A 140287-nucleotide genomic window follows, 5' to 3' on the forward strand; every position below is an offset into this window, starting at 1 on the left:
GGTGCAAGCGAGGCAACAATGGTATATAATTTGCATGCTAACCACGCGACCAGGTGGCAACTCTGAAGATAAAATCCGCACGTTGACACCACGTAAATTGTGGAATAAGGAAACAAATGATACGATGAAAGAGGTAAGAAAGCGTTTAGGGGCCATTGCGAAGCTAAAATGCTAGGTTTGAAAGCATGAAAAAACGTTCGCGTAGGAAAAGTACGGTGAGAAAAAAATGGTAGCAACCAAAGTAGTGCGAGAAGGATAATACTGCACACGTGAGCAGTTCGTGAAATTTTGCGAAAGGTTCACAGGCGCACCACGAAGATTTATTTCTTGTAGCAGTCTCAAGGTACTCACATCAACTACCCACTCAAATGCATTTAGGAAAAGAGCAATGCAGGATCATCTCCGAAGAAAACAACACAATGCGTTGCATGAACGTTGTTATTAGTGATAACTTGCGTGAAGAAAACAATGTTCAGCAGCTTCAGCAGACTGGTTAAACAGCGTTTGTTCTGGCATCTTTTGCTATTTGATTGCCTCACTTCACTCTATAGTAGTTTCAGCACCATGTGTAGTGTTGAACCAGTCTATGCGACGTGGCTTAATTTCGCGCGATGTCGCTTCACACTTCTTGACATTTCAAAGTCGTAACGCTTGGCAAAAGTTACAATGCTTGGCCCATGCTCGATTGGCCTGTTATAGACGACTTCATCACCATTAGTGGAACGGAGGTGAGTAGCCCAATTTCTGTGGCGCATAGCCGCTAGGAGTTGCGTTACACTCCCCATGGATTAGTCTCGAACTCAGACAACTCCGCTGTTAAAACGCGTACTTTCTACTCAACTAGCTCACGAATCAAAGACGACTGAGAGATCGTAAAGTAGCCGATTAAAATGTTAAACGAGAAGATAGCAGGGTTAGGCGCAGTAGAACGCACCTAATCAAGCGACTACGTCCAAACCGCAAAGCATAGTTAACTCGAGCCATATAGCAATTTCATAAATGAAGAGAACTCTCAGTTCATGGGGTGGAACCGTGAAAACAAGAACGATAATGTACGACAAGAGCAAGTAACGATGAGACCACTTTCTAGAGTTGTCCTATGCGAACTACAGGTATATTATGGGAACTGCTGAATCCATTCTCAATTGAGGCGAGAGAGTCGTTTATAGACGAATATCATTGCATGCACATACTGCACAGTAATTTCAGCAACTCACAACAGACCTTTGTGGCTGCAATATTAGATATCGAGAGAGCTTACGAGAAGGGGGACCGTGAATACCTTACAAAATTCAGTAAGTATCAGTTCCTGGAGTGCGATATTTGAAACTGCAAAACTCCGAAATGTAATACACATGACTAAACGCAAAATATAAGTTGTTTGGGAAGGCCTAAAACAAAACTATCCAGTTGAGATTCAATGAACTATGAGAGAAGAATGCCATTCTTGTTCACACATTTTGTTAAAGAGCACGAGGAGTACAGTAGGTTGACTCCCGGCTACACTCTTCTCACATGACTAATCGGTGAATGCTGAAACAAAGAATTCATGGACTGATGTATGAAGGACAAAAAGAAAAAAAATTGGCAGTTCCAACGTACCGTGGGAATCGATGTTATGCGAAGCATGCGTGGAATGGTGGCACATTGAGCGAAACGTTACGGAATGACGCTATAGAAATATGGAAGTGGTATACGCACACAAATATGTTGAAGAGTCGCATATCTATTATATAACCAGTTGTTTACAGTTGCGTAGCGATGACAACAGACACATGGGTGTTACCAACACCAGACGCGGTAAACTGATATGTAGCGCTTATATTCATCAATGCTGGATAGCGCGAATCCGAACAGGACAAAGAAGGAACACAGATGCACAGGACAGGTGTTACTCGCAACTAAGCTTCAGTCACGAAAGTTTCCCTAGTTATATACGCAGCCGAGTGGCACGCGCAGGCGCACTGTACGTACGTTACAGTCACAGTTACAGTTGTAATGCCTATACTTGACCGTTATGACGGAGAACCCATGCACGTTTCACGAACCAGTGTGTATGTGTAGAAGGGGTTCTTGACAGTTCTCGAACAAGGTCATCATCACCGTGATCAGCGAGCACAGCAGATCGACCGGACTTGATAATCGGATCCGTTCGTGATCGTGGTTACGAGGAGTCTAAGTGTAGTGAAGTGCGAGGTATAGTACAGCCGGTGGAGAACTTGGATGCCTCTTACGATGAAATAATCTATGATGCCTCCTGTCGTGGACGCGGCACCGAGGTCTTTTGATTCCCTCTCCACATCCAATCCATCTTTCACGCAATGTAAGGACCAAGCATTTTTGGGTCTTAATAAATCAATGTTCAAGACGCCGGTAATGATGAGAGGCCTGGTCCTCTCAGTAAACTTATTGTAGGAAGCAGTGACGCCGGTTTTTGCGTAATCCCAGTGGTCCACGTTACGGACCATGTGGACGAGTCGATGGTACTTGAGAGTCTTGCAGGGGTGTTCTGTCTTCAGTTTCCTCGCTTTCCTTGCGTTCGCCGCGGTGGTGTAGCGGTTAAGGTGCTCGGCTGCTGCCCCGAAGGTCGCGGGTTCGATCGCGGCCGCGGCGGTCGCGTTTAGATAGAGGCAAAATGCTAGATGCCCGTGTTCGGCGCGAACTCGGTACACGTTAAAGAATACCCAATGGTCGAAATTTCCGGAGCCATTCGCTAAGGCGTTCTCATATCATATCGTGGATTGCAGACATGAAACTCCAACAGTTAATATTATTATCACTTTTCGTGCGTGTCAATGTGTGTGTTCGCGGTTACTATGTTGGTTGAGACTCTGTGTCACCTATGGCACATACCCGCATAACATTACCTCTGGTTTACGGGTATGTGCCACACGTGACTGAGAGAAAGGGTTTCGTGACGTACGCCACAGGTATTTTGCGTTATTCATGTCATGACCAGTGAATCGTGTTCCTCATACACTGATCCCCTGCTAGGCCAATTTTCGTATACTACAAGTTATGGAGACGACCAGGATAGCGCCCAGACGTAGGAGGCTAGATAGATAGATAGATAGATAGATAGATAGATAGATAGATAGATAGATAGATAGATAGATAGATAGATAGATAGATAGATAGATAGATAGATAGATAGATAGATAGATAGATAGAAACGGCCAAAGTGCCTGAGGTTCGCTATGAAATGCTTCGGATTTAAAAAAGAAAACTCACAGCGTCCTTTACGCATTCGCCTTAGTAGACTCGAAGGCGAAAGCCTTCTTCTTCTTCTTCTCAGTGGAAGAATTGATCCTCCCCCTTCCCCCTCCGAAAGCTTTCTTCACCTAACATGGTGTTGCACTGTCTCCAGGATCGGAGGCGTTGCTAGGTTTCTGGAACTCGCCTGGTGCTCACTGCCTCCGTGATCGGCCAATCGTTGACCAAGCGACGTCGTCATACCAAGACGTCATCGTGCGAAATCACGTAGTGTGACATCATAGTGACATAATGTCGACACCACCAACACTGACATCCGGAACGTCTACATAATGTCGTACGGTGATGTCATTAGGTGAAGATATTTTTCCTCGCTCGCTCTGACACTGAGCGTCAGTTTTCGCACTTTATTAGGCATCCCATGCTTTCGGCTTAATATAGTTCTACCAACGGACAATGAAATGGACGCACAAGCACCGACATACTCGTTTTGTTTCCATAGCAAACGCCCGCTGACCAGCAGAAGGTGAAGAAGCGTCGGCAAGCATGAGAGCACTAAAGGGTGATTCTGGTTGCATTGCCACACGAGAATGGGAAGCTATACACAGCAGCTTGTGCACAGGGCACAAAATGGTACGGCTGGTTTTCGACGCATTCTCTACATTTTTATGTACTGCGTAGCGATAGTAGTGGAAGCGCATGCGTGACAGAGCCTTCGATTACCTTGCATGAGGAAGAATTGAATGCCTACGCAGTTATCTCAGGCTCCCAGGTGTGCATGACTGACAGGTGGCGCTACAATATCAGAGCAAGCAAAGATAAGCTCCTGTCTTTATAACAGCGCCTATGACCGTTTATTTATTAGTGGTCGTTTTTGATGTCTTTATATTTGACGTCTATGTTAATGCGCCTTCATTTAAACTTAGCTCTGATTATATGCAATGTTAATACCGGAAGGATAACTAAACAATGTGCTGTTTTTAAAGCTATGTGCAAATGGCGTGAAGTTTCAGCCAAGCGCTCATTGCAATGTCCCGGCTTATTTCTCACACATACAGCCGTGTTAGTACCGTCACTGAAAAGCTAGTGTGGGATATCGGCAACCTTCGTGGCGATTTATAACCAATTATTAAGGGCAAAGCCTCCGAAGATATCTTAGAGACGGACAGATGGATACTTGTTGTCAGTTTTTCTAGAGGCCGGGGTGTTGTACGAACCTGGACAAACCTCTCACTCCTGTCTACACTCCTACAAACGAATGAGCACTCGCACTTCAAGAGTACGTGGTCCATTTGTAATATCGCTAAATTACGTGGCACATTATGATAAATAGCTTAGGCGAACAGCGCCAACAAGAAGTGAGGTGGGCGGGGTAGTGGCTGGGCGTTGCGTGTTCTCAGTGCTGCTAAGAAAGTCTCACAAAGGGAAACGTGTTTCCACTTCAACAGCACACGATCGCATGGCTTGAACGGTCACATGACTCGAGGCGAAACTTGTAGTATGACTTCATAACACTTCTTTATAATTTAAATGAAAGCCAATGTTCCTGGAGGCACTGAATAACTATAGCTACTTTGCCAGTGTCAGCGGATGGTCCGCGTCCTTGGAGGGCCTGTATCTAGAGCCGTATTACTTCCTGGTGCTCAACATTTCGCCAGCATCACTATAGCCAGAGCCAAAGTCGAAAGCAACGTGATCATAAACCAATGGCGCCATACGTGACGTTTGCGCTCTGATGACGTGACCCTGAAATCTGAGGCGGAGATAAACTCTCCCCTCACTATTTATTCGCGTGTGAGCGTGCAATGGTATAAGATTCAATCGCTCATGGCGTCACAATGGTGTTCCGCCTCTGCTCCTGCGCTGCACAACTCTTATCGAGTGACTGCTATACATTCCACTTCGTCCATACTACTCGATAATATTTATCGTTCTCTAGCTCCCGTAGTAACACAAACTCAAGCGTAAAATACTCACCTTTCGTATTACAGAAATGCGTCGGTCAACGAGATATCGTCTTAAGTCTCGTCTTAACCAGCTACCGGTAAAATCTTCAGCATATCAGTGGTTACAGCAGAGCGTGAAGTATATCTTAAGGCGAAAGACTAATACGCCTCATCAAACGCGAAAATTAACAGGCATGCCGCGTCGGTATCTCCCGTCGGCGTGAGGGAACCCGATTGAGGCAAAAAAATCTTAATAACGTGATGACGTCACCATATTACGATAACATGACGCCACAGCCTGCCAGATGTTTTGACGTAACGTCACATAGTGACGCCATCACATGACATCGTAGCTTGGTATACGGTGGGCCGATCACGGATGCAGTGCAAAACCAGGCGTGGTGCCTCCGATCTTGGAGGCAATGCAAAACCACAGCAGGTGTAAAAAGCTTTCGTCTTCCAGCCGTCTTAGTTGAGTGCATAAGGGACCCTTTGAGTTTTTAAATAAAATGTTGCTGCTGCTTATTTCGGCTTGCACACTTTCGGCCTTTGGATTCATCTTCAGGTGCGCTTTCGCTTTCAGCTCCCCTTTAACATACAGACTATTTAAAGTGGACTTTTCAGACAAGTTTAAAATAATCTATATCCTTTTTCTGACTTCTATTACTCTCGAGATGAGAGCCAGCACCTAGCAGCAAGCGGAAGAAACGTAGTGTGGATGGCTCCTTGCGTCGTCTGGTAGCCACACCGTGTTCGCATCTGTGCGAACGCCATGCACGTCCTCAGAGGGAGGCTTACTCTGTTGTGTTAACACGGTACTATATGCTCGCATGCATTCTTACGCGATATACACAAGCGTTTCGCCTTCCGCGGCTTGTATGCACTCTAAAAGTGAGTGAATGCACGTACCGGTATGACGCTAGGTGTTATCTTCACTCGTCTATTTGCCAAAATCATTTCAATGTGGGCGCCACCTAGTCGTTCAAGCACATCACATAGTGCACTTGGCGTCGTCGTAAACGAAATAAGTACTAAATGTGGAGGTGCGAATGCAGCTTTTTTATTATTCTGTAGAATACGGAAATACGGGCTTTCTTTTTTGGTAGGCGATCGAGCAACAAGAAAACACTTAGCTTGGTCAGTCGCACAGCTGCATTTATATTGTTGTAAGGGCAGTATGGCCAGAACACGTGCTAAACACGTACAAATAAAACCAGTAATAAAATATCGAGCGCAGTGCAAGACACGACTGTCGCCGAAAGCCAGAACCCCACTGATTAGCAGGTTACGCTTGTATCCCACGTAATAGGAACGTTAGACCAGCTTCGTGAATTCATGCGGCAATGTAGTGCGTATATATTACCACTGGGCCGCAGTAAATGCGATTAATTCGCCGACAATCGGTTGATACGGCTCACAGCGAGGCGCCTCTGGGTACATTTGGAAATCTGCCGCCGATCGCCTAATCACACTGATGCGGTGACGGTGCTGCAACCTGCTGCCCGATCTCGCGAAGAATAGATATTTTACAAGATTTCAGAAAGATTCCGTTATTTACGGCGCATTTATTTACACCCTTGTTTCACACCCTGCTGAACCCAATTTGCCCCTTCTCGCAGCAATGGCTTACCTCTCTTTGCAGGAGATTTGCATCCGGGAAGTCCCTCCACTCAACGTGTTCATCCAGATAACGTTTGCCGTCAATAGGGCAGGTGAAGTCCGCGGTAGCCCAGAAACAGGAACGACACATGACGTGGCCACATGGTAGAATAGCGGTTTTCTTGCCCACGAGTCCACAAACACTGCACAGTCTGTTCTCTGGAAGAGGCGTAAGAAATTGAAGAGGCTTCCAGTCCAGGTTTTCCGTGAAGCCTACCAATGTATATTGCAGGGTGGCAGACGCCATCGTTCGGAGAAACGGTCTTCGCTGAAGGGTAGACTTCCACTGGGGCCGTTTGCTTGCTTGTTTGGTTGTTCCCGTCTGTTGGCTCTTACCCACTACGGGGGATCGGCCATGAAACCGGCGGTTAAGTTAAAAAATTTTTTATATATAACGAATGAGGTATAAATCAATTGCCGAAGGAATAAACAAAATTTTAAGAATGACTAGTCGATATAGAGTAAGGCGCAGAATAATACCAGAATATGAGAAACAATGAACGAATGATGACCCGTGCAAACTGGGAAAGCTTTTCTTCTTTTCTGTATGGTCCATCCCCGCTATGTGTGCACTATACTATATGCTGTGGTCATGTTTGCAGAAGGCGTGCTGTTTTATTGCACGTTCTGGACTCGGTAATACAGCGAAGAAGAAGAGGAAGAGCGCGAGAGTGCGAGCGGCGGCGACGCTCGGAAACAGGTACAGAGAAACGTCGGGCAGATCGGTTCCAAGCTGAACTGAATCAAAGCAATGTAACTATGGAATAGATTTATTAACAGTGGAGATGTTTAAGCCGTGCATTGGGCCGCGACGTGTGAACAGAAATGATCGCCATCATGAACCAGCACTCGCTGTCTTCATCCTCTTCTGCCTCTTCGTCTTCTTCTGCTTCGCTCCTACAGCACGTGCGCCAATATCTCCGGCATGGCCTGTAATAACTCTGATGGTTACGAGAACGAGTACAGAAAGAGAGAAAGCAAGAGAGAGGGAAACAGAGAAAGAGAGAAATTCTTGGCGAAAAAACTTCTTCACCAAGCGGCATTCGAGCGCGCGTACCCACGGCCAGCATCGTAACCACTAGGCTATCCAGGCACGCTAGTAGAACATAGCATGGCCTTTTATAGTACAGTATACCAAGGAGGTGGGAAAGGTGGAGCTAAAGCAATGACGTCAGCGGCGTTATGAAGAACCGCTGGCGTCGTGCCACGAGCTCTCCTCGTCATCGCCTTACTGTCGTCAACACCAGGCCAAAGAAGTTTCGTACTCGCGCCGGAGAAGCTGCATTTCAGGAACAACGTCGCCTGGCCAAGATATAACCTCGCAAAAAAAAATACCGAAAACCCTTTAAAACTTAGAAAAAGAGCAATAGCAAGGAGTATGCCTAGGTGCCCATCAGCTCCACTCTCTCTTGAGCATTGCGACCCAAGTGCAAACTACGCAGATTTTTTGTGGCGTTTTTTTAGGGGCGAAGCTCCTTATAGCATCACCTGGTCGGTCGTCGCTCCATCCGGAGTGCCCACGCCGTCGCGTCTCCCGTATCATTTAATAGATGGCGCTGTCCCATAGAGATGCATGCAAACTGCAGTTGGGTGATAATATACTAGATGGCGCTGTCCCATAGAGATGTGTGCAATATGGCGGTTGAGTGAATGCACGCTAGATGGCGTTATAGGTGCCGCTGCTCTCACATTTGCTGCTGCGCCCGTTAGCTCTCATTCTCCTTGACCGTCGCCGTGCGTGGAGGAGTGGGCTTGCCGGATCGTGCTGCTTGGCGGACCATGGACGACGAGGAGCGCCGGGTGCGGAAGGCCGCTGCGTCTCGTGCTCGTCGGCAGGATCCCGAGGTGGGAGCTCGAGAGGCTGACTCCATGCGAACGCAGCAGTAATCAAAGCGTCGTGTCGCTTTGATTACTGCTGGGCGAAACCAGTGAACATTTCACGGTGTAGCCATGGTTGCTCCAGGAGCTTCGCCCAAGCTCTTCATAATTCACCCGTGGATATGCTGTAACTTTTTTTCGAAAAGAGCCCAATCGAGGGAACAAAACTAGGCTAAATTTAATGGGAATGTAAAGCGCGCCTAAGTGTCTTTTATCTCTACACGTTTGTAAAAAAATGGGGCATTTGATGATTGTAACGTATACTAAAAAGAGTACTTTCGAGTCGAAAAGGAGCCAAATTTTGCACCCGTTTGAGACAATCGGGGTCAGATCCATCAAACCAGTGCTGCGTTAACAATCGTGACCACAAAAACGAACGTGGCCGCATCCAATATGTTTCATTTGTGACCTAGTTACTTTGTTATCATGATTTCCCTCCCCAATATCCAATGCATTTCATGGGAGAGTTGGTACTTAATAAGGGACAATATGTTCTTGGGCAAAACTCGATTGGACGGAGTAAGATGCCCACATTTCAGCTTCTGCCTGTCTGTCAGTGTGCTTTTTGAGTTGTTTTCCACAACAGTATCATAACCTTCTTTCACTCCAATAGTATATTTGAAATGGAAGGCAACGGCAATGAAGTTCTGAGGCGCCGATCTATTCCTTGAAGAAGACGAAGTAATCCTAAACAGCGTGGCTTAAAGCCAGCTAAAAAGCTGAGAAGAATAATAGGTGAAGCATTTTTGGAGGCCTTCAATAGATGTCAGGAGCAAGAAAACGCAGCCGACAGGCAAGGACTGTGCACCTATTTCCAGAAAGGAGCATTCGCTCTTCAAGTCTAGTCATCATCATTGCGCCCATGAAACCAAGGATGGCACCGATGAAAGCACAAAATGGTGTTAATTTTGCCGCAAAATATTGCTGTGTCGTTTGTTTGCTGAGCAAAGTGTCTATTAGGGCGATTTGGTCAAACATCATGGTAAAACAGCGCACACACACAAATACAAACGACGAAGGAGTAACTGACACTTCTTTTGTATTTCTGTGTGCGCGCTATTTTTCGAGGAGCTGTATTCGCTGCCCTTTATAAAACTTTTGCGTAGCCAATTCACTCTAAAATGAAGTGTACCGACCTATAAGAGCCAAATCTAAATTTTACCCCTGAATATCTACAATAGAGAGCTCTGTAGATTTTAGCCGCAATGTAGGGTTGAAAAATTTTGGTGACCGGAGCACACTGGCAAAATCTTGTTCGAGCATACCCGGCCATATTTTCAACTCTAGACTTCTGAGATTTTCTCAGTTGCGCTTGAAGTGGACTGGGCTCTTTTTAAAAAAAACCGACATTGACAAAGTGAGAAATGCTTATTGCAGGGCGAGAGAAAGAACATTCAGGCTCGCTCCTCTACTACCTCTTTTTGTTGGCTCCACCGCGCAGCGTGACTATTTTTCCGCAGGCAGACGAAACTCTCCAAGCGAGATATGTAGCCCGATGGTGGTAATGCTTCAGTCGGGCAGAGTGCACTGGTTGCATCCAACATGACCGCCGGTTGTTAGAGATCACTTGCACGACGATGACAGTGACGTCACTGAAACGTCGCAGAATGACGTATGGGCCGGTATATATATTACGTTCGTGTATAGTCTTCTCTTTTTTGCATACAGGCGTGTACAGCTAAACAATGTCCCCATGGGAAAGAAACGGGCATGTACAGTGCTGAATAACAAATTTTGGCAAAGACTTGCGAAGAAACAGCCATAAGGCGAGCCAGCCAACGAGCTTTTTTGGCCCGACAGAAAGTTCTGGCTATTTAGAAGTTTTTGTGTGACGAGCGTTCAGTTGTTTCGATAAAACTTTGGAGATGGCGAGCGTATAGCAGAAAGAAAGACCTGTATGTCGTGACTTTTTTCTTTGCCGTGTTGTATGTGTATGTAATCAGTGCGGATTTACAGTCTCAGCTTTCGCGTTCACAGGGCATATAAATGGTGGGCACATTGGTTATAAGGTGCGATTCATGCTCTCACGTAGGCTGTCTGTTTATGGCTGGTAAAATGAAGAATGCCGACGATCAGACCCGCGAAGGCGTATCAGTTTCCGGACAGCACCTGCTGTAAACTGCCGTCCACGGTCACTGATCACAACGCGTGGAGCACCTTGACGAAGTATGACAGGGTACATCAGGAAAGACGAGGCGTAAGAAGTTCTCGCCGGAAAGAGTACCTCCGTCTCAATATATCGCGTAAGATGGTTCATACAAACTAGAATTACTGTATATGCTGCCTTTAGATAGCAGAGTTGCGCGTCTGTCTTCCAAACGTCGCTAGCAACAATGCGTATCGGAGAAGCTGACCCTCGGGATAATTTTTATATTTCTCGACGCCGCAGCAGTAGCGAACTGGATGGACACTGTAGTGATCGAGAGTCAAGTTAATCGCCGGACTTCGACACGCCTAACATGTCGACCGGCGACACGGTAGGCATGTCGCCCGCAAAAACGAGGTGCGGCTTCACCGCATGGCTCTGGTCGTTAGCCAGACCAACGCGTAACTCTGCTACCTAAAGGTAGCATATACACTAACTTTCAGACACACAATGATCCAGTGACACCCAGTAGCGTGCTTAGGGAAGGGGCCGAGAATCATCTGAAGACATGTGCAAATTGTAAAATACGGCCTCAGCACAGCCGTCAGAAAAGTTCACAGCTTTACAGCTTAAGTTGTTATGGGCACGCAACAGGTGATCTTGATGGTGATATTGTCCGCCGCCGCTATCGCCACAGCAAAAAACAAAAAGAAAGAGAACGAAAAGAGCAGCGTTCGATTCAGGATCTAAAACGGGTGTTCCGCGTTGCGGTCAAGCATTCTGACCGCAGAGCCACGCCAGCGCTTGACCGCAGAGCCACGCCAGCGCTAAAAATTTCTTGAGAAAAAGACCTTGTAAAGGCGCCAAGTCGGGTGAGGAGACACGCTAACAGACGAAATATTGCGTCACAGAGGCGTGGAATCACGTAAGGCACCACAACACTTGCAATACGTAATGAGTGAGCGGTTTAAAAATAGGCGTTTGCAAATATTCGAAACTTCGAATATTCGATGAACTAGTTACGTATTCGAATGCACGTTTAGTATTCAAAATATTTGAACAGTAAAAATCTTCGTAAAGGTATTGAAAGCAGCGTAAATAATTTCATACCTGTGCTAAGCTTCGCAAACTTTGTCGCACAAATAAGCAATCAGTGTCAGTTGAATTAAGTACTCGGGCCTCGTAGGATTTGATGCGGAGATAAACAAATTAATGTTAGTTTTCGTATCCCCTCCCCAGCCCTCCAAGTGCGTTTCTGCAAACGTGCCAGTATTCAAGCAGCGGCCGGAGAATGGCATTGTATATGAGGCCCAGCCCTTTATAGTAAAAAAAAAAGAAAAAGAAAACATCGGAACAAATGAGTCTTCTTTCCAAAATTAGAAGAAACACCTAAAAGTGAAGAAACCCATCACTTGGGGATATTCAAGGATGAAGTACCTCAAATGAAGATCAATTCTCATAGCGGTTCCCATTAGAGAAAGCAAAGTTACAGGGTATGGATCAGCACTAGTGTATCTAGTGAGCGGCTGTTTTTGTTGTCTGGAGGAGTGGCGACATGCATAACAGTGTCGCTGCTTCCGGGACTTATCAAGCAGTCATCCATTCTTCATGACAAGAATAAATAAATGCATATATTGTAGTGTAAAGCAAAACTGTTGGACAATACATAAGTTCCCTGCATGTAATTTTCTTTACATCAAGCGTCTTTTTCATGGCTGCTCATAGAATCTTTTTTTTTTTCAAAAGTAAGCAGTTCTACTATTTCAATGTACTGATAAGCTAGTTGGTGAGCCATAGTATTGATGAAACAGCGCACAAAAGAACACAATGACGCACACATAAAAATGATGCAAACGCAAGCGCTGGGCACCAGCGTTGATATGTGCGTCATTTTTATGTGTGCGTGATTGGGTGCTTTGTGCGCTGCTTCATCGAACTACTATTCGTATCAGAAAATATTCAAAAATTTTCGACTCGCCCCTTCAAAATTATTAAAGCTCGCTTGGATGTAAAGCTCGCTTGGAGCACGGTCAGAAAACGCTGCCGATTGGTAGTCGAGGCTCTCAAGAAAACAGAGCCAAACATTATAGCTCAGCACACGGCCCGGAATTTACAATAAATTCGCAAAGTCAGATAAAAAGCGCTTTCTCTCCTCTCGACAAAAAATGATGCTTACGGCGTCACAGGCAGGTTCCACGCCATTGGCTGATTTGAAGATGGCGCGCTTGGTAGTCACTTTGGCCCTCGCAACAATACACCGTGCGAGTTTGCATGTATTCTGTTAATTCATGCTTTGACCTATCGTTCATTTTACTCCTCGTTCGTCAGTTCATCTTGTCTCTCTACTTATCTCCTTACGACTTCAGTCTTGTCTCCTGCGTTTATGCTGCTGTTTTCTCTCTCAAGTGAGCAGTGCATGTGGTTAGTACACCTTAATGACGTCAAGCCTTTGAAATACTAGAGATGCCTCGACACCCGTCCTGAACACTTTCTGTGTATTGAAAACTACTTTAGATGGCATCAAGGCTAGAATTTTCTGTAGTATTATAATACTGTTAAAACTCGATCTCTCTAACGAAACCTGATTTTACGTATTTCCAAATCTAAGGAAAAAAATTTGCATGCCACATCAGGTACACGTAGGGCTCAACGTTGTTGTCAACCCAAATTACCGTAAGTATCTTGGAACCAAAACTGATTTAACAATGTTTTTCTGAAGTAAGTTAGTCGAAAAGAGTGCGTATTTCTTTCTGTTTTTTACACAGATAGCTGTTTTCCTTGAAGTGAAGGCACTAACGCTATAGCGTTAAAGCGCCTTTCACACATAGTAACGAGCCTGGCTTTATTTTGAGAATGTTACATGCCACCCACATGCACGGAACAGTGGCCTCAAGAGTTGCGCTGTTATGTACCAGATGGTGCAAAGGGGGGCGGTGGTTTATTCCTGACAATGCACCCACAGGAACCACACTGTGTGCTTTCGTTATTTCATGATTTATGTGGTAGATGACACTGATCGTCTCCTTGCGACTTTCTTGCTCGTCCTGCTCACATAATCACTGCATTCGTTCTCGCTGTCTTTGTATTTTGGCTGCATGTCATATTTCACGTGACTGTCACCTGGTCTGCATAGCGTGGACCACATATGTAAGGCCAACGTTAGGTACACCTGAACAGAGTTTTCACACGAGCACGCGTGGGTTAGCGGCAAAACCAATGCCATGGTAGATTTTAGGTGTCTCTATGTTACAGTTTTAAGTTTCCAAGGACTGAAAGACCGCTTTCTCGATTTTACGAACTTCCCGATTTAACAAAATAGTTTGAGCAGGGTTATGGCTTCGTTAAATTGACTTTCAACAGTGTATGTATACATTTAGCCAGAATTTGAAACATTGTTATAATAAAAAAATCCTCGTTTGGATGCGGCTTTTTAGTCCTTAAAAAACACGTGACAGGGCCTTGAATAACTCTGAATTTTCTCCTTTGAACCTTGTACGAACCCTGATTTCTGTGGTTTAAATATTTCTTTGTTCGGTTCAGCGCTATCAACATTAAATGGTATATTTTGTAAATACCAGTGCATTCATTATTCAGTTGCAGGAACAAGCCATGCTTACTCCTTGCCTGGTGCGGAAGGACATATTGTCACGTCGTCGTGACGTCCACGAAGACAGCAGTCGGCGTGTTCAAGATGAAACTGTTTATTTGGCCGAACTTGTGGCCGGGAAATGAAATCACGAACTACAGCAACACACGCTGCACACTGATAGCGGCGAGCAGGTCGTCGGCCGTCGCTAAAACTGTTGATGGCTGGGACGCGCCGTCTTTTATACATCACGCATCGAACTTTCCAGTCTTATCACTAGTGGTCGCGCAAGCTCTGGAATAATCTAGACTATGCGCGTCCGGCGCGCAATCTTAACGAAACGATCTACTACAATCTCGAAACGAGTCGGCGTGGCCCGACATATCTCGCCTTTCCACAGGCGTACAAATCTGCGGGAAGCTACGGGGTTGCTTCAGGCGCTGTAAGAGCGACATATGTGTGGTGCTTTTTAACCTACACTTAAGGCTCTTTCCCGACGCGCGCGCGCGAGGACGTTGCATTTTTTTACGTCGAGCCGGCGACGCTACGCCAGGCGCATATCGGTGTCCGCTACAGTCGAGCCGGCTCCAACGCACCAGTGCGATAGCATCTCATAGATAGCATGCGCAGTAAAGCAATGAACGCGCTGCTCCACCTGTCGGGAACCGACGAAACAGCCCGCGAAGCAGGTTCCTGTACATGCGAGTCCGACGCGGCCGGCGCGAAATGCAGCAGGATTAATTCGGAGCCGAGCGACGCCCGAGCGCGCCAGCAGCCGTCGGCCGCGTCAGCGGTCAGCCGACGCTGGACTATAAAGGGCTCTTTTTTGCTGACGTAACGTCGCCATGACGCGCGCGCGCGCACGAGTCGACGTTACGTTACCACACAGTGCACGGGCCTCTAGCATTTCGCCTTCATCGAAAGGCAACCCACGCGATTGAACCCGCGCCTTTCGGATGAGGAGCCGAATGACCGACGACCTATCGGCAACACGCCCTGGCTGTCTGCCTGCATACCGTCAAAGCCCAAACGATAGGCCACCCAAGATCGACAGCAAATTGAGGGAATATATGAGGGATGTTTGCTTTCAGTGTGGAATAAATCAAAGATGAAAAGTGTATAGCAGACGAGGAATTGACGTGTTTGGTAGCACTGTTCAGTTATCGTCAGACCCATCGAATGAAAAGTCGATCTCACCCCAAAACAAAAGGCAGATAACCTCATTATGCACGGCTGATGACGCAGGTAGAAGGGGAGCGGAAGGAGTGACGGCTGAAGCAAACTGCAAATGAAGTTCTTCGTCTTCCAGTCTATCGAGGGTGGTTCATACGCTGCTCCTCGACGCTATAAGGAAAGAAAGAAAGACTATGTAGTACTTTGTTCGGTGAGTCCTTACTTGCCACGTATATGACTCTCTTTAAGGAGACACGTTAACTCTCTTTGGTTTCATCAGCTCTACGACAATGGTATAATCATCTGCAGAGAGAACGATGTACGTGGCAAATCAGCGCTCGCAAAAAAAATTGCAGTGGTTTAGCTCGGCTATGCCAGGATATACATAGCGATAGCAAAGGTTCAGCTGATAATTCTTAGCTTTCCAGATTGTCTAGGATCATGAGCCTTCTTCTGTTCATTCTTCGTACGCTGAACCGCTAATTGCCAGGCAACTACTTCGGGATCCGATGACATAAGCTTCTCGGCTCTTCTGCGCCGTCGAGCAGCATTTGCGCTCTCCTTCTCCATGGCGTTACCCACCTGCAAACGCCAGTCAGAGGCGCTATCAAGCGGCTCCAGCATAGTGTCAGACGGCGACTGCACAGCGAAGGAGAATGGCGGTGCGCGCGCTGGCACCAATACGTCTGCCAAGGCTACGACGTCACTCCTCTGGAAAGCGCAGACCGGCGTTGGCGGAGTCTGCGCGCGCGCCGGAGCCAGTTTGTCTGCCGCGGCTACGACGCCACTCCTCCCGAACGCGCAGACAAGCTGCGGCGAGCTGCGCGCGGCGGTGGCGAACAGCGCGTGAGATACCGGCTCCGGTGAGCCAGCTGTGTGACATCACTGATCCTCGCGCATGCGCAGCACGGCTCATGACGATCCACGCGAAATCGGCTCCGGTTAGGCAAGTGTAGCTAACACTACAAAAAGATGCAAGAAGCTTTTTTATAAGAGCGGAGCTGTGCAAGCGTTTCGTTTGTCCATTGACTATACAGCAGAAACGTGCGTTGCCTAGCAACCGCTTGGAACAGCTGTGACTCGCTTCGTACAGAAGGAGCACCGTATGATTGCGTTGTTATGACCGAGAGTACGAGAAAAAAAATATAGCGAGAGACAAGGAAGGAGAGAAAGAAACGCCGAGAAAGAGAGACAACGAAACAAAGAGAAAGAAATAGAGAGAGAAAAGAAGACAAAGATGAAAAGATAGCATACCACGGACTTGTATACATAGTGAAGCATAACGAGAAAGTGGGAAATGGAATTGGGGGTGAGGAAAAGGGAAAGGACGAGGGGAGAGGGGAAATTATTGCATAGGCATGTATAGTATCCTATAGCAAGGATGTGAGAAAGCGAAGTGAGGGTGCAGGGGAGTTATGTGAGGGTGAGGAGCAGGGAAAAAGGTGGGGAGAGTTGAAAGTATGGCATAGTCGTAACGGCCAGCGCAAACAAGACAAGAGACAGAAGAAAGTAATAAAAAAAATCACCGCCATCTCTACGAAGTGAATGATATTAGAGGAGCTTGCTTGGAGATGATCGGGTAGCCCGCGAATCCTCCGTACACATTCCTCTACCGTCATATATAGACGTGACGACGTTGTTATCGCTAAAAGATATTAATCAACTTGAAATGATTCAGTGCAAGGCCATTAGATTCATTTTTAATAAATATGAACGAACAGGTTCCCCTAGTGCACTCATGACCGAAAACAAAATATTTTCTTTACTTTCCAGAAGAAAGTTTCATCGCAATAAATTTCGTCATAACATAGTGGCTGGTAACATCAATGTAAATGATTTGCAATACCTTCGCCCTATTACAACGCGACAAACAAGACACACCAGACCTCATACATTGAAAGCAATTTTCGCTAAAACCAAGGCATTTAAAAATAGCTTCTTTCCCAAAACTATAGAGGACTAGAATAAACTTCTAGATTCAGTCGTTAAGTCACCACACTTCGTTCAGGCTCTGGAAGAGCATATTTTTTGTTAGACTAAATGTTTTCTAAGTGCTCATTTTGTTTCATTACTATATATGAGCGTTATTAAGTTTATCTGCCCATTGTCTTCTGTTCTCGAGCCTTTCTTGTTCGGTATTAGTTCTAGTTTGTACCATCACATGTATCACGCCGTCCTTGTATATTTCTTTTATGTGTATTGCCCCTCCTGCTTGGGCCAATTGGCCTGCGGTATTTTGAAATAAATAAATAAATAAATATATACATTAGCCCTCTTCGCTTCGGCCTCCTGGCCTCTCACCGCGGTGCCTTGGAGGCGAGCCGGAGATGATGCTGCGGTGCGAGCTCGCCGCGCTGCTGCCTTGGCTGGGGTGTTCATGCTGCGGAGCGGCAACGAAGAGTGTTCACTGAGTGAGTTCCCGGAGAAGAGAAAGGAAGTGCGCAAAACGAGAGGTGCGGCCCTCTGTTCACTGAGTGAGCTCTTGGCGAAGAGAAAGGAAGCGCGCCAAATGCGAGCGCCAAGCGAGAGGCGCGGCCCTCCGTTGGCTGAGTCAGCTCTTGGCGAAGAGAAAGGAAGTGCGCCAAACGAGAGGTGCGGCCCTCCGTTCACTGAGTGAGCTCGCGGCGAAGAGAAAGCAACTGCGCCAAACGAGAGGCGCGGCCCTCTGTTCACTGAGTGATCTCCCGGCGAAGAGAAAGGAAGCGTGCCAAAAGCGAGCACCAACCGAGAGGTGCGTAGCGGTCACCTATTTAACAAGCGCATGGGCCGAGCGTGGTGTGCGCCGCCTTGAGAGGCGGCGCGCCATTCTTCAAATCACCGGAGAGAGCGCAGCTGCGCCTCTAGTGGGAGCAATGACAACTATTGTACACGCAGACAACGGACAAGGCGTGAACTTAAGGAGCAAGCTCCTAAAAAACGTGCAGTATTTGAACAGAACCGGAGGCGCTGACAAAATCTTATCACTCCAGAAATAGCTTCAAATTCAGCATGTTGCAGACGTTGCAGACACGACGCCGCAGCATCGGTGAGAGCAAGTGATGGTTGGCTGACGCACTTGTCTTTTGATGCTATTGTTTTATTTGGTTCCGCACTTTCACGCGCGCGGTGGCCCTGGTGCCTCATCCGTACAGCGGCTTTGTTCAGCTCAGCTGCACAAACCGCACTGCCGGCAATGGACGCAAGTGTCGTCTTCCGTGCTGGCAAAAAGCTGGCAAGTGTGTGCGCAAGCGTTGAGAGAATGTTGCAGCATGGACGGGCCGCTGCCAGCGGTGAAATGTGCTCTAAAAATCCCTCTACGCAATTCTCACTAGCAAGCGGAGTGGTGTCGTGAGGTGGCACGTACCTCGGTCATACGGGATGACTGCGCGTCCGCCTAAGAGAACACGCTTGCTATCTGAGCAGTAAAACCTCTGCGTATCTTTGCCTCCGTTGCCTCCGATCTGTCCCTCCGATTTATCAAACATTTTGGCAGCTTCAAAACTAGTGGTGCCTGCCTGAAAGAAGGGCAGGGCTGGGTGGCCTTCCTTATTTCTCTTTACTTTTTTCTCTCTCTTCCTTCGTTTCTTCTATCTCTTTCTTTCTGTTTCTTGTATCTCTTTTTTGTATCTCTTTGTTGTTCTTACTTTCATTCTGTCTTTCTCGCTTCCTCTTTGTTTTTATCTGTTTCTCTTTCTGCCTACATATTTATCGCTCTTTGATTCTGTATCATTCTGTCCTCCTTTCTCTTTCTGTTTTTCTTCCCTCTCGTTGCCACTATTTCTCTCTTTCTGTTTCTTTCTATGCTATGTTCTAACATCTCCTCTCCTCTTTTCCCTTCTCCACACCCTCACATCTTTCCTCCTCAGCTTCACTTCCTTTTCCCGCCTTTTTGTATACTTTACTACAAAATGCTATGTCATGCTCTGTTACCGTGCCTGGATAGCGGAGTGGTTACTATGCTCGCCTTCGAACCGTGTGTCCATGGGTTAGAATCCCACCTCATGAAGTATTTTTTTCCTCGAATAATTTTTTTCTTTCCCTTTATTTCTCTCTCTTCCCTTCTTCTTCTTATTCTTTCTCTCTCCCTGTATCAAGCCCCGTCGGACGAATCGGCGCACGTGTTGTGGGAGCGAAGTCGAAGAAGACGAAGAGGACGGAGAGCGCGTGTCGGTTCATGATTATAATTATTTATGTTCACTCGTCGCGGACCAATGGTCGGTGTGAACAGCTTCGCTGCTAAAATTTCTGTGGAAGTAAAAATTAATTTAACGGCTCGAGCCGGAATAGAACAAACACATTCTGCACCTCAATAAAGTATTCTACCACAGAGCCGCGCCAGTGCTTCATACTGCTTTGCAAAAAGACCCCATAGAAGCGTCGTGTCGTGGCAATGCCAATTGCGGTTGCAGTGCCTCCTGTCCCCTTTAACTACGATGTTATAAGCATTACAAATATACTACTGTGACTCAGTAAGCTAGAGTCAAGCGTTGCTTGACTACACCGACAACCGCTAATTATTATATATACGGTTCATCACACTGCAGCGTGCACTTTTGTTGCGGTGAAAGTGATGTCATTGCTGTAACGTCCGTGGAAATGTTACGTCGGGCCATGAGCTACCCTTTCCATTTCAGTTTAGTCGACGTGGCTAGTAATGCCACGATATGCACAAAACTACTCAATTTCCTACAGGGCTTCTCGTTTTAACAAAGCACCACTGCAAGCAACATCATCACATAATTTCGGCTAGATAAAACAAAAAAAGAACAAAATTACAGTGATCACAACTAACTATACACACAGTTGAAGCCAAAGAGTATGCCACGTCAGTTTTTGCCTGGCAGATAAAAACAAAAATTCTAACATAAAAAAATAAAAGACAAGTGCAATATTGGAAAAATGGAAAGGAAACTGAAGTACATAGCCAAATCCTACCTACGAAGTAAGGTACAACGCAAAAAAAGTTAAGCAGATCTCACGAATGGGGGGAATCAATTTCGTGCGAAGCATTCAGCGAGTAGCAGCCTATGGTAGACGCTTTTTTTTTTTGCTTTGAGCCAAGCGTTACGTGGTAGAACGACATGTTTGAGTAAATTGAGCAGTTGTGCGCAAATCGTGCGTTTACCATAAATACTGATTACACTGGCGTGCAAAGGGTAGCGCACGGTGCGACCTAGCGTGAACACTCTCGTCGATAGAGTTTCCTACAATTGCCTAAAGGGAAATCTGGCGCTGCGATCGTTCAGCCACCATGGGAATGATGGGTAGTATACGGACTTGCCTAGTCGTCGTGCTTATGGCTTCTAACGCACTTGTGGCTTTGTTTATTGCTGTGTTTTGGCGTTCGTTTCGGATGAAAGAATTGCTCATTGTGAACTGCGTGACCAGATTTGAAGTGGTGAGCGCAAAAAAGTTAAAATTGTGAAGTAGAACTGCTGAGTTTTGCTGAACTTCGTGTTGCGGCATATGCCGGCAACGCAGAGCCAAACGGAGCCGAAAGAATGAAGTTTAGATAAATCAGCGTACTGCCCATCATTCCTATGCTGGCTGAAGCGCCATGCGCTGCAGCTCCCGTAGACACTAGCGCCAGAGTTCCCTCTAGTAAGTATTCTAGGAAACTCTATGCCCACGTTCGAGCAGAAGTCAGTTTTATCGCCACGAAGTGCAAACTACGGTGTGATGATATGCATATCATACGTAGATAGGGGTGGTAGGCGTATTCACCCAACGCTTGACAATAGCTTCCGGTGACATATGTGTACAATAATAATGTTTATATGTTAGTATAAAAGCGGATAGCCGATACTGCGGCCACAATTAGCGTTGCCCTGATATGGCGCTTGCATAGGGTCGTTTTTCGAATTAGTTTGAAGCACTGGCGTGGCGCTGTGGTATAATAGTTGAGTGACATGTAGAATTCCAGGGCATAATTACCGCTTGAGCCGTAATATTGATTTTGGCTTTTATAATGATAATTTCAGCAACACGGGCTCCCAGATCCTTTCACGTTAAGACATCCAAAGCCTTCATTGATATAACTTGTGAATAACCTGTAGCGTATACTCGAAACAACGAGCCGCAGTATCCGGGCATGTGCAACACATGACTGTGCAACACATGATAGGTATAGTCACGTGATTACCTGCGTGTCGCTTCGTCATACGCTCAAATCAACCTATATGCCAATTTTCGTACATGGCAGTTTAAAAGGACGGCCACGAGAAAGACTAGATTGATAGATCGATAAATAGAAACGGTCTAAGTGCCTTTGGGTCGCTAAAAAATGTTTCGCATTTAAAAGTAAAGTACACACATCTGGTTGTTATTTTTCAGCATTTATTATGTCACGAGTGGTTCCATATAATGCTTAAACAGTATATGGCATTTTTTTAGTGGAGAGTTACGCCTTCAGATGTTTAACAGCGCGGCGAAGGGTAAAAGCGATTGAAAGAAACACGAAGCTCTGTCGTTCACTGCAGTAGGTTCCTTATCAAACGCGGCATCTCATGCTGCCGACACTGGTGCTGAGGGAAGGCCATCTTTTCAAATGAGTCTTTTGCTAATGTGTCGGCGGCCGATACTGCTCAGAAAGGAACAAGATAAGCTGAATAGTTCGCACGAGTGAAACGGCTGCAGTTGGAGCCTATCCTTCAGCGCGGCAAGCTGCCTGGAACGATGGCGCCTGCGGCACAGCAGTACACACTGGTAGGCTTCACGGAAGATTTAGACTGGAAGCCTCTGCACTTTGTGAAGCCCCTGCCAAGGAATAGGCTGTGCAGTGTATGCGGACTCGTACGCAAGACAGCCGCTCATCTCTCATGTGGCCACGTAGCGTGTCACTTCTGTTACGAACAGTGCAGAACGGCGGATGGGTACACTTGTCCGATTGACTGTGAAAAGTGCCCGGACGAAGACGCTGACTGGAAGGACATCCCTGCTGAAAAGCTACTGTCACGAGAGGTAAGCGAGCGCTGCAGAAAGTCGTAAATTTGGTTCTTCAGTGTGTGAAATAACGCTACTTGGCTACGCGAAGGTGATATCGGGTAGACGGACGCTTTTCTGTGAGACGAATAGCTGTGTATCTCACTCGCGGGTGTGGGTTTGACCACGGGTGCTAGACAACGATGACTGCAGGAGTAATAAAACTGGAGTAAACAGAAAGAAGGGGTCTGTACAGTTCACTCATACTTCAATAATAATAAAAAAAAAACCGTACTAAGAGCAATTTCGAACATCCAAATCAACCTTGCCGCTCTGCAGCAGATCTCGGGATGCGTGGAAACCACTAGCAGCGCCCACGGTTCTCGAAACCGAAACTATAACACACTTTCCGGGGGCTGCACATGCCGTCAAGCGAGCTGATTCAGGTAATACATTCCGCGTCCACCGTTGTGAGGGCTTTGTCTTCCAGTCTGACCGACATCGGTCAGACTGGAAGGAGTTGTGTCCTCCTTTCGTACCACCTTACGCTAAGGAAGTAAGAAATGGTGGTGCCACAAGATGTCGGCCGTGAATACAGTTCAATGGTTTGTCCAATGTACATTTTGCCACAAAACTAATGGTAATTGATATATTGGACAAACCGGGAGATGTGTTAATGACCAGCTCAGGGAACATAATATTAATGTAAAAAAGAAAGAGGACGCACATCCTGCCATTCGCTGCACCGGTGAGCCCCAGTTTGACGATTGCCGCATAATCGGTGAATGCCCGGACACACTTAGCCGGGAAATAATCGCGACAACAGAAATTAACCGCTGGGATAACCAATGCTTAAGGGTGGCATCAGTTGCACCTACCAAGAAAGAGTTCAACTATCATAACAGAGCACATGTCGATAACGGTTAATGGCTTGAATTCATATTTTGCTGATATGTCGTGTGGGTTAACTTCCCAGCGCCGAAAAAAGGACAGACGGAAACGAAAAAAGAGCAGACACCACGAGCGCTGGTGCTGTCTGCCGTCTGTTCTTTTTTTTTTTTTTCGTCTGTCCTTGTTTTTTCGGCGCTGTGAAGTTATTCTATCATGTCAGACAAATTTGCCCAGGCTTCCGTGCTCCTAAAATAATATCGTGCGATTTCCTTTAGGAGCGGAGCTCTTTAGGGTTTTCTCTGCACCGGGTAGTGCGAACAGGAATTATCATCATGAACCGGTATGCGCCAGCTTCGTGCTTATCAACTTCTGCTTCGCTTCTACAAAACGTGTGCCGATTTCTTCGGCGTGGAATACAAACACTATGATGGGTGAGTCTGTAACGTGACTAAAAATAACTTAACACCACGTGACTCATATCGCGTAATATCACGTAAAGACTAGTCATGCGACTAAATACCACGAAACATCAAGTAATAACTTGTCGCTTGATTAAAGTAGCCTAACATCACGTAATCACTAGTGACGTGACTAAACATCACGCAACATCTGGTCACCTGGCTAAAAATCCCGCAACATCGCGTAATAGGTAGTCATGTGACATGTTCCCGTCATAGACCACGTAACTGATAGTCACGTGACATGTCTAGCCAAGTCTAGCCATACTTAGCATTACTAGCAAAAACTTGGCATTTCCAGGAAAAGCTAGGCATTACTAGCAAAACTTAGCTAGGTCGCTCCTCTGATAGTTCCAGCCTTGTGCCCTTAGGGCAAGCTACGCATTTTTTTTTCGTTTTCATGTTGTTTGCTTGTTCTTTGCCGCTTATATATGCGCCCATCTAAATATAATAAAGTCGGTATAATCCAGCGCCCTTGTCGTCCTTATCGTCCTCGTCTCGGTAGTCGCACTGTAGTTCACCGTGCATTGCGAACTCTGCCAAATTTTCAGGTTACTATAACATGCATATATCTAAACACCTTCACCCAGCCTAATTATTTCTTCACGAAGTCGCCGGTTCTCGTACAAAAAGCGCATACGCGAAATGAAGTGATTTATAAACGATTTCGGAAGTTTTACAGCTTCTGTATTTTGCAGCCTCGCTATAATAAACGAATGTTGACAAGTCAAAGCGAGCATTGCACTGATCGTGCAACTTATCAACGATGGCGACAACCATGTGAGACGGACTAAACACTTTCTGCGACCGTTCGACGCAATGTGTGAGGCGTGGCGCACAGTTCTCTATAAACTACAATCTAGTTCTGTTGCACGGGTACTGAACAGGCATAAGGGAAATTAATAATGTATTCACGTCATGAGACGTCAAAATAGTGGCTACGCTATCTGACGTGATCGACGTGGTGTCGTTACCAACCTGATTGAATGTATTCAGAGGTATGTGAGTCACGCCGACGTCGTAATGGATTTGTATTCTAAGCAGGACAAGCGGACAAAAAACTTGATTAAGCTCGAGCTTCTTCAAGTGTGCAACGCGATAGCGTGATCGTGCCCCGTTCGCATCATACATAGTACAATGGCGCAAGAAACACAGGAACACAGGCAAGACAGACGATACAGGGGCTCACTTTCAACTGACGTTTATTTTACAGCGGAAGCTGTTATGAGATCATAACAAGGGCCGTTTTTAGCGCCGTAGTTGTCCGCCGCCGCCGCCGCCGGTGTCTGTAACCACTATTGCTCAAAATAAAAAATAAACGAAATAAGCAAAATTTTTTAGGATGGCCAACGGTATAACGACGCCGGCAAAAATCTGTATTTCTAATAAACAGCATCTCTCTCTCTCTCTTTAGGATGGAACGAGGTTCTAACCTGGGCCCTCTGCGTGGGAGCCCAGTATTCTACCTTAGCGCCATGCCGGTGCTTGAAACTCCTTTGCAAAAACACCCTGTACTGGATTCATGTCGGGAAGGAACCACATTAACATATGTAACGTAGCGTGGTAGAAGAGTAAAATAACAACCAAGTGTCGCACAACGCGAATTCTATAACGAGGCGTCACACAATGCGAATTGCGCGACGAGTGAGTTGTTGAATGCCTCCAACCCATCACAAAGGGCTCTGCCATGATTGTTCATCGCTATTATCCACAGCACCAACAAAGTGCACATGATGCCTTGTAGGTGTTTAGCAGGTACCACGGTTCTGCGCAGAATGACGAAAAATTGCGTAGTAGCTGCTTCCCTACTTCACAAAAATTATGATTTATAGCGTAGTGGGTTCCTCGCAAGTGCATTTCTATTGGTTGCAAAGGAAGCCCATAAGGCTCCCATTACCCATTTCCTCCGGGTCTCAATAAAGTTAATTCCCTCTCTCTATCTCTTTCTCACGTTAGCGTATGTTATAAAGCGTGGTGGGAGAGTGAAATAACAAGCGGGCGTCACAGAATGCGAATTACGTAACTAGTGGGTCATTTAAAGCTTCCAACCCATTACAAAAGGCTCAGTCATAATTCTTCATCGTCATCAGCCGTCGCATCAAGAAACTGCACATAATGCCTTAGAGATGGTACCTCGCTTCTCCGCAGAATGACGAGTAATGTCGTGGTGGGTGCTTCCCAACTCCACAACAATTTTGATTTGTGGCGTAGTGGGTACGTTGCTAGTGTAGTTGTATTAGTAGCCACAAGAGAGTTTATAGCGGGCTCTAGAAATGCCGCTCTTCGAGCTTTCGCTGTGACTGTGCTGCGCTTTCCGCGCAGGCCTGGGGTTTTTTTCGGAAACACTCATATATACATACAAACAAACAATTGGTCATGCGCAATCACTCCGTCCAACAGCAAAACATGATAATAAAAATATTTTCTCACATTCCCAGTGACAGCCCTGAGAACAGCAGATCTATTTCTTTATCCGACAGAGATAAAGATGGGTGGCTTATGCACTTATCTTCCAACCATCCTATGAAAAAGACTTCGGCTGGAAGCACAGTTGGAAGATAAGTGCAAACGCTACCCATCTTTATCTCTGTCGGATAAAGAAATAGATATGCTGGTCGCAGGTCTGTGACTGGGAAAGTGAGTCTTTTTATTATTATTATATTTAAGGTCGGCACTGTTGCCTTTGGTCTCGTAAGGTATACTTGGAGTACATGAAAACGAGAATCAGCACCAGAACTATATCTAGCGGAAGGTCTTTGTTGAGGCTACCCGCCTTCATATGCAAGGTGATGTAGTACATCAATAAACCGCACAATGAGTTAAATATTAATTTCTTCAGGCACAAATTTAATGTGGTTGTTTGCGCTTTCTGTCTCTGGTTCAACTAGTGGTTTCCCCTACGTTCAGTAATACTGTCTCTCCGACATGCAATTTCTGACTCGTAAAACCGAAAAAAAATAAATCGCATAATTTGTTTCAAATGGCAGTACTAGTGACAACGGCTCTCTCTAGGATCCTGAGAACACACTGAGAACGCCCATTCAAAACTAGTTTGGAGGGACATCGTCCTGTTATGCGTTTCTACTGCATTCCATAAATCATGTCCAGAACTAACGGGCGTCAGTTTTCTCGAACAAGCCCTCCGGCTATCTGCCTCCGGTTATCCCACCCAGTTACTAGTTAGTGTCGCTTAAGGCATCCTAGAAAACAGGCCGTCAAAACAGTCTGACGCGTTGCAGAGTGTTACTGGCTCGCAGAAGCACGCTGTTATCCCGTACGTTCGTGGCTTGTCGCATCGACGTAAAACGCAAAGTGCAAATGTCAAAGTGGTTTTTTGAGCTCCTGACAAATTACGGAAACTGTGCAGAGTGACGAATCCCAGCCTCCCTCGTTATCCAGTGTGCAAGAAGAAGCATTAAGAGAATTTCGTCGATTGTGCGGAATCAGTCGTGTACAGTTCAGCCATTTGATGTGGCAAAACTCTTACAGGAAAAAGTGGGAGGTGTGTATACGCTCGCGTCAGGGAATATTGTAGAAATGTTAGGGAGAAGTGTGGCGGGTCCTAGATGCGCATTTCAGAAAGTGTGATTGCGTTGAAGATCGTGGTGTTAGTTACAATGCTGGCCGAAGATCACCGTGTAACATCACCGTGTAGATCACTGAAAGAAAGAAGTGGAAATTTCAAGGGCTCGTTTTTGTTAAAACGAGCCCTTAAAATTTTCACTTCTTTCTTTCATTCATAGCGAGGGTCTCGTTCTGGCAGACTTGATGCTTTCAGGTAGTATGCGAGGGATTAATGGTCAGCTGCCAGCTCGTAATAAGTTCGCGTGCTACGTGACGCCAACAGGCAGAAAAAGTTTTTGTTCCACACTCGCCGTCATGGCTACTGGCGGCGCTGACTGACACTCCCACGTTTAATGCACATACATACCCCATAAAGTGGACGCGGGGATTGCCGCCGCGGTAACTCAGTTGGTAGAGCATCGGACGCGTTATTCGAAGGTCGCAGGTTAGGTCCCTGCCCGGGGCAAGCTATCTTTTCATCCCCTTTTCTTTCTTCACATTTACCTTACATTTACTACTAATGCCATCCCCTATACTTTCCTTGGCATTATTGTCTGTTAGTGCTCATTAATATCATGTTGATCACTGTGTGACAAGAACTGCGTACCAGTCTTTAACAAATGTACCATTGCCATAAGAAGCAGACGCAAACTAACGTGAGCAATAGTTCAGGCGAAAAGCTTAGTTAGTTTAGATGATAAACGTTTGTCAATTGACCGATATCTCTATCTTCTAAATAATTGTTACCTGCTTTATCATTGATTGCGTCATAATTTGCCTCCTGCGCCGGCAACATGTGTGGTGACGAGTGCCCTATTATATTCAGCTTTGCGCGTCTCAATAAAGCGCTGAAAGTTAGCGCCAGTGTATCTTGCGTGTTCTTTTCTGTCCTCGTCTGGTTTTGTCCTCAGACTTTATAGCCAGAAAAGCTAATTCCCATTTGAAGCTCGCTGCGTGTTTCGGCTAGCTGGTTAACTGTAATTGGAGGTACGGTAGGTTTGCTTTCTTTTTTGGTAAGGATATTTTATTTTTTTAGGTCGATATACCTTGCTCTGCATATTGCTAGGCGCGCTTCTACTTCTGTTTCTCATGCAACCGGACCCGTTACAGGCGTAAGCACTGTCTTTGTCGAACCGATATCTGCGCCGATATCGTTGTACTTTGAGTTTGAGTTACACTCTTTTTATGGGCACAAGTTCGCACAAATAAAGACTTTGATCTTAGCCGGCTGTGAATGCTTTAATCAGCGTCACAACAACGTGATATTACTAAAGCGTCTGTTATATGTTGTGGGGTTCGCGGTCGTCCGCCCCAAAGAACGCCGTCGGAGACTGCTTGGCAACTAGAACAACATTTATTAATTAAATGAAACTTCAGCGGTTAGGCAAAGCAACAGCAAAACTTCCGGCCCCTAACCTTGGCGCCGGCGGGGCGCACGCCGCATGCACAAACGCTCTCCGCGACAGTCTGTCGGCCGCTCCCCCGTGGCTGTCCACGGTCGCTCTTTATATGTTCTTCCCGACGGGTGGAGCATGCGCACTGCCGTCGGATCATGGCTCGGGTCGTAGTCAATGGGGGAGAGGGGGTTTATCGGCGGCGATTCCAACATTTCCCCCCTCTCTGAAGAAACCGCTTCACCGTATTCCTTGACGTCGCCCGTGGTCCTCGTGGCCGCCAACGCGGCAGCTGCCGTCTTGCAGCTGCAGGGCGTCACCGGCCCCCCTCCCCGTGCACTCGACAGAGATCACCTTTCCGTGCCGTTCGCTGCAATGCAGGTGCTGGACGCGTTTGTTTTTTTCTTCGGCGGTGCTCGTAGTCAAGGAGGCGAAACAGCGTGCAGCTGGCGTGCTGGAGTTACCGACGGTGTTGGAGGACACCAACATGCCGCGTTTGCCGCTCACGCAGAGGTCGCGCGCAGGCTCCTTGTCCGCTGCTGGCTTCGGTGTCGTATTCGTTACCTCCTTCATGGCCGCAGCCCCTGCAGAAGCTTTTCTCGTGCCGCTTTTCTCTGTGCCGGCACCCACGGCAGGCGTCGGCGTTCCTTTCCTCGCCTTGTCCTTCGTTGCCGCGGCCTGGTCCTCCTTTCTGTCGGCGTCCACGTCATCGTCGCCGTTCAGGAGCTGCTCTACCTCGGCGTCGCCGCTGACCCCTTCACTGTCGCACTTGAGATCGGGTTCCCCGCGGCACCTTTCCGCGCCACCATCGTCGACCACTTCCTCCTCCTTGGTGACCTCTTCCTTGCCGCACTCAGGCTCGGGCTCTCGCGCCGGCGTGCATCCTTTCCAAACCGGGGCCTTCCGCTCCTCGTCTTCTGCTCCGTCGACAGTGTCGACCTCGAGCTCTCTGTTTGGTTGCGGCGGTGTGCTCAGCTGTCCAAACGGGGGCACCCGCCATTGTCCAATGCCGGCGGTCGGGATCGCCACGCCCCTCGCTGCCAGGTAGGCTGCCGACTCTGCGTGTCCCCTCGCCGCGCAGAATTTTGCTGAGGTGATGTCGAGGCGCTCCATAGTTTCCAGCAATTTCTTCAGTGCGGCCTCCATGCTTGCTGGCAGCGGACGACAATGCCCGTTGGGCGCCAGATGTGGGGTTCGTGGCCGTCCGCCCCAAGGAACACCGTCAGAGACTGCTTGGCAACTAGAACAACATTTATTAAATAAATGAAACTTCAGCGGTTAGGCAAAGCAACAGCAAAACTTCCGGCCCCTAACCTTGGCCCCGGCGGGGCGCACGCCGCATGCACAAACGCTCTCCGCGACAGTCTGTCGGCCGCTCCCCCATGGCTGTCCACGGTCGCTCTTTATATGTTCTTCCCGACGGGTGGAGCATGCGCACTGCCGTCGTATCATGGCTCGGGTCGTAGTCAATGGGGGAGAGGGGGTTTATCGGCGGCGATTCCCACAATGTACTACAGTGATGCACTGCATTTGTCGAGTGTTTTATGGTGGACTCTTATTTTCCTGTAATGCAGGTTAAATGCTGGAACCAAGGACATGGCTGCGCACTCACGATGGCTGCCTCGGAAGTCCACAAACACTTTCACCGAGAATGCGAATACCACTGCACATCCTGTCCAAGGTGCTCGGCGATTGTGTTATGCAGTGATATGTTCGAACATCTGAAAACTCCATGCGAAGCAGCTAGAGCACATGAGACAGGGTGCACGGCAAACTTAGGCAACGCTGTGGAGACAGAAATATTGAAAAGTGTCAGAACAGTAGTGCAAGAGCAGGCGGACGAAATGAAGGTACTTCTTGAGCGGGCGCTTAAAGATAGTCTCACACTTAATAACAGCCTGATTGAGGTCTGCCAAAGTGTGAACTCTCTTAAAGATTCAGTGAGGCAAGATGTGGCCCCTGTAGGACAAATATTTGACATGACGCATCGTGTATTGGATGACATCACTGCACTACATGGAGCACTAAACAGTGAAATGGCCGAGATAAAGAAGCAAACTACCGACGGGTTTCCTCGAGTTCTAGCTGCAATCGAAAGCGCGAAGGAAGATGCGGGAGCAAGTACGAAGAGGATCCTGGAGATGCACAAGAAAGCACTAGCGTACGCTGAAAAAAGTAAAACACGTTGCGACTTCTTCGTTCGAGGAATGGAGTCACTTGAAGCCAAGGCGATGAAAGACGGCTGCAGCGCGTTTGTCCATGGGCCGATTTACCTTCATGGCTACAACATATCGCCAGGTGTTCAACTATGGAGTCTGGGAGAACGTGTGCTATTTGGTTTGAGGCTTCAGGTGCACAAAGGTGACCACGATGACGTGATTGAGTGGCCATTCGATTACAAAATTAGGTGTACTCTTGTACACCCTGCCACGAACGAAGAAAAAGTAGTCATTTGCAAAACAAACCGTGATTTTGAAGATTATAAGAAGCCAGCAAACTTAAGTAACAAAGGTGTTTGCTTCCATAGTTACTTTGATTTAGGAGGTCTGAAAACTGACGGCTACGTACGTGATGACAAGGTGCGCGTCGTGGTGGAACTCCTCTAATAATCGCAGCATTTGTCGTCTATTGAATGTTCAACAAGTATACAGGGGTCAACGACGCACAGTTTATGTTGAAATTCGCGCGTTGGTTTACATTTATGCGGCTGAGCATATCGGAAGAAGGCAGCGGCGGAAACCTTTTTAAAGTGAAAGGGTTGTGAAATATTTGGTTCGCACAAATAAAGACTTTGATCACATTTATACTCCAGTTATTACACAGAACATCTCCTATAAATTCTCTGGCATTATTGTCTGTTAGTTCTCATTATTATTGTGTCTAAAAAAGAAAAACGAGCCCTTAAAACCCATATTCTTTCCTTCATTCACAGCAAGGGTCTCGTTCTGGGAGACTTGATGCCTTCAGGTAGTATGCGAGGGATTATTGGTCAGCTGCCAGCTCGTAAAAAGATCACGTGCTACGTGACGCCAAAAAGGCATAAAAAAGAGTGTTCCACACTCGCCGCCATGGCTGCGATCGGCGCTGGCTAAAAATCCTATATGTAAATGAACATATATACCTTATTAAGTGGACGGGGAGATGACCGCAACCGTAGCTCAGTGGTAGAGCATCGGTCGCGTTATTCGAAAGTTGCAGGCTCGCTGCCCTCCGGCGGCAAGTTATCTTTTCGTCCACTTTACTTTGTTCACATTTATACGCTAATTATTACAAATAACATCTCGTATACTTTCCTTGGCATTACTGTCTGTTTGTTCTCATTAATAGAAGTGTCACGTTATTTATCCGTATGCGCTTTCGTGGAATATTATGTATAAGCAGATCATCATCATCATCATCAGCCTGTCTACGCCCACTGCAGGGCAAAGGCCTCTCCCATGTTCCGCCAATCAACCCGGTCCTGTGCTTTCTGCTGCCACGTTATACCTGCAAACTTCTTAATCTCATTTACCCACCTAATTTTCTGTCTCCCCCTCACGCGTTTGCCATCTCTTGGAATCCAGTCAGTTACCCTTAATGACCACCGGTTATCCTGCGGACGTGCTACGTGACCGGCCCATATCCATTTCTTCTTCTTGATTTCAACTATGATGTCCTTAACCCCCGTTTGTTCCCTGACCCACTCTGCTCTCTTCCTGTCTCTTAAGGTTACACCTATCATTTTCCTTTCCATCGCTCGCTGCGTCGTCCTCAGTTTATGTTGAACCCTCTTTGTAAGTCTCCAGGTTTTTGCTCCGTAGGTAAGTACCGGTAAGATGCAGCTGTTATATACCTTCCTCTTGAGGGATAGTGGTAGAATACCATTCATGATTTGATAATGCTTGCCGAATGAGCCCCAACCCATCCTTATTCTTCTAGTTATTTCGCTCTCATGGTTCGGCTCCGCGGTTACTACCTGTCCTAAGTAGACGTACTCCTTTACAACTTCGAGTGTCTCGCCACCTATCGCAAAGCGCTGTTCTCTGCCAAGATTGTTCCACATTACTTTAGTTTTATGTATATTAATTTTCAGACCTACTCTTCTACTTTCCGTATCCAGTTCACTACCAAGGGACCAGTTCAACCAAGGTACCAGGCAGGATTTCATACAGCATTCTCAACAATAGACCATATCGATACTATCAATCAGGTGATAGAGAAATGCGCGGAATACAACCAACTCCTATACATAGCTTTCATAGATTACGAGAAGGCATTTGATTCGGTGGAGACATCAGCAGTCATGCAGGCACTGCGGAATCAAGGCATCGACGAAGCCTATATAAACAGAATGGAAGAAATCTACAGCGGATCCACAGCCACTATAGTCCTCCATAAAGAAAGCGACAGAATCCCAATAAAGAAGGGCGTACGGCAGGGAGACACGATCTCTCCAATGTTATTCACCGCGTGTTTACAGGAGGTTTTCAGGGCCCTAGATTGGGAAGAGTTAGGGATAAGAGTTAGTGGAGAGTATCTCAGTAACCTACGATTCGCTGATGACATTGCATTGATGAGTAACGCGGGAGATGAATTACAGCTCATGATAAGCAGATGATCATCTCTAAAATAAAATTTATGCACATAGTGACACATTAACATTACCCTATAGCAAGCGACACTCTGCTGCGCTCGTTCGCGAACCGACCTCAGTACTCGCCTGCATAAATAGGGACTAGATATTTACTGTTTAACTGCAGACGCCATTGATGCGTGTTTCAAAAGTACGCATGAACAGTTCTGGCTTTAATGAAGGTGCTCTTTTGGTACACAAAGATCAGAAGAAACGAAATCTTGGACATGTTACCCAAATAAACACTAATTCAGGAATGCCTTAAAAAAACCTCCGTAATATTACGTACAAAAATAACCGAGCAGATAATAAATAACCTAGAAATGTCAACACGATAACGCGTGGTATTTCGCTGTCTCAAAATACGTATTTCGCGGTATAGGTACTGAGTAGTATCACAGAGAAAATGCCTGGACTGCGTAAATTAGAGCGACGCATGCAGAAAGTTGCAGCCCACAGTAGGCGCGAACTCGAGAAACGCGGAATATTAGTTTTGAGGGGGTGCTATTACCCCCTCAAATCTACAGCCCAAAGTAACACTCAACTCGAGCGGAGAAAAACACTTCAAAGTAGTATTTCTTCAGGGATCTGGAAAAGTTCTGGCTATTCTTTTTATAATGCGGTATGCCATTCCAAATTTTCACTCCGGTATATTGTAGTTGACCTTTGCTATAGGCGTTTTTTGTGGTAGGTATTTTATAGTTGTTAAAAGGTTGCTTCCTAATTAAGCGTTTGGGGATACACAGTTATGAAATAGGGAATGGTTCGTTGTTCCTAACGACACTGTTATTACATGTAGCTAACCTACATTTATTAACAGTGTCGTTAATGAACGTCTCTAACACGTGCCCTTATTTCATTCACTTTAACACCCCAAATGTCTGCGCTAGAGTTGTTACAAGAGTTAGTGGGTTATGAAAAAGGTAACAATGTCTAATGGTTAACTTTCCTATCATAAGTTATAATAGGAAATTCGTTGTGAGAACTTCGGTAGGCCGATCATTGCAGTTTCGGGCTGTGCGCAGGAAAAACGATTGCTGAAAAGTAACGGTATAGGCTTGTAGGGGATATACTCCGTTAGAGTGGCTGTTGCGGGCAACGCGGCGGCTTCTACGGAGGTATGGGCTATGTAAAGGCAAATAATAGAAAAATTTATGACAGGGTTAAGGCGTGCGATTCTGCGGCACGAGGCTTGATCAGCTAAGCGAATATGTGCTAACATATTGGTAAATTATTAGATGCTTTACTTGTAGGAATAATCAGACCGAATAAATCGTGCCGCATGGTTCTGTTCCGACTCAAGGCTGTTTGTAGGGTTATTCTAGTGAGGGTCGAAAATTGCATTCGCATACTATAGTTTTCGCCTCACATAAGTTAGGAAAGCAACTTCAATAGAAGGAGGAGCGAGCGATAGATTATGGCGTAAATAACCTTGGGCACGATTAGCAGAATTTATCATGTGGTTAACATAACAGGCCCAAGTTTGGTCACGCGAGATGTATACACCAAGCTATTTAAAGGAGTCGACTAATGCAATCTCTTTGTTATTAATACTATCATTGGAAACAACGTGATTTTGACGACTGCGAATAGACATTAACACAGTTTTAGATACATTCAAGGACATGAGCCAAGTGTTACACCAGTTATGTAGGCGCAGTTACCCGCGCAGTAATTGCACGGTAAACAACATATTTATATCCGAGTGGTCGCATATGACAAGAAATATTAAAATGTAGATGATTATTGTATGTTAAGAAGAGGAGGCGGCCAAGCACGGTTCCTTGTGGTAAACCTGAAAGCACTGATATTCAGGATGAAGAGTGTGAGTTAGCATACACGAACTGCTGATGGTTGGTTGAAATCTCACCATTACAGTTTAAAACACCGGAGTGAATGTTAAGGCGGGAAAACTTCAACAAGTGACGAGAATGGAGAATAATATCGAACGTTTCTTCAATATCTAAAAATACTGCGTCGGGCGGAATTTCGTGGCCTAGGTTTATATGAAAGTGACGCTGAAAATGAGCAAGTTGAATATCACAGGAATGATTCTTGCGAAAACCATGCTCACTTAGGTAAAAATATTAACAGACGTTAGGAAGTTAGCAATGTGCGAGTATAAGATATGTTCCATTAGTTTACAAGAGACGCTAGTTATGGAAATGGGACGGTAGTTACGGGCGATGGTCGCTTTCCTTTCCTGAAGACGGGGATGGCCTTCGCCACCTGCCAGTCATGTGGAACTGAACCAAAGCGGAAAGATGCCTGGAACATAGAGTGTTAAAAACAGGCTACATGGACGTTCAGTATTATTGCTATAGCAATTATATAGACACTCTCGGTGGATTTTACTGTCGCTGTCGCCATCGTGTCCCGCATGTGTACGTATATATACATAAAAGCCACAAATAAAAATAAGTCAGAAGAAAAAACTTCCGAAGCGCGCGACCGGGAATTCAAACCTGCGACCTCTCGCTCCGCAGCGCGCGGCCCTAGAAAATTACGCCATGCGTCTATATATTTTTTCGCTTTATTGATTGTTTGCAGACATGATGTACATCAACAAGCACATAGAGGAAATGACAACAAATATTGTCAGTCCTCCTGGACAGACACCAATTTAAAAATTCCTTTAGCGCTGTCAAGGGTTCCACCCTGGACAGCCACTGTAGTACACACTCCTGTGCTTTCTGTAATTCAACAATTTTCGACGTGCACTCTCGAAAGTACATTCTTGCGGCTCTTGCGTCTGGATCATCATCATCATCCTCAGCCTGTCTACGCTCACTGCAGGGCAACGGCCTCTCCCATGTTCCGCCAATCAACCCGGTCCTGTGTTTTCTGCTGCCACGTTATACCGGCAAACTTCTTAATCTCATCTACCCACCTAATTTTCTGTCTCCCCCTCACGCGTTTGCCATCTCTTGGAATCCAGTCAGTTACCCTTAATGACCACCGGTTATCCTGCCGACGCGCTACGTGCCCGGCCCATATCCATTTCTTCTTCTTAATTTCAACTATGATGTCCTTAACCCCCGTTTGTTCCCTGACCCACTCTGCTCTCTTCCTGTCTCTTAAGGTTACACCTATCATTTTCCTTTCCATCGTTCGCTTCGTCGTCCTCAATTTAAGTTGAACCCTCTTTGTAAGTCTCCAGGTTTCTGCTCCGTAGGTAAGTACCGGATTCTCAACAATTCGTACAGGATTCTCAACAATAGACCATATTCATACTATCAATCAGGTGATAGAGAAATGCGCGGAATAGAACCAACCCCTATACATAGCCTTCATAGATTACGAGAAGGCATTTGATTCGGTGGAGACATCAGCAGTCATGCAGGCACTGCGGAATCAAGGCATCGACGAAGCCTATATAAACATTGAAGCAAGTCGAGAGGACTACACCTAGAAGAAAAAGAAGAAGTTCGATAGAACAAGATGGAGTCTCTTGTGTTCAGTTAATAAGTGAAGTTTTATTACATTATTTGGCGCAGTCGGCTTTGACGATCCATGATGTGGGTTACCTTCTTCGTTCAGCCAGCCACAGACAGCCTGGTCTTCACGAAGTACGCGCTCCCTGGAGATCCGCCAGTCGATCTTCCCGTCGACGTGACGACAGGTGAGCTCATCTCAATAGTTCTCGAGAAGGCGTCTATGTCGCTCGACGAACTCTTGGAAAAAGAGTCTGTGAAGATAAACCTTCAAGTCTCCCTTTTCAACCGCCTTGTGACATCGAAACTAGAGAAGCCAGCTGTATCGGAGCCAACTTCCCATGCAGACCTCTCCGTTGTTCTGCAGGCGATTCAAGCTCAGCAGAAACAAGTTGTCCAACAAAATGAAATGATTCAAACTCTTTTATCGGCGTTGAGCTTGAGAGACAGCCGTCCTACTGAGCTTGTGAAACCTGAACCGTTTGATAGTACGTCGGGCAATCCAGAGGCGTGGATTAGTTTCTTTGAATACGCCTGTAAACAGAACGGCTGGGACACCGACGGACAACGAGTGAAACATATGCTCCCGTTTTTAAGTGGCATCGCACGAAAATGGTACGAGTTGCGTATCATAGGTCATGAATGTGATGCATGGAGCACATGGAAGGAGAGCTTCATCTCATCATTCCGTGGGAGCCCGCTTGAGCGATGGGATCAAGCCATTTTCTACCGCTACCGGTCTGGACCAGTGATCCAGTATTTCTTTGAAAAGCGCCGGTTGCTCCTACTTGCAGAGCCGGACCTTCCACTGACTTCCGTTATAACGCTCGTCATACACGGCTTACCTCGGGAATTGCAACGACAGGTTCAGGCTAGAGCGCCGAAAACTTTGGAGACATTGCGACAGTCACTTCAAGATATGGCCTGTCATTGGACGGAGAGGACAGAAAAGTCGCATCGAGATGTTCAAGGGACAGGATGGTCAGGAAACAAGGAGTTTCGTGCGCAGCCACCAAAGTCTTCGCAAGCGGCAAGTCACCGCGAGTCGTTGCACACTACCGAGATGGAGTCTATAACGGAAGGACGTATTTCGCAATTAGAAAAAAACTAATAAATGAGGGTTCTCAGTCTGACCCTAAGACACAAAACGAGACTGTTTGTTTGACTTCTCCAAGCTTGTTGCATATAGACCTGGAGGTCAATGGACAACGCATACGCGCACTGATAGACAGTGGGGCGTCTGTATCTATCCTCAAGAAAAGCAATGCTAATAATGAAGATGTATTCCGAGGGAGATCTGTTCTTGTGCGTGGATACGATGGAAGCGAGAAAGAGTATTGTGAGTGGGTACGTCTGATAGTGACGTACCAGTCTAAAACTGCAGAAGTTGTTGCACTAGTTTTAGACGCAGTGGCGTACGACTTTCTCCTCTCTCGTCCAGATATGAAGCGGTTGAGATTGAATATTTATTGGAACGATGAAGTGTCTGTTGATAAAGAAGCTGACAAAACGGAGCCGGCACACAAAGAGGACCACCTACGGATACCGAACAAAGGCAGTGTAATTCCACAACTGTACCCCGAACTGGTTTGCTTGGGAGGGTATCCACCGGCGACTACAAATTTCGAGGTTCCCTTTCAGCTTTACGACAAAACAGTTGTGAAGAAAAAACCATATAACTTGACACGAGAGAAGAAAGCATGGCTAAAGGAAGAACTTCAAAAGATGTTAGATGCCAATGTAATTCGCCCGTCAGTGTCTCCATTTGCCTCGCCTATTACCATTGCTCCAAAGGAAGACGGTAGCTGGCGCCTGTGCACGGACTACAGAGCAGTAAATAGCCAGACACTGCTGATTCCTTTCCCAATGCCGAGGATCGACACCATCATCGATGAAACGGGAGGCTGTACCTGCTTTTCACGCATAGACCTGTGCAAGGGCTTCTGGCAGGTGCCTCTACAAGAAGACACCAAGCAATACACCGCATTTACAACTTCATTTGGCATATATGAATATAACCGCCTTCCTTTTGGATGGAAAAATTCACCGAGTTGGTTTCAGAAAATGATGAACGCAGTATTGGACCCCTACATTGGACGCTTTTGCAACGTCTATGTAGACGACATCATAATTTACTCTAAAAGTGAAAAGCTCCATGAAGAACACTTGGCTCATATACTGACAGCATTATCTGATGCTAGGTTAAAAGTTAATTTCAAAAAGAGTGAGTTCTTCAAAACCAAGGTCACCTTTCTGGGAAGAGTTTTAGATGGAACAACGAAGAACACAAAGGAAGAATCCGTGACTCGCATTACGAAACTAGCAAAGCCGTACGACGTACACTCTCTTCGTGTATTTCTAGGATTGGCGGGTCATTTTCGAGCCTTCATTCAAGATTATGCCCTGAAAAGTCGCTGCCTCACAAGACTGACGCAGAAGGATGTTCCCTTTTGTTGGACAGAAGAATGTGACGACGCCTACAGAGAATTGGTTCGCATAATTTCTTCTGATCCAGTGCTGTGCTTACCAGACTTTTCGCTGCCCTTCGAATTGAACACCGATGCGTCTCACTATGGAACAGGGGCCGTCTTGTATCAGCGAGATTCCTCACGACCACAAAACCAACAGCTTCGTGTAGTTGGATACTACAGCTACACATTCAACAAGACCGAATTAAACTACACGACAACAGAAAAAGAAGCTCTTGCCGTTTTAAAAGCCGTCCGCTACTTCCGTTCATATTTGGAAGGCGTGAAGTTCAAGCTTTATACAGACCACGAAGCCCTAACGTATATATTAAGGATGGCGGAATTGAAAGGAAAGGTTGCCCGTTGGGTGGGAGAACTTCAGCAATTTGACTTTGAGGTAACTCATCGCCCCGGAGCCTCCATGAAGGACGCGGATGCAATGTCGCGATTAGCGATTGTGCCCCCAGACGAAGAAGTTAATGCAGTGAAGATATGGGAAGGGACTGAGGTTTTGCAGCAAACTGAACATGGAAGAGTTGCCGTGCCAGCTTCTTTAGTTCCAAAAATACTAGAGTTGTATCATGACAGCCCCGAATCAGGCGGACACGATGGCTTTTGGAGAACCTACATGAAATTGACAAAGAGGTTCACATGGCCTCGCATGAAGCAAGACACAAAGACCTATGTATCATCCTGTCACAAATGCCAGATTAACAAAGTGAAATTCAAGCAACCAACGCAGAAAATGGCTATACCAACACATTCTAACACGCCATTTGAAGTAGTTCATCTGGACTTTGCGGAACTACGGAAAAAGTCTGAAGGAGTTCAGAGGACACAAGCTTTCCTCTTGTGCATTGATGAGTGCACCAGGATGATCGCAGCAAGACCGGGCAAAGAAGACGCTAACAGCGTGATTTCTTTTCTGAGCAGGAAGATGTTCGACAAGCGACAAAATACAGCATTGCCAGAACTCGAGGTCGGTGACTTAGTGCTGGTGAAAAGAGGACCGAGTCTCAACGCAGCCTACAAGGGCCCATTTCGCGTTATAAAGACGGCGAGTCAACAAGGACACTTGAAGACCATATGGTACATGGGTCCCAATGACACCGTGGAATCCGCTGCCATTGGAAATATATTCAAGTATCATCCCAGGAGGGATGTAAACCATGCTGGGGGGAATGAAGCAAGCCGAGAGGACTACACCTAGAAGAAAAAGAAGAAGTTCGATAGAACAAGATGGAGTCTCTTGTGTTCAGTTAATAAGTGAAGTTTTATTACAAACATAATGGAAGAAATCTACAGTGGATCCACAGCCACTATAGTCCTCCATAACGAAAGCGACAGAATCCCAATAAAGAAGGGCGTACGGCAGGGAGACACGATCTCTCCAATGTTATTCACCGCATGTTTACAGGAAGTCTTCAGGGCCCTAGATTGGGAAGAGTTAGGGACAGTATCTCAGTAACCTAGTTAATGGAGAGTATCTCAGTAACCTACGATTCGCTGATGACATTGCATTGATGAGTAACGCGGGAGACGAATTACAGCTTATGATTACTGAACTGGATATGAAAAGTAGAAGAGTAGGTCCGAAAATTAATATGCATAAAACTAAAGTAATGTGGAACAATCTTGGCAGAGAACAGCGCTTTGCGATAGGTGGCGAGACACTGGAAGTTGTAAAGGAGTACGTCTACTTAGGACAGGTAGTAACCGCGGAGCCAAACCATGAGAGTGAAATAACTAGAAGAATAAGGATGGGTTGGGGCTCATTCGGCAAGCATTATCATCTCATGAATGGTAATCTACCACTATCCCTCAAGAGGAAGGTATACAACAGCTGCGTCTGGATCGTGGTGAGTGAAATCCCGTCATACGGGCCCGCCATAGATAGTGGAGGCCGGTTAACACTATTAGGTCTAACGGCAATCCATCCTCATAATCTATTGGGAGAAACCTGATACCATCAGGACCTAACGGGAATTCCTTCTTGATTGTCCTCTGCAGTACAGCCCAAAAGTACACGCCCTTCCAGCATTATCAGGAAACGTGATCAATAGTCTCTGGCTTATTACATATGAGAAAGTCGAGCCCCAAGGTAAGAAAAAACTAAGCTCCTCAAGAAACAACTTGATATGAAATGTACCTGTGTGAAGCCTAAAAAAGAAGGACTTCGTGGCGGGAGCCACTTGAATTATTTTAACCTGTTTCAGCGCGTCCTGCCCTTGGCCTCCCCTATGCATGGTCCTGTACAGAGGAACAGGTAAAATTGCGTCAGAGACATCTTTGTACAGCTTTTTAAGGGTCACTGAAAACAGGTACTGATTAGAAAATCTAACAGACAAAAAGCGGATACTTAAGATCTTCTCCTTGAGATACCCGCAGAGTGCGCCATTTATGTGATCTGTACCAACTGCTTATCCAGGCGAAACCCTCATCAGCCTAAGTCGGCAAACCGGGCGAAGTAAAGGGTCACTCACATTACGGAAAAAGAAGAACCTGTTTATGATTTGCCGAATGAAAAGATGTGGTAGTCTCAGACCTCCTTTCTTTACTCGTCTAAACAGTTTTATTCGACTGCATCGTTATCAACTCGACGCCCACAAGAAAACTCCAAATATACGATGAAATTTCTGTACATTTGCCCGTGAACAATGCAATACCTGCATCACGTACCAGTTTCGAGACGAATAATTAATTGCGAACCGTATCTCTTGAGCACATTGATAGATGATTGCCCTTCGACCTATTCTCTTTCAACTGAATTTCTCTTTCCTGTTCTTGCGAATAGTTATCGTTGTATTTGTGTTAGTCTAGCGGTACACCTAGATAATTGACAGGTGTGGTCCCCCACTTAATAATGGCGAAATAGTCTGGTCTAGATGACCACACTCCGTGCCGATAACCCAAGCACTTTTCCCCGTTTACCAGACAACCGAAACTGCACTGCCGAAACTTTATACTACAGTGGTAACTTCTGTGCAACAAACTGCGGCATCATCCACGTATGCCAGAATTCTGACTTCTGATGGCTGTAACCTAAAGCAGTGAATGCTGCTGTTTTCACATATTACCAAGCACAGAGATTCTTAATAGATGCTGAACAATAGGGGGCTAAGCGGGCAGCCCTGATGGACGGAACGGTTTATGTTAATGGGGGCACCCAATGACTTAACTACTAAACGTGTCATGCAGTTGCGGTATGCCAAAGCTACCCCATCTCTGATTATATAATCGACATTTACGTGTTCTAGTAAGGCAAGTAACAACATCAGAAACGCAATCAACCGTCTTGTCGAGATCGAGCTGCAGAATCGTCACATCACCTGGACTGGCGTCGCAACACTCAAGCAACCAACGCAATGTGTGTATATTATTCACGATGAAATGTCCCTTAATGCCGCATGTTGTGTGCCCAACGAATTCTTTGATGACACCCTTCAGTCGCCGCGCTTGTACTTTCATGAAAATTCTGTATTCTTAGTTAAGTAATGATATATGCTTGTATGCCTAAACTAGTATGAAGCATGACGTAATTTTGTTTGCACAGATAGAGAAGTTCAAAGAATTACGTCATGCTTCATTTGTTCTCAGAGTTACTCACGGCAGAATACAAACGCACACGGCATTGGGTGAAACGCACGGGACGCCACACGTGGCGAAATAAAAATTATGCGAGACGCTGGCCATGCTGCATCGTTGCTTGCGCTGCCTTTGCGTCGTATCGTAGGCGACCCACGCTAGTATTCCATATAGGCACCGTGTAGTCGAGTTTTTTCGTGTGATTGCAGCGACAGAACGCAACGCCTAGCGGATAAAAAAAAGCAACGTTGAGACGGGGCCGGTCAAAATGGAAGGCGATGAGCGTGTCTCCCTCCCTGCATTAGTGGGCGGAATGTGGCCGGGCTACACGGGGGACGCTTTCGCGCTTCTGCTTTCTGTGTGCCCCGTAACGACGAATGTCAGAGAACTTGAGACGGGCCAGTGCGAGCAACGCAGCTCCATCTGGCCAGTGGCCGGTGCCTATTGGGGTTGTAGCGCCGTGCCACCCCTGACCATTCCACCAGGGAAAAAGAAGAGCGCCCCGTGGTTCGTGGTGGCGCGATCTAGTGGGAACGCTTTGGCTCTTGTAGGCTTATGCCACAGGAGAGAAGAAACGAGACGGCTGAACCAGAAATACAGTATATATCTCACACCGGGACCAAAATCCTAAGGCAAAAATTGCAGCGCAAACGCACGACACACCCACGAAGAAAAGAAACGTACGACACAAGCGCTGACTAACAACCTCTTTTTCTTTCATACGCCAATGTAAGTATAAGCCCAAGAAAACCTTATCGCGCATGGACGCACAACGATAGCTGTGAACCAAAACGTGTAACAAGGATGATAGTGTATTAGATAGTACGCATAGACATGAAATCATGTTGAGATGGGTGGAGCGACAAAGAAGAAAAGAAGTAAGAAGTACAAAGAAACGCGTTTTGCGCCGTAATTTCAGCCTCGGTGGTATGCACCAACTAGACCCAAAGGAAGTTTTAGTGACCAGAATCGACGTCAGCAGGAAACGCGAGCCGCGGCTTGACGTGCCACTGCCAGGCGCTGTCTTTATTTTCTTTTCTTGTGGTCGCGCGCTCTCCGGTTTTGTTCGCCGCCCAAAGGTGGACGGTACAAGGCCTTTGGACAACGCGAGAACAAGAGTGCGAGAGTGGCTTGCGTTCTGCGCATGGCCCTGGCAGCTCGCAAATTTCCTGGGTGTCAAATTCTAAAGCTCTCTGGTGTTTCGCCGAATTTTGGATGTGCGTCTCCGACACGTACGTTACTTTGATATACAGGCCATGATACACCGTGCACGGCGCCTACCTCATGAGGGGGAGTTTTGTACACCTTGTGCCTTCATACGTTGCGTGCTTTCACACGTTTGCGTTGAAGCTATAGACCGCACGAAGGTCACTTTGGTCACTGCAGCGGCCGCGTTTGCGAAAGGAGTGAGTTAGTAACTAGAAGAGTCAAAGTAGGGGCTAGTTGGAGTTACAACTGTGACAGTTCGCGCTCGTCCTGTGTATACCTGTGGGTTCTTTTCTTGCGTCCTTTTTTGTGTTTGTGTAGTGCGCTGCAAGTGTCGAGCTGTGACAGTTAGTTCGCACTCGCTTTGTGTGCTTTCTTTTTCTGCGTCCTTTGCGCTTGAGAAGCGCGCAGAAAGTTTCCAGCTGCTTGCCATTCTTCATGTGACATTCCACTTTCTTGCTATCGCAGTCGCCTCTTCACCCTTGAGGCGAAACTGTGACTTTTAGCACGTTAGCGTCGACTCCGTATGTTTCTTTTGATGACCAGTTATTCAGTGTACTTTGGTAATGTCGAATGGATCAAATCTGATGTTCAGCGTAAGCTGATACAAGGAATGTGGTGGATCGCGCAAGCTGTCACGTGGGTCATCAGTAAAAACAGAACTAAGTAACGTGTTAAGACAATCTGCAACCTCATTCTGAGAAATTGGAAGTCCAGACCCACTATTAAAGGGCCCCTAAACTACCCGGAGTTCGAAATTTAGTTGTGGTGTTGCAGTTGTATACGAGACTACAACGGACACGTAGGAGTGAGAATTTTTCTAAACCATGTCGAAAATAGTTCTGTTACGCGCGTTTGATGACACCAAAGCCTCCCTAACTCGTTTTCCACTTTCTTTCGATCTCCGGCTCGTCTCTCTTCCTGGCCGAGTGCTCCTCCTCGCCACGCGAGATGGAAGGGCAGCAAGCGCACGTACCTGCGAGCGGACAAACAGGTGTTGTAGATGACGAGCAGACGACATGTTGACGTCACGGCGAACCGTTGAGGGGGTGAGGAATGCCGAAAGGCACGAAGAAGAGGAGAAGGGATTGTTTGTTGGAATTTGTGGGGCGCCCGCGGCCCGTGGCGCTACCGCGTTTGACATTGTTGATTGTGATGGCATTTTGAACTCGATGCGCGCGTTTATTAGAAATTATTGGAGGTGGTTGATGGGCCCTTAAAGCGAAATCTCATTACACAGGACAGGATCAATTGTTTTCACAAATCACTTAGAATTAGTTTACAACATAGCTGATAGGGTGTTAGAAAATAAGCTTCTTCTTGTTTTCGGTAGTTCGCTTGTCATATCATTTCTCGACGGTGTTATGTATCTGTCATGTGGAAGCACAATTAGATCATTTGGCAGTTCGAAACATGCGTTTTTTTATTATTTAGTCCAGGAATCTGAGACTCACCTCAGCTAGCGGGCCGCAGTCGCAAAATTTAGTTCCATAAGCGCTGCGACCGTGAATAAGATAGAAGCAAAGAGGAGCGGAAGAGGGGGTTGAATAAGATGCCCCCCAACACTACCATTTCAGCAAACCCACTGGCCATATCTCATATATCCCTTACAAAAATGTATTTAGACAGCTGTGTAAAAATGGATTTAGACAGTCTATAGACGGTCTAAACACATTTTTGTTAGGAATAGATCATTTCTGAACGGGATTTGGCATCAGGATTCGATAATCATATCAATACTGATCTTCAGTATGACTCATATCCCGACGCTTATTCCCAAACTTAGAGATTGCGTTCCGCGGTTACGTTTCAACACATAGTTATCGCATGGGGGACTCGCGAAAAAAAAATGCTTGACACCAGTCCCGTCGCTGTAGCTACCCGAGCAAAGTGCTAATCATCCCAATAGGCGAATAAAAATTCGCCGCGTATCTGCGTGCTTCGCTGCAAATGTTGTCGGAAAACGATAGTCTTCTGCCGGCCGTCCTACATGAGCCCTGGTCAGACCCGTGGACACCCGTGATGTTGTTTCCAGGGCCACTGCCACGTGGCAGCACCATATCGTCGGTAGAGGGTTTTTTCGTGCATAGCGTCGCATTTTCAGCGCAGCCTAAGAATTACTAGGGTCTTTAAATGTACGTATCTATGTATTTTCAAGTAAAGGAACACACCACCAAATACTTAAGTACTGATGGTGCGCCTCAGATATGCGTAATATTTGCTTAGTGATCTTCAACGTTCACAAGTATGAACGCAGCAACCAGTACACGATGACTGGGCGTTCAGCAACTGCTTAAACTTTGGCCGCGTGGCGGAATCGTGTGACAGACAGACGGACAGAAGGAAAGAAGATGACTCTTAAGGGCTCGTTTTCTTTGTTAGATACAATATTAATGAGAACTAACAGAGAATAACGCCAAGGAAAGTATAGGGGGTGTTATCTGTAGTATTTAGAATATAAATGTGAAGAAAGTAAAGTGGACGAAAAGATAACTTGCCGCCGGCAGAGACCGAACCTGCGACGTTTGAATAACGCGTCCGATGCTCTACCGCTGAGCTACGGCGGCGGTCATCCTCCCGTCCACTTTACGGGGTATATCTGTGCATTTAAGCCTTGGAGTGTTAGTCAGCGCCATTCGCAGCCATGGCTGCGAGTGTGGAACACTCTTTTTCTGCCTTTCTGGCGTCATGTAGCACGTGATCTTTTTTACGAGCTGGCAGCTGTCCAGTAAGCCCTCGCATACTACCTGAAGGCATCAAGTCTGCCAGAACGAGACCCTTGCTATGAATGAAGGAAGGAAGATGACTCTTAAGGGCTCGTTTTCTTTGTTAGACACAATATTAATGAGAACTGACAGAGAATAACGCCAAGGAAAGTATAGGGAAAGTATAGTATAAGTAAGAAAACATAGTCAATAGTATAGGGCTTATTACAGATAAGGCAGTCTGAGCCCCAAGGTAAGAAAAAACCACGCTCCTCAAGAAATACCTTGACATGTAATGTGCCTGTGTGAACCTTAAAAAGGAAGGACTTTGTGGAAGAAGCCACTTGCATTCTTTTAACAATTTTTAGCATGTCCTACCTTTGGCCCCCACTGTGCATGGCTCTGTACAGAGGGGAAGGTAAAATTGCATCACACACTTCTTTGGACAGCTTTTTAGTAGGGGTGTGCGAATATCAAATTTTTCGAATACGAATCGAATACGAATATCAAAGGAAAAATGCCTCCACAGTAACAATATTTTATTTAACATGTAGCTATTTGAAAAAAAAAAAACATTAACAGCCTGACTGGCAATACAACATTCACTGCTATCTCCAGAGCACAACGTCCAGGCTAGCACAATGCACATCACAACACAAGCAAATATCACGGCACATTGAAAGTATTCACGACATGTTATCATGAAGAAATATGAGTTGCTCCACATGATCAGGCAGCAGGCGCTCCCTTGTAACACAGACAACCCCCCCCCCCCCCGCCACTGAAAAGGCACGCTCGCTTGGAACAGAAGTGGCTGGTATAGGGAGTTACATGGGGCAAAGCTTTGCCAGACTGGGGTATCTGAAGGTGCCTACAGTTCGCCACCAGTCAGATGGGTCACTGTCTTTCTTCAGAAGTGGTCCCGCATAGTGAACGAGTGGTAGTGCGGCACGTTACGGCCGCATAATATTGTAAATGTACGGTTAGATGATCGCCAACAGCGCTGCACGTCGGAGATGCACCAGCAATAAATCATACGTATTGGGGCGCTCGTCTCAGGCAGATATAGTGCCTCCGTGTACTTACAATGTTTATCGCTGCTATCGGCCACGTTTTTACCTATACGAACGCAGCAGAAATGTGGAAGACGAGTTATTTTATGCATGATAATCGAATCGCATATTCGAATTTTTCGAATAATCGAAGTTATCGAATATTGGAAACTTTTCGAATACACGATTTTCGAATCGAATACGAATATTTCGAATGTAATATTCGACGAATATTCGAAACTTTTGAATATTCGCACACCCCTACTTTTTACGTGTCACTGAGAACAGATACTCTATAGAAAATCTAACAGACAAAAAGCGAATACTTAGAATCACCTCCTTGAGATACCCGCAGACTGCGTCATTCATGTGATATATACCAACTACATATACAGGTAAAGCCTTTATCAGCCTCAGTTGGCACACCGTGCGCAGGAAAGGGTCACTCACATTACGGAAAAAGAAGAGCCTGTGTATGATTTGCCGAATGAAAAGATGTGGCAGTCTCAGACCTCCTTTCTTTTCTCGTCTGAACAGATTGCTTCGACTGCATCGTTCGCAACTCGTGGCCCACACGAAAACTGCGAAGGCACGATGAAATTTCTGTATATTTGCCCGTGAACAATGCAATACCTGCATCACGTACCACAGTTTCGACGCGAAGAATAAATTGCAAACCCTAGCTCTTGAGAACATTGATAGGTGATTACCCTTCGGCCTATTCGCTTTTAACTGAATTGCTCTTGCCTTTTCTTGCCAGAAGTTATCATTGTCTTTGTAGTATTCTAGCGGTACACCTAGATATTTGGCAGGTGTAGTCCCCCACGTAATATTGGCGAAAAATTCGGGTCTAGATGACCACATTCCGTGCCAAAAACCCAAGCATTTTCCCCAGTTTACCAGACTACCAGTTGCATTGCCGAAATTTTTACTACAGTAATAACCTCTGCAACACTTTCTTTGTCGGTGCAACAAACTGCGATATCGTCCGCGTATGCCACGATTTTGACTTCTTATGCCTGCAACTTAAAGCCGTGAATGCTGCTGTTTTCACGTATTGCCAAGCACGGAGGTTTTATACAGATGTTGAACATGTTATGTAGTGGAAGGAGTCTCCTTAATTGATATATTACTGCATGCCTGAAGCGTAAAATTGCGTCAGGCGCCAAAACATCTGCACTGCGCAACGAGTGTGTGTTTTAAAGGCTCAGCTATTACGAAGCGCTCAAACGTAATCTTTATCAGGTGCAAACAGATCCACAAAGTGAGCAGCTGCGTAGGTTCGCGTGTTGCCTTACGGACGCGTAGTTGGCGCTTGGCTGATTCGCGAAAGGAAAATGAAGAATTATGTCGTAGTGGGCACTTAACAACTGTAGTTGCAGTAGGCATTCTAAGATAGTTAGAAACGGCGAATGTTACGCGCACAGTCGTTCGTTTCATTACAGCATTCTTCAGGCATGCACTCAGAACCGAAAGCAGGCTAGCAGTTGAGAAGGCGATGCGCAAGGAGCCCAATTACGCTTTTCTGTTCTACATAGGAAGGCGAAGCTCAAGCGTCATCCAAGTTTTTTTTTACATTTCAATGACATTTTCTGCACTGAAGACGATAGACATTAAGGAAGTTTCTGTGGGGCAGTGCAGTGAAGCAAATCTTCTGCGTATTTTCAAAATAAAACATTTTGCTTGTACACCTTACGAAAAACCGCCTCTAAATAGTTTTTTTAGTTGTTTCAAGACATGTTCATTCACATAGGTAAATAAAGAAATCAGTATTTTTGTATCGTTTTTGGCGATAAAACTTGGTAGGGAAAGGGTTTAAGAACAGGGATTGTCGAAATTTCCGCAGCCCTCCACTACAGCGTCTCACATAATCATACCGCGGTTTTGTGACGAAAAACCCCACATATTACTAACTTCATGGAACGTCCAAACAATTATGATAAAGCACCAGGCTTTGCCACGCTCACTGCAGTCATTTTTCTTATCAAACGGGCCACTGCGTGTCGCCGACATTGGTAATAAGGCAGTGTCATCTTTTGATACTACGCCTTTGGCAACGTGTCTGTATGCGATACTGCTAAGATAGTGGCGATGGCTCGTCGAAAAAAAAAACAAGATGAAGAGGCAAAGTTCGCGCGAGTTAACCGCCCCCCATTTACAGCCTATCCTTCAGCGAAGACAGCTGCTTCGAACGATGGCATCTCAGAGCTCGCAATATACGGTCGTAGGTTTCTCTGAAGATTTAGACTGGAAGCCTTTGCATTTTGTGAAGCCCCTTCCTAAAAATAGGCTGTGCAGTCTATGCGGGCTCGTACGCAAGACAGCCGCTCTGCTCCCGTGCGGCCACAGTGCGTGTGGTCCCTGTTTCGAACGATGCGTTGTGGATGATGGGCACGCCTGTCCGATTGACGGTGAAAACTGGCCGGAAGAAGAAGTTGAATGGAGAGACTTCCCTGCAGAAAATCTGCTGAAAAGAGAGGTAAGCCAGTGCTATGCAAATTTGTATGTTTTAGCTCGATGAGAGTGAATTATGGCTGTTCTTACACACAGCAACTATTAGAATACCTTGCTCCGGTGGCGTACCCGATATACAGGAGGTGGCCCAATCATGTAGGTTTGCATGCATGGCATTGCGTCAAAAAGAAGTGCCGCAGCTCCAACGAGCCCTGTATGTTCTACACACAGCAAAGCTGCTTGGCGTATTCGTCAACTACGCAATGAGCAGATGGTTCCGATGAGACTTGTTTTTTCGGCCCTTCTGTAGTGCGTTGCGATGTTCACGATGTCGACTGTCTATTCTCACAGAACTGATCACAATTTCATTCGTTAAATAGGCTACAACGAGAAGTGAAGTGCAAATCGGAAGTGAATTGGAAGAATGTAAGCGAAAACCGGATATGACATATTAGTCCGAACGGGACCGTCAGACCGAAGTCCGTACTGGAAGTAACTTGTATTAGCAGCCAATCACTTGAAGATAGATTGTTATTCAGTAATATAGAACGCTATCTCACGCGCTGTTCCATTTGATGCGCTACGGATCTTGAAGGTAGTCCTTAACGTCACTGCTATGTACGCAACGTAGAGACTATTTGTGCATTATTTAGTGTTACTTCCTTTACAGCAATGTTACGGACTACACGAGTTGTTTCCGAGGCGGACAAAGCTGTTTTCGTAAGACGAATAGCTGTGTGGCTAACGCGAGTGTATATGAGGACTAAAAGATCCAGGTGACTTTTATCATGAGACGGTGACTACGTAACCAATGCGCCCGTTCGAAGTGGTGTGTAAGACATAAACAGTGGTTTTTCAGAGGTACAGTGCCGTACACTCTTAGCGTGAACACGGCTCAGCGTGGCTGCGCTCCGCGGAGCGTCATTGCACTCAGCGCGGCCGCGCATAAAGGCATAGCGGCGCATGCGCACAGGGACCCACGGGTTATACTTCGCGTCGTCTGCTATGCGCTGTGTCGCGCCGCTTCATAGGGACAGCCATGGCAGTGGCGCCGCTCTTGCTTGGCTGTAGTAAAGAAAGAGTGGAACGCACGTGTGCGCCTGCGCCACTGATTCGATGCGCTGCCGTGCAGGGTGCAGTGACGCTCCCGGGAGTGCGGCCACGCTGAGCCGTGTTCACCCTAAGAGTGAACGCCACTGTACTTGACGAGAATAAGCGAAATGCCTTCGTGACGGCAAAACAGCGCGAAAAGCGAAGACACGGAAAGAACCGACAGGACCAGTGCTCGGCCGTGTCTGTTCTATCTATGTCTTCGTTTTTCGCGCTGTCTTCCACTCATGAAGCCATACGAGCAAGCTTAGTTCACCCTTTTAAAGCGAAATGCCGTCTTGGCGTCACCAGCGGTTACGTGTTCGACTTGAACGCATACAAGAACACTTCTTAATGAAGTCAACACACCTGGTTCGTGTGGCCTCTTGGCGTGCCGACAAGAGGCTGTTCTCTTGTGTTACAACAAGGCGCTAAGAGAGACATTTTAGTGACACTGAAGTAAAAACCAGTCCTCTTCGTACACCATAAATATTTGCAACATTCTGGGAATAAAATCTTGTAGGAGAAGCTTAGCCTGGGAGGTTTTTAATTAATTTGTTTATTTTATTTTGTCACATGCTGCCGGCCTACATCAGAGGCCGTATGCACGAGTGGGGGCATAAATACACAACGCAAGCTCGAAGTATTGAATAGCGTTGTACATTAAAAGAAAAAAAATGAACCTGAGTAAGAATCCGGGAAGCAATGTCATTGGTAAAATATACTGAGAAAGGGAACAAATTCGAGGGCAGTAATACTTGCAACCGTAGTGCAGAAAGGCGGAAACTAAAAGTAGATGTCATTTATTTGAACAAAGCAAAGTGATAACCGATAGCGTGCGAGTACATGGCGCAAAATGCTTCAAGCGCAGTGGTGCCTACGGATATGTGCTTCTGATCGCCTGCAGAAACGAATCAATGTTGGAATGCTCTGCGGCATCAGTAGATACAGCATGCCACTCGGTGATTGTCAGAGGCAAGAAAGAGTACCTCAAAGTGTTTGTTCTGCACTTCAGCTCAGCCGCATTTTTTGTGTGAAGAAGCCGAGTAAAGCAGCGTATGGCAGGCGCTATGAAGCGGGTAGATCTACGCTTAATGTTTTGTCATAGAGCAAATAGATTTACCAATTTTTCAATAGGATGTTGCTGCCTGACATATTCACCGTTCAATGCCACCGCTATGCGAGCTTTTGTTGATTTTGCTCACAATAATTGCTTAAATATCCATAAGCATGTAAGTCTACCTTTACACTGGCACTGAAAAGGTGACAAGATTCGGGCGTTTTCTGTGTAGGATGAGCACGAGCGTACTGTATGCTACTTGACACTGCTGAGAGTATTCTTTTTACACTGTGCTTTTCTATTGAGGGTTCCGCTCCTGTGTCACCAGAAAGCGTTGCACTCATTGGCATAGCTGGGCAAGCTCACTGATGAGTCGACTCACTCAGACTGAGATCGAGCCGTGAGTCTGAGTCTAAGTGAGTCCGCCTGAGCAATATGTTGGTGAGATTGAGTCCGAGTGAGTCCGGTTGAGAAAACGTTTAGTGAATCTGAGTCCGAGTGAATGTGGTTGAGGAAAATTTCGGTGAGTGTGTCCGAGTGAGCTCTCAGAGCAAAACGTATTTGTTGAGTTAGTCAGAGTGAGTTCCAATATTTTTGCCGACCTATGGTCATTGGTTTGTTTCGGATGAGCGCGAAAGTATAACATGGTGTCATTCGTGTCGCTGTGTCGTCGTTAGACAAACATCTTACAATATGCCGTATCAGGATCAGCGTAGCGAAGCGCAAGAGCAGCCCCCGCGCTCCATCTTGCATTAATTCGGAGGTGGGGGATAAGCCGGAGATTTGAAGTGCCTAGTCTCTTAACGTGCGCTCTCTTTCCCCGCATCTTGTGGTGCAGACAGTGTTCTCTTCATTTTTCTCGTCTGGTCCGCCCTTCATCATCCCAACGTTGTGACCGCAAGCGTTTGTTTCAAAAGACGAACACGTGCTCATGTTCGCGCGTTTACGCGGAATGCCATGAAAATCTACGTAACTTCGCGAACTTGTCTTAAGCGTTGATATCCCTGTTATTGCATCAGTTATTTACATTGCGGCAATCTTATTCTAACGAACGCAGACCGCTATAAAAACTTCGCCTACGAAAGCGTATTCGAGCGCATATTCTGGTGGTCTGTTGCCAATCACGCCTTCTGCTAGTCGACTGTCGAGCGCATGCCACGCACTGTGGGAATCGATATTATGCGAAGCTGTCAGTGAGCACCTACTTTATATGTTAAGAAGCAGATCAAAGTCTTTTTTATAATCTGAGTGGTTGAGTGCATGAAACGTGCTTGCGAGGCACGTTTCACACTGTACGTGCTTGCGAGGCACGTACAGTGTGACCACTAAACGGCAGCTTATAGTCCGACGTACCGTCGGCAGGAACGTTCGATTGCAGACATATCTTGCATTGAGAAAGGTGGAAGCCAGAGAACGCTGACGTGCATAAGAATGATAAAGAGCGTTCGTTAGCAGGTCCTGGCCGGCTACAGCTATGTTACATTGGGAGTTGAAGGTATGCACAACCAACATTCATACATTGTTGCAAGGGTGGGCAGGCAACGTCAATTGCCTTTAGCCAACATTTTGCAGCACCATCATACACTCCATGACAGCCAGCGGAGTGCAGTGTTAGCCGACGCTTGCCGACAGTTAGCCAAAGTTAGGCAGCGCTAGCCGATATTAAATAGTAGTAGCCAACACTTACCGACCGCCAACGCTGGGCAGTACTAGCGAAACACCACACACAGTGCACGAACATTAACACTGTGGAGCATTACCTTACAGTTATTTAACGTTATGCTGTACTATAATCTACGTTAAGCACCAGTACACGACCGCTAGCCAAAACAACTACACACTAGCGAACACCAGCCAACAATTAGCCTCCAGCAATTAGGCTCCAGGCCAGTGTTACAAGCACTGGCCAACACTAGCGAGTAATCGGGTCACGTTATGCAGGCTTGTTGAGCAGTTCGCCGACACAAGCCACTATACACAACACTAACCAGAAGTGGCTCAAATGTTGCTGCTGGTTGTATAAAAGTAGATACGGTAGATGTCACGAAATACGGCCCATGTACGTCATGCAAATGTAGACGTCGCTACTAAATAGATGGCTTCAATATATCGACGTTTATGCAGGTTATGTCGTCCAATCAATGGGATACACGTCATGTCATTTCATGACATGTCATTCATTTTCACCTGTTCCTCATGCACGTATGCACATTCTGCTCTATATCGTACCATTGAAACAACCACGATGGCTTCAATACTTATGCATCATGTAAGCTGCGTCATTCTTGGGATAGTAGACATCACTTGTATTTCTTGAACCTTCATGTCAGGACCTGCCATTCATGCTTGTCGTACACGCACTTCGTGTGATGCACATTATTGTATATAACATAGTAATGAAACGACCGCTATGTCTTCATCATGGCACCTTGACATGTATTTCACGACATCCATAACATATAGTTATCTGTCAATAGTACTTGTCACACACGCACATGCGCTTTATTAAATGCGTAAACATTTCTGTGCTGACTCGACGAGAAAACTGCCCGTCCCTCCGCCTGTCACATAAGTCGACCTCAACGCTATAAAGAAAGAAATGAAAACTCACAGGGTCCTAGCATCTATATGCGCCTAAGACGACTCGAAAGCGAAAGCCTTCTTGGTTTTCTTCACACTCTATGTAGCGATCCTCCCCCGCTCCTCTCAGAAAGTTGCACTAAACGTGGTTTTGCAGTGCGTCCAGGATCTGAGGCATTGCAGGCTCCCTGCACCTCATCTGGCTTTGCACTGCCTGCGGTATCGGCCCACCTTTGACCAAGCGACGGTGTCACGTGATGGCGGCATGTTTTGGCGCCATGATACGTGACGTCCTGATGACGCCCCAGTTTGGCGATCTGTGACGTCATCGTCATCACGGGATGATGGTCTTTTGCATCTCTCGTTCTGACGCCGTTGCCGTGGGACACCGACGCCGAAAGTCGGTTTTCGCGTTTGATGAGGCATTTAAGGCTTCCACTTCAATAAACGAAAGTTATGTTTCACTGCAGTGCTTGGGCTTGAACTAAAGCACACATGCTTCGAAGGCATGTGTGTAACCCCTATTCTACGCTTCCAGCTTGCAAGATATGAACACGTATGACCTACATGGCTCTGTTGTACCTTCCGTGCAAAATAAGCGTAGCAAGAAATACTCTATGAAGGGTTCCTCGAATTTAGTGCAATAGGAATAAAAGGCTTCTGCACGACAAGATGTAAAGCCGAGAGGTTGGATATTACAAAGCAGGAAAATGGAAGCTGGGCGAAATTTTGACTCCTAGCACGCGTATCAGTGGTCGCGTGACGCATGTGTCTCAGACAGCGTGCAAGACACTGACGAGTGCTATACTCCGTTTCACACATCAGTGCAGCGATATGAAGGCTAACGATAGTTCTTGCAGTAGGTGGCTTCGCATTAAGAATTTTTGAATGCTTTTACCACCCACAATAGGCTTTGCTTTTCGTTTTTAGGCTGAGTGATAAAAGAAAATGCTTAGTGCTCATAAATAAACACGCCCTGTTACACGGCTGTTTTTATGCGGCTGCGTCGCTTAGCGTCTTGTTGCTTTCGCTTTTTAGTATTTGATTTGGAGCCCGTCGTTACGCGTCACGCGCAGGCGCGTGTTCCGCTCACGCGAGCGTTTATAAGGACAAAACCTGACCATGACACGAGCGGAGTTATACATTTTGCTGGCCGAACTTCTTGCATCGCTTCCACAGCGTTGCACCTGATGTCTGAAACGCAGTATGGAGAAATGAAAGACGTCATGCAGATGCCGCCCGAAAACAGCGTTCCAACATGGACGGCTCCTACCTGCAATAAAACTCCACGCGTACGTCCCAACCACACGTACGCGTTGGAACGCGTCAGCACGCAATGTTGTCCGTGAGCATCAGCCGAAGAGGTCGGATGGCGAGTTGATACGCGTCGAAGACGAGAGCTAGCGCTCTCACCTTTTTCGCGTCGTGCACCGGAAGCTCCTGCGGGCACAGCCGTATCTCCCGGGGGGCAACAAGGACGCCAGGCCCCCACCCCACCCCTTTTAACAGTGCTCACTGTCGGCTGCACACTGGGTAAACCAATAACTGAAGTGAACTTTTCCTTCCACAATGAAATGACGTAAATATATAATGGAATTTGTCCTATGCTTTTGCTGTGATTGTTTTCCTCCGTGACTCACGACCACGCACTGTAGGCTTTCTGTGGTGCAGCCCGCATATGCTTTGCATTCGCGCCTAGTGCTCTAGCATTGAAGAGGAGGAGGCTACCAGTGAGCAGGGGCTTTACAACGTTGAAAAAGTCTGTCATGCTTTGATTTCGATCTGCCTGGTCTGATGTTTGCATCATCGATGACACATATACGGGCGGAAACAAGTAAACGTTTTATGGGCCGACCAAGCTCTCCTGCTATTTCAGGAAATTCATTTTCTTCGTCGAAAAGGAATAACGTCGCCGATGCTCTATTTCCAAGCTACTGGAGTTGATGAGTATGCAGAAGTGTTGAGTGTTTAAGTCAGGCCAAATTGGACGAGCTCAAAAAATTTTTCCCTTTTGTATCCGATTAACCTGCTTGGCGTTGCTTATCATACGATAGCTTGCAGGGATCGCGCCGGCTTACAACAAATCAATGAATGAGGCAGTGGGCTCGAGCACATTGGGAAGACCAGCTGTCAAGGTTGCCCCACAACTTGGTGTACCGCACCAGAGAAATGGTCAAGGTCCACGATTTTTTTGGTCTAAGGAGACTGAATTTACAGCTGGGCTAGTTAATGTTGATTCATCTTATATTGTCTGTACAACGCAAAATACAACTGGGACGGCTAAGAAGCACACGCGCGCAGCGCTGTTTATTTTTCTCTCTCCCTCTTTCTCAGCGAGGACGAACAGTTCAACATCGTTATGCTTCAACAAAAACTATATATCATACTAATATGGTTATATTTCGCCAGCTGCTGTAAACAGTACAGCCGCCTATTTTTTTGAAATCTGAACTCGCGAGCGTCAATCGCCTAGTCAATAAGCGCCGTATGACGGAGCGCAGCGGCGAAATGAATGAGACGCGCATGCGCGCTCTGAACAGCTCGTTGGAGCTTTCGTCTGCCAGGCTACTATGCGAATCGGACCCAACCCCACCTGCCATTTTAAGTGCGAATGCACTTTATAAGCGACCCTGAATCCGCCGTCCCATAGCAACGGCGCGAGGAGCGGAGAGGAGCGTCTGTAGCAACGGCGCAGCGACGTCACGCCCCACGTGACTGCGCGCGCTTCGCCCTCCGCTCCGTGGCTGCGCGCGCCCCGCGCATTGCCTGTGGCGATGAAGGCCGCCCAGGCCGCCGGCGAGACGCCGAACGAAAGCGTGCGAAGCGAGCCGAGCACCCCGAAGCCGATCTGGCGCGGGGACGCGCGGGCCCTCGAATTCGATCGGCCGGACGCGCGCTTGAAGCGAGACTTCCTGGACCGCAGCTTCGGATATAGCTGCGCGGTGTGCGATCGACTGTGGTTCGACAACAACCTGAGCCCCATCTCGGCCGTGCGCAACGCCGCCAACAAGGTGAACGCGTTGCGGGTTCTTTGGAACGAGTTCGGAAGACAGATCATCATCATCAGTAAAAGTGCTTTGCACTTAAAAACGGCCAGACCTCCGTCCCTCCGTGGGTCGGCTGGCGCGTGCTCTCTCGCTGCCGTCTCCTTCGCTGGGCTCTGCAGTTTAGTCGCGCGCACCCCCTCATAGCATGACCCCGTGCTTCGCACTTCCTCATACTCCCCATCGGGGAAATGCGGGTTTTTTGTACTTGCTTTTTTTTGTCTTGTTGTAGGCTTGCAGTGAGATATCGTTTTTGCCTCGGGAATGTGTTGCGTGAACCGCAGGGGAAAAAATGTTGATACGCATGTGGATATAATCAGCGGGTGTATATCGCATCCCGTCCATCCCAAGGGCGACCACCTGACCTTTTTCATTATAACTTGATGGCAGCGTTCAGAAAATAAGAAAGGATGACGATAACTCTGCTCAAAAGAAGCGGCGGTCATATCCGGTTACCGGAACAACTTAGTACGCGAAAGCTGAACCGGACTGTTCTGTGCGCGCGGGCGCGTATTCTCGTTCACTTCGCAGCTGCGCTCCGTTATGCGACGCTTATCGACTCGACGGCCTACACTCGCGTGTTAAGGTTAAAAAAAGTGCGGCTGTACATTGAGAAAGAGACGCTGTCCGGCAATTCCGAAAAAGTTTCGGGCATTGTTCAGCATAGTATGCTGTTTACTGGTGTGCACAGGTGATGTTAACGCCGCGAGATTTCACAAATTTGTGACGTTGCGTATCAAGCAGGCGATTTTATGAGAAAGCGGAAATTTTTGACGAATGGCGAATAAGTAATGGCCAAAAATTCGCCATATAGAAACTAGTTTAATTTCTGATTTTTAATAGCGAGGCTGTTAAGGCGAGCAGTAATTTGTGCGAGCTACGGGCCTTGGACGTGCGGCCGACGCGAAAACAATTATCATCATAAACGGGTATGGGCCACACAAATTGGTCAAATCCCACTGCTCCCCACTGGTCCACTAAAAATGAAGAAAGCTATCGTCATCAATTTTATCAAACATTCAGGCGTATTCATCCACCCCCAAGCCCCAAATTCGACAGGGCTCATGCCGTATAATTGCAGGCGATTACAAATCTATACCTTCCCCAGCCCCGTTCATCTCAGGAGCATATACGCAGACATCTATTCAGACGATAACTGCAAATTATGCGGCTCGACTCAAACACATCTTAGGCACATTCTCTGGGAATGTGCGGTAATAGGCAAAGAAAATGGTCTCCCGAGATGAGGCTGCGGCGCGGCGAACGGCCGCGCTGCGCAGTTCAAACTTCAAAGATCAACTGTGAGCCAACCGCAAGCCCTTGAGGCGGCGGGGCGACAGGGGTCTCCGGTCCTCCTCGGGGGCGGCCTAGGCCCAGGCCACGAATTTGATGGAGTTGTTAATAAATTTGTTGCCACCAGCAAATTAGTATGTGGGTATGATCTTCATAAACGGGCATGTGCCACAGAAAGTGAGTAAATGCCACTGCTCGCCACTGGTCGACTAAAAATGAAAAACTATCCTGACCAGACGGGCATGCGGAAAGAAGCCAAGCCAAAGAGTGAACTCGACAAGCTGCCGTCCCGCTATACCGAGAACCTAGGTACAACTAGAATAAGCAGCCCGTAGATGTTGGATAGATGGGTTCCAGCGCGAGGTTCTCTCTGAAGTTTGGGCATCCACATTGTGTCTGTGAATGCAGTTTACTTCGAACTTCTGTGCGCTGAGAATCAATGTAGAAAGAACCTAGCATCACCTAAATAAAGCCTAGCAAAGACCAACAAGCATTCATTATAAAAACAGCAGAGCAACACGATAACAGAATGAAAGAAACAACGGGACATTGCTGCGCTGTTTTTATACTGAACCCCAAACCAACTTGCTCAAATTTCCGTTCTCTTAGACCAATAGGCAACCTAGAAACAAGCTGCATCACCTAGCTGAGGCCAAGAAACAACCTAGAAGCAACAAGATCAGTCTTCAGACTTCATCCAGCTGCGCTGTTTCAAGACTTGCTCGGCTTATTGCAAGCTTTACCATTCTTTTGCGTAATCGTGCATGAAGTGGTCATTACGCGATGGATCATTTTCATGCATCGCGTTAGGAGCAGGTGCTGTGTGCACGACGGAGAATATTTCAACCAATCAAAAAAGATAACGACCAATGCGGAGGAAACAATGCGGGGTAGGTTAGCGCCATAATCCTCGACATTTTTCCAAGTAACACTTGTGCTTACACCATTTGCACAGGCGCACTTACTGGAGGGGCAACAGGTCCTTCCAAGCAATGTTACAAATACAAATACGATAAGCATGAAGCATGTACTACGCCTCTAATACCACAAATTCTTACATTTTAAAAGATAACTTGTGGTTGACAAGTTAACAATAATAGTAATACAATGACAGCACTATAGCAATAATAATAATAATAATAATAATAATAATAATAATAATACCAACGCGCTAGAAACACTATTTCGACCGGGAGCTAACAACGCAAAATATTATATTCGCAAAATAATATGATCAACGCAACGCAAAATAATATGTTCAAGAAAGTGCAGTATTAATAACGGAAAAGAGCTGCAGTCATTGCTACCTCATTAAAATGCAGTTAATACTGAGCAGCTTTTAGACAATAACGAAATTTCATTGAAACATATCTGCACTACTGGGACGGCCCCAACCATGTAGTGGTATTCATGCATAATTTTTTTGGGTTAATGTGTAAAAAAGTGATGCTTGTAATATTTTTAAGTGCATAACACGCGTATGCATGGTTGTCCCAGTGTACGCTGCGTAAAACTGACTGTACTTCTTCTATATTGTTATTAAGTGCTAGGGAAATTGTCTCTGTGCATATGAAACCTCCGATCAAACTGAAATTGAATGAAGTTCTCTCTCTATATATATATATATATGTGTGTGTGTGTGTGACGATATGAATGGGAGACATGCTGTGGCTCAGACGCCATACTTTTATTCCATTGCACGCGCCACTTCATCCTCGGCTTCTCCTACCATGGCTTCATACGTCACATGACTCCCCCTCCCCCCGAAAGAAGGCGTGAGTTACAAAGAACGAGAAATGAACAAAGAGAGGCTTAGAAATGACAAATGTCAAAATAGACAAATCGTTCCATGTCCCAATGAAGTTCCGTAAACTCGCAAAAATTTCAGGGGAGTGTGCAGCACTCCGCTGATGTCGAGAAGAGCTCTGGTGGGCGAGGCTGGCTGTTGCGTTCTGGAAGACACAAGCATGTCTTGCACGTGGACACTGATGACAACACAGTTGTTAGACATGTCCCGGATGAATCGAATTGGAACACTTTGGAGGGCCGGCGGCTCGGATGTCGTGGGCGTCGGCTTGTCGTGACCGTTACACATGTGGTGCTTCTACTTATTCTATCCGTTGAATGAGGTTGATGGGGCGATGGCTGTGTTCTTACAGAAGAAAAGTGTTTGGTTTGGTGCCGGTTTTGTCGTTTGCTGTAGTGTTGCCTCAGATGGTTGATTCGTAGGCACAGTCTTGATACCTGACATTGATGGCGTCTCTGACGACGTTAGTTGTCTTGAATTTGTTGGCTTCTTTGTCTTTAGCGAGGCAACTTGAATTTGTCTTCGCTTCAGTTCGCTCGTTTTCAAACGTCTTTCCGATTGTGCTTCTGATATTTGTAGTTGTCCTTGCCGCAGTGCCTGTTGCTCTCGCTTATTTTAGTCGATTTGCTTGGGTAGGCCTTGCTGTTGTTGCTGCAGAAATTGCTGGGGCGGCAGCCCTTTTGGAGCATGACGCTGATTTTCTTGGCAACTTGATGTAGTGTGCACTTGGTAGCAGGTGCAATGCTTTTCAGGCCGTGAAGTTGGTGTGAGCTCTGAGACTACTGCAACGCCGTTAATTACAGACGCTTGTGGCAGACGTTGTTGTGGGAGTTGATGAGGTGTACTTACCTTGGCAACTTGAGTCTGAGTTTCTTTGCAATTTGATGTCGTGTCTAGTAGGTAGCTGGTGCATGATGTGCTGTTTTCTTGCTTGTCGGGCAGCGGAGGCTTGGCCAATTGCGGATTTGTGTCGCTTTGCGGAACCGCTGAGTTAAATCCTCCTGAATCATGGCCTCTTACGGAATGGCAGTGGCTTGGCAGGGTATTTTCCTGATATTCCACCTGGTCTGTAGCGTACGTAGCGATATCATGAGGCATGCGATGAGAGTTAGGAACACCAGTAGAGCTCCTGGACGCAAAACCAGGGGGTGGCCCACGAATGCAAGACGAGCAATCAAGCAATCTGGGTGGTTGCATATTGCCACGGGCGTTTCTTTATCACTTTTGCTGTATTCGGTTTTCGGCCACAAAGATTGTCAGCAACGCTCAGCGCGAACCGCGCCTTATTGTTTGAGAACCTTCGCGATCATTGTAGATCAATTTGTTAAGATTGCGCGCAAGACGCGCACACTCGAGCTTGTTCTAGAATTTGCAGGACAGCCAGCGATAACGCTGGAATATTCGACGGCACATGTTTAAATGCCGACGCGCTTCACCGCTTGTCAGTTCATCGACGGTCGACGCTCTGTTCGCCGCTATCAGTTTATTGTTGTAGCTTTCAGTTGCCCGGCCACCAGTTCGGCCTAATAAAGAGTTTAATCTCGGACGAGCTGACCGCTGCCTTCGTCGACGTCATGACCACGTGACATCTGGTGGAGGTGCTGCTGCTTCCATGATCCGGACGCCCCCGCGAAGCGCTGACCCAAGCCCAAGCAGCGAGGAGGACGACGGCAAAGAAAACCCGGATCGTCGAACACGGCGCAGGCAGAAGGGACTGCAGCCAGAGCACGGGCTCCTTCCCGAACAAGCCAGGCAGCCCCAGGTCCCAACACCGACCGCATCGACGATGACCGACCCCGTGCAGCCTGCGCCGATCTTACTCCAGCAGCCCAAGGAGCCGCCAACCTTCCGCGGGTCGTCATTCGAAGACCCGGAAACCTGGCTCGAGACTTTCGAAAGGGTTTCAACATTCAACACCTGGGACTCCGACGACAAGCTGCGCCACGTTTACTTTTACCTTGTAGATGCAGCAAGGACCTGGTTCGAGAATCGGGAGTCCACTCTTCGAAATTGGGACGCCTTTCGAAGCGCTTTCCTGCAGACGTTTCCAAGCGTCGTCAGAAAAGAAAGGGCCGCAGCCTTGCCAGAGACGCGGGTCCAACTTCCAAATGAAAGCGTTGCCATATTTGGAGAGGAAATGACCAGACTGTTCCGTCACGCTGACCCAGCCATGCCCGAGGACAAGAAAGTCAGGTTGCTCATGCGAGGGGTAAAGCAAGAGCTCTTCGCTGGGCTGATGCGGAACCCACCCTCGACAGTTCAAGAATTCATCTCTGAGGCGACGACGATTGAGAAGACGCTCGAAATGCGCAACCGCCAGTATAATCGCCGATCGATTAAACACAGCCCAGCTGTTCCTGCCGTTGGCTCCGACGACCTGCGTGAAGCGATCCGAGCGATCGTGCGGGAAAAACTGCGCATGCTATTACCATTACCACAGCCTGAAGTTGCCTCGATTGCTGACATCGTCCGAGAGGAAGTCCAGCAGTCTCTGGGCACCCCCGAGTCAGCGCAGCCGCAGCTGCAAGCAGTGAGCTATGCTGCTGCAGCCCGACGCACCGCCCCCCCTCCTCGCCCACGTCAAGACGCCGCGCCGCCCCTGCAGTTCCGCCGCCAGGCACCACCGCCGCAGCCACCGACGTCATACCGCCCGCCAGCCGGCGAGCGATACACGCCGAGGAAGACCGACGTTTGGCGCGCCCCTGACAACCGCCCGCTTTGCTACCACTGCGGGGAGGCCGGCCACACGTACCGCCGCTGTCAGTATCGACAGATGGGGCTTCGAGGATTCGAAGTCAACGCGCCGCGCCCGCAGCCAGGCGAGCGGCCTCGGGACATCGACGACTACCTCACCGGGACACACTGGCCATAACGACCACCTTCCCGCTCGCAGTCGCCCGGCCGCTACATGTCTCCGCACCGCCGGCAGTACACTGGCCCAAACGGGGGCCGGTCACCTAGCCCGTATCCGGAAAACTAAGGGCAGCAACCGATGGAGACGCGGTTGCTGTACGACGAAATACCGAAGATCCTCCGCCGCCGACGACAGCGCCGCAACGAAATCTAAAGAACACGCCGCAAGACGAACGAAGCACTGACGTCGAAACTTCACGGCCTGAGGAAGAACTGACGACGCCACGTCGAAGCAGCGGAACAAACCGACGCAGCCGTGACCCGACGCCGCGACCAACCGCAACGCAAGACGACAAACTAGCGACCTCGAAGTTCTCATTGACAGCCACAGCGTCACCGCTCTCGTCGACACTGGAGCCGACTATTGCGTCATCAGTGGGCCTTTCGCTGCGAAATTGAAGAAAGTTAGGACTGCCTAGGAAGTCCCCGAAATCCGTACCGCTGGAGGCCATCTAATAACGCCGTCTGGAATCTGCACAGCAAGAGTAACAATCAATAATCGCACGTATCCTGCGGATTTCGTAATCTTGCAACACTGCTCCAGGGACGTCATACTTGGCATGGATTTCTTAAACCATCATGGCGCCGTCATTAACATAAGAAACGAGTCGATAACCCTATCGTCGGACAACGACACCGCCGGATACGAAACCATGTCACCATGCCCTGAACGTGCTCGAGGATCAAGTCACCATACCGCCTCGTTCCAGCGTCATAATTCCCGTCAGCACCGAAAAAGCTGAAGACCTCGAAGGTGTCATCGAGAACGATCAGCGCTTGCTACTAGACCGCGACATTTGCCTTGCAAGGGTCATTGCTCGGTTGTATGAAGGAAAAGGAAGCGTGATGCTAACGAACTTCAGCCAAGAATAGACACCTGAGCAGGGGCACGACGATTGCATACATCGAAGAAATCTTGCCCGTCAGCGATGCGTTTGCCTTTTCAGATTACGACGAAGCTACGACGACTACCCCAACAGCTGAGCCACCCTTCGACGTAAACCCAAGTCTTCCCGCTCGCCAACAGCAACAGCTTCGATGCCTTCTGCAGAAAAAGGACTGTTTCTCGTCGTCATCGCGGGTCCGACAAACGCCCCTTGCTAAGCACCGCATTATAACAGAAGAAAATGCTCGACCACTCCGTCAGAGTCCCTACCGGGTTTCGACGCGGGAACGGGAGGCCGTGAAGAAACAGGTCGACGAAATGCTACGCGACGACATCATCCAGCCGTCGAAGAGCCCGTGGGCATCCCCCGTGGTGCTAGTGAAGAAGGATGGGACTCTCCGTTTTTGCGTCGATTATCGTCGCCTGAACAAAGTCACGAAGAACGACGTGTATCCCCTTCCCCGGATAGACGACACCCTGGATCGATTACACAACGCAAAGTACTTTTCATCGATGGACCTCAAGACCGGTTACTGGCAAATAAAAGTCGACGAGAGAGACCGAGAAAAGACTGCCTTCATAACGCCAGACGGCCTGTTTGTGTTCAAGGTCATGCCTTTTGGTCTTTGCTCGGCACCTGCGACTTTTCAACGGGTTATGGAAACAGTAATGGCCGGCTTGAAGTGGCAGACATGCCTCGTGTACTTGGACGACGTCGTTGTGTTTTCCTCAAACTTCGATGGACACCTTCGGCGCCTTGAAGCTGTACTTCAAGCAATCAAGACATCTGGACTCACTTTGAATCCTGAAAAGTGCCGCTTCGCGTACGAGGAGCTCTTGTTCTTGGGTCATGTGATCAGCAAGGATGGTGTTCGCCCGGACCCGCGGAAAACAGCTGCCATCGCTGACTTCCCGACGCCCACCCACAAGAAGGCCGTACGCCGTTTTCTCGGCTTGTGCGCCTATTACAGACGTTTCGTCAAGGAATTTTCACGGATCGCCGAGCCACTGACGCAACTCACGAAGGCCGACGTCGAATTCAGGTGGGAAACGTCGAAAGTTCAGGCATTTCAACAACTGAAACGACGCCTGCAGACGCATCCGATACTTGCGCATTTCGAGGAGCACGCCAATACGGAAATCCACACCGACGCAAGCAGCGTAGGACTCGGCGCCGTCCTTGTGCAGAAGACCGACGGATTGGAAAGGGTCATCAGTTATGCTAGCCGGTCGCTATCGAAGGCAGAAGTCAACTATTCCACAACAGAAAAGGAGTGCCTGGCCATCATCTGGGATACATCGAAGTTTCGCCCCTACATCTACGGCCAGCCCTTCAAAGTTGTGAGCGACCACCACGCCTTGTGTTGGCTAGCCAACTTGAAGGACCCTTCAGGTCGCCTCGCACGGTGGAGCCTAAGACTTCAAGAATTCGACATTACCGTCGTTTACAAGTCCGGAAGAAAACACTCCGACGCCGACTGCTTGTCTCGTGCCCCCGTCGACGCACCGCCGCAGGACGACCACGATGATGACTGCTTCTTGGGAACCATAAGTGCCGACGACTTCGCTGAAGGACAGCAAGCCGATGCCGAACTCATGGGCCTTGTGGAATACCTCAAGGGCAGGACCGCCGTTGTTCCAAAAGTATTCAGGCGGGGATTGGCGTCATTTCGCATGAAAAACGACGTCCTCGTAGAGAAGAACTTCTTTCCGGCCCGGGCCGACTACCTCATCGTTGTACCTTCGGCACTGCGACCAGAGGTTCTGCAGGCCCTGCACGACGACCCGACGGCTGGTCACCTCGGCTTTTCCCGCACGCCCGCGAGGATACAGGAAAAATACTACTGACCACGCCTTCCTGCCGACGTCGCCCACTACGTTAAGACTTGCCGAGATTGCCAGCGACGGAAGACACCGCCGACTAGTCCAGCGGGACTTCTGCAGCCAATCGAACCACCACACCGGCCGTTCCAGAAAATCGGGATGGACCTACTGGGGCCGTTCCCGACGTCGACTTCCGGCAACAAGTGGATCGTAGTAGCAACTGACTACCTCACCCGCTACGCCGAGACAAAGGCCTTGCCCAAAGGCAGTGCCGCCGAGGTAGCCAAGTTCTTCGTGGAGCATATCGTCTTGCGTCATGGCGCCCCAGACGTCCTCATAACAGACAGAGGTACCGCCTTTACTGCGGACCTAACTCAGGCGATCTTCAAATACAGCGAGACGAGCCACCGCCGCACCACCGCCTACCACCCACAGACCAATGGCCTCACAGAGCGTCTAAATAAGACCATCGCCGACATGCTGGCCATGTACGTCGACGTTGAGGACAAGACGTGGGACGCCGTCCTTCCGTACGTGACCTTCGCTTACAACACGGCCGTCCAAGAAACGACGCAGATGACGCCGTACAAGTTGGTCTACGGAAGAAGCCCGGCGACGACTCTCGACGCCATGTTACCAAACGTGACCGACGAGGAAAACATCGACGTGACCACCTACCTACAGCGCGCCGAAGAAGCGCGACAGCTCGCCAGCCTACGAATCAAGAACCAGCAGACGACTGAAAGCCGCCGCTACAACCTTCGACGACGCCACATGGAATACCATCCCGGTGACCGTGTATGGGTATGGACGCCAATACGCCGACGGGGACTCGGTGAGAAGCTTCTTCGACGATACTTCGGACCGTACAGGGTACTTCGACGCCTCGGCGCATTTGACTACGAGGTTGTCCCTGACGGCATTACGAACTCTCAGCGGCGCCGTGCACGACCTGAAGTCGTCCATGTCGTGCGCCTCAAACCATATTACGGACGTTAGCGAATCTGAGGACTGTCATTTTGCTTTATCATTGTGCTTTCTTTCTTGTGCTTATTGTTCATTGTACTTTGTTGCTTTATTCTTGTTATTTATTGTTGCATGCATTGGCCTGTTCTGTTTTAAGCATCGGGACGATGCTTTTTCAGAGGGAGGCATTGCCACGTGCGTTTCTTTATCACTTTTGCGGTATTCGGTTTTCGGCCACAAAGACTGTCAGCGACGCTCAGCGCGAACCGCGCCTCATTGTTCGAGAACCTTCGCGACCATTGTAGATCGTTTTAAGATTGCGCGCAAGACGCGAACACTCGAGCTTATTCTAGAATTTGCAGGACAGCCAGCGATAACGCTGGGATATTCGACGGCACATGTTTAAATGCCGACGCGCTTCACCGCTTGTCAGTTCATCGACGGTCGACGCTCTGTTCGCCGCTATCAGTTTATTGCTGTAGCTTTCAGTTGCCCGGCCACAAGTTCGGCCTATTAAAGAGTTTCATCTCGGACGAGCTCCCCGCAGGGGCGTCTGCGCAAGTAGGCGTTTGGTGTGTAGCGACACCACGGACCCGAGCTAACGGGGGGTTTCGACCCCTCCCACGCCTAGCCGTGCGTGGCTTTGCCGTGTCCGGGGAAAAGGGGATCCTGGGGGTTGAGCCGACGCTGGGTGATTGGACCTTTAAGGCCCCCCGGCAGAGGTAACACACCCCTTTGGCCCCGGCTTCACGTAGACGGCACCCCTGGGCTGACCCACCCAGGGGAAACCGGCAGTCGCCTTTTCCTGTCTCTCTCTCTCTCGCCTCATCTTCGTCTTTCTCTCTCACTTTTAAACTTTCCTGTCTACTTCTCCCTTCTCGTTACTTCCGATTTTTCCTGGCGGCAAGGGTTAACCGTGTGTGGCTCCCAACCTTGGGTAGACCATATTAGGTTATAGTGACGGCGTACTGCTGGCGTTGCGCAGACTTTTCGTATGTTCTGCCACGTCCCCCTGTTGGGCTCCGTGGTGGGTGGTAGGCGCCGTTGCCGAACAAGCGACTTTTTCCATGGGACCCTCGAACCCCTCTTCCACCGATCGTGCCCCAAAAAGGGTACGCACCCGATGCATCCCAATTCTTCTGGCCCAAAAACATGACCAATTTTCCGAAATACCACGTGGTTCACTGTGAACAAACATCTGAAAAAGCTAGAGCCATTTCACCTTTTCTTGTTGCTAAGTGCTTGAAAGACACCATAGGAACGGGATATAAGGCCACAAGGATGGCAAGCGGGGACCTACCTCCTCGAATTAAAAGACAAGGAACAGTACATTAATTGTCACATCTAGTCGCGTTTGGAAACATCCCCGTCTCTGTGAGCGCGCACAGGACCATGAACACTGTCAAAGGTGTAGTGTCCGATGAGGACCTCATTGGCCTCAGCGAGAAGAACTACTAGATGGATGGAAAGATTCAAATGTCACTCCTGTCCAAAGGATCAAGATAAGGCGCGACAACACCGAAATACTGACCAAGCATTTGATACTTACTTTTGCCTCAGCACACTACCCGAAAACATTGAAACCGGCTACGTCAAGCTTGCTGTACGACCTTTCATACCAAACCGCGGCGATGCTTTAAATGTCAAAGATTTGGTCACGCGTCTCAAAGCTGCCGAGGGCAGCTCACCTGTGCAAAATGCGGAACGACGGGTCATTCTGTTGATGACTGCGCTGGTGATGGGACTCCACTGCGCGAACTGTGAAGGTGATCACCCTGCGTACTCCAGGGCCTGCCCGGCCTGGAAGAAAGAGAAAGAAATACTCACGATAAAAGTAAAAGAAAACATAACGTTCCGAGAAGCACGACAGCGAGTTTCATCGTCATTTCCAGCAAGAACATTTTTGCCGAAGTGGTGCGACGGGGGGCAGCACCACAACGGCCCTATCGCGTTTGCCCGGACCACTCGCAGCGTGCCGAGGCAAACGCCACCCGCCCCCATGGTGGGAGCAGCGAAGGCTGCCCCGCCTACTCTGAATCTGACCACACCGGCGGCCCATACAAGCTCCGGCACCGTAGAGGCCAAGGAGAGCACATCGCCCTCCCGGCTCGGTGGCGTCAAGACTTCGTCCACACCAGGCGAAGTCCCCACCTGCCAAGCCAGAGATCCCGGCGACTCCAGGGTCGTCGGGTCTCACGACCACGCCTCGCCAGGCGAGGTCGGACAAACAAGCCAGTAGCCTCGCATACGCGGGCGTCCAGTGCCTCAAACGATGCAATGGACACAACTCCGGTGCCCTCTGGTACCGAAAGAGCGGCGTAGCTCCCTGGAGCGCGCTAAGAAAACCAAAAAGCCGATAATGGGGCCCGACGACGGCCCTGCTGCTGAGCTCTAAATTTCGACCTAAACAACACCACTTCCTTCTCGTACACACAGCACTACCTGACATCCAATATGGAAGCACAAATTATACAATGGAACGTGAGAGGACTGCTTAGAAATCTCGACGATGTCCAAGAACTCTTACACAACATACACCAAAGTGCTGTGTGTACAAGAAACACACTTAAAATCCAAACACACGGAACTTTCTACGCAGCTACATTATTTTCCGGAAGGACCGGGATGATGCCATCGCGCCATCCGGGGGTTGTAGCGGTTATAGTTAATCAAGGAGTAGCATGCACACATTTACCTCTTCGAACTTCCCTTGAGGCAGGGGCTGTTCGAGCGGTTCTTTTGAACAAACTCGTCACCATTTGCTCTCTATATATACTCACATTACCAGCTGCAAAAACATGAATTTCAGTCTTTAATAGATGAGCTCCCTGAACCTTACCTTGTACTTGGGGACTTAATGCGCATAGCTGTCTATGGGGTGACTCCCGCTGCGATGCCGCGAGGTCGTCTAATTGAACAGTTCCTTTTCTCTTCTGGCACGTGTCTCTTGAATAAAAAAGAGCCACATACTATAGTCTTGCGAACAATACCTACTCGTCCATAGACCTCAGCATCACATCTCCATCACTTGTACCTCTACTCAAATGGAAGTCGTTAATAACCCTTATGGAAGCGACCACTTTCCAATAGTTCTGAGCACACCGGATAGCGAATGAATGTCCTCCACAGGTTCCCAATGGCAAATCGACAAAGCAGATTGGGAACAGTTTCATAAAATGCTCTCTTAAGTTGGACCGACATGTGTGCTTTAAGCGTGGATGAAGCTGCAGAATACTTTACTGCTTTTTTGATTGATGTAGCAAATAAGTGCATCCCACAAACATCTGGAACTGCCCGGGAAAAGACGTGTGCCGTGGTGGAACACTGAGTGTAGAAATGCGCGCAAAAAGCAAAATAAAGCATGGAGGCCTGCTTCGGGAATCTCCCACAGCCGAGAATCTGGACAGTTTTAAGAATATAAAGTCCCAAGGCAGGAGAACGCGCCGACAGGCAAGAAGGGAAAGTTGGCAGAAGTTTTTATCGGGCATTAATTCATATACACAGGAGGCCAAAGTCTGGAACATGGTTAGCAGGGTAGCAGGCAGACAAGCACATTCACTTCCTCTAGTAAACACACAAGGCGACAGCTTGGAAGACCAGGCGAACTTCCTAGGTTCACACTTCGAACAGGTGTCGAGCTCGTCGCACTATAGTGGAAGCTTTCCAAAGATACAAAACAAGAATCGAAAAACAGAAACTAGAGCGCAAGTCTACAAAACACGAAGCATACAATGAACCTTTCTGCATTGCTGAGCTACAAGCATCGCTTAATTGCTGCAATAATTCAGCCCCAGGCTCCGACCGTGTTGTATATGAAATGTTGAAACACCTGCATCCGAAACACAAAAAACCCTCCTCTCCCTATTAATGCTGTTTGGTTTTTCCGGTGAGATCCCTCGGCCTGGAAAGAAGCCATTATTATTCCTATTTTAAAACCGGGCAAGGACCCATCCTCCGTTGCGAGCTACCGGCCCATTGCACTGACAAGCTGCCTGTGTAAACTTTTTGAAAAGATGATAACCGCCGACTGATACATTTCCTCGAAGCAAACAAATCACTTGACCCATACCAGTGCGGTTTTCGAGAGGGTAGATCTACCTCTGACCACCTTATCCGTATCGAGGCACAAATTCGCGACGCTTTTGTTCACAAGCAATTCTTTCTTTCGGTGTTCCTCGATATGGAAAAGGCCTACGACACCACATGGCGCTTTGGAATATTAAGAGACCTATCCCACTTAGGTGTCCGAGGAAAGATGTTGACTATAATCGAAAGCTATTTGTCCAATCGCACGTTCCGTGTTCGAGTGGGTAATGTCTTGTCCCGAATATTTGTCCAGGAAACTGGAGTGCCGCAAGGTGGTGTCCTGAGTTGCACACTGTTTATTATAAAAATGAATTCCCTACGTCTGTGTATTCCACGGAATATGTTTTTATTGCACATATGTCGACGACGTGCAGATCGGTTATAAATCTTGCAACCAGTCAATGTGCGAGCGGCAGGTGCAACTTGGTTTAAACAAGGTAACCAAATGGGCAGATGAGAAACGGGTTCAGCCTTAACCCGCAAAAAAGTATTTGCGTATTATTCTCAAGAAAGAGAGGCCTACATCCCGATCCAGACATTGATCTGCATGGTCAGCGGCTACCTGTGAAAACGGAGTATAAATTCCTCGGCGTAATTCTAGACACGAAACTAAACTTCATATCACACATAAAGTATATAAAGAACAAGTGCTTAAAAACTATGAATATTTTAAAGGTATTGTCACGCACTACGTGGGGTAGTGACAAGAAGGTCTGATGAATCTTTATAAAAGCCTCATACGCACGCGCCTAGATTATGGGGCGATAATATATCAGTCTGCGACACAAGCGCGCTGAAGATGCTTGACCCTGTCCACCACTCGGGTATTCGTCTTTCTACGGGTGCTTTTCGCACCAGCCTCCGTGGAAAGCCTCTACGTCGAATCGAACGAGTGGTCGCTCCACCTGCAGCGATCCTACATGTCGTTTCTATACTATCTCAAAGTGAACGCAGACAAGGAACACCCCTCACACCCTACAATAAATGATTTATCCAGTTCTGCCCTTTTCGACCAACGTCCCTCGGTGCGACAGCCCTACTCACTTCGTGTGAGGGCTTAGCTGAGGAAACGGGTGTGCCACTTTTCGAACACTGTCTATTGGCTCCCGCTGCACAAACCTACCGCCGTGGCGGTGGCAGCTTATAGACTGCGATCTTTCCTTCATGGAAGTAACGAAACACGCGCCTATTGCACATATCCGTACATACTTCCTTGAACTACAACACAAATACACTTGTGCAGAATTCTTTACAGACGCCTCAAAGTCCGATACATCTGTGTCTTACGCAGCCGTTGGGCCATCCTTTATGGATTCCGGTATTCTACACCCCTGAATCAAGTATCTTCACGGCAGAAGCTTACGCGATACTTGCGGCCGTTAAACACATTCATCAATTAAACTACAAAAGGCAGTTATTTACACAGATTCGCTAAGCGTGGTAAAAGCTTTAAAAACTCTGAAAAGACACAAAAACCCCATCTTGTCTCGCTGTATTCTCTTTTAAGCACGATCTACGCACTTGAACAACATGGTCGTAGTGTGCTGGGTGCCAGGGCACCGCGAGATTCAAGGCAACGTGTTAGCGGACCAGCTAGCAGCATCTGCCCACGAAAACAGTCACAATACATCCTTAGCTATTCCCCCCATTAGACCTAAAACACTTCCTGAAAAGAAAGCTCAGAGCCTTTTGGCAGACCACATGGGATACGCATACACGAAATAAGCTACACGTTGTCAAACCGCATCTGGGTAATTGGCCGCCAGTATCGAAATCACGCCACACAGAAGTTACACTCTGCAGACTTAGGATTGGTCACACATACAGTACACACACACACCTTCTGTCCGGTGGCGAGCCACCTTTGTGTGATAGATGTGGCCAGCCACTCACTGTCCTTCACATCCTTATCCAGTGCAAGGAACTCGACGGTATCAGAAAAAAGCACTTTTCATTTCCCTACCAACAGCAATTTCCACTTCATCCTTCAATGTTCATAGGTAGGGACCCGCTTTTTACATACCAGTCATTGTCTGCATTTTTAAACGATGTACATAGTTTTCATGTCATATATCAAGGTGATCCGTAGCACGGCCTCTAAACAGAGGTCGCTGCTGCGGTGAATACGTTAAAGATAGCACTTGCCTCGCGGCCCTTGGACTAAAGGGCATTGACGAGGCAGTGGTGCTGATGTCATATCTTCATAGTTTTATTCTTGCGACCACTTGTCATTAATTCCACTGCACATATTTCACGTCACTCTCATGATTTTAATATATATATATATATGTTTACCCGCCTTTAGCGCGAGGAATTTTAAGGCCCCTTTACAGCTACTTACCGCAACCATTGCTCACATCCTTTGTCTCATGAACTGGCGCTCTTTGGCCATCAATTGGCCCTTGCGCCATTAAACACCACATATCATCATCATCATCATCATCATCTCGGACGAGCTGACTGCTGCCTTCGTCGACGGCACGACCACGTGACAATATTGATGTTATTTTTGTAGTGCATTGAAGAGGTAGGCGATGGCGATCTTTGGGCACATGAGAAGCCTAGAGGAAGGTCCGGTCTCGTAGGAAAACTGCCGTGATGTCTTTCCATGAGCTGAGACTTTGCTTTGTCTCTTGGAAACTGTGCATTCATGCTCGTCGTTTGAATGCGCTCCGTATATTCGGAAGGTTCATGAGACGGGGCAATCATCGAGGGCTTTCAATTATGAGGCCACATTTGGCAAAGATGCCTGGGACGCGAAGACTGCTGCATACCGATATAACCGAGTTGAAATTTCTCCTCATAGGGCATTGTAGACGAGTCTTCATAGTATTCTTTAAAACGAATGGTCATTTCTTCTTTGATTTTTTTCGAAGATTCTTCGTTTTGAAAGATGTGTGTGAGGTAAAACTTGAAATTCTCACCGGTGACGTAGTCGTTAAAGTTGGCGACCATGTCCCGTTCCGTCCATGATGCAGCAGTAGCGTGGGGTTCGAAGAGGTTGATCCAGTCCTGTACGACTCCATCATCCGCTGATCCGGCGTACTGTGGGATGGCAAGGTCTGTCGGCGATGCTGCCTGGGTGATGGTCGTTGTGTGCAGCTAGGACCTGCTTCGTCAGTCCATGTGTGGTCAGGACGTCTTGTTACTGCTCGTCGATGATGTGCAGCTAACGACGTGGCTGCCAGGTCTTCATCCTGTCGACTTGTGTGACGCTATGAATGGGAGACATGCTGTGGCTCAGACGCCATACTTTTATTCCACTGCACGCGCCACTTCATCCTCGGCTTCTCCTACCATGGCTTCATACGCCACATGTATATATATAGATATATGCTGCAACGCATGGCGGTCCAGCCCAACGTTTGGTTGCAGGGGTGTAGGCAGAAATTTTTTTCGAGAGGTGTGGGGGTCACCTCCTTAATCTGAAGTGGGGGCCGGGTAGGCAGATGTGGTCGAGTGCCATTTTGTGCTCTGCATGTCATGTAAAAAAATCAGGGGACATGGGCCCGGTGTGATATATATATATATATATATATATATATATATATATATATATATATATATATACACACGCTTACGGTGTGGGTGTGTGGGGCGTCACAAGCGTCATTATACTAGGCGTAATATATTTCTCCGACGTGACAAAATACACGATAAACCTATGGACAGGAAGAGAGGGCGAGAAACAACCTTGTTGATGGTACAGCGAGGTCGTTGAATTCAGCTTGGCGGTGGTTCGAATGGTGGTGGCAAGTAGCTCGCCACGACCTTTTCGGCCCAGTTAATAACTTCTGTCTGAATACGTTGGTTATTTGATGACAGGAGTGACCTCCCCACCTCGAGGGAGGAAGCTGGCAGTATTGCTTTTGGAGGCGGGTTTCCCTCGCATTCCCAAAGAATGTGATTTCGAATAGCGTTCAGGCAGCCGTAATGTCGGCAGTGCAGTTCAATTGCTCCCGGGTAAATTTTAGACAGCGATGGGGACAGGAACAAGCAACGAAAATCATGTCAAATTGTGCACCGTGACTTCAAAAGAGTTGACTGTTGGGCGCGTTGGTGTTTTGACATAGGAACCATCGCAAGTAGAGCAGCTAGACAGGACACACAGTAATAACAGACGAGCACAAGCGCACCTGTGATCGTCTGTTCCTTGCTGTGTGTCCTGTCTAGTTGCGCTACTTAGGATGGTTTCTATGTGTGCCGTGGTTAACACTGTCAAGAAAAGGCAGTTCTTTTGTAGTCCAGGTAACCGACGGCTTGTTGACACAGCTACTCTTGGCAATAATGCGGGACTCAGTGATCACTCTCGTCTGATCATCCGCATGGTTTGACAAGACCGCAGTTGGGTCAAACGCAGGAGTACAGCCCCAATGGGCACAGTGCTGGGCACGGAAACCGTCAATTCTTCTTTTTGTACCTTCACACTGAGCAATTGTAACCTGAAGTTCAGGTATCGCCCCGTCTGGCCAACATATTTTAGCCCGCAGGAAAACGGAACACTGTACACACTATACACGACTTTCTCAGCACATTCAACGAAATAGTTTTTGTTTAACCTTACACTTGCGCGGTGCCTGCTTCACAAGCCATGTCCCAGCACAATGGTTCTCAGCCGTGCACGTTTCGGAGACCCCTCGCGGCACCGGCCGTCTCCGCGACGGCCGGTGTAGCTGTTCACATGCGAAATATGTTCGCATCTGAGCGGTAGGCGCTCACGTTCTTGTTAGTGGGTTTCCTACTGTGAGCCGCTTTCTGAACAGACACGCTTTAGACATCACCTGATTTAATTACCAATTATTTTATGTCAAGAACGAAGTGTAGCCAGTCCTTTTCGTGCCTTCCTGGGCGGTGATGCAGTTAAATGTCTTAGTTTCCGTTGCCAACATAACGCGCGGCAACTCATGAAACGTGTAGATGTGCGCCCTCTCCCTGCACAGGAACGCGACGCGACGCCAAGTGTTCCTGTGACTCGCTGACGCGTTATAAGGCCTACGTGTGGTGAGGGCTTTACGCATCACTTAGGCAAGGGCTGCCGAATATTTTATGCTTACGGCACAATTATACTTGGGCCAAAAGTATAGTAATAGTATTCCTATAGAAAAACGCTCGGCAACCTTTTGAGGAAGAGGGCCAAGTGACATAAGGCCGACACGGCGGGGGCCGCACGGCATATCGGGGGAAAGTGGGTGGGGGGGGGTCGCTTGTCAGGCAAAGAGAAAAATTCGGCGATTGACAATAATTATATAAAAAACTGGAATACAAATTGTTTATTTTAGCAGGCGTGTCGCAAGGTTGCGATTTATCGACATCGGTTAGAAGCAGATGAAGCTCCTTTCAACGGGACTGTTGGTGTTGAACATTCTCAGCCAACTCGCAAATCACTACATCAAGGTTGCTCAGCGGCACACGCAGAAAGTCGTGGCGGTGTTTATCGCTTAGTCGAGAGGTGTTCATCGGTGAGATTGGCGGGGAGGGGGGGGATTTGAGGCCGTGCCGGGGTCCGTATAATACAGCTTTAGTTGGGCGTCTGCAACAGCGCTGTGGACGCAGACTCCCAGCCATTCCTAATGAGAGACTGCGTCCGCTACAACTGTAATAGTGCTAATGCATTAAGCTGGGCTAGTTGGTATTGATTGTATGCTTCCATATTGCTAGCGAACACACACAAAGGACGACATAGAAGGAGACAGGACCACCGCTAGTCCTGCTGCTAGCGGTGGTCCTGTCTCCTTCTATGTCGTCCTTTGTGTGTGTTCGCTAGCAATATGGAAGTCTAATAGTGCCCTGCGGGCCGCAGGTTCCCGACCCCTGCTCTAGATTGACTGCTTGCTGGTGGATTCTTAGATATCGATGCAGTGCTCTATAGACAAGTTGGGAAACCTTGTAAGGTAGGTTTCCTTTACTACAAAGACTTACGCACAATGGCGGTGCGTCTCGTTTTTGCTACAATTGTTCCGTGCGGTGTAGCGTTTTGGACCAGCGCGGAGGCAGTTGTATGGCCATGACCGGGCTGGGAGGTAGACGCGACGCGCGCTCTCATTCGCGTGCGCAGCGCCTGCCCTGTATTCCGGATCAGAGCCGTATATCCAGAACCCTTCGGCTCTGTTCCTGATATGTCAACGTGAAAGGCTACACTGCGTGTGACAACTGTAGCTAGGATGGCCCACACCGCCATTGTACATGAATGTTTGCTGTGCAGGAAAGCTGCCTTGTAATTTTTGCAACTCGTCCATTAAAGCCTAAACATGCACCACTGGGCTATGTTGGAATGTCAGTGTTGTTGAGCGTGGATTGCCTGTAAATTCGGAAATAAACTAATTTTCGACAAACAGTAGGCATTGCGAGTCTTCGTGTGAGCACCTAATTGGATTCTTGTACAGTAGCATTCTTCAATATGGCCGAGAAAACACGTTAACATTGTAAAATATAGTAGTACACCACAAAAATAAAAATAAAGAAATCATGGCATAATAAATTTCCACAACTAAAAATATGTCATCGAACCAACATAGTGGAAGTATTGTCAGGAAACAAGCAGAGAACGTTCGGCGAAATTTGTTCTTCTATGTCGTTCATCGTCGAGTAGAAAGATGAACAACGCTTATGCGCTAAGCAGTTGATTTCCGGTGACTGAAAATATTTTAAGAAAATATGTTTATTTATACAGAATTATCATATACATATTTTCTTAATTGGAGGTGGATCTAGAGACATTCAGTCACAGTCGTGGTAGAATTATATACTATCGTTGCGGGTGATGAAGCGCCAAAATACATCACAATATTTGACATAGACTTTCTTACTCAACTGTTAACGCTTTAGCACGTGTACCGGTGTTTTTCGTCATGTTCCAATGCAGTCTGCGCAGATGCGTTTTTACATAGGCGAATTAGTATTTCACTGTACATCGAAATGTATTTGGTATCCTCTTGTGGCGAATACTTTATTCCTTCATGCAGGTTAGATGCTGGAACCACGGACGCGGCTGTGGACTTGTGATGGCCGCCTCAGACGTCTTCAAGCACTTCCACCGAGAATGCGAATACCACAGCACACCCTGCCGAAGATGCTCGGCGATGGTTCTATGCAGTGACATGTGTGGGCACCTAAGATCTTCATGTCGCTCCCTCACAGCAGCTCAAGTAACAGAGTGCGAAGAACACTCAAGCGACGCTCTTGAAACGGAAGAGCCGAAAGACATTAGCGTAGTGGTGCAAGAGCTGGCAGATGAAATGAAGGCACTTCTGGAGCGAACATTTACTGATAATCGCGCTCTTCATGACAGTGTATGCGAGATCTCCCAAAGTCTGAACTCTCTAAAAGAATCGATGACACAGGATGTTCCATCTATACGACAAATCACCAATCTAATACAGCCTATAGCGGACGGTATCAACACACTACACGGAGCGTTCAACAGAGAACAAATGGAAACCGTGGAAAGTCTTGAACGAGTTGAAGCTGCCATTGAAAGCGTGGAGGAAGGTGCGAAAGCGAGCAGCAAAAGGCTGTTGGAGAATGTGAAGAAAGTAATCCTACACGCTGAGAAAAATGTAACGCGTTGCGAGTTTTTCATTTCGCAAGTAAGGTCACTTGAAGCGAGGGCGAAGAAAGATGGCACAGCTCATTTTGTTCATGGGCCAGTCTACATACGGGGTTACAAAATGTCACCCGGTGTTCAACTAAACAGCAATGAAGGATCCGTGTCTCTTCACATACGGTTGCAGCTGCATAAAGGTGACCTTGACGGTGCCCTTGTATGGCCATTCGAACAAAACGTCCGGCTTTCTATTCTGCACCCGCTTTCGACAGAACCCTATATTCTGGAAAATAAGGCGCACCGCAGTCTAGACTCTTACAAGAAGCCAACTGCATCAAGTAACAACTTCGTTTGGTTTGAACACCCGTCTGTGGTATTGGAAACACTATATCAGCACGGCTACGTTTGTACCGACCGAATTCGTGTTTTGTGGGAGCTCCCGTAGTTTGGGCTCGAACCAACCATGTACGGAAAGCAAAAAAAAAAAATACTCCAACACGAGACATTATATCAATCTTAGTTTAGAAGCACGGCTGTTGCACAGGGTACTTACTGTGCTGCGTCGCCTGAACGCTCCGTCAAGAGGTTTCCTGAGTCTATCGGAAGCACAAGGGGCCGTGAAGGACTGTTACGTGCGCTATGGCTTCATATTTGAATACACATCTCTCTTCAATGCAAGACGATCGAAGGTTCTTGTGTGTTTGATACCAATTATAGGATTGTACGTTGGATCACGCAGAACCTTCGTGAAATCGCAATTGTTTTTTTTTTCGAGTCACGTGGCACCAACGAACGCATGTTTGTAATTTGGTCCTCGTTATGTTGTCTTCTAGGAAAAAAATACACAAATATGTTTCATATGACACTCAACTGCGGTTGGCTGTGCTAAGAATCATCTGCTCTGTAGCAACCTTGATGAAAATAAATGATAGAAACGAGATAGTTCGCATGCCTTCTAATTTTCTGCGGACGTGCCTTGAAGAACAATTCTGTCTCTAGTGAATGTTTTTATTGGGGTGCACTATTGTGTAGCATACACGGAAGCTTTCATCGCGCAGTACTGAAGTCGGGATGAAATTTTACTATTTTGGAGCACCATCCATAAGACGATATGGTGGTACAGTGGTCGCGGTGTCGGCTTTTCACCTGAACGGGATACCGGCCACGGCGGCCGTATTTTCGATGGAGGCGAGAATGCTTGAGGACCGTGGTTTTAGGTTTAGGCGCAGGTAGAACTCCGCACTGCAAACGCAAACTAATTGGGCGTGTATCTGGACTACATGTATCTGGACGGTACTCCCTTAGAGCGTAATGAGGTGGGTATAATAAGGTTCGGCGTCCTAAATTTTGCTTCATTACAAAATTATATGGGAGAATGGAACTAAATTCGCTATCTCATGCCATTCGTCAAATGGAGTTTACGAACCAAGATCTCCCATTTCAATTCCCCTGGCATGTTTTCGCTATTTTTTTATGCTTTCATAATGCCTTCAGTGCTAGTGGGCAAGTATGCAGCTGCGCGGGAGGGAAAAGTAGAAAGAAAGAAAGAAGGAAAGAAAAGAAATAAAAGGAAAAGCCTGCGAGCCCTCGATGTGGCCGATCGGCACCGCACGCACACTCAGTATACGCTTGTGTACAACAAATTGGCTAGAGGCGGCGCGCTTCAGCGCATTGAATAAAATCCCGTGCACAGATAGCCCAAAGCAAATGATATACGCGGCCCTCTTCGAACGGCCGCTCTGAACGGTTGCTGTGTGCGTTCGAGAAGGAGCGAGAGAGCGCTCCTCGACCTTGGCGACTGTGGCCCAGTGTGGCCCGCCAGCTCAAGATCAAGCCAGATGAGGCACTACCGAAGCGAAGCTTGGCGGCACGCGCGCGCGAAGAAAAAAAAATACAGGACAGAAAGAAACGCGAGTACAGAGTCGTTGAAGTTCCGAATTGCCCTCGGCGGCGTGACGCCGAAGCGTAGCCGTCGTGATATTCAGCATATTGTATCTTGGCCTTGTGAACGCCACTTCGCAACTGTTCAACTGTATCGACCGTGTGTACGAGTTTTGTGCCTGCAGCATCACTGTGTTCTCGCCGCTGGATGTGAAGTGCGTGGTTTGATGTCGCGACGGCCCGTCGACTCAAACGAGAGTGTCGCTGTGTATTACCAAGCAGATGATGGGCACCTTGCGTGCTCGGCACAGTCAGGAACAAAAATTGTGAGTAATTCTTATGTTCTCTCTGTTTGCGCGCCTTATCGTCGGTCAGGCACCTGTGGGTGTCATGCAACACATTTCGTCGCGTGAAAAGTAGTCAAAAGCAAAAATTTGGCAGATTCCATGCACTGAGCGAATCGATGTAATTAATGCGAAGCAGCCAGCAAAGAGCTCCAAACATCGCTTTGTTTGTCTTTGAGGCAAATGAAGTCTTTCAATTGCATACCAATTTACCAGTTGTGATATATATACAGTTAACAAAACAGCCGGAAGCGCACCACGACAGTGGCATGTAAATCATGCCCAACATGACATGCACCATGATTTTTGTGTTGCCACCTGTCATTTATGTTCGTGATACAGTCGCGTCACGCAATACCAGTTTTGGTGTATATCAATATAGCGAACCGGCCGTGAGTGCACAATGAGTGTGGCATGTAAATCATACCCTACTTGCCATGCATGTCATGATTGTCATGTTACCACCTGCCATTTATGTTCGTCGTGCAGTCATGTTATACCATACCAATTTTGATGTACAGTCAACCACAAATGTTTACAGACCACGCGAGCGCGTGGCCAAGAGGCTCTTCGTAACACTTCCGCTACGTCAACGGCAATCGACGGCAGCGCTACGCCCAAGACGCATCTCTCCCTTAATCGACGGCCTGGCTATTTTCTCGCTGGGCAAAAATATTTTCCACCTTTCACTTTTTAACGTGAACCGCTCTTCGGGAGCTGCGGCTACGCGCTTCTCTTTTACAACAAGCAGTTTTTCAGCATAACTGTTGTCAGCCGCAATCTGTCTCACAGAGTGATATCAACCAACGGCACACCGTTCGAGGCACGACGTGATAGCTTTGATTCTGCTATCCAAGTTGAAGTATGACGGTCATACTGCAGATAAGCGCTTTGCGTGAAAACAATGAACTAACGATGCGCGTCGTGCCAGTAGAAAATTGATATGCCAGTGAATAACAAGACCCATTTCCGGGCCAGCGCTCCGGTCGATGGCAGGTGGCGCACCGCTAGGTGGCGCGGACAGGCAGTTTGCCACGCGCTTGCGTGGTCCGTAAACTTTTGTGGTTGACTGTACATCCCATCATCGAAATGTCCAGGAGAGCGTTAAGTAGTAGGCGGCTAGGTGGATGGATGGATACGCTCAAAGTTGCCGAAGTTCTCTAAAAATGCTTCGCATCTGAAACATAGCAACCACACGGACTCGACACACTCCAGAGGAGGTGATCTGGCACTTGCAACTCGGGTTCCATTATTGTGAGTTCCAATGGAAATCTTATGTCTTTCCTACGCTCAAAGCTTACTAATCTAGGAAACTGGCATACCATCTTCTAAGTGTTGTTCGGAAATCTGATTTAATGCACACAAGGTGCAATAACTGACCACTTCATTTTGTTATGCTTCGTGTTCTTTGTTCACCGAGCACGATACCCCCATTGTATAGATACATTAAAAAGTTTTTTAGTATACTGAAGTCTTTTCTGCGATATGAATTTCGTACACTTCTTGCGGTGGGCCCTTTTTTTCTCCAATGCAGGTGAAATGCTGGAACGGCAGACATGGTTGCACAATTATCATGCCTGCTTCGGAAGTTCACAAGCACTTCCATCGAGAATGCGAATACCACTGCACACCCTGTCCAGGATGCTCGAAGATGGTTTTAATGCATGATATGAACGAACGTCTGAGAGCTTCAAGCCATGCCGTTACAGCACCTGGGGCAACTAATTGCGAGGAGAAGATTGGGGACAGTGTGCAGATGGACATGTTGGAAGGAAGGCGTGGGGAGACTATTGCAGGAGGCAGGTGAAATGAAGGCACTGCTGTAGCGGTCACTTACGGTCAATGGCGCACTTAATGACAGCGTCGTGGATGTTTGCCAAAGTGTTAACACTCTGAAGGAATCAGTAAAACAAGAAATTGCGGCTGTATTGGACGGCGTCAGCATACGGCATGGCGCGCTTAACCGTGAAACGGCTGACTGACATGGAGAAGCAATGTGAGGAACATGCTCGAGTTCGAGCTGCAATCGAAAGCAAGAACACGATTCTGGAGATTCAGCAAAAAGCACTCGGATACGCTGAAAAAAAATGAAACGCGTTGCGACTTTTTTGTTCCAGGGATACGCTCGCTTGAAGACGAGGCGTTGAAAGACGGTGAGAGTGCTTATGCCCAAGGGCCGGTGTATCTTCGTGGTTACAAGATATCACCTGGTATTAAACTAATAAGAAAAAGGAGGAAGTGTGTCGTTACAGTGGATGCTTCAGCTGCACAGCGGGGACCACGATGACCTGATTCAGTGGCCTTTTGAATATAAAATCAGGTTTGTTATTCTACACCCTCTCGAATACACAGAAAATAAATTTGTTCTTAAGACACACCGTCATCTTCAGAACTATAAGAAACCAACAAATTCAAGTAACATTCTTATTGGCTCCAAGGATCAGTTCAAATAAGGTGATCTGAAAAGTAGCGGCTACGTGTGCGACGACAAGCTTCGTGTCCTGGTGGAGATCCTCTAAACATCACAGCAATCGGCGTCTACTAGATGTACAACGTGCAAGCGGAGGCTGTAGAAGACTGCTCAAGCCTGTTAAAATTTATCTGCTCGTCTGGAGTTAGGAGGAAGAGCGCCTCAAGAAGACAATCTCTGAAATATTTTGAAGCTGGAAATATAAAATATTTTGCAGGACCGCGTTATTTTTCGGCATGCCTTTTCTATAAATATTATGTACAAGGAAATGGTCGTGCTTACGAGAAAAATTATGCAGCGCAACACACACTAACACTTCGCGGTTCATTGTCCAGCGCCCGACAACGCAACACGGCTGTAGCAGTTCGCTGCCGGGCTCGGCCCCACAAGGGTGTTCGTGGTTTAAATTTCGCTGTTTTCTCACTGCGAGTCGCGCGCATTTTTTGTATACATGAAGTGTCATCTCTTGAGGAATAAGTGAGCTTTGTTTGTTGAGGTTTACTTTTTTTACACTAGGGTGCAGCACTATGTTCAGTCCGGGGCCTAGAGCGTACCCGCTCGCGTGCGGTTCGCTGAGAAGCCATGGCCACGTTTTCACCGCGTGCGTTTTACGGTGGTCCTTTTAGCGAAAGCGAGGATGACTTTAGTGAGGAAGAGAATTACGTGCCTCCACCAGACAGTTACAACAGTGATTTGACAGAAGTGAGTGACGACGACGACAACCTGCAGTAACAACCCTGGCCTGCACCCAGGAGAATGCTTTGAGCGCTATAATACGCTGCCCAAATATCGCTAAAGGAGTTGCCTGCAGAATGCAGGAGCAAAAATAAATATCCTGTGAGTTTTTCTTCCACAGTTTGTGTTATTCTTCGCGGTGCCAGAAACTGGCAAAATAGTTTCGGACCGGTAGAGCCGGAAAGTGGGTAAAAGTTTTGGACCGCAAAGCGTTAACACTATTCTTTGTCACGTGACATTCGCAGTGGCGCAAATCCGCTGCGCACGTTCGCCGCTTGATACTTCCGCCTAAATAAAGAACACCTATGTACTTGTGAACTGTATACAAAATTTCTTAATTTTTTAAAAGTCCCATTCATTAAAATCTGGAGGTGTTAGCAGTGGTGCACGTTTCTTATAGACAGAACACCAAAAGAAGTCAAAACGCAAAGCTGACGAAAAAGCGGTGTACTGATGGGGACAGGCTCCATGTCGGCGATTGGGCAAATGGGACATATACACTTGCGTGTAAGATATACAACCCAAAATAAAATTTTTCAAGAGGTGCTGCAAAAAAGCCAGCTTAACCAATGACAGAAACATGATATAGCGCCAATGGACCAAATAAAGATGTTAAGATCACAACACAAGATATTTCGATCAAAACACAGCGGGCTTGTAGGTGATTAATAGCATCCAAAGGTACAGCTCATGCAAGTAGGGACGAAGCAAAAGTTAGCGCTGCGCATGTGCGTTTCGCTGTCCACCCCTACTTTGCAAATTGGAATGTGCTTGGTACTCTCGCTATCAGCGTGCACTGGAATAACAGCAGCGCGTTTCGCAATTTTGCCGATTCGGCCATCGCTCACTTGTGCTAATCTTTTTCCGTAAAAATCTGAATGGTGTTATGAATGAAAGGTAATGGTTCAACTGCTGAAAAAGATGGAAGTAAGCAATGCATTGTGCTCGAAATGGCATCGTACTTTGTGCTGACGAATTAACATGAGAAGTAATTTTATACATCAAGCATTACTGCACTCGCCATTCTGCAGAGCTTGCTCTGCTCCCCAAGTCAAGACTTCAACGAGCGCTTCGCTTAGGACGAAATAAGTGTCGCAAGGAGAATACGAAAAGCGTGGAATGTATTTCATATTCTCTCATCGACAACATCGTCATTGGCATATTTTACGTCCAATGTAGGACTATGTGCTCTTCCACTGATCTCTCATTAGCCCTCTAATGCGCGAGCTGATCTTACTTTACGCCTCCACATTTATTCATATTGTCGCTTCAGGTAACTCTTTGCCGTCTTTGGCCGAGCTTACCATCTATTGGCACCAATCCTGACGCTTTGCTGAACATTGGTTATCTGTTCCTCCGAAGACGAAACTTTCCTAGGTTCATTTTTCTCTCTTTATATCTACCAAAATATTGGCTACTACTTTTTCTATACTGATTCACTTTGCTGTATTGCTCATCTTGAGTTTAATAATTATACTGTAAGATTCTGCCCCGTTTGTCTTAACTGGCAACATCCAATGATTGTGCACTTTGCGCTTCAGTGAGAGCGATGGCCTAAAGGCAATGAGTTGAGAATGACTACCCTGTGCGCACCATCATATCGTTATTTTTCGGTGGAGTTTTATTGCGTAAGTATGTTGACCTTTATATATAATCTTTCTTTGATACACATAGCAGCCGAGAGGTTTGGGATGGTTGGAGGACTGGAATAGCTCGCGTATCTCTCGAGCAGTTACTTCAAAGACTCTAATCAACGAGAAATAAAACACGCCTAGCATACTGATAGCAGCGCTGTAATTGCGGGTCTTTGGCAGATTGGTTTTTCTGCAACGGGACATCGCTTGCTTCACGTGTAAGACCTAAGTATGTGCTATGTAAATAACACTTCTCTAAGATTTAAAGCACTGTGCGGGTGCTGATAGCAAGAAACGCCCCAACCGTTTTTAACGAGCATGACAAGACGGACGGGCTGGGGTGGGGGATGTCGCGAGAGCAGCAACTTTGAACTTTGATTATAAGGGCGCGGTCGCGATCGCTGGCGCGCGCGCTTTCTCGACAACCATCACAGCGGGCGGCTCGTATACCATTCTACATGCAGCGCTCTCAACGCGAAGTGACTATGCGGACAGGGCATCTCTCTCTGGAGCAGTCGTATTCTCTTACATCGGCGTTTTGTAGTTACGCCAGATCGGATACAAAACAGTTACCTGCCAGCCTCACTTCATTGCTTCGTCCTTGCGGTGAAGCGGTGACTTTTTTATGCGAAGCAGCCGTGCTCGACCAAACGTCACGTGTGAGCTGCCACCCACAATAGTTACCGCTCCTCCCGCTAGAGGCGCTTCTAAAGGAATTTCTCGAAGAATCCGCTACAAGGCGCTAGTCCGCGCGTCCTAACCCCAGGTTGCGCGCGGCAGTGCGCGCATTCCTTTAGTGACACTCAATGGGAGCTCATCGGTATGAGCGCTAAACAGCAGTCTGACTCATCCGCAGCTGCTACTCGGTGCGCTTGAGCCGCTTCCGCGAAACGGCAGCAGCGCCAAGCCGACCCTGAACTTCGGGCAGGAAAAGCTGAAGGTCGACAGAAACGCCGCCACGCCGCTTCTGAAGAGACGAAGGCTCGCGCGGCTGCAGCGCACCGTGAGCGCAGGACATCGGACGCGGAGTTCTGCGCTCGTGCGACTGCAGCGCAACGTGAACACTGACAAGCGGACCCGGAGCTTGTTGCCAGGGAAGCTGCAGCGCAACACAAACGCAGGGCGACGGATCCAGAAGAAGCACGTGCTTGCGGGGTACCAGCGAAAGTAAAGCTGCTTCGCATGCCCATCAGGGTTCCCTTACAGGGAGATGTGTGTAATTTCTTCATTCTTCACCCTTGCACCACACACAATATCCCTCATACTGCCCTTCTGAAGAGCGAAGGCCACAATGTATCCCTACAACCGGGAATGTTCTCAAAATATTGAGGCTGGCAACTCAAAACGTAACACGTGTGCAGTGAGCGCTCTCGAGCGTCGCAAGCTGCTGTCAGAAGACGCCGTGGTCTCTAAAATTTTGCCCATGGCTGTATATTACCTAATTCAGCTACCACAAGATCATGGGCATTAGCCTTCGTGATGGAGATGTGCCGCTCGGTGTCAAGGTGGGTGCATCCATGTCCAACAGCGCTATAGCTTCCAGATACCCACAGACATTGTGCAAGATGTCATGCGTCAATGCCCAATAGACAGTTAATTTCTAAAATGGAAGTATGAAACAAGTTTTTTAATGCCGCCATTAACCTCGGTGGCAGTAAAAAGACTTTCGGCGGCTTCAGTGCTCGGCTGCTGACCCGAAAGTCGCTGGTTCGACAACGACCATGGCGGTCGCGTTTCGATGGAGGCGAATGCTAGACACCCGTGTGTTGGATGATGTCAGTGCACGTTAATGAACACCAGAGAACATATATTTCCGGAACCCAACATTACGGCGTGCCTCATGATCATAACGTAGTTCAGCGCAAAAAACAGGCAACAGAAGAGTGAGAGGACAAGGACACAGCGCATTCTTCCAACTAAAGTTTATTGGATTGGGACGCATGTATATATACACACAGGGAAAGCAAGAAAAGAAAAAAGAAAAAAACCAGGAAGTAAAAACCGAAAGGTGAAAAGAAGAAAAGTGCCGATAAGTCACACACGTGTGCCAACACCGCCCCCCTTCCCATGTCTCGCCAAAAACAAAAGCTCTTTGTCAGAAAGATGCAAGGCGAGACATGGCGAGACATGGCGAGACATGGGAAGGGGGGCGGTGTTGGCACACGTGTGTGACTTATCGGCACTTTTCTTCTTTTCACCTTTCGGTTTTTACTTCCTGGTTTTTTGTTTTTTCTTTTCTTGCTTTCCCTGTGTGTATATATACATGCGTCCCAATCCAATAAACTTTAGTTGGAAGAATGCGCCGTGTCCTTGTCCTCTCACTCGTCTGTTGCCTGTTTTTTGCGCTGAACTACGTTATGACTGACTCGTTCCAACTCGCCCAACAAGCAACGTTGCCTCATGATCATATCGTCGTTTTGGCACCTAAAACCCCAAAAATTGTCATTATTAATAAAAAGACGCTAGAGCCATCCTGGACTGTATCATGGATGACTATTGTATCTTTTAATCACCAGCCAAACTAGAAACGCTCGAAAAGAAATGCCAACAGAGCCGTGCGTCAATGCCGCTTCGTTTCCGTATGTTTCCACTGCGATAGCATGGAGTTTGCCCTCGAAATATTCCACTGTCATCGTGGCGAAGGGTTCAACCGATTCAAAAAAAGCGTCATGCTGGATCGCGTTCAATGTACACAGTTGCTCATCACGCGTGCCACCGAATGTCGGCAATACTGGCCATGGAGGAAGTTAACCTTATCATAATAAGAATTTTTGTAAAGTTGGCTACACCTTATAGAGCTCAAATAGCGATGACGCCGTCGTCGAAAAAAGATGGGGCCAAAAAGTTCGCATAAGTGAGACGCCCCCAGTTCAACCCATCCCTCAGTGAAGGCAGTTGCCTCAAACGATGCCGCTTACAGCCCAGCAGTATACATTGGTAGGCTTTACGGAAGATCTAGACTGGAAGCCTCTTCGTTCGTCAAGCCCCTTCCAGAGCAGAGGCTGTGCGATGTTTGCGGACTCGTGCGCAAGACAACCGCTCTTCTACCGTGTCGCCAGGTCGTGTGTCACTCCTGTTTTCAGGAGTGCATTGTTGCCGAGGAACGAGCCTGTCCGATTGACGGTAAATGCTGTCCGGAAGAACATATTCAGTGGAGGGACTTCCCTGCTGAAATTATGCTGGAAAGTGAGGTAAGCCAGTGCTTCATGCAGTCGTATGTTTGGTTCCGCAGCGTCTGAAATAGGGCTGCTTATAGACACACCACTGGTAACAATCTTACTGAAAATCTTCTGAAACTACTAGAGAAGTCGGAGAAATATATAGCTACGGTAACTGTTGCCGTACTTGCTTTAGCGGTCTTCATTTTACCGTACATAACAAGAACAGTAGCGAGGACCGCAAGCGCGAGGACGAATTTGAAGTCAAATTCAAAAGACGGAAATTGCCTAAGCAGAAATCGTTTGCACCCTGGTCAGCACCAGCAGCGCGCTTTTAATTAATTTATCTGATCGCATGCACATTTATAATCTGTGACGTGCTAACGCTTTTGCCATTAGATGGCTCAGCACAATTCTCAGGAATTGCCCAAATCGATATGAGCTATACAGCCGTGTTTCTATAAGAATGAAAGCTGATTATTCAACTAATGATTGTTGGTGCCGACGAAAGCTGGACAGTGATGACGGCAGTCGCGTGATACTAAGGACGCGAACTGTATTGCATCCTCTTGACGCGAGCTGTTCTGCACAGCTAGCGTTTAAAAAAGAAACGAGTTCTTTTTCGATGGCATTGACGCAGTATGTTGCAGAAATATTACTTTGACGTATCAATGATGGTTTGTTAAGCAGTTGCACAGCCGTCAGCGCGGTTAACTCGAAAGTTCCCCCGTGTAGCGTCGACTGGCTTGGACCTGCACGAGCGCCACTAAGCGTTGGTCGCAGCAGCTAACAATATATGGAGCCTAGGGCGCTTTCACTGGCAAATGTATGCTTTTCTTCTGCCTAAGCAGCGGGTCGAATACACTCAATTGGCATGTCCATTTCCCGCACATTTCGATGGTAGCTGCGTTTTCACGTGCGCCCATCATATTCGACGCCGTATGCCTATCTCGCCAATGAACCATTGCGTGCGACAGCTCAGGCACCTTTCGACGTTGAAATTACAGTTGGCGCCACTGACACTGGCAAAGACTCTATACGTGTGCAACGCCAGGCACAACCTTGCCTTTGATTTGTATTGCAGGGTGGTGTTATGAAGTCACGCGAGAAGTTTAGGCTCTGGTCTCGTGGCCCTGAGCTGTTGATGTGCAAACAATTTGTGATAGCGTAAACGCAAGAGCTTGCATCGTGCCGCTTCGCACGCTGGCCCAGTCGTTGCACACAACGCCTGGCGGTGTGTGTCTTCCAAACCTCTTCATGTCTCTCCATGTCTCTCCATGTCCTAACCTCTCCAGTACCCGCCAGTAGCAACTAGCACAGCTGTCAACGCTTACTGACAGGCTACCCCCCGCCGCTCTTTCTCCCCCCTCTCCCCGCATACTTCTTGGTGTTCCCCTTAAAAATATATTTTGAATGTATTGTGTGCTCACAATATCGTATCGTGCCGCCTCACGGAGTACTATTCCGAGAGTACCATGTACTCGTTATTCAGCTACGGCACCAGCAAAGCGTTAGGTGTGAGAAACGAAATAACAATGCAACAACTAACAAGCGCTTTGCTGGACCTTATCCGCCACTTACACAAAAACTGCATTGCTCCTTGCAGTGACCGTGTTTTATTAACCAGAGTTTTGTAAAGTTACGCGAGATCCAGAGAGTGAGCTGATAGCCTTATTTGGTACAACACTTCAATTTGTTGCTGTCGCATTCATTCATTTCTGTTGGAGGCGGAAATGCTTCAGGCCCGTGTGCTTAGATCTAGTGCACGTTAAAGAACACCAGGTGGTCGATACTTCCGGAGCCCCCCTACGGCGACCCTCATAATCATATGGCACTGACTACGGTGACGGGGCCCGTCAGCGTAGTACCGTCCTAAAAGTGACGGGGCCCGTCACCGTAGTGTAAATTGTAATAGTGACGGGGCCCGTCATAGTAGCAACGTATTTATAGTGACGGGCCCCGTCATTGTAATACCATGACCACGGTGACGGGGCCCGTCAGCGCAGCGCCGTCGTAAAAGCGACGGGGCCCGTCACCTTATTGTAATCGTAAATGTGTGGAGGCCCGTCGTAATAGCGACGTACTTATAGTGACGGGCCCGTCATTCTAAAGCAGCAACTACGGTGACGGGGCCCATCACCGTAGTTCGTGAAAGTGAGGGGCCCCTTTACCGTAGATTTATCGTCGTTTGAGACGCCCTCGGCCATGTGGCGGTCGCGGCGTACAGAGCGCTGCAATTTTATAGACTTTCCCACCTCTTTGTTAACAATCAGGCGAGTAGTACATCGTGTATATGACATCTTAACGGCTTGTGTTATCACTTTACCAATGTTCACATGCTCTAAGACTGCTATAAGCAAGTCATGCGGCACGCGATCGAAGGCTTTCTCCAAATCGACCTGAAGCATTGCAACCGCACAGTTCATGACATCACTGCATTCTAGTACGCACCTCGCTTTATGAATATTCGTGAAGATGCTCCTCCGCTTTATCCCGCATGTTTGATGCGGACCTACAATTTATTTTATTACGCCCTGTAACCTACGTGCAAATATTTTCATAAAGATCTTATGTCTTGGTTTCTGGCATGGCGATTGGGAGCTCACGCCAAATTATTTCATGAACGTTCAGTGGCTTAAAACACCGGTAAAATATTTAGGCATACCTTTTGAAAATTATAGCGACAGTGACCCTTATGGGCTCGCGCAGACATCTCAAATACGAGAAAAAGCAGAAAAATGAAAGGCCAAGGATTTATCCATTTTTGCGCGCGCTACCATTTGTAACTTGTTATTCATTACAAAATTGTGGTACATGTTGCAAGCATTTCATTGCTCTGAAATCAATCTTCAAAAACTTCATCATATTTTTGCCGTCTTTATTTGGGGTTCCACATGGGAGAAGACTACTAGGACGAATCTTTTTCGGCGTGTGCGTGACGGTGGTTTGGGTTTGTCGCATTTCTTTCTGCGACAGCTCTTAAATCGCTTCTTGTACCTTCGTGACCTTCAAGACCCGTTTTTGCGCACGGTCTGCTACGTGCGGTGGGCCAGTGCTATGCCTGAGTTGGTCGTGTCTTCTGTGAGATTGAAAGGCCGAACACAAGGTTACCTTAAAGAGATTATTGAGTCATTTTGTTTCCTCAAGGTACGATTTTCTATTGTATATTTAGGCACTGTTTCCCGTAAAAAGGTATATAAGGACTTATGTGATGTTGTTCTCCCCATTTCCTTGTACCGCTCTCAGTACTGTGGTGGAGCATGGAGCAAAGTGCCACAACGCGTCCGGGGGTAAAAACCTTCTTCTTTAAGCTTTATGCTGGTGTTTTGAAGCAAAGAGTATTTTTAAGGGCTCGTTTTTTCGTTGTTAAACACAATATTAATGAGAACTAACAGACAATAATGCCACAGAAAGTAGAGAGGATGTTATTTTTTAGTAATTAGGATATAAATGTGAAGAAATTAAAGTGGACGAAAAGATAACTTGCCGCCGGCAGGGACCGAACCTGCTACCTTCGAACAACGCATTCGATGCTCTACCACCAAGCTACGGCGGCGGTCATCCTCCCGTCCACTTTATGGGCTATATATGTGTATTTAAACCTAGGAGTGTTAGTCAGCGCTGATCGCAGCCATGGCGGCGAGTGTGGAACACTCTTTTCTGCCTGTTGGCGTCACGGAGCACGTGATCTTTTACGAAGTGGTAAAGCTGGATCTTTTACGAGCTAGTTCGAATGTCGCAGGTTTGGTCCCTGCCGGCGGAAAGTTATCTTTTCATCCACTTTACTTTGTTCACATTTATATCCTAATTACTACAAATCACATCATCTATACTTTTTGTGGCATTATTGTCTGTTAGTTCTCATTACTATTGTGTATAACAACGAAAACACGAGCCCTTAAAACTAGTCTCTCTCATTCATAGCGAGGGCTTCGTTCTGGTAGACTTGATGCCTTCAGGTAGTATGCGAGGGATTGTTGGTCGGCTGCCAGCTCGTACAAGATCACGTGCTCCGTGACGCCAACAAGCCGAAAAGAGTGTCCCACACTCGCCGCCATGGCTGCGGTCGGCGCTGACTAACTCTCCTAGGTTTAAATACACATATATAGCACATAAAGTGGACGGGAGGATGACCGCCACCATAGCTCAGTGGTACAGCATCGAACGCGTTGTTCGAAGGTCGCAGGTTCGGTCCCTGCCGGCGACAAGTTATCTTTTCGTCCACTTTACTTTCTTCAGATTTATATCCTAATTACTACAAATAACATCCTCTATATTTCTGTGGCATTATTGTCTGTTCTTAATATGCTGGTGTCTTGCCAGTTAAGACGTGGTTGTCTGAAAAAGGGTTGTTTGTTCCGTGGGATGACCAGTGCTTTTTATGTCGCAAACCAGAAACCATTGAGCATGTCTTTCTGGAATGCTGGGACGGGGTGTTCTTCTGGGACGTCCTGCAGAGGACACTAAAGAAAGATTTCCCATTGGACGCACAGTGGAATAAGGTATTTGATGATTGAAAATTATGATGGATTTCCCTGTAATATTACAATGTTATTGGCTTTTCACAGTATTTGGAGGTCCTGAGTGGCTGTACGTAACGCTGACGTTGATGCTCGACGAGCCATAGAGTACTTTAGGGAGTCACTGACTTCGTTTGTTGAATTGCAAGAAATCCAGAAAGGTGTACCCGACTGGGCACCTCCCATGGAATCACTGTTGCATGTGAAACAATTGTAGACAGAATGTACTTTCTTGTCACTGTTGAAAACTGAAGCCCTGCAATAAAGACAAAAAAAAAGCGGTCGTGGCTTAGTTTGTTGGCGCGCTCTCCAAGGAGTGGTAAGGCTGCAGGTCGTCAGTTCGATTCCTCCCATTTCCCCCCCTCTTTTTTTCTTTTTTTTTCAGGTTATGCGTCAAAGTGAACGTTACTGCTCCGAAGGAGCCGTAACTAATTCGTTCAAGTCTGCGGCGGTTAGACAGCCCTAGCATTCGGATGATCCGTTGTTCCTGTGCGACCTCGGTTGTAATCGCGCTGAACAAGAAAATTTTTCCTTTTTTGTTTTCCTTTTTCAGTATTGTTTCAAGTAGTGTTGCTTCTTTTTAAAAGATAATCGCGTTGGTGAACAATGGAGCGACAGGAGGAGTCATTTGGCAGCGAGAAAGCACTGCAGCAAAACTATAAGCAAAACGTTCGACCGGTTGTCTAGTGGCTTTTAAGTTGCAAGTGCGTGCCGGTGTGGCCGTGGGCTTGGATAAACAGCAAGGTGTGGCCGAGTCGATGAAACGAATACGCAAGAATGAACGTGCATCTTGCAGCGTGGCGAGGGAACCGTAGCGACCTTGGATGCAGTCACCTCGCGCAGGAGTAAACAAAAACAATAAAAACCGCTCCAATCCCTTCAGTAAGAGCACCGACAGCACCACAATGACAGGTCTCATCGCTTTTGCGGCGGCACCACGGGCTACGGGCACTACCGTACTTCCTCGCTTACAGCATTGCGAGCCGTTGTTGCAGGCCTCGTGCGCCTACCAAGGTCACTACAGTGACGGGGCGACGGGCCACTTGCGCACTTTTAATGGTGGTGGTTACAACTTATTTATTTGCAGTAATGTTTTGCTTATAGTTTTGCTGCAGTGCTTGCTCGCTGCCAAGCGGCTCCTCCCGTCGCTCCACTGTAGAATGTTGTCCAACGCGATTATCTTTTAAAAAGAAGTAACACTACTTGAAACAATACTGAAAAAAGAAAAAAAAACGGAAAAATGTTCTTGTTCAGCGCGATTACAACCGAGGTCGCACAGGAACAACGCATCATCCGAACGCTACGGCTGTCTTACCGCCGCAGACTTGAACGAAAAAGTTACGGCTTCTTCAGAGCAGTAACGTTGACGTTGACGCATAACCTGAAAAAAAAAAGAGGGGAAAAAGAACGGGAGGAATTGAACTGACGACCTGCAGCCTTACCACTCCTTGGAGAGCGCGCCAACCAACTACGCCATGATCGCTACACGGATGAGGGCGTCTAAAACGACCATAAATCGACGGTAAAGGGGCCCCTCACTTTCACGAACTACGGTTTACTACGGTGACGGGCCCCGTCGCAAATGACGGGGCCCGTCACTATAAGTACGTCGCTATTGCCACGCCCACTTCTTGTCTTGTTTTGATGTATTCGGGTTTCACCGGCAGGGACGGTTATCAACGCTCGACGCTGTCCGCGAAGTAGTGTTCTAGAAGCGTCGCGATTGTAGTAGATCGGTTTGTTAAGGTTGCGCCCCGCACGCGAATGTTCCAGTTTTGTCTAGAGATAACGCCGCCACCAGCGATATTGCTGGAAAGTTCGATAGCGCCTGTATAAAAGCCGACGCGCTTGATCGCTTGTCAGTTGATCGACGGACGACGCCCTGTTCGCCGCTATCATTGTACAGCGTGTATTGCTGTAGTTCTAGTTCTCAGTTTCTCGGCCACAAGTTCGGCCAAATAAACAGTTTCATCTCGGACGTGCTGACTGTTGTCTTCGTCGACGTCACGACCACGTGACATCTGGAGGAGGTGCTGCTTCATGATCCGGACGCCACCGCGGAGCGCTGACCCAAGCCCAAACCGCGAAGACGACGACTCTAAGGACAACCCGGATCCTCGAACCAGCCGCCGGCAGAAAGGACTACCCCCCCAATACGGACCCCTACCGGATAAGCCAAAAGCCACGGCGACAAGAACAACAGGCACGATGACGGCCGCAGCGAACCCTGCCGCGATAGTGATGCAGCCGCCCAGGAAGCCGCCGACATTTCGTGGTTCGCCATGTGAAGACCCCGAAACCTGGCTGGAGACGTTCGAAAGGGTCGCAACATTTAACAACTGGAACGCCGACGACAAGCTGCGCAACGTGTACTTCTACCTGGAAGAAGCAGCAAGGACATGGCTCGAGAACCGGGAGTCCAGGCTTCGAACCTGGGATCTCTTCCGCAGTGCTTTTTTGGAGACGTTCACGAGCGTCGTTCGAAAGGAAAGGGCCGCAACCTTGCTGGAGACACGGGTTCAGCTCCCGAACGAAAACGTGACAATCTTCGCGGAAGAAATGACCCGGCTGTTCCGCCACGCTGACCCCAACATGCCTGAAGAAAAGAAGGTTCGTTTCCTCATGCGAGGAGTAAAGGAACAGCTCTTCGCTGGCCTTATGAGGAATCCGCCGAATACCGTCCAAGAATTTGTCTCCGAAGCAACAACGATCGAGAAAACGCTTGAGATGCGAACACGGCAATACAACCGCAGCTTCTCGACCACAAGCTACGCCGACGTTCAAGCGCTAGGATCCGCCGTCCTGCGTGAGACGATTCGAGCAATCGTGCAAGAGGAGCTGCACCTCTACCTTCGTCGCAACCTCAAGTAGATTCCATCGCCGACGTCGTGCGCCAGGAGATCATCCAGCATTCACTCGGTGCGCCTCAGCTAGTAGAGCCGCAGCCGCAAGCTATGAGCTATGCTGCTCCAGCCCGCCGTCATGCTCCTCCTCCACGCCCAAGCCAAGACGACACACCGCCGCAGTACCGTCGCCAGACGCCGCCGCCGCCACCGACGCCCTACCGTCCACCTGTCGGCCAGACGCCGCCGTCACCACCGACGCCCTACCGCCAACCTGTCGGCCAGCGCTACACCCCCAGGAAGACCGATGTCTGGCGTGCCCCTGACAACCGCCCGCTCTGCTACCACTGCGGGGAGGCCGGCCACACGTACCGCCGCTGCCAGTACCGTCAGATGGGGCTACGCGGATTCGCCGTCAACGCGCCGCGCCCGCAGCCAGGCGAACGGCCTCGCGACATCGACGACTACCTCGCCGGAACACAATGGCAAGAACGACGACCTTCCCGCTCGCCGTCGCCCGGCCGTTACATGTCACCGCACCGCCGGCAGTACAGTGGCCCAAACCGGGGCCGGTCGCCTAGTCCGTATCCGGAAAACTAAGGTCAGCAACCGATGGAGGTGCGGTTGCTGAACGACGAAATGCTGAAGATCCTCCGCCGTCGACGACGACGCCGCGACGAAGTTCCCAGACCCCGCCGCACGCCGAACGACGTCCTGAAGACGAAACTTTGCGACCGGAAGCAGACCTGACGACGCAACGCGGAATCAGCGGTGCAAACCGACGTAGCCGTGACCCGACGCCGCGACGTAACCGCAACGCAAGACGGCGGACTAGCGACCTCGACGTTCTGATCGACGGCCACAACGTCACCGCTCTCGTCGATACTGGAGCCGACTATTCCGTCATCAGTGGGCCGTTCGCAGCAAAGTTGAAGAAAGTTAGGACTGCTTGGGAAGGCCCCGAGATCCGTACCACTGGAGGCCATCTAATGACGCCGATTGGTGTCTGCACGGCGAGAGTCACTATCAACAACCGGACTTATCCTGCGAGCTTTGTAATCCTACAAAACTGCTCCAGGGATGTGATACTTGGAATGGACTTCCTAAGTGACCACGGCGCCGTCATCGACTTAAGAACCAAGTCGATAACCCTATCGTCGGAGAAAGCGACACCGCCGGATACGAACCCATGTCAACATGCCCTGAACGTGCTCGAGGATCAAGTCACCATTCCTCCTAGATCCAGCATCATAATTCCCGTCGGCACCGAAACGGCTGAATGCATCGAAGGTGTCATCGAGAGCGATCAGGGTTTGCTGCTAGACCGTGACATTTGCGTCGCAAGAGGCATTGCTCGGCTGTATGAAGGGAAAGGAAGCGTGATGCTAACGAATTTCAGCCAGGAATACAGACACCTGAGCAGGGGCACGACGATTGCATACATCGAAGAAATCTTGGCCGTCAGCGATGCGTTTGCCTTTTCAGATTCTGACGAAGCTACGACGACGATCCCTGAGCCACCCTTCGACGTAAACCCAAGTCTTCCCGCTCGCCAACAGCAACAGCTTCGACGCCTTCTGCAGGAATACAGGGACTGCTTCTCGTCGTCGTCGCGGGTCCGACAAACGCCCCTTGCTAAGCACCGCATCATAACAGAAGAAAATGCTCGACCACTCCCTCAGAGTCCCTACCGGGTTTCGACGCGGGAACGGGAGGCCGTTAAGAAACAAGTCGATGAAATGCTACGCGACGACATCATCCAGCCATCCAACAGCCCGTCGGCGTCTCCCGTGGTGTTAGTGAAGAAGAAGGAGGGGACCCTACGTTTCTGCGTCGATTATCGTCGTCTGAACGAAATCACAAAGAAGGACGTATACCCTCTCCCACGGATAGACGACACCCTGGATCGACTCCACAACGCGAATTACTTTTCGTCGATGCACCTCAAGACCGGCTACTGGCAAATTGAAGTCGACGAGAGAGACCGAGAAAAGGCCGCCTTTATAACGCCGGACGGCCTGTTCGAGTTCAAGGTCATGCCCTTCGGTCTTTGCTCGGCACCTGCGACTTTCCAACGAGTCATGGATACTGTATTAGCTGGCTTGAAGTGGCAGACTTGCCTTGTTTACTTGGACGACGTCGTTGTGTATTCCTCGAACTTCGACGAACACCTCCAGCGACTTCAATCCGTACTTCAAGCAATCAAGAACTCCGGGCTCACCCTGAAGCCAGAAAAGTGCCGCTACGCGTACGAGGAGCTCTTGTTTCTGCGTCACGTGATCAGCAAGACTGGAGTGCTCCCAGACCCGCAGAAAACAGCTGCCATCGCCGCTTTCCCGCCACAGAACGACAAGAAGGCCGTGCGCCGATTCCTCGGCTTGTGCGCCTATTACAGACGCTTTGTCAAAGACTTTTTCACGGATCGCCGAGCCACTAACGCAGCTCACGAAGACCGACGTCGAATTCAGGTGGCAAACAGCGCAAGTCGAAGCATTTCATGAATTGAAACGACGCCTGCAGACACCTCCGATACTTGCGCATTTCGACGAATACGCCGACACGGATATTCACACCGATGCAAGCAGCATAGGACTCGGCGCCGTCCTTGTGCAGCGGGCGGGCGGACTGGAAAGGGTTATCAGTTATGCTAGCCGGTCGCTGTCTAAAGCAGAGGTCAACTATTCCACAACAGAAAAGGAGTGCCTCGCCATCATCTGGGCTACGTCAAAGTTTCGCCCCTATCTCTACGGCAGGCCCTTCAAAGTTGTGAGCGACCATCACGCCTTGTGTTGGCTAGCTAACTTGAAGGACCCTTCAGGTCGCCTCGCACGGTGGAGCCTGAGACTTCAAGAATTTGACATTACTGTCGTGTACAAGTCTGGAAGGAAACACTCCGACGCCGACTGCTTGTCTCGTGCCCCCGTCGACCCACCAACGCCCGACGACCAGGATGATGACAGCTTCTTGGCAGCCATAAGTACCGAAGACTTCGCCGAACGACAGCGAGCCGACCCTGAACTGAAGGGTCTAGTGGAATACCTGGAGGGCAGGACCATCGTTGTCCCAAAAGTATTCAGGCGAGGATTGGCATCATTTTCTTTGAAAAACAACGTCCTCGTAAAGAAGAACTTCTCTCCGGCCCGAGCCAGCTACCTTATCGTTGTACCTTCGGGACTGCGACCAGAAATTTTGCATGCCCTGCACGACGACCCGACGGCTGGACACCTCGGACTTTCCCGAACGCTCGCACGAGTACACGAAAAGTACTACTGGCCGCGCCTTGCCGCCGACGTCACTCACTACGTAAGGACGTGCCGAGACTGTCAGCGACGGAAGACACCGCCCACAAGACCAGCAGACTTCCTTCAGCCGATCGAGCCTCCTCGGCGACCATTCCAGCAGATCGGGATGGACCTCCTCGGGCCGTTCCCAACGTCGACTTGCGGAAATAAATGGATCGTCGTGGCTACCGACTACCTCACCCGCTACGCCGAAACAAAAGCCCTGCCCAAAGGCAGTGCCGCTGAGGTAGCCAAGTTCTTCGTTGAGAACATCGTCCTTCGACACGGCGCCCCAGAGGTTCTCATCACCGACAGAGGTACGGCGTTCACGGCTGACCTAACTCAGGCGATCTTGGAATACAGCCACACAAGCCATCGCCGCACCACCGCGTACCACCCACAGACCAACGGCCTCACCGAGCGTCTAAATAAGACCATCGCCGACATGCTGGCCATGTTCGTCGACGTCGAACACAAGACGTGGGACGCCATCCTTCCGTACGTGACCTTCGCGTACAACACGGCCGTACAGGAAACGACGCAGATGACGTCATACAAGTTGGTCTACGGACGGAGCCCGGCAACGACGCTCGACGCCATGCTACCAAACGTGACCGACGAGGAAAACATCGACCTGACCACCTACCTACAGCGTGCCGAAGAAGTAGGACAGCTCGCCCGCCTACGGATAAAGAACCAGCAGACGACTGACAGCCGCCGCTACAACCTTCGACGACGCCACATGGAATACCAACCCGGTGACCGTGTATGGGTATGGACGCCAATACGCCGACGAGGACTTAGTGAGAAGCTTCTTCGACGATACTTCGGACCGTACAGGGTACTTCGACGCCTCGGCGCACTCGACTATGAGGTTGCCCCTGACGGCATTACGAACTCTCAGCGGCGCCGTGCGCGACCTGAAGTCGTCCATGTCGTGCGCCTTAAGCCGTTTTTTGCGCGTTAGCGAGCCTGGGGACTCTATTTTTTCCTTCGTTATTGTAATTTATTTGTGTATGCACTTGTTTTGTTTTTTTTCTCTTCTATGTTCTTTCATAAGCATCGGGACGATGCTTTTTCAGAGGGGGGCAATGCCACGCCCACTTCTTGTCTTGTTTTGATGTATTCGGGTTTGACCGGCAGGGACGGTTATCAACGCTCGACGCTGTCCGCGAAGTAGTGTTCTAGAAGCGTCGCGATTGTAGTAGATCGGTTTGTTAAGATTGCGCCCCGCACGCGAATGTTCCAGTTTTGTCTAGAGATAACGCCGCCACCAGCGATATTGCTGGAAAGTTCGATAGCCCCTGTATAAAAGCCGACGCGCTTGATCGCTTGTCAGTTGATCGACGGACGACGCCCTGTTCGCCGCTATCATTGTACAGCGTGTATTGCTGTAGTTCTAGTTCTCAGTTTCTCGGCCACAAGTTCGGCCAAATAAACAGTTTCATCTCGGACGTGCTGACTGTTGTCTTCGTCGACGTCACGACCACGTGACACTATTATGACTATGATGGGCCCCCTCACTCTTACGATTACAATAAGGTGACGGGCCCCGTCGCTCTTACGACGGCTCTGCGCTGACGTGCCCCGTCACCGTAGTCACGGCATTACAATGACGGGGCCCGTCACTATAAGTACGTCGCTATTATTACGGGCCCCGTAAATATTACAACTTACACTACGCTGACGGGCCCCATCACCGTAGTCAGTGCCTAATCATATAGTGGTTTTGGGACGTTATACCACCCCAGCAATTATTCTTACTATCGTATTCATTGCTTCGCCCTTGCGGCGAAACTGTGATTTTTTTATTACAACAGTATAACAGTCTACAATTTGTTCAGTATTGCGAAACTAATGCTTGTACGCAGTTCGCCTGTTGCGCGATAATTCATCTCTGCACCGTAGGTGATATTTTACTTTCCTTATTGGCAACCGAACAAAACAATCGCAGTTTCACCGCAAGGGCGAAGCAATGAATGCGATAGCAACAACTTGTAGTGTGCACGAAGTGAGGCTGGCAGCTAGCTCTTTTGTATCCGATCTCGAGTAACTACAAAACGCTGGTGTAAGAGAATACGGCCGCTCCAGGGAGAGATGGTCTCCGCATAGTCACTTCGCGTTGAAAGCGCAGCACGTAGAAGAGTATACGAGCAGCCCGTTGTGATGGCTTTCGAGATAGCGCACGCGCCAGCGATCGCGACCGCGCCCTTAGTTTCAAGTTTTAAAGTGGCTCCTCGCGCGACACTCCCTCTCCGCTCCTCGCGTCTTCGCATCTTTTAAGGTTTGTTAAAGACGGAAGGAGGGTTTCCTGACTGCTTCGACGGCAGGCCTCCCGGGCGGGATGATGTTATCGCATGCACCCTCCGAGCGACGGAAATGGGCCGGCTCGTTTGAACTGTGCTTCGGCCACGTTCATCGCTCCCGCTCGCGCGCTTTTACCCACGGTAGAACATACAATGCGCGGGGGATCCTATCAATTTGGACTTCATACCGGAAGGACATGACGGCAACGGCAAAAGCCCGTCGAGACTGTCCATGTAATTGCTATCGGAATAAAAACAACCTGGACGCCGTATCTACTTTCCACTTTATCCTTTGGGACAAGAGACGGAATGAGTGAATATCTGCGTCTCGTTTCTTGCTAGTATTGCTTTGTGCGCAAATTTTCATATTAGACAAAATAATGTATCATATTTTCAGCTACTTCTCAGTGGTAGAAGTGTAGCCTGCGAATCATAGCCGGAGCCAGTTTTTTGCATGGAAGATTTTCATAGACTCGTGAGATAGCATTTCAGGCACGAAATGGTACTCGACAGGAAGAAAAACTGAGGCAACGGGTTTTAATACATAGGGACGTATTGACCGCGTGTCCGTTCTCAAACGTGTTCATTGACTTTAGGTGGATTGGTGGGGTAGCTGTTTATCTGTTACTTCGTTTGGCTACACGGAGAACGCAAGAAAATCAAGAGCCGAAGAAAAAGCAAGGGACGATACACACACTCTCTCACACCCTACGCGCTCATTTCTCAATGTTAAGTTGGGCGCGTGCAGTGTCTGTTACTTTATCAGGCTAAAGTCTAAGATGCTTCATGAAACGCGAAAACCGACCATCGGCGTCCCCCTTAGTCGGCGACTTCGTGAGTTATGCGAAAGATCATCACGTGATGGCGTCACCATTTGACGTCATCATGACGTCACCTCTCCAAAAATTGGGCGTAATCAAGGCGTCAAAATGGCGTCCCATAAAGTGACGTCACATGACGCTTTTCATGACGTCGTAGCTTGCTCAAAGGCTGGTTGACCGAGGGTTTAGCACTGCCTCCAATGCTGGAAGCAGTGCTAAACCACGCGAGGTGGAGAAAGCTTCTAGATAGGGGTGCGGCAGGACAAATACATTGACAAAGAAAAAAAAATTGCGCAGCTTCCACTAATTCACGGAAGGCTGGTTGACAGCGTTGCGTGACTGGTGGCCACCTAGCTGGTCCTTGCTTGACTTGGCTTCGACCCAAGCGACTTCTTTTTCGGCGAGTTCGTGCTTACATCGCTTAGGTACACCTGACTGTGGCTCAAAACACATTTCGTGAAAAAGGGGCGTAGAGAATAGAGGAACGTGAGGCGCCGACTACCAACTGCTTAACGACACTCTCAGAAAGGTGCAGAGAAAAGACATTTTCCACACATGCATGAAGAGCGGACGTATAACATGGAAGGACATGCTGAAGATAACATGTTATCAAGAAAGCGCATTTCAGAGGAATACAGAGTTATCGTTGTGTCACTGACACAGTCAGACCCTTTCTTTTTTATATGGAAGGCTTCCAAGAACTCTCTAGCAGTTTGCTTGCTAGTTTTGCCGAGAATCGGCGCTTGCGCAAAGCGCGGTACACAACCACAGCCGTTGCAATCCGCGAGAAGATTGCTAAGAACGATTCTAAGAACGAAGAACGAAGTGTGCTAAGAAGATTGCTAAGAACGATTCGGATGGCTTGGGAAAAGATTTCATGCTTTCTTGCAAAGAGCGGTATGACACAAAGAAAAGAAATTCCGGTGTATTTTATCAACAGACTCCAAATCCTCGTAAATAGCCGTGTATACAATTTGGATGTGAAAAAAAAAACAAGATTTTGTTACGCATGGGACTGTACTTCCACCTAATATGTATTTTTTAAACCCTGATGCATATTTACAGCGGTGTAATTCAATAGAGTCTGTTTCCCAGTGAAATCATGTCTGAGTAAAAGCATGAAAATCATAACTGAAGTATAGATGCTGCATTGCTGCGTCAATCTTCTAACTCTAGTTTCTTACGCCTTACCTACTTAAATGATAAAATTACATACTATCGTTCGTACCGCATGGAGGTGTTTTAGTGATGTTTCAAATGAATCAGCAGAGCAGTAGGCCTGGAGTCAATAGCTTCGTCCCAGAAAATAATTCCGGGAGATCTCACACATTGTAGGAACAGATTTCACGCGACACAGTAGGCAAGCATTTATTTATTACAGGCTTTGAGCCAAGTCGTACGAGGTGGATTGACGTCGTCGTATAATGTGATTAGTGTGCACATAGTGAGCTTACGAGGGACACTGACTACAGTGCTGTCTAACGGGTGGCTCATTGTCTGACTTAGCACGAGCACTAATGTTACAGCACAGGCGTCCCTTTTATCGAAACGAATTCTGAAGAACGTTCGTTTGCGTATTACAGCGAGAACGAGCAACGGTTGGCGCTAGCCGGTGGAGTCATAGGAGTACATATGTAAGAGTTTGTGTGCTGCATTGAAATGACCAGAAATAGTCGATTTTACCTATCAGACATGTGCGCCGAAACTTGCGGCTGTTGAACGACTGCTTTTTTTTTATTATCGTAAAATGAATTAATAGGGTCATGATAAGTCGAATGGCCCCGCCACGGTGGTCTAGTGGTTATGGCGCTCGGCTGCTGACCCGAAGGTCGCGGGATCGAATCCCGGCCGCGGCGGCTGCATTTTCGATGGAGGCGAAAATGTCTGAGGCCCGTGTACTTAGATTTAGGTGCACGTTAAAGAACCCCAGGTGGTCGAAATCTCCGGAACCCTCCACTACGGCGTCTCCCATAATCATATGGTGGTTTTGGGACGTTAAACCCCAGATATTATTATTATTATTATGATAAGTCGAATGCACCAAGCCGACCATATTCATGGGCATGCGTCAACCGTAACACTGTTTGCATAGTTGTTAGATACACAACTGCAAGCTCAGCAGCTTATCATGGTGGCACCGAAACCCATTCGTAAAATAGCCTATAACAAAGGGTACAGCTTTTGTCGTTTGACCCACGTAAGCTGTCATAAAAAATGAGGACAGCTACATACATACAAAGAAAACTACATTCATCAGCAGTGAATACGTCGCGATGGATTTCATGTAATTAAACCCTCTATAACAATTTTTCAGTGGTGAGCTACGCGTTCAAACGATTCACAACGCGGCGAAGGGTACAGACAATTGACAGAAATTAGCAGGCTCTGTTTTGTTAACTGTAGTCGCTTCCTTATCAAAGGCGCCGCGGCATGTTCTTGACACTGGCGCTGAGGGAAGCTGATTTTTTCAAATTTGCCTGTCCCCAACGTGTCGCCGATAGTGCTCAGATAGAGGCCACGGCTCGTCGAAAACGCAAGATAAGCATAATCGTTTCAGGAGTGAAACGCCCCCACTTCTACTCTATCCATCGGAGAGGACAGCTCCATTGAATGATGGCGTCCGCAGCCAGCAATACACACTGGTAGGCTTCACAGAAGATTTAGACTGGAAGCCTCTGCACTTTGTGAAGCCCTTGCCAAGAAATAGGCTGTGCAGTGTATGTGGACTCGTACGCAAGACAGTCGCTCACCTCTCATGCGGCCACGTAGCGTGTTCTTCCTGTTACGAACAGTGTAAAACGGCCGGAGGGTACACTTGTCCGATTGATGGTGAAAGCTACCCGGAAGAGGACGCTGACTGGAGAGACTTCCCTGCTGAAAAGCTACTGACACGAGAGGTAAGCCAGCGTTGAAAGTAGTCGTATATTCGGTTCCTCAGTGTGGGCAATAAGGCTATTTGAATAGGCGAGGTGATACCAGGTCAACGAACGTGTAACTGAGACAAATAGTGGAGTATCTTACGCGCACGTTTTCATGTGGCCAATGGTGCTAGACAACGCTGACCGCAATCGCGTGATACCGACATCAGTCCTATTTCGGACGTTAACTTGGTTTTCTTTTAGGGACGAAACACCTAGGCACGGAGTAAGATAAGACGGGAGCGCCGACTCCGCTAGTCGGGAAGGGACACATTGTGCAACGCCAGATCTTTCTTCACAACGTGCTCGAGAGATAGCGCTACGGATGGAGAAAAGTGGCGGAGCAGAAACTCCGTCGTCGAGCGGAGCCGCGGGCGGGGATTCCCTCTGTCGTTGTTATAGCAATGGCACACGGTAACGCTTCGGCGCGTTCTAGCGTCTACTTGCCGCCCGTTTTGTCGTGTGCTTCCCGCGGGCCGTTCCCCGCCGCCGCCGTCGCAGGCCTCCGCCAGTCACCGCGTGCGCTCCTGAGCCAAGGCGTTGAGTGATTCCCATGCGCCTCGACAGATGGCGCTACGCGTTGTGATAAGCGCAAGGAGAGGAGAAATCATGTGCCAAAGCGTGAAGGGGAGTGGAGAAGAGCAAAAGAACGAGTTAGAACGCCGCGTCTGCGTTGCACAATTTGTTCCGAGCGAATGCGCTGGGCGGCGGCGGAGTCTGCGCTCCTTTCTTATCTTACTCCGTGCACCTAGGCTTGTTCGTTGCGCGGTGTCCGTGCTCACGGCACAGCACAGTGCAAAATCCCTTGAAAAAGATTTAACAATATACTAATATAATCATATTTGTTAGAGAGCAATATAAAACACCCAGAAGCACAAACCTTTTTATACTAGTCGGGGATTTCGAAGTAGAAATTATGGACCTTAGGACCTAGCTTTGTCAACAACGCCCAGTCTCTGCCGTCATGATGGTTAGAAAACCGTTGCTATATTCGAAACATGGGTGTATGTCAATAAAAAAAAGTTTACGATAGACGAACAACAATCATAATTGTGACAAAACAATATAGGACACCTAGAAGCGCAAACCCTTTATTCTAGTCGGCGACTTCAACGTACACGTTATGGATAAGGACCGAGCGTTGTCGTCGACTCTCTCATGGCACTTTTTGTGACTCAGTTTACAATATATGGGGCAACGCTCGGGTAACATATGTGAGACAGAAAGAAACGTTGAACAGTGCACTAATATCAGTCATGATTGTGACAGAACTATATAAATATTCTACAAGCGCAAACCCTATATAAAAACCTTTTAGCCGGCGACTACAACCTAGACGTTATGGAACTTAGGACCTAGCTTCGCCCACTCATCATCATTCACTTCGTGGAGATACGTTTCATAACACATATTCTCTTTCTGGCAAAAATTACAAATGTCAAAACACCATAAAAATACCCACATTAAGCGTCCATGAATCAAGCATATTACAGCGCTATGAACGCTATAGTGAAAATGCTCGAGAGGACGCTGCGGTGCAAATGCGTATGTAAGCGCGTTGCAGGACCACATATTCTCTTTCTGCCATGGATGAAAACGAACGTAAGGCACTGCATACGACAGCTCAACGGGGACGCCAACGACAAGCTACTACTCTGGAGGCGAGGGCGCGGGAAGCGGCGGCAAAATGGCTAAACGACAAACGCGAGATTCACGGTTATCAAACAATCCCCAGTGCCTCGCCCTCTAATCATCATTCACTTTATGGATACGCGTGGATCTTTTTTTTATTTTTTGACGCGAGTTGCGCGGCACAGTAAGCGTCGAAAAAAATACCGAGTTCCGCTTTAAGGGTTCTGATTCCGCGAGAGACTGCTTATTGGCGATTACATGCTACACAGTTTTACGCTTGCATTGGAATCCATTGTAAAAGTAAGCATAGGCGTGCGGAGGCCTCTCCAATAGGGGGGAACAAGTTAAACCGCAGCACCACCCATGGTTGGTCGAGTTGCAAAGGCAGCAAATATCGAAATGAAGCGCAATGACTTGCTTCTCACAAGGGCTTGCCGTTGGTCTCCGTGTTTCCGGGGGTATAGGTGACAAGTGAGCAGAACTAAGGCCCGTAATCACAAACGAATCTTACCCTTAACTTATCACTTAAGTAACCACTAGGCGCTTAACAATTTCTCAGAATAATTTTGCACGTAAGGTAAACATAAATCCGCACTTAACTCCCGGAAAGTAAAGTACAGCTACTTGTCACCTTAAGGGCGACTTTCGCTGTTTTCCGAAAAAAGAAAAATGGCCGACTACTGTGGCAGTCTCGCAGACTTCCTCGGTTTTGCTGGCCGTGTGGAAGAAATTAAACAGGATGAAGTATATCATTACGCGAAGCCGTTACGTCCAGTTCTCGGAGGTCGGCAAAATCCCACATAAGGTTATAACGACGCGGGATTCCTGTCGTGATGTCGCTTTTCCAAGTCAGCGGTGCTACGCCTCTTGCGAATCCTGCCGCTGGGTCCAAAGGGCAACGGTACGCGGTCACCCCGTTCTGGCCCGGGATGCCGATGACATGCGTGAACTATATTTGATTTCTGGTTCTCTCGCTTGCTTCAAAAAAAGAACAGTTTTAATTCAGCGCCCGCAGCAGTTGGGTAGACGCAGGCTTTCACTAGAAATGGATGGCAGCGTGTGTCCGTAGAACTGCTCCAGGCGCCCAACTACATGTATTGGCCGCCTGCGTCTGCAGAAGATCTGTGGAGGCCCAAATAAACTGCGTAATGGAGCAAGTAAACGACGGTCACCTCTCAAATGTTTTAGATGCGAAGCAGCTTTTGCGCTGGGCTTTGTCCGTAGTTCCACTGGCGACCGTCCGCTTTAAAAGCCTACCATAGCCATCTGTAACATATTGAGCGCACGCTCGCGCCAATGAAAAGTCTTCTTCGTCTTGCTCTTCCACCGCCTTGATGATGATACGCGCAGAGCATTTTAGGGGCCCGTGCTGCCGTATGCTGTCCTAGCTTGGCGTAGCGCAGACAAAACCGCGTGTGCTGGCACGCGCTAGCGCGTTCGGGCCTGTGTAAGGGGCTGGGTAAGACGCTGTGGCCTCTCACCCTTAAACTCTCTCAGCAATCACGTTATAGCGTCGGGGAACGAGGTTCTGCAGACGCGCGATGAACCCGCGTGGCGTGCTCCAACAAGAGTTCGGGGCGACTAACGAGCAACAGCAACTGCAGTGAATTCGTGGTGTGCTCGACATGCCAGGACACGTTAACAACGGGCAAGGTACCCGTGATAAACCGAACTTTAAGCCGACCCATGCGCTCCCTCGCATCCCCACATGGTTCCCTTTAGTGGGAGATGGTGAAATTTTTTTGTATTATTTTCGTTGCGTGGCTCCTTCCATATGGTAATACTCCCTTATTAAAGGACCCCTGACACCGAATTTGGAAACTCGAGATGCTTGTGTTGTTTGATAGTCCAGCATGCGGGGGCACTTCTGACCGATTATGAGTGGCGAGCGTTGCATTTAAGATATTTTGATTTGCTTTTAAAGTAAGCCTGAATGCTCATGTGAATTTAGACCTCCTATCAACATAACCACTAGTATGACGTAGACGTAGGCCCCTTGTGACGTTGCAGAGGTCAAGCAAGTGTTGTCGACATCACAGACAGAAAAAAATCACACCATCTCCCGCTAAAGGGCACATGAGGCGATGGGAAGCAGCGCTTCGGCATGTAGAGCCCGCGTTTCAGAGGTGGAGTGGAGAGAGGGAAACAGGAGATGGGAAGTCGAGAGGGGAGGGGGAAATATGATAGGGAAAGGAGAGAGGGAGAGAGGGAAAGGGGAGAGGGAAGAGGAATGGGAAGTGGAGGGGAAAGGGGAGTGACGTTTCAGAGGTAAATCAAGTGTTGTCGACGTCACAGACAGAAGAAAATCACACCATCTCCCCCTAAAGGGGACGTGAGGCGATGCGAAGCAGCGCTTCGGCATGTAGAGCCCGCGTTTGAGAGGGGAGTGGAGAGAGGGAAACATAAGAGAGGAAGTGGAGAGGGGAGGGGGAAAGAGGAGTGGGAATGGTCGAGAGTGAAAGGGGAGAGAGGGAAAAGGGAGAGGGGGGAGGGAAATGAGAGAGGGATGAATTGGAAGTGGAGAGGGGGATGTGAGAGGGGGAGTGGAGAGGGATAGGAGGTTTGTGGAGAGGGCTTGCGCATGCACAGTAAGGGTGGTCATGCCGCATACCACCACCACCGGACAGAACTCCGCTATAAGATACTTCACATCTAATATGCGTGGTGCACTGTGGAAACTAGCGCCGCGGCGCCGCGCTAGTTTTTTATCCTCTTTTGGCGCGCGTTTGGAACCTACACTAAAAATGGCCATAATTAACGTTGCTAGGAATAATTAGTCATCACGTTGGAGGATTTACGGTGTCATTCCATGATTACAAGACGAGGACCTACTTATTACAATATAAATGTCACAAACGAAAAATCGGCTGTCAGGGGCCCTTTGAGAAAAAAGGGAACGCACAGGGGCGCTCAGAAAATGAAAAGAAGTTAGCGAAGTACACCAAACCAGAGTGTCGGAACGGAACGAAAACCGAAAACGAAAAACGAAAAAAAACGATATTTTTGACCGGAATGAAAACGTAACCGAAACGTTATTTATTATTTCGTTCCGGAGTGAAACCGAAATTTTTTCAATCGTTTTTCGGTTCACGAGAAAATTTCGCAATCCGGAACAACTGAGCTCATGCAATGTGAGCATATCTCAGGGTATAGTATTAGCGCGTACCTCAGACACGAAATCCAAAGCAAAGATATGTTGAAATTCTGCGAAAAACGAGAACAGTGGCAACCAGAGATGTTTATATTAACGCAAGTGGACTTTTGCGCGCCTGTCAAGCAGGCCAAAGTGGAGAGGGCACTGTCGGCGCTGAAGTTTGCTACAGCGAAAGCTATTATGAGATCACAACAGCCGATTTTGGCTCCATAGTTGTCCGCGGCCGCCGGTGTACATGACCGCTATCGCGTGGTATAAGAAAAAATTCGGCAGATCCCACGTGCCGTGGGAGTCGATGTTATGCAAAGCATGCGGCGGGTAGGTGACTGTTGCGTAGCTTTTTTTACTGAGCGACACGTTACAAAATGACGCTAAAGATTTGTATATATTTTATAGGCACACATATATATGTTAAAGAGCGGCGTATGTGTTATATAACCAGTTGCTTACGGTTGGGTAGCGCTGCCAATGGCAACGTGGGTATTACCTACACCAGAAGCGGTAAGCTGATATGTAGTGCTTATACGTGTCCCGAGAACGCACGCACGTTTCACGAACCCGTGTACATGTGTGCAAGAAGTTCTTGACAGTTCTTGAACAAGTGCATCATCACCGTGATCAGTGAGCACCAGCAGCTGGTCGTGACTTGTTACAGGATCCGGTCCTGACCGTGGTGACGAGGGGTCCATGTGTAGTGAAGTATGTGGTATAGTAGAGCTGTTGGAAGTCGTGGAGGCCTCGGTCATTTCGTCGACAAATTGTCTGGTGACAGAGCCGGCGACATGTCGGAACCTGAAGCCACCCTTCGCGTTGGTGAGGCAAAGGACGTCGAGGCTGGGAGCAAGGTCTGGGTACGGGCTAGTTGGTATTCCATTTTTTTTTTAAATTGTGCTAACAGCGCAAAGTAAGACACGAGACAGAGAGCAACGAAGACGAGCGCTGACTTCCAACTAAAATTTTATTGCGAACAACAGGCAATTTATGAAAAAACGACATGCGATAAAAACCGCATATGATAAATGATCGACGCCCCCTCCGAAACACGAAGCCAACATGATCAAGCACTCTAAAGCACCAAAACGGGAACAGCCTGTCAAAAAGCAACCTAGCGCATGTGTAGGTGCAAGAAAGCAAGTTCTTTATCAGTCAAAGCTATCGAAGGCTTACTAACAGAGCCACCTTCAGCGATTGCTGCGGCCTCTATGATGAGTCTTGTACTCTCGTTGGGATGCCTTGCTAATATAGCCGTCTTTTCAAAGAGCGGAATACAGCCGCATTGTGCGCAATGCACACCTAGAAAGCCCTCTCTCCCTCTCCTCACTTTGCCTAGTCTACAAAGCGGCTGTCAATCAATCTGGCATCATTCTCTGTCAGCATGAGGCCATCGCCCAGCCTCGTAGGAAATGAAGAGGACACTGCGTCGTTCGGGTGGACGAAGTGCTCTATACAGTGCGGTGATGCGGATATAATATGTAACTTTCGTTAATGTATTCCTACGGGTCGAGCAATGCTTCAATATAGCTTGCTGAATCATAGGAATACAAACGTAATGTTTATTAGACTGCTATAAAACCGGAGCCAACTCTGGAACTACAGACGTAAATCTGATATGACGCCTGCATCGCAGGAGTACACATCGTAGGAGCATCATGTAGTGTTTATTGCTTTCTTGTAAAATTAGATAGCCGGCACCACAACCATAGTGGACGTTGCACCGATATTACGCCTGCGTAGGCTGTTTTTCTAAACCAGTTTATAGACCTGGCGTGGCTCACTGGTAGAATGCCTGATTGCCACGCAGAATGCTTGGGTTCGATTCCTGCTGGGATCCTAATTTTCATTCTTTCCATTCGTTGAGTCAACGCTGCCGATGTTGCTTTTCCTTAACGCTCTCGCATTTAAGTTACCAATGTCTGTTCTCGCCGTTCCTGGGTAGATATAAACTGTCAATCACCTGTGGCGCATACCCGTACACTGCGGTCTGTGGTAAATGGGTATGTGCCACACGTGTATAGTGGAAAGGGATGACGACGTACGCGACAAGATTTTAACGTTATTCATGTCATGACCCGGCAATCATATTCGTCAAATCCTCTTACCCTCCCATGCCAATTTTGGCCTACACCAAGTTAAGGAGGCGATCATGAGAGCACCCAGACGTAGGCGGCTAGATAGATAGATAGATAGATAGATACGTAGATAGAAACGCTCAAAGTGCCAGAGGTTCGCTAAGAAATGCTTCGCATTTAAAAATAAATGAGAAACAAATTTCTAGGATCCGTGCCCTCTGCGTGGCAGTCGGGTCTTCCACCACAGTGTCACGCTGGTGCTTATAACTCCATCGCAAAAATACTCTACACAGGCGTCATGACGGGCAAGGAATCGCGTTAACATATGTAATATAGCGTGGCAGAAGAGTAAAATAACAACCATTCATCACACAATGCTAATAGCGCAAAGATTGTGTGGTTTAATGCTTCCCACCAGTGTTGCGGAGTTACCACTGCTGAATTGGAATGACTCCGGAATCATTCCACATTTTCGCGCCCTCGGAATGGAATGGGGACAACGCTCGGAGGAATGGAATGGGAATGGAATTACGTCTTTTTCCGAAAATAGAGGACGTTTTCGTCTACGTGCTGTTTTTCAAGCTTCAAACGTTAGTAAGTCATAGCCTCGCAAGTTAACACTAAAGCAGTATTTTTAAAATGGCTTAGCTGATTACAAGCACGGTACATTTATAAGCAACGCGCCTACTACAAACGGAGGCATAAGTTAGTGTACAAACAAATGCATTATCCCAGCAGATACCGAAGGGAGAAACAAATTACCCCTGCGCGTTGGTTCCCATTGATACCCCCACCCGAAAGTGGCGAATACTCTATGCACAGCCTGATCTTTATCTCACGAGCAGTTTAGTACCTGACACACGTAAATAACATTTGCGACAAGGAAGACATTGCATACCTGCGCACAGGCGAACACAGAAAGTTCTCATCACCCCATCCATGCTTGCGAGGCGCGCTTGACAAGCGTGGGTGCTGACGGGCAGTGCGGCCCAGTGTTCCGTATTCGATGCAACGACGCTTTTGTCAGCATAAAAATACGCTATTTCGTCATTTTAGCATTAACAGATTTAAGCTTAAACAATATTGAAACACCACCATTCGTTCAAACATGTTGACCACGCAAATACTATCGGTAGCGGGAGAACTGCCCCTATGGGAATTAGTAGGGTGGTTGTACTGCACGAGATATGTCACCAAGCTACTATCCCTCGACCTTGGCAACGTGTTTTGCGTACTATTGCAGTTCTTAATGCATTTGATGACATCAGCTTTAGGGGGCGTTCATTCTTAACTCGATAAAACTATCAAGATGCCTTTCCTACGCTGAGGACTTAAAGGAATGGAATCGGACTGCCAGGCCATTCCCTGAGTGCTAATGGGTTAAGTTTTTTTCATTCCGAGGAATGGAAAGGAATGGAATTGCGGCAAGTTCTAGTTCCCCGGAATGGAATCGGAATCGAATGGAGGCGCCCATTCCGCAACACTCCTTCCCACCCACTGCAAAGTGCTCAGCCATAATTCTTCATTATCAGCCACAGCACAAAGTGCAGATAATGCCTTACAGATGTGTAGCGGGTACCGCGATTCTCCGAAGAATGTAGAAAAATGGCATAGTGGGAACTTCGCTACTTCAGAAAAATTGCGACGATTTATGACGTAGTGGGTACGTTGCATGTTTACTTGTATTAGTTGCCCCAAGAGATAACAACGGGCTCTACAAAGTCCGCTCTTCTAGCTGTTGCTGTGACTTGCTGCGTGTTTCACGCAGGCCTAGTGAACTTTTTATCAGAACAGCGGTCTCGCACATCAGAGAGTACACTCAATGACGTGCTGCTTCTGAGATCGTGCTCACTCCCTTGACACAAAGAATTAAGCCAGCTAAAAAAAAAATTCGTATTTATCTTGTGAGAAAATAAATACTATGACCTTGAAATGAATACTGGTTTGTGCTAGTTGGTAGGAATACGTGGTACAGTTGCTTCAGCTCCTCTAAAGAACGTGTTTTACCCTTGTCCCACTTTCTTAAAAGGAGGGCAAGCAACTACATCACAAATCCAATGTTTTTTTTTAATAATTGCCTCACTTTTTTCATACTTTCTTTTTTATACAAAGAAAAAAAACCGTTACGAACCGTTACGGAACGTTTTTTTTTTCGTTCCGGAACAGAAACGAAACGGAACTTTTCGCGGTGGAACGAAACTAAAACCGAAACGAAAAACATTTCGTTCCGACACCCTGCACCAAACGCTGAAAAGCACAGAAAGAATCCAAGGATCGAAATGCACATAAGGTCACGAAAAAAACACTCGTACTGCACGCGATATCTCACCACAGTAACATGCTTGTACACGACAAAATAACCGCGAGTTGTAACGCTCACTTTATAGCGACGACCGCTGAGCGGCGGCTATTTGTTGTGGTCAGCCGAAGGCTGAAAAACAGACAAACACGGAAAATATTTATTTCCATTCTTACGAAATATATATCGATAAGGACAAGAACATTTACGTTTAGTTTTCCGCGAAAGTTACAATAATTTGCTGGTGCTTTTTTTAATGAAACAAGTATGAAAACTTCGATAACTTCGTTCCCAGGAGCTTAACTTACCCAGCAAAGTTATACTCTCGTAAGTGAACCTTAAGTATATTTTTTGAAACATCACATACTTATTTCAAACTTCTACTTTTCTCGTATTTTCATAAGTCAACTTTTCACGAAACATAAGTTCTGATCTTGAATACGAGCCTAAGAATGCAACATAAGAGCTTTTCGGCTGCGATTATTGTCGAAAACCGGCTTAGCCACAGCCTTCACTTCAAACATAGATCGGGCAGGTCTGACTGAATAAACGTACAAAGAACATTTCGCGCGCTCCTTATATGATCAGAGAGGGCAGCAGCTCCCCCCCCCCCCCTCCACCTGCGCCGCACTCCAATGAGAGTGAGTACGCAATTGAGTGACAAGGGTGAGTGAAGGCAAGTGTATCCAACACACGAAGTCGGCGGCATCCCGCGGAACACAAGATACACCCAATGAAAACACACTCACTGCTTTGCCGTTCGTATACCCTCCACTTCGCCAAGGTGAAGTGGCCTTAGTTTTAGATGCCTTAATTGTTCGACAAAATTTGAGTGAAGCTACGTAGTGGCCGTACCTTTTAGTGAAAGCGGAAATTCATCTCAGTTGCGCCAGCGAATCGACTTACCTTTGAGTGTGGTGCATCTCTCTGTATCTTTGGAGCTGTGCTCAAGAAAGCCGCAATATTAACCTTTTTTTTAAACTCTGAAGCATAGAACTCAGGGGCAGCTATGCAGCGCCTTTCTTGCAGGCAGGCGCAATAGTTTTTTTTTGCTCCTCCCATAGTTTAAGAAAAAAAAAAACGGATGATCACTACATGTCGCATGCAAAACAATGACCTGTATACTTGTGTGTTTTAGAATATTTGCCGATTTTCTTGACAATATCCTGCTTCGTAGAGCCCTGATTCAAATTTTCTCACTTGCTTATAAGGTGTACGTCCGTCCTTAGGTAACAGAGGGGACGCTCTTTCTGCGCACCGGGAGCGGTCAGTTTCAAATTCCCCTTAAAGTTCGATGATGAATATATCGAATTAAGTGCAACTATCGCGATTTCTGAAAAAAATGTTTATGCCATATATTGCCACGTACTACAACTTTCGAATACAAACAACTGCCCTCAATGAATAAATGAATAGTTAATGCGTTTTGTTAATTAGCATTGTCAATGTCATTTTAATTGCGGCAACATATTTCCACCTCGAAATAGAGTACGTGTTGGAAAATTACTGGGGCGTGATAATCATAGATTGTTATAAAAAACCTTTAGTGTAAAAAAAACACCCTGCATACAAGTGTCTCGCGTAGGGAAAGTCGTAATTAAGTGTATTGCTCTAACCTCTTGTGGTGCGTGGATTTTTTCGCCAATGCAGGTTAAATGCTGGAACCAAAGGCACGGGTGCCCACTTATGATGGCTGCCGCAGAAGTACACAAGCACTTCCACCGAGAATGTGAATACCACTACACATCCTGTCCAAGATGCTCGGTGATGGTTTTATGCCGTGACGTTGGCGAACATCTGAGAGCTTCATGCAACGCCATTGCAGCACCTCAAGCAACGGATTGCGAGGGAAAGCCAGGGGACGCTGTTGTAACAGAAATACTCGAAGGTGTGAGGAAAGTAGTGCTAGAGCAGGCAGGTGAAATGAAGGCACTTCTAGAGCGTTCATTTGGAGAAAACAGCCCCCTTAATGACTGCCTAAGTGAGGTCTCTCGCAGCGTGAACTCTCTAAAAGAATCAGTGAGCCAAGGCATTGCGCCTGTTGAAGATATAAGTCAAATGACACGTCGCGTCTTGGACGGCATCAACACAATACATGGATCGCTTCGTAGCGAAATGGCTGACATAAAGCAGCAGAACGAAGAGCTTCCTCGAGTTCGAGCCGCAATCGAAAGTGCGAAAGAAGATGCTGCAGCAAGCACGAAGAGGGTGGCAGACATGCAGAAGAAAGCACTAGCATACGCTGAAAAAAATCAAACTCGTTGCAGCTTTTTCGTCCCACGAATAGAGTCACTTGAAGAGAAGGCGTTGAAAGACGGTGAGAGCGAATATGTCCATGGACAGGTTTATCTTCGTGGTTACAACATATCACCTGGCGTTCTACTGGTAAAAAGTGGAGAAAGTGTGTTACTTAAGATGAGGCTTAAGCTGAACAAAGGTGAACACGACGATGAAATTCCGTGGCCATTTGAGCATAAAATAAGGTTTGCCATTCTACACCCTGACAAGAACGAAGATAAAACCTTCATACACAAGTCATGCCGCTCATTCACAACGTATCACAAAGAACATAGAAGAAACAAAGTTGCTTGGGTAACGGCATTTAATCTAGGAGACCTAAAAAGAGATGGCTATGTCTACAACGACATGCTGCGCGTCACGTGGGAGCTCCTTTAATTGTAACAGGAAACAATCACAGAATTTGCTTTTTACACAATGTACAGTGTGCAAACGGTTGGCAAATGCGCACCGTTGATGGCTCGATATGCGTGCGATTTACTTCGGTTAGGCGTCTTAACACGACAACCTGACATTCGCTAGAACTCTTCCAAGTTCCAGACTAAGAGAGATTCTAAATAAGACGAAATTTTCATGCCTTTTCTTGAAATATTGCATAGAAACAGACGAGCGTTCATATGAAAGACGTAAAACGAAAATTACGCACAGAAAATGCTAAATTTGCCCGTTGTAAATTGATATATCACATGTGGTAATCCGCTCTGCACGTTTAGGACTTTAATGATCTGAGTGGTCTCCAAGGAAAATCAAAAGAAAATATTTTGTGTGCAACTGTTTGGTGTTTACACAATGTACATTTTTGCCGCCCAATAGTATTTTCTTTCCGGGATGTTGCATTGAACTTGTAATCATTATTAGTGTTGTTTTAAGTCGTATGCAGTCATCGTATGCTGCCGTAGCTTGGCAAAGCACGAATAGTATAGCCATCTAGTACCATACTGAGCGCGCGCTCGAGCCAAGAAGTTTTTCTTTTGTTCTTCGAACGCCTTGATGGTGATAAGTGCAGAGCGCTTTAGGGGCCCGTGCAATTGAATGCTGTCGTCGATGGCATACCGCAGGCAAAACCACGTATAAAGATAGAAAAAAAGAGGAAGTAAGCGAGAATTAGAATTGAACAAGCTGTGAAAGGCGGGCTGTAGTTGGTACATGTTTTTAAAGAAGGAATTAACAGCGCAGGTATGGGTCGAAGTGAAGGAAACACACGACGACGGGCGCTCACTGCCAACTGAAGTTTTATTCCTTCTGAGAAATAGAACGAGAAAGAAATATGTAAAGAGAGAAGGAGAAATAAATACAAATAAAGAGAGAAACAAAGAGAGAAGAAACGGAAAAAGAGAAGAAGAAAGAAAGAGAGAGAACCCAGAAGAGAAACGGTGAAGGCTACCCAGCTCCGCGCTTCCTTCAGGCTTGCAATCACTAGTGAAAAGCTGCCTTATTTTTTTGTAGTAAAGAAGATTTCTTGCTTGTTAAAACGTGCGTACACTTGAATCCACATTGTATATATTAACAATGTCTTCGTCTGATTTATACAGCTCTGTACTGTCTACACCATTTTTACACTTCTGATTCTCCTGTTTTGCGTTGCGCAATCTTCGGCTCTGTCAGAAGTTTTGCATCAATTAAATCCACAGAGCATGCAGCCACCAGGAAGGCAAACATGCACGCTAGTAATTATCAATTTGTGTTAAAATGAACCTTCGGAATGTTGTAGTTACACTATCATGTATTTCACTGTGAGCATTGACACAAAACACTTTAGTAAGGGTTGTGTTTCTTACAATTCCGAGATGTTCACAACACTGATCACACCTAGGGAAATGTGCCTATATTTGTATCCGCACGACGGAATAAACATATCCGTATGTTCTTGTTTTATATTCTTGCCACTGAAACGCACTTGTCTATGAACTTAGGACTTAAACGAGTCACATGAACATCACCATCATATATATATATATATATATATATACATATATATATATATATATATATATATATATATATATATATATATATATATATACAGAAAATTAGGTGGGTAGATGAGATTAAGAAGTTTGCAGGTACAACGTGGCAGCAGAAAGCACAGGACCGGGTCGATTGGCGGAACATGGGAGAGGCCTTTGCCCTGCAGTGGGCGTAGACAGGCTGATGATGATGATGGTGATGACGATGACATATATATATATATGTATATATATCTGTAGGCACGCAATGTAAAGTCGCAGCCAAACAGAATGGCCAACATAATGACTCACTGTAACCACTGGCATTATTTAACTAAAAACGAATCGAGCAAAAGATTACGTCTGAGAGAGTTTGCAATAATACACCCGTGCACATGCGAAGACGCGCTAACCAATGTTCACTCCTGTAACTGCTATCGACGACATAAAAATATTGGACTGCTTTATTGTAGTTGTAGACGGCTGCATGGCAGCAGAAGGCTATGAATTAAGAAGACATGCCGTGATATTCCGGACATCGTTTTGGTTCATAGTTTTTCGCAATGCTAGACGTTAGGATGTTCAAGATTCGCGCGATGACGCATGCAGTGAAGCGCACAAAGCGACAACTATAAAAAAGCAAGGATCAGGTAAGACTATGAAAATGGTTTTGTTACTGAAGCGTAACTGTTTGCGAGGCGGATGAATATGACACAGGACAAGAACACTGTCGGCAGGCTGCTCGACAGTGAGTCATCAGATTATTAGGATTTATAAGTATTAAAAGCGGCTTGGTTGTGATTCAAAAAACGCCAGACCTGCGACGAAAACGCAGCAAAGTCACAGCGAAAGCTGGAAGAGCGGAATTTCTAGAGCCCGTTATAAACTCTCTTGGAGGTACTAATGCAAGTACACTAGCAACGTATCCACTACGCCACAAATCATAAATTTTGTGAAGTCAGGAAGCACCCACTACGCCATTATTCGTCATTCTGCGGAGAAGCGAGGTACCATCTGTAAGGCATTATGTGCGCTTTATTGATGCTGTGGCTTATGACGAGGAAGAATTAGGGCAGAGCCCTTTGTAATGGGTTCGAAGAATTCAAAAACCCACTCGTTGCGCTATTCGCATTGTGTGACGGCTGGTTACAGAATTGGCGTTGTGTTATATGTAACATAGAGTGGTATACAACGCCATATTGCATGTGTAATGTGGTTTCTTCCCTACATGAAGCCAGTATAGGGTCTTTTTGCAAGGCAGTTTCAAGCTCCGGCATGGCGCTGAGGTAGACTACTCGGCTCCCATGCAGAGGGCCTAGGATCGAACCCCGTTCGATCCTGCATATTTTTTTATTTCGCGCCATAGCGGTTACGGACACTAACGGCGGCGGCGGACAACTACGGCGCCACAAGCGGCCTTTGTTATGATCTTATAACAGCTTTCGCTGTAAAAGACGGAAGCGCGAAAGCACTTTCTGCCCTCTTGAATTGATTGTCTCCGCGGTTCTATTGTGAGCGGCTCCTCCGGCTTTCTTAAAGAAAGCAAGAAAGTCTTTTTTTATCGTGGCCGTTCTCGCAATCTCGAAACGCTCTTTAAAAAAATGAGTACAAGCTTACAAGGTGATGATCATGATCGCGGGTTTCAAAATATGCAAACACAAGCTTGATCTGCCCAACACAGCTGGCCATAGTTTAATAGTGCTTTATTTGGTTCTATTGAGTGAAAGAGCGAGCACGTGCTATATTCGCTGTCAATATCTCGTTTTTCTTGAGAAAAAAATAATCAGCAGAAGTGAATGCAGAAATTCATTTCAAATCCTGTAGTGCTCAATAACCTCCTTTACTGAGCAGTATTCCAAGATGCTGCAGTTAGAACTACGTTCTTTTAGTTTCTCGATCACATAAAAAAACATGGTTGATCCTTCCGTCATAGGAATCGGAATAACACGAAAGTAAAGCGTGCCCTTACAGAAGTAACTGAATGTTTACTGTACATTGATATAAGAGAGTTTGTACAATGTAAATTGATATCTGGCACCTATAGCACCGTTTAACGTGGATGCACCCACATTGATGATTGGTGGTGCATCTCATCCCGACTACTAACGTCCATGTTTAATGATTAAACAAACCCTTGTGGTAGCTGTAGTAGTCAACGGTGAAAGCGTAATCAGAGAACGAGGAGTGATAGCCAGAAGAGCGTCACATATTAGACGCAGAACTTGGTCGCCATCCTGCGGCATGTTAAAATGTGATTGAATACCACGGCCGGACTAGAGGGAAACGCAAAGCGCGTCGTGCTGCCCCGGTAGCCCGGCCGCGATTTTTCTCGGGGCGAGCGCGTGAGCGGGAAACGCAGGCGCGCGTCGCAGAGCTATTTTTGTTTGGATTAGCGTGATGCTATGAGCCAGGCCGACGCTTTTACGACGCTTGCGCTAAGATCGCCACCTCGCGTTGTGTTACGACATTGACAAAATTGAACTTCTATTGAAAACGCGCCGAATGGGACGGACGTGTAACGCGTTGTAGGTGTTAATCGCGGAGGCCACAGTAATGACGAATTACTTTACTTTACCGCTCCCAGAGGGCAACACCACCCCGCCGACCGGGAGAGTGGTAGATATAAAAGGCGCGTTTGTAAAAATTCTGGAGTCTGTGACCGTGGCGCGTGCATAAATATTCACCAAACATAGGTAGACGAGCTGCTTTCTTTGAAAGTATGGCTCCCCTGCTAGATTGTGATAGAGAGACAGTGCTTATGGGCGACTTTAACTGTGTTTGTGATGATAATGACCGTGTAGGGCAAAGTTCTCGCAGGGATAAGAGTGGTGAGGTGTTGGCTGAGATTACTGAAATTGCGGGACTTGTGGATATTGGAGCCTCACACAGAGGGAGTTGTTCGTACACGCACATTCAAGGACTTTCTCATGCACGTCTCGATAGAATTTACATCTCTTCAACCATTCTTTCGCGTGGGTGGTCATGTGTTACTGAACCGGTATCGTTTTCAGACCATTGCATCGTCATTGCTCAACTAGGAAAAAATTCCAATGTAAAGTTCCGTCCTCGTTGGGCTCTTTGGAAATTTAATTCCGCCCTTTTAAGCGACAAAGCATTTACTACTGAGGTGTGTAAAACTATGACCACTTGTTTTAACGCTGATTTACCTTTATTTGCTGCATGGGAGTTGTTCAAGCAAGAGGTGCGCGCACTCGCTATAGAACAAAGTTCTGTAAAATCGTTCTATAAGAAAAACGAAGAAAAGATGCTAGAGAATAGCCTCAGAAGCCTTTATGAGATAGAGTGTGAAGCACCTGGTTCATGTGTTGAAGAAATTGCTAGTATCAAATGTGAAATTCAACATTTTAATGCAGAACGCTACAGAGGTGCGCGTATTCGCTCGCGCAATAATCGAGCACTAAATTCCGAGAAACCAACTCGTCAGGCTCTGCTTGACGAGCATCGAAACGCAATGTCAAAAATGATATGGGAAGTATACTCTAATGGTACTTTGGTGACCAATCCAGATGATATCATGGCAGAATTTGAGAACAACTACCGAACATTGTTAAGTGCTAATACTTCTGCTCAGAATGTTCAACTTCTTGATCAATTCGTGTCCCTCATTAAGCCATTAACAGATGAAGATTGTTCACTTGTAAGCGGCCCTGTTACTCAGAAAGAGCTAGAACTTGCCATCGATCAATAGCCTTTATCGAAAACACCAGGTCCTGATGGAATATCAGGTGAATTTTATAAGGCATTTAAGGGACGTCTATGTCCCATTCTAATGAGAATTTTCTCAGAGGCGTTAGAGATCGAGGCTTTTCCATAGTCTTTCACAAAAAGTCACACAATTTTGATTCCAAAGAGTGCTGATAAAGAAAAATTACGTCATGATGATGGTTACAGGCCCATAACGTTATGTAACGTAGACTATAAGATTTTTGCCAAGATTTTAGCTAATAGGTTGCAGTTTGTAATGTCGATTGTTGTTGGACCCCATCAAACATGTGGACTGAAAGGCCGTTCTATACAGACTAACATCCACATCGCTCGTACTATTCTAGATTTTTGCTCAAATTCTTTTGACCAACTTGCATTACTGCAAGTTGACCTCGCAAAGGCATTTGATCGTGTTTCTGACTCGTTTCTATTTCCCTTTTACAGCAAGCTAATGTGGGCTCAACACTGTTAAAAGGAGTGAATCTTTGTTATAATAATTGCTCTACCCGCCTAATAGTGAACGGTCATCTCTCGCAGCCTATATCTATCAGCTCTTCTGGTAAGCAGGGATGTCCTATGTAGCCGCTCCTTTTTTCTCTATACTTAGAACCGATGTGCTTGCATATTATTCAGTCTCACAATATTCATGGCTTCAGACTGCTAGAGAATGAAGTTAAAGTTTTAGCATATGCAGATGACATTGCCTTTTTTTGTACTGACAAACCCAGTATTGAAAGGATTGTTGATGCAATAGAGCAATTTGGTAGCGTCTCAGGCGCACAGGTAAACTATTCTAAGAGTTCAGGTTTGTGGTTTGGGTCATGGGGATCTACACCTGATCAGTTTGCTGGTATTGAGTGGTCTGTGGTGCCACCAAAATATCTTGGTGTTCCACTAAGTGCACACAAGTCAAGCGCACAGTACTGGAAAGATAGGGTGGCAGGCCTTGAGCGTTATGCTAAATCTTTTATACCACATAACTTTTCAATTTTCGGTAAAGCGGAAACGTGCAACAAGTTTTTGGCTACAAAACTTTTCTATGTACTACAAGTGCTGCATTGTGCTAGAGCGCATATTCAGAGCTTTCATCGTAAATTTGCAACATTTATATGGTCATCAACATATGAATCTATGAGGCGAGACAATCTATTCAGACCAGTTAGTGCAGGTGGGCTAGGTCTAGTACATCTTTACGTGTGGCAAATTGTATCTCGCTACTTCTTTTTCCGCGACGCTTCCCATCCTATTATTCGAGCATTCTTGCAGGTAAACCTGGTAAATGTGCTACCTAATCTAGTAGTTTCATCCGATTCTTCTCCACGACCATGTTTATGGGGATTTATGCGAGAAGTTTATTTCTCTGTTCGTTTTTTAACAGTTAGGTTTTCAAATGAATATTTGTACTGTGTATCACGCAAAAATCTTTACAGAGATTTAATAGCGATGCTGTTTCCGCCACCACTTTATCGTGCAAAATACTTGGGACTGCCAGGACATGATGTCTTAGATCGAGTACGTAAAATGCCGCTGACACCATCGACAAAAACGTTCTTTTTTAAATTACATTCAGAGACTTTGCCTGTGAAGACTTGGCTTCGTTCAAGAGACATTTTTGTGTCGTCCGTTGATTGTCCTCTGTGTGATGTGCCAGAAACAATTGAACATTGTTTTATAGGCTGCAGAGACGCAATCTTATTTTGGGATGTGCTCGAACGAACTCTTCAAAAAGACTTTGTGCTAAATTCCCATTCCGTGCTATATCTCTTGCCAGCGAGTTGTAATGACATACCATTCGACATGTTTCTTCTCATTGGAATGCATAGCCTGTGGAAGACGCGCATGTTGCAGAGAAACGCAGAGCCGATAGTTTCCTCAACAGCCCACTTCATTAGGTTGGTCACTCAGCTAAGGGATGTCTACGAGCAAATGGAATATCAACCAGAATGGTATACGGCATTGGTGAGGTGCTTATCCTTACCGCTGTTCTAGCACACAATTGGAAAATCAGTTATGTGATGTATCCGCTATAGAGGTGATTGCGAATTCTGTAGTGCCTTCTGTTCGTCATTGTGTTGCGATAAGAGCATGATTAACATATTAGTTCTTTGTCTGTATTCAAATGCTTTCAAGTGCTATCCTATGTTGAATAAATACCATGAACGAAAAAAAAAAGTGACCGTGGCGCGTGGATAACGTGCCCAGCATCTGTTGTTGCGGACCGAGCGGTCATGGGTTCGATGCTCGTTAATGGAACTTTTTTTCTTTGCCATCTGATTGTGTAAATTTTTTCGACGTCATTTCCGTGACGGAAATACGTCACTGAAATCTTGGTGGACCCCAGCATAAAACATTTTCGTGTTAAAAGTATACTTGGCGAATTAGCTGAAACACCCTGTATATGCCCCACAGAGTGGACGAGAGGATGACCGCCGCCGTAGTTCAGTGGTAGAGCATCCGACACGTTATTCGAAGGTCACAGGTTCGGTCCCTGCCGGCGGCAAGTTGTATTTTCTTCCACTTTACATTCTTCACATTTATACCCTTATTGCTACAAATAACAGCCCCAATACTTTCCTTGACATTATTGTCTGTTAGTTCTCATTGATAAATTGTAGTGTTATACGAAGTGATGGAGGCAGGCAGCTAACTGTTTTGTATTCGATGTCGCGTAACTACAAAACGCTGGTGTAAGAGAATACGGCCACTCCAGGGAGAGGCACTCTCCGCATAGTCACTTCGCGTTGAGAGCTCAGCACGTTGAATGGTATAAGAGCCGCCCGCTGTGAAGGCTGTCGAGATAGCGCGCGCGCCAGTGATCGCGACTGCGACTGCGCCCTTAGATTCAAATTTCAATGTTACTGCTCGCGCTACGCTCTCCCACCCCGCACCCCCTCGCGTCTTTTCATGGTCGTTAAATACGGGTGAAGCGCTTCCTGTCTGCTTCGACAGCAGGCCTCCCGAGCGGAGTGATGTTATCGCATGCACCTTCCGAGCGACGGAAATGGGCCGGCTCGTTTGTTCTCTGCTTCGGCCGCGTTCGTCGCCTCCGCTTGCGCACTTTTACCCGCAGTAGAACATACGATGCGCGGGGGTATCTATCAATTTGGACTGCATACGGGAGCGACATGACGGCGACGGCAAAAACCCGTCGAGACTGTCCATATAATTGCTATCGCAATAATACGGAACTTGTACTGGCAATGCTTGGTGCGCGCCCTGCTCTTCATTTTGTTTTTGGTTATAAATGCTGGTGGCTGGTTGGGTTGCGCTATGGGGGCCCTTTGATCTAGTGATGATTTCATATCGAGTTGACATGCTTCGTTGTAGGCTTTGTTTAGAACATCTTGCGGGTAATCTCTTTTACCGAATGTTTCCTTTAGGTTGCTAAAGTGGCGAACGTAGTCACCTTCTTCGCTACAGATCCTTCTTATACGCCTCCCCTGCACTACAAATATCCCTTGTTTACAGTGTCGCGGGTGATAACTAGTATAATCTATGTATTGCTGGCTGTCTGTTGGTTTCTTGTAAAGCGTAGTCTTTACTTTTCCTCCTTCAATAGATACCGTCGTGTTTAGAAAGTTAGTTTCACTGGAAGAATGGTGCATGGTGCATTGAATACTAGAGTGGAACTTGTTACAGAGGTCAATGAATGCGTTTAGTGCACTTACGCCATGTTCCCATATAATAAATATGTCGTCTGTGTAACGGAGATAGGTGGAAGGCTTCACTGGACATGAGTTCAACAGCTCTGATTCTAACTGTCCCATAAAAATGTTGGCGTATGTTGGCACAAAAGGGGTTCCCATACTAGTGCCGAAAGTTTGCAGGTAGTTGGACGAATCAAATTCAAGATAATTTAGCTTCAGGACTAATTTCAGTAATGATAGGTAAACTTCATCATTATGTGTTTGTTTTCTTACTATGAGTGATTTTGAGACCGCTTCAATCTTTTCAGTGATAGGTATATTCGTATACGAGCAGCTGACATCTAATGATACCAGAATGGCCTGATCCGAGAGTGTTTGTGTTTCGTTAATAGAATCTCTTATCCGACGGAAAAAAGGTGTATATTGAACAAAAACCGTAGGTTAGATGGTATTTTTGATAAATAATTATTCAGAAATGTTGATAGGGACTCAGTTGGTGCATTGTTGTTAGATACTATAGGCCTGCCCGGGATTTGCGTGATAAGCAGTTCATCTATGGGCACCTTATGAATCTTTGGGATAAGGTAGAAGCGGCCAGCTTGCCTGTTTTTAGGCACCAGGAACCGGTGCGCGGAGTGTGTGATTAGTTATTCCCTGGCTATAAAATCCGTGATCGTATGTTGTATGCTAATACTATATGCTTGAGTCGAGTCCGAGGCTAATTTTCGATAGTGCGTGTTGTTGCTGAGTTGTCTGATGGCTTCGTTATGATATTTTTCTATAGGCCATAATACTATACTTCCACCCTTGTCCGCTGGTTTTATAACAATGCCCTTTCTGTTTGAAAGTTGTTTCAAGACCTCGTATTCTGCATAAGTTCGGCTTTCGACTCTGTTAGCTGCGCTCAGAATTTCCCTTGAGACTAGTTTTATATATTGATCTAACTGTTGGCATTGTTCTGTATTTGGTGTTCAAGTTCTTGGCGGCCGCAAGGAGTCATTGTTTACGTCTTCCATATCTGCCTTATAAAAAAAGAATTCCTTGATATGCAAACTTCTTGAAAATTGAGTGATACCTTTGTGGAGCTTGTACTCGTTCACTGCATTGTTTGTGGGGCAAAATGTAAGGCCGCGCTTGAGCAGATCTATTCGACTGGACTTAAGCTTTGTGATATGTCTACCAGACTCAAGCACCCATCCCCTGTTTACGGATTTTTTCATGGATGAACTTCACAATGGCGGTAAATCGGGCGATTTGGTTGCTCGTGATAGTAAAATAACAGCGCCAAAGACGATGGACGAACGAGTTGGACGAGTTGGAAGCCAGCGTTCGTTTGTCTCCGTGTGTTCGTCTGTCGTCTATTGCGCTGTTATTTTACGTTCATGGATGACTATTATATCTTTCAGCGTCTCCTGTATTTTTCAGTGCCTGGGCGAACGCTCTTCTCAGGCCGTCGAGCGCGCGCTCCGCCACCGCTCGCCGCTGCCGCGTGGCGGCGCTGTGCAAGTAGACTACAGGAAGCTGGCGCTGAACGGCCGCGTGTATTACGAAGCTCCCGAATGCGTGTTTACATTCGACTTTAATTGAATTCGCACTTTTCCCAGGCTTTCCCAGGTACGTATGCCGCATGCAGTCTGTGTGTCCGTGATGCCGGTGCGAATATTGTATTCGAATATGATTGTATTCGTGTTTTATTTTATATTTCAGGATTTTGCAACCACGTGCTCCGCATGCCTCGGTATGTCGTATTGTTGCGTACCATTGGGCAAATCGAGCGGAAAGAAAACACTGGTGCGCTTTCGTTCCATGAAATACCTGCTCCCGCTGGTGTACGGGAGCGGTGGCTTGCAGCGATTAGGCGGGATAATTCGTCGCTTAATACAACTTCGAACTACACAAGAGTATGTAGCCGCCATTCTCAACCAGAGGACTTCATAGAAGGAAAAAGATGGTGCCTCAAGAAGGATGCAGTACCATCAGTCTTTGCAGACTACCCCTCACATTTGCAGCCCAAGGTAACGACTGGACGAGCATGGCAAGTATCACTAAACGTGACTGCGCTGTGACGGAACAGTCAACATGCACCAGTAGCAACGCTGCCTCGCGACCGCCGCCATGTGCAACGCTGACATTAGGTCCCGAAGCTAAGGAATCGGAGCCAATTGACACTACAAGTGCTGCCGGTGAAACAACGGACAATTACTCTGTACATTGTCACAGCACAAGTTAACAGTCAACACTACGACTTTAGACTTGAACACCGTCTGTTCACAAACATCGGGCAGTATTGCAAGAAGCGCGTGGATGAAGGAGCTGTTTTTGTTTGTTTTTCGTACTATCACGATAAAACTGCTTCAAGATCTGAAATGATGGAATCACTCGACACAATTCCTCATTTTTTTGGCTACATCTGTTGCTTCCTCTCAGTGGAAACAAATGTTCTTGTCAAAATATTTACGAAGGGAACGTGAGATCACGGACCTCCTTGGAAGCAGTCTAGCGACATTTCGTGCTAGTTAGCGCATGCACTCAAGGCTTGCGTGTAGTCGCTACATCAGTAGACAGCGTGCATCGGGGCTCTTGAAGCGTCGAAGCTTTCAGTATTAGCTACTGGCAAACACTGCTTTCAAAACTCGACTCTCAGACACTGAAAAACCGACTTGCAGACAAGCGAACATAATGGTGAAAGAACAATTTTCCGCGCATCACTTGGCAGCGCTCATGTCGGCTCAGCAGACGACGCGCGAGCGGCTCGATCAGCAACAGCCGCAAAAAACACATGCCTTCAAAAAAATTCTTGTTGCCAAGAGCGACAAGTGCTTCACCATTTCTGTTTACAAACGTTTTGATTACACTTCAAACAGCACAAATACAGCCAAAAACTCAACAATGTAACAGCTGCGAACCTGCGTTTCCGTGAGCGACGGTGCGACCGCAGCTCTACTTCGGTGGCGGCCCGTGGCGGCTAAAAGCCGCACTAACACCGACGGCCGCTTCCCATTGCTCTCCGCTCCTTCGCCCAGGCACAGAAAAATAGAGGAGGCGCTGTATCTTTTCATCACCAGCCAGACTAGAAATGCTGGAAAAGAAATACCAACAGAACAGCGCGTAAATGCCGCTCTGTTTCCGTATCTTTATATTGCGATAGCACGGAGTTTGTTCTCGAAATATTCCGCTGTCATCGTGGCGAAGGCTACAAACGATTGAAAGAAGGCGTCATGTTAGATCGCGTTCACTGTACTCATTTACCACCGAGTGCCACCGACAGTCAGCGACACTGGCCAAGCAGGCAGTTCATCTTATCATATTGCGGATATTTTAAACTTATACACCTTATAGTGCTCAGATAGCGGTGACGGCAACGTCGACAAAAGAAGGGGCCCAGAAATTCGCATAAGCGAAACGCCCCCAGTTCAAGCCCATCGCTCAGTGAAGACAGTTGCCTCAAACGATGGCGCTTACGGCCCAGCTGTATACATTAGTAGGCTTTACGGAAGATCTAGACTGGAAGCCTCTTCGTTTCGTCAAGCCCCTCCCAGAGCACAGACTGTGCTGCGTTTGCGGGCTCGTGCGCAAGACAACAGCTCTTCTGCCATGTCGCCACGTCGTGTGTCACTCCTGTTTCCAACAGTGCATGGCTACCGAGGAACATGCCTGTTCGATTGACGGTAAAAGTTGTCCGGAAGAAGACGTTGATTGGAGGGACTTCCCAGCTGAAAATCTACTGAAAAGAGAGGTAAGCCAGTGCTTCAAAAATTCGCATGTTTGGTTCCTCAGCGTCTGAAATAGGGCTGCTCATAGACATACAGCTGCTAACAGAATGTTTCTGCAAATCGTCTGAAACTTCTAGAGAAATCGGAGACTTGTATAGCTGCAGTGACTATTGCCGTACTTGTTATAATGGTCTTCATTTTATCGTCTATAGCATGAAGAGTAGCAAGGACGGCGCGCGCTTAGTTTCGTCTGCTACTTCTCCGGCTAACGCGCAAAGAGAACATAGTCATCCTTCCAGCGGACAAGGGAAATGTCATTGTAATCTTGGCCCGCGCGGAATACATCAACAAGGTGAATGGGCTACTCGAAGACAGGTCGACCTATTACAAGCTAACAAGGCGTCCGACGCAGAATATAGAATCTGAACTACAGAAGTTCGTCGGTGAAGTATTCCAGTTTTTTCCACGCGAAATCAAGAAGCTCTGCTGTAGCAGAGCTTCTTGATTTCGCGTGGAAAAAACTGGAACGAGCTTCTCTGCCACAATGAATCGGCCCCGTCTGTATGGGCTTCCAAAAATTCACAAGCCCGACGTTCCAGTACGGCCATTTATGGACTATACACGCTGGCCGCTATGCGAACTGGCGTGTAACCTGCACCGTGTCCTGAGGCCGCTAGAAGAGCTCACTACAACTGTCATCAAAGACTCCGCTCATTTCACGGAAGAATTGGGAAGAGATCATCTTGAAGACTACGAGGACATGGTTTTGTATGGCAGCGTGAAATCAATGTTTACTTGCGTGCCCGTTGACTATGCTGTCGATTGCTGCAAGAAACTTCTAGAGGCTTACGTGCCTTCCCGAAAACTTGGGTCAACAGGAGGTCACGTGAAATACCCTTTGGAGCGCATTGACCTCCGGGTGTTGTCTACAAGATACCGTGCGGGGGATGTGACGAGCCGTCGTAGATCGGCGAGAGCGGGATTTTCATACGGCGTTTGAAGCAGCATCAAAAGCACGTCACCAATGCTCACAGAACGGCGAACACCTTGGCGGAACAGTACAAACAAAGTGAACATAACATTGACTGGGACGCGGCAGCTATAATCACAGAGGAAAAACATTTATCTGCCGATTATTTTTAGAATCATGTCACCTTCATTCGACTAACTACACGATAAACAGGATAAAGGGCAACCTCCAAGAGATATACAGCCACATGCTGCGCCAAGTGACAAAAAAAACTGCACCTGACTTTATTTTGATCAAGGTATCCGTACGGGGCCCGAAACATGAATGCTATGCTCCTTTTTAATTTTTACCTTGGCGAGCGTGTGTTTTTGTACCAGTATGTTTTTCGTCAGACGAGTGTTCGTCAAGCGCTTGATTATACTATACTGCCACGTGGTCGTGACGTCGACGAAGACAGCAGTCCGCGTTTTCAAGATGAAACTGTTTATTTGGCCGAACTTGTGGCCGGGAAACCGAAAGTTAACTTACAGCAATACACACGGTAGGCACTTATAGCGGCGAACAGAGCGTCGACCGTGGATCAACTGACAAGCAGTGAAGCGCGTCGGCATTTATACACGTGCCGTCGAATATTCCAGCGTTAACGCTGGTTGTCGCGCAAACTCTAGAATAAGCTGGAGTGTTCGCGTCTGGCGTGAAATCTTAGGAAAACGATTTACAATGATCGCGAAGCTTCTCGAACACTGAGGCGCAGTTTGCGGTGAGCGGTTTGCGGTGAAGGGTCTAGTGGAGTACCCTCCAGGTATTCCCCTAGACCCTTCAGTTCCGGGTCAGCTCGCTGTCGTTCGGCGAAGTCGTCGGCACTTATGGCTCCCAAGAAGCTGTCATCATCCTGGTCGTCGGGCGGGGGTGGGTCGACGGGGGCACGAGACAAGCAGTCGGCCACGGAGTGTTTTCTTCCGGACTTGTACACGACGGTAATGTCACATTCTTGAAGTCTTAGGCTCCACCGTGCGAGGCGACCTGAAGGGGCCTTCAAATTAGCTAGCCAACGCAAGGCGTGATGGTCGCTCACAACTTTGAAAGGCCTGCCGTAGAGGCAGGGGCTTAACTTTGACGTAGCCCAGTTGATGGCGAGGCACTCCTTTTCTGTTGTGGAATAGTTGGCCTCTGCCTTAGACAGCGACCGGCTAGCATAACTGATAACCCTTTCCAGTCCGTCCGTCTTTTGCACAAAGACGGCGCCGAGTTCTGCGCTGCTTGCATCGGTGTGAATCTCTGTACCGGCGTATTCGTAGAAATACGCAAGTATCGGAGGCGTCGTTTCAGTTCATGAAATGCTTCGACTTGCGCTCTTTGCAACCTGAATTCGACGTCGGTCTTCGTGAGCTGCGTTAGTGGCTCGGCTATCCGTGAAAAGTCTTTGACAAAGCGTTTGTAATAGGCGCACAAGCCGAGAAATCTGAGCACGGCCTTCTTATGGGTAGGTGGCGGGAAAGCGGCGATATCAGCTGTCTTCTGCTGGTCTGGAAGCACTCCAGTCTTGCTGATGACGTGACCCAAAACCAAGAGCTCCTGGTACGCGAAGCGGCACTTTTCTGGCTTCAGAGTGAGCGCGGAGTTCTTGATTGCTTGAAGTACAGATTGAAGTCTCTGGAGGTGTTCGTCAATGTTTGATGAAAGCACAACGACGTCGTCCAAGTAAACAAGGCACGTCTGCCACTTCAAGCCAGCTAATACAGTATCCGTGACTCGTTGGAAAGTCGCAGGTGCCGAGCAAAGACCAAAAGGCATGACCTTGAACTCGAATAGGCCATCCGGTCTTTTCTCGGTCTCTCTCGTCGACTTCCATTTGCCAGTAGCCGGTCTTGAGGTCAATCGACGAAATATACTTCACGTTGTGGAGTCGATCTAGGGCGTCTTCTATACGTGGGAGAGGGTACACGTCCTTTTTCGTGATTTTGTTCAGGCGACGATAATCGACGCAGAAACGTAGGGTCCCATCCTTCTTCGCTAACACCACGGGTGACGCCCACGGACTCTTTGAAGGCTGGATGATGTCGTCGCGTAGCATTTCGTCGACTTGTTTCTTTAGGGCCTCACGTTCTCGCGTTGAAATTCTGTAAGGGCTCTGACCAAGTGGCCTGGTACTTTCGTCTGTTATGATGCGATGTCTTGCGACGCGTGTCTGCCGAAGTCTGGACGACGATGAAAAGCAGTCCTTGTATTGCAGGAGCAGGGTTTTGAGCTGGTCTTGCTTGACCTTCGGAAGGCTCCGGTTGACGTAGAAATCTGGTTCGGGACCTTGATTCGTCGAAGCAGGATCGGCAGCATTGAAGAGGGCGAAAGGATTGCTGGCGGCTACACATTCATCGATGTAGGCGACCGTGGTACCAATGTTGACGTGCCTATATTTGTGACTGAAATTTGTCAGCACTACCTTTACTTTATCGTCACGCAGCTCAGCTATACCTCTTGCAACACAAATACCCAGCACCTCCACCAGATGTCGCGTGGTCGTGACGTCGATGAAGACAACAGTCGGCGTTTTCAAGATGAAACTGTTTATTTTGCCGAACTTGTGGCCGGAAAACGGATAGTTAATTTACAGCAATACACACTTTATGCACTGATAGCGGCGAATAGAGCGTCGACCGTCGATCAACTGACAAGCGGTGAAGCGCGTCGGCATTTAAACACGTGCCGTCGAGTATTCCAGCGTTATCGCTGGTTGTCACACAAACTCCAGAATAAGCTCGAGTGTTCGCGTCTTGCGCGAAATCTTATCAAAACGATCTACAATGATCGCGAAGCTTCTCGAACAATGAGGCGTGGTTTGCGGTGAGCGTCGCTTACAGTCTTTGTGGGCGAAAACCGAATACAGCAAAAGTGATTATGAGAAACGCACGTGGCAATACTCTACAAGGCTATGGAGGATGCTGGGAGGATTTCACGACAGACGGTCGCTTCGTCCGAGATGTCCTTTCGCTGAAGACCGCTCGCCAATCGGAACTTCGTCCCATCCGCGATGTCCCAGCCCATGAGGGCCTCTCGCCGATCGGGACCCTGTCCGCGAAATGCTTTAACCACTCTCCCCATCTTTGCTATCTCTTCTCCTTCTGTCGCCCCTGTCTACTTCCGATCACTTCCTTTTCGATTTATATCTACTGATGAAAAAGAGGAGGAAGAGAGCACGCACTGGTTCATGACGATAATTTCGGTTCGCTTAGCACGGGCTAATGGTCGGCTTAAACAGCTTCGTTGTTCAGAGAAGACTGCTTTCGCATTCTAGTTATCTTCAGCGAATACACAAGAGACCCTGTGAGTCTTTGTTTTCTTCGTATTTTACATGCGAAGCAGCTTATGGCGGAGTTCGATCCGGTGTGCGGCATGACCACCCATACTGCGCATGCGCATGCGCATCCTCCTCCCCTCCTCTCCTCTCCTACGCTCATCCCCCCTCTCGAGCGCCTCATTCTGTCCTGTGCATGGCCGCGATGAGCGTCCTCCTACGGTCCCCCCTCTCGTGCGCCCGTTGACCGCGTTCCCCGCTCACCCTGTGAGAATTAACGACCAGGCTAGAGGGAAGACACGATGCGCGTAGCGTTCCTCTTGGCGTTCCACGACACTTTGAATGGATGGACGCAGCTTACGGTGCAAGACTTTGCCTCAGCTGAAGAACCTGGCGAGCCAGCTCCTAAAAAAATTACACCATCTCCCGCTCAAGTGAACCATCTCCCAGCTACTTCGCATCCACACATGGTTCCCTTTAGCGGGAGATGGTGTAATTTTTTCAAGTGGGAAAATGTTACTAACAAGCTTACTCGAAGTGCTAGTTTCGCTTTGTGGTTCGCTAGATGGTTGATTCTATGAAAAATGTAGTAAAGGCCCACCCATCTATCTCGGAGTTTGTGCCGTTCATTAGCTGTGCACAAGAAACACCGCAACACACATACTACGATTTCTATGGCGAAAATACTAGAGCTGTGCGAATAGCAAAATCTTGAGTGCGAAGCGAATTCAGTGTGAAGCATCTTCAGTTAACTGTTCGGTAGTGCATGTGGCCTAGCGCAGTGGAATGCGTATAAACCCAACGCGCCGCATCGCCATTCATGATGCCTCTTTGTGCGAGACCGTTAAGTGCTCCGCAGAGGCGCGTTGCCTTCGCGAACGAAAGCAGCTCGCCATCGCCACGCAGTGTGCGATGGGGAACGAAGTGGCCATGTCATGGGGGCCATGTCATGGGGAACGAAGTGGCCATGTCACTAGGCCTTTCCGAACGAACACTATCACGGCAAACGCGTGCGTACTGTACAGCAAGCGCCCTGGCAGTGACGGCGTTAGCTCGGTTGGCGATGTGCTGCACACAACTAGGAACGATCGGCTTCACGCGGCCGCAAATTCTACGATAAGCGGAGATTAGGAGATGCTCCTGCGCGTCATCGTGCGCACACGCATCGGGGAAAGCCGAGCGAGTCGTCTGCATTTCCGCCACCGCCTTTGCGTTCCGCGTCATCGTTTCCAAACGCTGCATGCGTGAGAGTCATAATCTATTCTGCGCTTGGCCGGTATCAGCGGCGCTCATCACGAGGTGCTAGTTCGCAACTGACAGTTGAGAGGTAGTTCAGCGGGGTTCGCGGCAAGTACCGAATGTATTTACGAGAGCCTGGGTGCTCTCCAAAACGACTAATAAGCCTACTGGGAGGCATTAAAGCTATTTCGGACGTGGCTGTGGCGATTTGCCGCTTGAGCGGAATAAAAAGCATGAAGTCGTTTTTTAGGACAGCCCGATTTTTGCACGATTTTGTGGTCCCTTCAAAGTACGAAAAATCGGATGTTGACTGCATTTATCTTCCGGAGGTTTGAATAGTTCGAACAGACAAGTTTCGGTGCGAATCGAATGGAATAGCAAACACTATTCGAAAAATATTCGAAAGTTCATTTATTCGCATACCCCTAGAAAATACCTTTCTCTCTATTCCAGTAGATAGTTAACTTTTGTTCTAAATCTTCATCGACGGAGGTTGGGACAGAACATGGGGTAACTCCCCTCCTCCCGCCCCGCCCGAAAGCAACTGCCTGACTGATAACAATTAAAATTCGTTCGTTCGTTCGTTCCCTCATTTATTCATTCATTCATTTGTTCTGATGCAGGTTGAATGCTGGAACCGGGGACGTGGTTGTGCACTTGTGATCGCTGCTTCGGAGCTTCCCAAGCACTTCCATCGAGAATGCGTACATCACTGCTCAACCTGTCCAAGATGCTCGACGATGGTTTTATGCCGAGATATGGGCGAACATCTCAAGTCTTCATGCAACACCCTTACAGCACGTCAGACAAAAGAGTGATGGGAAAATAGGCGGTGCCGAAGAGACAAAACTCGTGCAAGACAACCGGCGACTGGGGGAGGAGGGAGGCGATTTGAAGGCGCTTCTGCATAAATCACTAAGAGAGAATAGGGCGCTTAATGACAGCCTTAGTGATGCCTGCCAAAATATGAATTCTCTAAATGAATCACTGAGGCAAGATGTGGCGAACATAGAAGAAATAGCGCAACGTGTTTTGGACGATATCAACACACTACGTGGAGCGCTTAAAAATGAAATGGCTGACACGAAAAAGCGTAACGCTGAAGAATCTTCACGAATTCGAGCAGCTATCAAAACTGTGCGAATCAATGCAGCAAGAAGCATGAAGATGATGCTAGAGTTTCAGAAGAAAACACTAGAGTATGTTGAGAAGAATGAGACACGCCGCGACTTTTTCGTGCCAGGAATAGAGTCGCTTGAATCCAAGGCGTTAGAAGACAGCGAGAGCGAATATATCCACGGGCCGATTTACCTTCGTGGTTACAAAATAACACCAGGTGTTTATCTGCAGAAAAATGGCGACTCTGTGTCACTTAGTCTCTCGCTTGAGCTGCACAAAGGTGAGCACGACGACGTGATTGAGTGGCCGTTCGAGCATCGCATCAGATTTACTGTTCTACAACCCACCAGAACGGAAGAAGAATCAGTGATCCTTAAGACAGAGCGTCACAATGCAGCATTTAAGAAGCCAACAGAACAAAATAATAATTGGCTTGGCTTGTTTAGCGATCAAATTGCATTGGAACATTTGAAAACTGGCGGCTACGTATGCAACGACAAGCTGCGTGTCGTGTCGGAGCTTCTTTAGTTGTGAGTCGAAAAATGTTCACGCGATTTGGTGTCAATTGATTGCTGCCACTTGAAGACCGCATCCAAGCACATACAGCTGGTCTATTGAAATCTGCGTGCTAGTCTGCTTTCAGGTGGCTAAAATGAGGCATGACGTTGGCTTGAACTTTTTGAAGCCGAGAAACGATTAAATATTCACTGCACCACGTAGATTCTTGACGTGCTTTTTCTTTCAATATTGGGCCATCTAGAGGCCATCCAGATGCCCATATAGAGCATTACGAAGCTAAATAGGCATAAACATTACCCGTTGTCAACTGACGTTCTTAGTTGCGCCAATGCTCAGCACTCGTTCGCCACATGGCTGATGTCTGTACTCTTTTACAACTATCAACACCAAATGTTTACTGTGTGACTATATGTTGAGTACACCGTGAAGTACTTTTCTGGCCAAGCGCATTTTCTTTTTGGGGAACTGCCCTGTACTTATAGAGATTTCTTGCTTCTTGACACTTGCGTGTACTTTATTCTTATTGTATGGTGTTAGCCATCGTTTTTTAATTGTATACCTGTGTTCTGTCAGCATCATGTACCACTTTTTGAAGTTTTCTTTGTTCTACACGAATTTTTCGGAACTGTCAGATATAGTGAATAAAGGAATACATGAAATAAATAAACAAATCCTAAAGAACGCTAAGCTTGGCTGTCAAGAGTGGAACGCGGTAGCGCTATCGGGCACGGTTCGCATCGCCTTTTCATTCTATTGTCGTGCTTCGCTTGTCGGTGGGTTCCTAAGCCATGCCCTGAGGAAAGGGACGTCTAGTCGCCTGGCATGCACGGTGTCGACTCTCCAAGCGCGTCTATTTGCAAGCACCACTGTGATGTATCTACTGCGCCAATATTCACCATTTTTCGAAGCAGCGATTTATCCACTACACATCTGTAATGTAAGGCACACACTCACGTTTGCTGAACGCCTTGTTGTCTGTGGCTAATGTTGCTGAGTTTGATGAATTATTGCTTAGCCATTTTTGATGCGTGGGCGGCTTTCAAACAGGGGTGTGGTTTTTCGGACGATTTCGTGGTCCATAGAGTCCGAAAAATCGGATGTTGACTGTATTTATCTTCTGCCAGGGCCGAAAGGGTGGCGTCAAAAAAGAGGAAAGAACGTGTGCCTCCGTTTCCACTGTTACGTAGAGTAGTTTTGCCGAGAACTCCAGCTTGCCATCTTACAGAAGAGATAATTGTGCCCAAGATGTTTTATGCATAAACGTTCCTTGGCAATGTCACCAACGAAAATATCGTGCGCGCAGGTGTTTCCCAGCGTAGCAGCCTCCAAAATACAAGTGAGGTTAACCTGAAAACTGTAGAATACTGAACTGGCTACGAGGCACCATGGGATGGATATCCCGCCAACAATTTGATTTTAAGACATTAAAGTTACCAGAAGGTGATGATATGATGCAGTCCGTGCCAGAATAAAGCGAGGATTTATCGTTATCACGTTTATGTAAATGAAATGTTCGTGAAACAAAAAAGAATGTAGGCCATTTCCGTTTTTTGAACGCGAAAGTGTTTTATGCTGGTTGCAAGTTTCGAGCTTCTCGCCGTTCTTCGCGTGACATTACAACTTTTTGCTATAGCATTCATTCCTTCTCCCTCGGGGCGAAACAATGCCCAACAAATGATCAACTACGTCTGTGAAGACATGGTTTACTTTCGTGTTATACCGATTCCGATGACAGAGGGATCAGCCATGTTTGCTTTTTGTGAAAGAAATAAAAACAAAAAGATATGTCAAAATTTTGTTTTTTAAATTATTTTAAAAATTAGGAACAATAACAAAGAAAAGGAAACATAATCTGCGCAGTACATACATGTACTTACTAATAATAACAATACTTCTGTTTGTATTTCTACGTCCCAAAAGCACAATTTGATTATGAGAGAAACCGCATTGAAGGGTTTCGGAAATTTCAACCACCTGAGGTTCTTTAACGTGCGCTAAAACGTAAGCACACGAGCCTCTAGCTAGTTGCCTACACCAAATTGTGGCCGCAGCAGCCGAGATTTGAAAAAAACAGCGCAAAACCACAGGACACACAGGAAGGGAACACACACAGCGCTGATTCCTGTGTGTCCTGTGGTTTTGCGCGGTTTTTTTATAATCATGTACAACCAACAAGCTGAGCTCTCCGCACTTCAAGATTGGAACCCGCAACATCCAGGTCAGAGGTCGAGCAACATGAACACCAGACCACCGTGGCGGGTGATGTGCCTACTGGTACAAAAGAAAAGAATCCGTAAACAAGGGGTGGGTGCCTGTGCCGACGTTTCGACAAGGGTACTTGTCTTCTTCAAGGCTGGAACACGCTTCAAAGCTTGTTCCAGCCTTGATGAAGACAGTA

The 140287-nt window shown here is 47.4% G+C and overlaps 2 protein-coding genes across 2 annotated transcripts; one reads left to right on the plus strand and one right to left on the minus strand.

Annotated features, from left to right (window-relative positions):
* Nucleotides 1-28988: 28988 nt before the first annotated feature.
* On the minus strand, nt 28989-29894 carry LOC119403438 (scaffold attachment factor B1-like). Its single transcript, XM_037670372.1, has one exon. The coding sequence runs from the start codon at nt 29892-29894 to the stop codon at nt 28989-28991; it is 906 nt and encodes a 301-aa protein (XP_037526300.1).
* A 20267-nt stretch (nt 29895-50161) lies between these two features.
* Nucleotides 50162-118512, plus strand: LOC119402307 (uncharacterized). The gene is made up of 2 exons (XM_037669459.2): nt 50162-50289; nt 117071-118512. The coding sequence occupies exon 2, from the start codon at nt 117107-117109 to the stop codon at nt 118094-118096; it is 990 nt and encodes a 329-aa protein (XP_037525387.2). The 5' UTR covers nt 50162-50289; nt 117071-117106; the 3' UTR covers nt 118097-118512.
* The last annotated feature ends 21775 nt before the right edge of the window (nt 118513-140287 follow it).

The sequence above is a fragment of the Rhipicephalus sanguineus genome, chromosome 8 (genome assembly GCF_013339695.2).
Source record: "Rhipicephalus sanguineus isolate Rsan-2018 chromosome 8, BIME_Rsan_1.4, whole genome shotgun sequence".
Classification (NCBI taxonomy): Eukaryota; Metazoa; Arthropoda; class Arachnida; order Ixodida; family Ixodidae; genus Rhipicephalus; species Rhipicephalus sanguineus.

Bases quoted from the DNA above. Each gene is read 5' to 3' on its own strand.
- LOC119403438 (XM_037670372.1), bottom strand. From the start codon at position 29,894: ATGGAGGCCGCACTGAAGAAATTGCTGGAAACTATGGAGCGCCTCGAC.
- LOC119402307 (XM_037669459.2), top strand. From the start codon at position 117,107: ATGATGGCTGCCGCAGAAGTACACAAGCACTTCCACCGAGAATGTGAA.